The sequence below is a fragment of the Leopardus geoffroyi genome, chromosome A3 (genome assembly GCF_018350155.1).
Source record: "Leopardus geoffroyi isolate Oge1 chromosome A3, O.geoffroyi_Oge1_pat1.0, whole genome shotgun sequence".
Classification (NCBI taxonomy): Eukaryota; Metazoa; Chordata; class Mammalia; order Carnivora; family Felidae; genus Leopardus; species Leopardus geoffroyi.
Window position 1 is genome coordinate 29,890,954 of NC_059336.1, and position 138,216 is coordinate 30,029,169.

The 138,216-nt window shown below is 49.3% G+C and overlaps 7 protein-coding genes and 1 long non-coding RNA gene across 46 annotated transcripts in view; 2 read left to right on the forward strand and 6 right to left on the reverse strand.

Moving 5' to 3' along the window:
* Positions 1 to 3,302: 3,302 nt before the first annotated feature.
* UBOX5 (U-box domain containing 5) lies at positions 3,303 to 41,069 on the reverse strand. 5 transcript variants are annotated; one of them, XM_045445159.1, is made up of 6 exons: positions 40,963 to 41,054; positions 38,775 to 38,882; positions 11,563 to 11,657; positions 8,716 to 9,916; positions 6,445 to 6,606; positions 3,303 to 4,050 (listed from the first exon to the last, which is right to left on the reverse strand). In XM_045445159.1, exons 3-6 carry the CDS (start codon positions 11,614 to 11,616, stop codon positions 3,842 to 3,844), a joined length of 1,626 nt encoding a protein of 541 aa, XP_045301115.1. In that variant the 5' UTR covers positions 11,617 to 11,657; positions 38,775 to 38,882; positions 40,963 to 41,054; the 3' UTR covers positions 3,303 to 3,841. The 5 variants fall into 5 exon arrangements, with proteins under 5 accessions (XP_045301115.1, XP_045301118.1, XP_045301114.1 ...); XM_045445162.1 differs by lacking the exon at positions 38,775 to 38,882 and having other exon boundaries at positions 3,303 to 4,045; positions 40,963 to 41,069; XM_045445158.1 differs by lacking the exon at positions 38,775 to 38,882 and having other exon boundaries at positions 40,963 to 41,069.
* On the reverse strand, positions 30,772 to 41,075 carry FASTKD5 (FAST kinase domains 5). 3 transcript variants are annotated; one of them, XM_045445143.1, is made up of 2 exons: positions 40,963 to 41,075; positions 30,772 to 33,500 (listed from the first exon to the last, which is right to left on the reverse strand). In XM_045445143.1, the coding sequence occupies exon 2, from the start codon at positions 33,458 to 33,460 to the stop codon at positions 31,016 to 31,018; it is 2,445 nt and encodes an 814-aa protein (XP_045301099.1). In that variant the 5' UTR covers positions 33,461 to 33,500; positions 40,963 to 41,075; the 3' UTR covers positions 30,772 to 31,015. The 3 variants fall into 3 exon arrangements, with proteins under 3 accessions (XP_045301099.1, XP_045301101.1, XP_045301100.1); XM_045445145.1 differs by lacking the exon at positions 40,963 to 41,075 and adding an exon at positions 40,108 to 40,210; XM_045445144.1 differs by lacking the exon at positions 40,963 to 41,075 and adding an exon at positions 38,775 to 38,881.
* Positions 41,076 to 43,049: 1,974 nt separating this feature from the next.
* On the reverse strand, positions 43,050 to 52,889 carry LZTS3 (leucine zipper tumor suppressor family member 3). Of its 11 annotated transcripts, XM_045445149.1 has the most exons (7): positions 52,759 to 52,879; positions 51,941 to 52,009; positions 48,995 to 49,076; positions 48,207 to 48,369; positions 47,153 to 47,629; positions 45,971 to 46,834; positions 43,050 to 45,630 (listed from the first exon to the last, which is right to left on the reverse strand). In XM_045445149.1, the coding sequence occupies exons 4-7, from the start codon at positions 48,276 to 48,278 to the stop codon at positions 44,932 to 44,934; spliced, it is 2,112 nt and encodes a 703-aa protein (XP_045301105.1). In that variant the 5' UTR covers positions 48,279 to 48,369; positions 48,995 to 49,076; positions 51,941 to 52,009; positions 52,759 to 52,879; the 3' UTR covers positions 43,050 to 44,931. The 11 variants fall into 11 exon arrangements, with proteins under 11 accessions (XP_045301105.1, XP_045301107.1, XP_045301106.1 ...); XM_045445151.1 differs by lacking the exon at positions 48,995 to 49,076 and having other exon boundaries at positions 51,954 to 52,009; XM_045445150.1 differs by lacking the exon at positions 48,995 to 49,076.
* A 71-nt stretch (positions 52,890 to 52,960) lies between these two features.
* LOC123580440 lies at positions 52,961 to 55,977 on the forward strand. Of its 2 annotated transcripts, none has more exons than XR_006703299.1 (3): positions 52,961 to 53,059; positions 54,349 to 54,399; positions 55,640 to 55,977. It is a non-coding gene; the product is annotated as an uncharacterized LOC123580440 (long non-coding RNA). The 2 variants fall into 2 exon arrangements; XR_006703300.1 differs by having other exon boundaries at positions 52,984 to 53,817.
* Positions 55,978 to 62,994: 7,017 nt separating this feature from the next.
* DDRGK1 (DDRGK domain containing 1) lies at positions 62,995 to 75,447 on the reverse strand. The gene is made up of 9 exons (XM_045445163.1): positions 75,278 to 75,447; positions 73,909 to 74,115; positions 72,559 to 72,671; positions 72,227 to 72,328; positions 68,962 to 69,084; positions 68,640 to 68,678; positions 66,020 to 66,076; positions 65,457 to 65,505; positions 62,995 to 65,079 (listed from the first exon to the last, which is right to left on the reverse strand). The coding sequence occupies exons 1-9, from the start codon at positions 75,366 to 75,368 to the stop codon at positions 64,913 to 64,915; spliced, it is 948 nt and encodes a 315-aa protein (XP_045301119.1). The 5' UTR covers positions 75,369 to 75,447; the 3' UTR covers positions 62,995 to 64,912.
* A 5,121-nt stretch (positions 75,448 to 80,568) lies between these two features.
* On the forward strand, positions 80,569 to 91,122 carry ITPA (inosine triphosphatase). Of its 3 annotated transcripts, XM_045445164.1 has the most exons (8): positions 80,569 to 80,952; positions 83,610 to 83,667; positions 83,760 to 83,824; positions 84,426 to 84,499; positions 85,312 to 85,343; positions 85,989 to 86,104; positions 89,420 to 89,496; positions 90,636 to 91,122. In XM_045445164.1, the coding sequence occupies exons 1-8, from the start codon at positions 80,875 to 80,877 to the stop codon at positions 90,775 to 90,777; spliced, it is 642 nt and encodes a 213-aa protein (XP_045301120.1). In that variant the 5' UTR covers positions 80,569 to 80,874; the 3' UTR covers positions 90,778 to 91,122. The 3 variants fall into 3 exon arrangements, with proteins under 3 accessions (XP_045301120.1, XP_045301121.1, XP_045301122.1); XM_045445165.1 differs by lacking the exon at positions 83,610 to 83,667 and having other exon boundaries at positions 80,582 to 80,952; XM_045445166.1 differs by lacking the exons at positions 80,569 to 80,952; positions 83,760 to 83,824 and adding an exon at positions 82,853 to 83,494.
* A 2,206-nt stretch (positions 91,123 to 93,328) lies between these two features.
* Positions 93,329 to 105,867, reverse strand: SLC4A11 (solute carrier family 4 member 11). 17 transcript variants are annotated; one of them, XM_045445128.1, is made up of 20 exons: positions 105,580 to 105,867; positions 103,219 to 103,266; positions 100,806 to 100,958; positions 100,628 to 100,677; positions 100,110 to 100,341; positions 99,945 to 100,026; positions 99,613 to 99,736; positions 97,181 to 97,393; positions 97,001 to 97,094; positions 96,763 to 96,888; positions 96,565 to 96,678; positions 96,342 to 96,474; positions 95,998 to 96,071; positions 95,319 to 95,580; positions 95,136 to 95,242; positions 94,880 to 95,048; positions 94,615 to 94,788; positions 94,195 to 94,390; positions 93,940 to 94,109; positions 93,329 to 93,764 (listed from the first exon to the last, which is right to left on the reverse strand). In XM_045445128.1, the coding sequence occupies exons 2-20, from the start codon at positions 103,250 to 103,252 to the stop codon at positions 93,701 to 93,703; spliced, it is 2,571 nt and encodes an 856-aa protein (XP_045301084.1). In that variant the 5' UTR covers positions 103,253 to 103,266; positions 105,580 to 105,867; the 3' UTR covers positions 93,329 to 93,700. The 17 variants fall into 17 exon arrangements, with proteins under 17 accessions (XP_045301084.1, XP_045301085.1, XP_045301082.1 ...); XM_045445129.1 differs by lacking the exon at positions 105,580 to 105,867 and adding an exon at positions 105,127 to 105,309; XM_045445126.1 differs by lacking the exon at positions 105,580 to 105,867 and adding an exon at positions 104,870 to 105,052.
* A 6,077-nt stretch (positions 105,868 to 111,944) lies between these two features.
* DNAAF9 (dynein axonemal assembly factor 9) overlaps positions 111,945 to 138,216 on the reverse strand; it is a 134,402-nt gene continuing 108,130 nt past the window's right edge. For 3 of the 4 annotated variants that reach the window (XM_045445169.1, XM_045445167.1, XM_045445170.1), the window contains 9 exons: positions 136,893 to 136,930; positions 127,594 to 127,729; positions 124,970 to 125,056; positions 120,864 to 120,970; positions 120,462 to 120,536; positions 118,531 to 118,736; positions 117,353 to 117,418; positions 115,944 to 116,037; positions 111,945 to 115,391 (listed from right to left, as the gene is read on the reverse strand). In XM_045445169.1, the coding sequence (XP_045301125.1) occupies positions 115,279 to 115,391; positions 115,944 to 116,037; positions 117,353 to 117,418; positions 118,531 to 118,736; positions 120,462 to 120,536; positions 120,864 to 120,970; positions 124,970 to 125,056; positions 127,594 to 127,729; positions 136,893 to 136,930 (922 nt within the window). In that variant the 3' untranslated portion in view covers positions 111,945 to 115,278. The remainder of the gene's footprint in view (positions 115,392 to 115,943; positions 116,038 to 117,352; positions 117,419 to 118,530; positions 118,737 to 120,461; positions 120,537 to 120,863; positions 120,971 to 124,969; positions 125,057 to 127,593; positions 127,730 to 136,892; positions 136,931 to 138,216) is intronic. The other variant, XM_045445168.1, reaches the window with a different exon arrangement.

The window sequence follows — 138,216 nt, forward strand, 5'->3', positions numbered from 1 at the left end:
CTCATTTTCCATTTTCTTCTAGTTCTTGGATGGTTTCCTTCTTCCAGGAGCTCCAGCTCCACTTGGTGAAGGTCCATTTTTCCCTGTTGGTTGGTGATGCCCCCATTATGGTGCCCCGAGTTTCCACAGGCATTTGGACCTGCTTCTGGATTTTCAGTTCTGTTTCGTTGGTCTATGTATACAAGGGTCAGCTCTCCCCACCGAACCCAAACCATTCTTCATTTTCAGCATTTTCCTGTTTTTCCCCCCTCTCTGGCTTGTTTTTCCAAATGATTTTGGTAATAAGAACAGTGTCTAATGACAAAGGCAAATGTCCAGGAAAGAATGTTAAGGGAAACCGCAGTCAACAGAACCACACAGCATATATACATACTTTCTTCCTCCCCTGTAAGATATTGTAAGAGAAAAAAAAAAAAAACCCAAAGTGTTTGTGTGGTCACATGGTGATAACATGCAGCATCGCCTCACTGCCGGCACAAACCTTTGGTGGAGGGAAGGGTGCCTCTTGTCCCTTCTTCCTCACTTCCTCCCGTGCCACTCTGGAGATCGTGTCACCCCTCTGGGCCATGGCACTTCTTTATAAGAGAGGGAGTGCATCACTGCGGGGTGGAGCCTGGGGTATGGCCTCTGCCACCTATGGCTGGACAGAGCATCTTTGGCTGATCCCCAGCCCAGCCAGTCCCTTCCAGCCTAGATCTGGAAGGAAAGACCCTGCCAGAGCAGGCTGCAAAGGGACTTGAGGGGACTGGAAGAGGGCGGAGGGGCCACCTCCGAGGGAGGGGACAGCCCTGAGGCGCCCCGCCCCGCCCACAGCCCTCACAATGGCAGCTGGCCCAGTATTACAAGCCCGCCGGCAGGAGGCTAGCAACGGCCTGGAAGCCGGGCGGGCGGCGGCTTCCTCCAGGGACAGGTCGCTTTGTCTGCAGACCTACTTACAGCAACCCCCGTGGCAGAGGACTGGTTTCCTGGGGGATGGAAAAGCTCCACGCGGCCGGGCGGTCTCGAGCTGGAGACGCGCGGGGAGCAGCAGCGCGGCTGGGGGCTAGGGCAGCCTGCTCCGCCCGGGCGCCCAGGTGCTGCAGGGTCCTGCGGCCAGGCTTCCAGGAGATGGAATACTCTGTGAGCACCGAGCAGCTGCTCCTCTTCTTCCTGGCTATCTGGTTCTTCTACTTCTTCTAAGTGGCCCTCCCTCCCGTTGCCCCTGGGGCTGGCGGGCCACAGCAGGAGCGAGCTGGCCCAGTCCCTGTTCAAGGGCGCACAGTGGCCAAGGGCTGGGGCCTCAGCCCCACAGGGAGGACAGCCAGGACGCAAGGCCGCACTGCCCCTTGGAGATGAATATTTGGGGCCCAGGGGCCCAGGGCTGCGCACCACAAACGGGCTTGGGGTCGAGTAAATGATACAGGAAAGGGGAAGACGGGCGCCCCACAAAACCTGCGGTCTGCGAGGGGGGCAGCGGGCCTCATCAAGGCTTTGCGGTCCTGCGTCTACTAGAGTCGGAGTCAACTCTGTGTTTACTGGTTAGCTGCTTTGTGCCTGGCCCCTGGCTCTGCTGAGAAATAAACTGCCCTCTGAGCCTGGTTGGCGGCAGGTGAGATGTTATTCCCGTTTTCTAGGGGCAAGGAACTGCCCAGCTGGCCGTGCCTAGTGCCGTTTCTGGCAAGGCTGGTGAAAGACAAATGTCCTTTTGGAGGGCACTTTAGAATAAGATAAAGGGGCACCTGGCTGGTTCAGCCGATAGAGCATGTGACTCTGGATCGTGGGGTCGTGACTTCAAGCTCCGTGTTGGGTGTAGAGCTTAAAAAAACAAGTAAGATAGGGGCGCCTGGGTGGCGCAGTCGGTTAAGCGTCCGACTTCAGCCAGGTCACGATCTCGCGGTCCGTGAGTTCGAGCCCCGCGTCAGGCTCTGGGCTGATGGCTCAGAGCCTGGAGCCTGTTTCCGATCTGTGTCTCCCTCTCTCTCTGCCCCTCCCCCGTTCGTGCTCTGTCTCTCTCTGTCCCAAAAAAAGTGAATAAACGTTGAAAAAAAATTAAAAAAAAAGAAAAAAAAAAAAAAAAAAAGAAAAAAAAAAACAAGTAAGATAAAAATGAATGCATCTCCAAGGATGTGGGTGTGGCTCCACCTGGTCACAGGACAGGAACTGTCCACCCCAGCAGCTCCCATGCCTGGTTTCCTACCAGAGCCTCCTGCGGCGCAGAAGCTCTTTTCAAATGCAGATCACCAGGCCCCTCCGCTAGAGGGAGAAAACTCTGCCCCCATCTGGATGTGCCTTATGTAGACCCCACACAGAAGGGGCTTCCTCTGGCTCCCTGGGGTGGGGCTCACAGGACGCCCCCCAGAGACAAGGGCTCCTGAGTAGTGAACCTGCTTCAGGTTGGCTGCTCCCCTGAGGCCACCACAGGCTGAGGGCAGCCATCCCCCCACCCCCAGCAGTGCTTTTGCTCCGAATGCTGGGGCTTTTCTTAGAACACAAGCAAGGAGGGTAAGGCCAGGCCATTTGAAGCCAAAGAGCAGCTCACAGGAAAGGCCAGCAGTGCAGACTCTGAAGTCTCAGGTGAGGCTGTGTCAAGGGAAGGAATTTCCTTTGAGGAGCACAAATACCCCTGGAATCTCTAACCCCACCCCCAGATCTCTAAATTCCCGGGACTCAAGAATCTGAGTTTTTAATCAGCTCCCTCCTTCCCGGGGTCACTCCCTGGGGTCCCCGTGGAGCATGAGCTGCAGGCCTGTGGGAGGGGAGGGGAGCAGGCGGCTGGGATTTCTGGGCAGCTTATGGCCCTGAGGACTCAAGGTGAACTCCCTCCTGACATCCTCCAGGGCACGGGGAACAGCCTGGTGCATTTTCTCACTGCCGTCCTTCCAGGGAGTAGAACCTCTTCCACACAGTAAACAGTTGTAGGAATACATACGTTCCCTCTGGGACGCCACAGAACTGAATTTTGAATGAAAACAATGCAGCCTATAAACAAGCACTTTTCCCATAATGGGCCCGTGCAGAAAAGCTCTGTTCTCAGAGGGCAGTGCACAGGCTCCGCCAAGATGAGGGAAGCCTGTGCCACACTGGCCCAAGGGAGGGTGCCCAACCCACGCTGCGTGCACACCCACGTGCAAACCCTCACACATGCCAAGCATCGAAAATGTGACTTCTCGTCCCTTCAGGCCATTGACCTGAATTGCAGCCAGACAGGGTTGCACTGACTGCTTGAGGCTGCCCTATGATGGTCCCACTTTGTGTGGGTGCCGGTGGGGACAGGAGTATGACGACACTGACAGGCACTCTGTCAGGAGGAAGTCCACAGAGGACAGACGTCAACCATCGCTTTATTAAGGCTCAGAGTCGTCTGCCAGTCGGGGGCTGAGTCACTCACCGCAGACTCCAGCCACGGAACACTCTAGGTGACCCCACGGGCGGAGGCTGTCCTTGAGCTCTCAAGCCATGGTCTCTCATGCTCCACTCGGGTCCATCCTGCAGGGCTGGGGTGTGTGTGCAGACAACTCAGGGGGCCCTTGGCAGGGTGGGGCTGGCTCTAACAGGCCCTGGGCTCTGGCAGAGGGGGTGGCAGGGAGGCACAGGAGGGCAGGGATACATCCCCTATCCCTCCCAGCCCAAACTATGGCTTTGTTACCCTATTGCCACTTGAGCAGGAGTGGAGCACCCCTCCCCTGTGTTCTGGCCCGGGTGCTACACTCTGGAAGGAGGCAAAGGGAAAGCCCCTGGGGAGGAAAGGGCCCCTCTGTGCTTGGGATTTGGCCTGACTTCAGGGGATTGTGCCCCCCAACCCCACACACACACTCCCTCAGCTCCTCCCATCGACAGGTCTTCTCAGGTTGGAGCTGGTCACTCAGAAGTGGACACGCAGCACGTCCTGGCTGGCAAATGGCCTCTGGCAGGCTGTGCACGTCATGGGCAGGGAGCGCTGCTTCTCACCCAGGCAGGGCCGGCATAGGAGGTGGCCACAGGGGAGCTGGTACACAGGCTCCTTTTTGAAGTAGGGAGAAAACGCTCTTTTGCAGGAGGCACACTCGGGCCCCGGGATGCTCCCAGGCTGCTCTGGTAAATCAGGGAGGAAAATAGGCCAAGGTGAAGCGAAAGCTGTCCCCTGGTCCAGGCTCCGTCCTGATGGCAGGGCATGAGCCTGAAGTGGGACAAGAAGCTTCCCCACCCTCCACCCCTTCAGCAGCATGGCTTTATCCCTCCTGGGGCCACTTCTGGTTGCTCTGGGAGGAGAGGGTGTTGGGGAGCCAGGACACCTGGGAGACCTCCCCTCAATCATCAAATCTTGGTGCTCCAGTGAGTGCCCAAGAAAAGCTGGCTTCTGAAGGCAAGCGGACCGTACTGAGCCCTCCCTCCCAGTCTCTGAGCAGGATTTGCTTCCCCCTGGAACAGGCTGCTACGGTCAGAGTGAGGCACAAGCTCATCCTGATAACATAAACTACAAGAAAGGCGAGACGACACAAGAAAGGAGACAGCAGACAGTGAGCAGGTGTAGCAGGGCTGGGCAGGTCCAAGGAGGAGGGAGGGCACCACGTGGGCAGGCCTGAGGTCTGAGTTACCCACTGAGCCTGGCACCTGCTTCTTCTCTTCAGCCTGGCAGCCCCTCCTGACCTGTCAATCCCCTTCCTGTGCTGCAGGCTCCCTCTTTCCCTGCTTCCCGCAGGGCCTCCCTGAATGAGGGCTGCAGTGGCCATGTCCAGCCACTGTCTCCCCAAGCTGCACCTGCTGCGCTTCCTTCTCTTGTGGCCCTAGCCTAAGGAGGCTGCTTTGTCCCCACTCCACACCCCTCTGGAGAGGGCAAGGGTGGTCTCTTAGGGGAAAAAAAGAGGCCGACCACGCAGAAAGAGAGGGACAGCAAGTACAAAGAATGGTTGGTCCAGAACCAAACCAAAGCAAAAAAAAAAAAAAAAAGGAATGGCTGGTCCATTAAAGAAAGACAGGACGTAGAGCTGTGATGGCGGAGACTGGCTTCAGGTGAGGCTACAAAGGGGGCAGGCTGGGGTGCGCAGGACTTCACCAGCGGCAGGGGCTTAGACTTTGTTCCAGGATCAGTGGGATGCCCTGGGAGGAGTCTAAGAAGTGAAGTGCCATGCGCTGGTGGACATTACAGGTGAGAGTGGCTGTGTGGGAGCAGCAGGGCTGCTGAAAGAGACGGGGAGGGGCTGGGGAGGGGACGGCACAGGGGACAGGGTGGCAGCAGAGTGCTCGGAGATCCACTTTGGAGGAGTACGTACAGGACTTGAGGATGAATGGATGTCAGGAAGGCTGAAGGACACCAAGGACAATCTCCACGTTACAGGCCTGACCCAAGAGAAGATGCTGCTCTTTACTAGCAATGGGGTGATGGGGCGTGTCTGCGTTCTGAGTTAGAACTTCACTCAACATCTATCCAGGGGTTTCCCACATGGAGGTGCCAGGCAGCTGTCAGGGAGGCCAGGGTCTGAGTTCCAAGGAGAGGAAGGAGCCACAGGGGGGAGCATGGGCAGTCACTGGCCAGTGGGTTCTCTCTGGGATGGCAGGGCAGAGAAGAGTTTGCAGGACCAGAGTCTGGAAGAGGAGTCCGAAGTGGAAATTGCAAAGGGACAGTGAAAAGAGGGAGAAAAAGAGCGCAGGATCCGAAAGGCCAAGAGAGAAGGGGTTTCAGGAAGGAGGGGCTGGCAAGCCGCATCAGACACTGCTGGGAGGGGAAGGGAGAGCAACCACTGCGTCTGGAGCCGTGGAAACCACTGGCCACCTGGACGAGAAGGTTCTTGGTGATGGTCAGGATGGAAATAAGAGAGACAGGGAGGTGTGGATGAGAAGAAGAAGAGGTAAGAATGGCCTGGCTCTGGATGGGCAACAAGAATCGAGCATACACCTTATCACGGGCTCCTTCAGGCTTCATCTTGTAAAAATTGCCTAGCATTCCGGCATGTTCTCTCACCTTGTATCCTAACTGATTCTATCATCTAATGTGGTCCCAGGTTCACTGTGGGCAAAAACTGCCTCAGTCAAAAGCTGCTACAGCTCTATTCTAAACACCAGTGAAACTGTTAACAGGAAGGGACAAAGGAGACAACCTCCAAGCTTCTCTCCACACTTCCTTAAAATAAACTGCCCAGCTGTCAGATGGGAGACAGACTGGATCTGAAAACTAACCAAAGGAGGGGAAACAAAAGTCCAGGACAGAACAATTAATATTAGATCTTATCAAAAACACTGCAGAGTTGCCAAGCCCTAAGTCCACAGAATTACCAAGAGTTAACTAGAGAAAGCTCTCCTTGTGAAGAGTTAAACTTCACAGGAGCCCCTCAGCTCCCCCTGGAAAAGGAAAGAGACAAAGTTCTCCCTGAGGCCCGGGTGCTGGCTGCTGGCGCTAAGGAGGTTGGGCATGGCAGTCCCAGGAGCCCCAGAGGCAGGGCCCAGGCTTCTGCTCCCAGGCTCTGGCGAGACGGATGGGGCCCCAGTTACCCGAGGCGGCGCCTGGCCTCCAGGAGGCGCTGCTCTCTCTTGTGCCGAGCTGTTGGAGCTGTCCCCGGGTCAGCCGAGCCGTGAAGGAGGGCATGGAGCCAAGAGTCGATGTCAAGGCAACTTCCAAGCTCTGTGACAGCTTCTGCTCGTGGGACACGGGACCTGACAAGAGATGCACAGACCACGATATCCAGAGAGAGGTTCAGCAAAAAAGACCAAGCAATAAGTCCTTGGAGGACCACAAGAACGGTACTTCTAACTTCAAATGGACGCAGATGTAAAGAAACTCCTCCCTGACGTCTGCTAGTGGATTGTGATGATGGAGTACCAGCAGTCAAAGCCTTGGGGACGTTCCTACCCATCCCACACCACTTTCAGGGTTTCTGGGCCAGCTCTAGCTTTCCTCCTCCTGGAAAGATTTCTGGGCAGGCCTGGGCCACCTTGTGGCTCATTTGCAGAACTGCACCCTACTTTCAGAAGGTCTCCTTGCAGGCCAAGGAGGTGCCCACCATTGTGCCCCTGCTCCCTGTCCATTCCCTCGCCAGCAGCTTTTCCTCATCTCCTCCCTTCTGGGGCCCCCACCCTCCCCGCTCTGCGGGTTTGCTGGCCTGCACTCTCTGGGCATTTGTGTCCTCTCTCTCCTGCTGAGTAAAGCAAAGTGGTCATTACCAAGTTGAATGACAAAGACCTCACTCTGCCCACTCCACTATCTAAGGGACCTTCTCTGTGTGGTTCACAGAAAGCCAAGCAGTAGGCTGAGGGTGAAGGCAATGGGAGAGTGAGACAGCTGTCCACGAAAGAACCCAGAGACCTGCCTGGTATCAGGGTTCACAAAACTGCCCCAAAGTAGGGAGTAGAACATTTTGTCCACAGTGTGCAGGACTTGCTTGGGGCCTTGAAGCACAGGTCAGCATGGTCCTATATCACCAACAAACCTGACCTTACAGACATCAGGGTCTAAGGACCTTTCTTTGTCTCACCCCACTGCACCTCAGATGCTTCCAGGAGTTTCCAGGGATCATGTTGACTAAAATCTATACTCAAAACCAGAGAAGACACAGATGTAACCTTTAAGTGCACTATTTGCATAGGGCTTTTACAGTAAGAGAGGATATTACAAGAATGATAAAATCTAAACAGATTTATTTTCATAAGGAAAAAGAAAGTGTCAAAGAGTTATCTCCAAAAGCACCAGGCACTAACAATCATGGGCAAATTCTACCAAATATGGAAAGAGGAAATTATTCTAATACTCTTACATTGTTCTAAAGTTGAGTACAGGAAAATGTCTTAATTCTTCTTATGGAGCACACAAATCTTTGGTAACAAAACATGACCAGAGATGGTATGTGTACATGACAGTTCAAATTATTTATCCAAAATAAAACGCTAGCAAACAGAACCAAGCAGAACATTAAAAGAAGCATGACCAAATGAAGTTTATTCCAGGAATGTAATAACGGTTGAATATTAAGAAGCCTATTAATGTATTTTTTCACACTAAAAGAACTAAGGATGAAAAATCATAGTACCATCTCCACTGATATTGCAAAGACATTAGACAAAATTCAACCACCAATCTTAGATAAAAACACTGAATTAAAAACATTTAAAAACATGACTGAATAAAATAGGAATCAAAGGTGTGGGAGAGTGTCTGAAATGGCTCCCAATGAGACCCACCTCCAGAGACTCATGCCCTAGGGTACCCCCTTCCCCTTGAGTGTGGGCCAGACTTAGTGACTTGCTTCTAACAGAATAAAGCAAAAATGAAGGGATGCCACTTCCACAATTAGGTAACATAAGACTATGACTTCCATCTTGTGCTTACACAGCTACCATGTTATGTGCTGCCCTTGAGAGGCCCATGTGGCAAGGAACTGAGGACAGACTGAGTCTGCTGGCCACCAGCCAAGACCAGCCAACAGGGAAGAGAGGCCCTCGGAACAATAGTTCAGCCAGGAACCAAATCCTGCAACAATCACAGGAATGAGCTTACAAGTGAATCCTTCCCCAGTCAAGCCATGAAGTGGCTGCAGCCCCAGCCAACACTTCGACAGCAGCTGGAGAAGACCCCGCAGCAGGTGACCCAGCCAAACTATCCTGGCTTCCTGACCAGAGAAGCTATGAGATAATGAATGTGTGGTGCTTTAAGCCAGTAAGTTTTGGGATAACTTAAGACAGCAAAACATAAAGCACAGGGCAATAGTGCCACGTGTCACCTGGGAAGCACAGGGAGGGCAGCGGACATGGAAGCAGAGCGTGGATTACCTGTTGAGCAGTCCATATGTGTCAGCCCAAGTTCACTGGCAGCTTTCATTTTCTTAGCGGTGTGCTCTGAGGTAGTGGGTGAGACCAGAAGGCTTGTGGTAGAAAAACAGGAAGCGTTTACCCCAAGGCTACTGTCCGGGGCATGTTCAGTCTGCTCCATCTTCCTTTTCCGAGAGGGCAGAGCAATGGAAGAAGGTGTCACTGCCAATGCAGTCTGTGCTCTCCCAAGCAGATGGCAGCCCGGAATGGAGTGCTGGAGCAGGAAATGGTCGATCCGGGCCTTCAGGGAGGGGTGAGGCAGGGGCTGGGAGTGTGGAGTAAAGGCTACCCCCGTGAAAGGGTCACTGGGCACTCGGCCCCAGGCGGCTTCGCTGCGGTTACACTTTTCCAGCGTGCTCTGGTCGATGACCTTGCCTGAAGGCAGCAGCATGGGGCAAGGCATGATCTCCAGGGTGATGGGATCCAGGAACTCCTCAGGCACATCCTGAATCACCTCGGCTAGCTCCTGCAGGCTGGAGGGGGCCTGCTGGCCCTCAGACAGGCTTCCGGGATCACAGTCACTCTCCATGGGCAAGGCTGGGGCCTGCAGAGTCAAGTCCTGAGGGAGGCTCTCTGAGGCAACCAGCAGGACACTGTCTATCACCTCCTGAGAGCAGGTTTTAGCTGGCTGACCCCACACTTCCAATCGTTTGATGCAAGGGATACCGCTGCCTGCCACATGGGTGATACAGATCTTGAGATGGACCACGTGGCTAAGGGAAAGAGCCCCTTTATTCCAGAGCTCCTGTGCCACAACAGCAGGAGAGGGGAGTGTGGCGTCCATTGGGCCAAAAGGTGGCCTGGCCTTGAAGCCCCTGTGACTAAACACCACTTGGCTCTGGTTTTTCAATAAGACTTTGCCTACTAAGGTGAACGCCTCCTTGTCTGGGATGGACGGCTCGGCGGGGCCCGGGGTCCGACACTCGGGGGCATTCCAAGATGCTCTGCTGGATAAGGCAGATGTGTACATTTCCAGGCCGGTGACATTCTGGCCTCCCCCAGCTGTGAGGTCTATGTTAATCCTACAGATTTCCACACTGAAGGGAAAGGAAACTATCACGTAGACTGGTGGCTTAATGAAATACTCTGTCCTAAAACCATGACTTCTCTTTGTCAGGTCTTCAGAGATGAGATTTTCTACTTCATAACCATCAGCTGATATCTAGAGTTAATGACAAATAAGACACACATTCACTTGATGAGATCCAAATGAAGACAACTAGATTTCAAGAATTTGCTACTTTTTAGAAAATTATTTAAAGAAAGTCTTAAGTTCCTCATTTAAACTTTCCTCTATTATACTGAATTCACCAGGGCTTTTTTGCGGGGAGGCACTCAAGGTTATCAGGTCAAGGGCTGAGGGCAACCGTGTCCCCAAGTACTGCCCATCCTTGAAAAATAGAAGCAACAAAAGTCTGCTCAATCCAAACAAAAATCCCTTCAAAATAATGTCTGTGAGAAAAAAGGACAGCTATGCTAGTGTTTTTTTATTGTAGAGGATGAAACCACAGAGATTTAGGGGAAAACAAAGATGTTCGTTACAGTTCTTAATTTTGTATTTGGACTCTATCAATTATTAAATTTCCATAGCAATCTTCTTGTGGACAATCTTCTTGTGAATCTATGACTGGGGGAACTTGGTCAAAAACAAAAGTGTGGGGGCACCTGGGTGGTTCAGTCAGTTAAGCATCTGACTCTTGATATCAGTTCAAGTCATGATCTCATTGTCATGAGATCGAGCCCCACATCAGGCTCTACACCGAGCATGGAGCCTGCTTGGGATTCTCTCTCTTCTCTCTCTGCCCGTCCCCTGCTCATGCTTTCTCTCTTTCTCAAAATAAATAAACATTAAAAAAAAAAAAAAGTGTGTTCACCAACAAGGACCACAAAAGACTATACGAAATCTAGAGCAGTGAATATGCTAGGGGGTGGGATTGTGAGTAACTTCTCCCCCTCTTAATATTCCTAATATTTGTTATAACCAGTGGAAATTTTAAGATAGAGGTATGCCTCCCTCTTTCTGAAAGTTCCTATCACACCACTTTGCTTTTACATAAGACCTATATTAGCACCTGTATTTGCTAACCAAAAGAAATCCAAAGAGAATTTTTACTTTTACGAAAAAAAGTTTTGGTATCACACTAATGTAGATCTCTTGTAAATGAACTTCCGGAAGGCAGTGGGTATTCATTTTACGCCATTTCAGCCTGCGAAAGGTTTCATGAGAATGTTCTTTTCAGATGGCGGAGGAAGCCTGTGTCTCTGTTCAAAGACATCAGGCTAGCAGTCTGGGAACCTGAAACAGCATGCTGTGTGCAGAAGCTCAAAATTAAAGGACGGCTCAATTCTCTTTTTGCAGTTTCCTTACTCCTTGCTCCGGGCTGTGGAAAGATAACCTCCTTTGCACAAAAGGCAAAGCAACTTAGTTCAAATAAAGAAGAAGGAATCCAAATAACAAGTACAAGTCATTATTTCTAGCATGAGAAGTAAGCGAGAGGAATACTGGGGGAGACAGTATTTCTACCTTCGCTGTGACTTTGAGTAGAATTAAATTTTATCATCAGAGGGAGGAGCACAATGAACACGACCCTCGAGAAAATGAGACACAGCTCCTCTTGTAACAGTGCTGCATGATTCTAGGGGTACATCCTGGCCAATGCTTACCTAAATATCACCTGGTGGGATTTAAAACAGTGAAGGTGAAAGCACATTACACCTAAATTAAGTCCACATACACAAGGCAAGACATGGGGAAAAGCATGAAAAATAGCCATTGCATATTTATGTGCATATACTTGTTTTGTTTACCTTGTTGCAGTAAATTCTTGGTCTGAACTGTGGGAGGCAAAGATTTATGACCATCTTTGTGGCTGAAAGGGTAGCTTCCAAGCATCAGAAATAGCCTTGAATAAAAAATAAAGCTTGATATTAGACATGTCAAAGTTCAATTCTAAACTTTTAGGAGTTGATTCCTACGGGAAGAGAATCAAACAGGGTAACAAAGACTCTCACGCACACGGCCATGGTCTATATAGTCTCACTGTATCATACCTGTGATGCTGGGGAAAAGGAGTCACCAAAAAATTGCACAGGAGCTTCTTTTTTTTTTCCTTATGTATTTAAGTAATCTGTACACCCACTGTGGGGCTCAAATTCACCACCTCGAGACAAGAGATGCACACTCTTCCAACTGACACAGCCGGGTGCCCCCACAGAGGAGCCTTCTCCTGCAGCCTGAGCAGGTTGGCCAAGACTGCGGGTCCTCTGGCTGACAGCTGGACCCAGTGGAGGCAACAGCTCTGCAAGGCACTCCCCACAGGAAAAGGAGGGTCAGAAGTGGCAGAGCTCAGAGAAAGAACAGAACTACTCAGCCAGAGGGTTTAGAACGGAAAAGGTTGCAGAAATCATAGTAGTACTAGGCATCTTTGTCATTTAACACCTGTCAATTTTTTTTCTTTTAAAGTTTATTTATTTATTTATTCATTTATTTATTTATTTATGAGAGAGAGAGAGAGAGAGAGAGAGAGAGAGAGAGAGCATGAGCACACATGTGAGCAGGGGAGGGGCAGGGAGAGGTAGAGAGAACCCCAAGCAGGCTCCGCACTGCTAGTGCAGACCCTGACACGGGGCTCAAACCCACAAACCATGAGATCATGACCTGAGCTGAAACCGAGAGTTGGACGCTTAACTGACTGAGCCACCCAGGCGCCCTGTGATTGCATTTTCTTATTAACATGAAAACAATTGGAAGAGTCCAAAACATCATCATTGAGAAACAGAAATCCCAGACTTGGAAAGCATCTTAAAAGGACATCTAATCCAAACAACATTTTAACGACCAACGTCCAGGCTGGGGGGAAATGGGTGAAGGTGGTCAAAACGTACCAACATGTAGTTATAGAAGTTCTTTAAAAAAAAATTTTTTTAGGGGTGCCTGGGTGGCTCAGTCAGTTAAGCATCCGACTTCGTCCGGTCATGATCTCATAGTCTGTGAGTTCGAGCCCCGCATCAGGCTCTGTGCTGACAGCTTGGAGTCTGGGGCCTGCTTCGGATTCTGTGTCTCCCTCTCTCTCTGACCCTCCCCCATTCATGCTCTGTTTCTCTCTGTCTCAAAAATAAATAAACATTAAAAAAAAAACTTAAAAGCAAATTTTTTTAATGTTTATTTTTAAGAGAGACAGAGAGCGTGAGCGTGAGAGGGGCAGAGAGAGAGGGAGACACAGAATCCAAAGGAGGCCCCAGGCCCCGAGCTGTCAGAGCCCGATGCGGGGTTTGAACCGACAAACCATGATATCATGACCCAAGCCGAAGTCGGACGCTTAACCAACTGAGCCACCCAGGTGCCCCTGTAGTTGTAAGTTCTGAGGAGGTGATGTACAGCATGGTGACTACAGTTAACAATACTGCAGTTATATTTGAGAGCTGCTGAGAGTAGACCTTAAAAGTTCTCATCACAAGAAAATAAGCTGTAACTACGTGAGGTGATAGATGTTAACTTACTACAGTAAGCATTATGTAATATATACAAATACTGAATCATTATGTGGTACATCTTAAACTTATTCAATGTGATATGTCAATTAATAGCTCAATAAAACCAGAAGAAAAGCAAAGATCAATGTCCAACAGCCTTTGGTAGTCTTTGTAGAGAAGCAGGGAAGCCACCAGAAATATCTCTCCTGCCAGCAGGCCTTGCCAATGGCTCTGAACCTCTTGGGTGAGGCCAGCCAGCCAGTCTATGCTTTTCCATCTGGCAGAGAAGGCCATGAAAAACTCTTTTGTTAGCCCAACAGGGAAAGGGTCACCCTCTGGGGTCTGTGTTATCATGATTAATAGGTGCCACATGGAGGCCAGGCACAGTTGGCATCGTGCAACATTTTAGCAGGCTGTTTCTGCACAGTGAAGGTCTGCCATGGGACCTTTAAATGTTTATTACGTCAGCCTCGCCCCAACTCAGAGTTTTACATATAGACACAAAATATTTTTTTAACATGGTTTTAATACATGCTAATCTCCTAAAAAGGGAACTTCTATGCAGATCACAGAAAGATTATACTTTGTTTTGTTCAGATCAGATTTTTACAAAGAGATATTGACCGTTTGTGACAACCGCATCACCAAGAGTGATGCCAATACATCTGACAGTCTACACTTGTAGCAGTCCGCATTCTAGGTGATTTTACATATTAGTAATAGCTTCTGATAACTTCATTATGCCTTCCAATATGGTCATAACCAGATATTTACACATGAGAACAAATTTTATTATCACACTTAAAAACCTCCTTTATATCACAGTTATAGCATTTGTATGTATATGAATGTGTACATACCTGTACACACATACCTGCACACACACATGTTGTTTTTTAAAAAGTAATGCATATGTTTATATATATTTTTTTAACTTTTTTTTAATGTTTATTTTGAGAGACAGACAGACAGACAGACAAGCGGGAAGGGACAGAGAGAGAGGGAGACACAGAATCTGAAGCTGAGCGGTCAGCACAGAGCCTGATGCAGGGCTCGAACTCAAGAGCTGAGAGATCATGACCTGAGCTGAAGTCGGATGCTTAACCGAGGGAACCATCCAGATGCCCCTGTATTATTTTTGACTGTAAGTTCAGGACAATGGAAAGAACATTACAAGATAATTATAAAACTGGAAGAAAAACAAAGATCAATGAACCTGATGAGATGAGATGAACCTGATGCAGTGGAGACCCTTGGCCTAAAGTCTCCTGTTCTTTGTGAATCTGTGTTGAAATTCTTAGTACTTCTCACTGTTTGAGGTATATATGCCATCCCTCTGTCAGAATATTCTAGAATCTGGCCTGGAATCAACATGGACTAGTTTACAGAATTCTCTTTTTTTCCCCCAGGGAAAATGTCTCCAGCTTCTGATATTTTTCTTGTTCTCCACAATAACTCAAAAATGAATGTATGAGGAATTGCATCTGCAAATATTCTCAGGGCCCTTGTATGTACCTCTTCTTGGCCAGGAAACCAGAGCAATTCAGAGAAGCAATGCCCTCAATTCTCCTGTCCAACTAGGGAAGTGGCTTCTTATTAAGTTTTTGTTTTGTTTTAAATGCACAATTAAGCCATTAACTGAATATGGAAGTAGTAACATGAATATAAAGCTCGGACCTAGGAAACAAAATATTTCTCCTGGAAAAGCAAGCCTATGATGCCAAAGGAAAACAGAGGATAGTGACACAGATGGTGACACAACAGAGGTGTGTAAGTGCAGAACTGGGCTGGCCCTGAGCAAAGGGCGAACTCAGCCACTCAGGTCCGGGTTCGAGAAGCTTTGCTTGCACTGCTGCAGGCAGCCCTCTCCTCCCAACTTTGTCCTGATGGGTCGGACAGGGCTTTGGTAAGAACAAGCAAAGACGGGCGCCTGGGTGGCTCAGTCGGTTGGGTGTCCGACTTTGGCTCAGGTCATGATTTCATGGTTCATGGGTTCATGCCCCACGTCAGGCTCTGCGCGCTGACAGCTCAGAGCCTGCAGCCTGCTTCGGATTCTGTCTTCGGCTCTCTCTGCCCCTCCCCTGCTTGTGCCCTGTCTCTAAAATAAATAAATATTTTAAAAATTAAAAAAAAAAAAAAAGCAAAGAGACAGAAATTGTGTTATACTGTGTTATAACATGAGCATACTGAGAGGTGGTTGACAGTGAGATAAAGGGCCCCTAGAGTGCCATCACCTCCACTCCACTGTCAACTCCTTAGGCCTTTTCTCCCTCCAACTTTCAGGGACAAAAACAAACTGGCAGAGTAATAATGTCAGCTCCTGGAAGTGTTGATTTCCCAGTGGGAGGCACTGATTTCACTAACATTTACCTTCCTATTTCCTTGTTATCTTCTTGGACATTTCACACTGCAGTCTTATAACTTTGATTTATTCTACATATCATGAAATTAATCTGAGAACTTAAATGCCGGAACCAGAACAAGTTGGGTAGGGGTCCTCCTCAAGCCATGATGAAGGGCTCACCTGTGAGTATGAAGCCAAATAGAAAAGTTTTCAAAATTATCTGAGGACCCAACTCAATTGTAAATGGCAGTGTGAAATGAAATTGACCAGAAGTGACCACCCTCAGGACCAGCCTGCACTTTGCCTTTAACCCCGGCTCAGCTCTCACCAGATGCCTGCTCCTGTGGAGGGACTGGAGATGAGAGGACGAGTCCAGGATGAGAGGACGAGTCCAAGGGCTTTCAAACTCCAGTCATCTCATAAGTTTAAAAATCCCACCTCTGACCCCTGAAAGGGGAAGAACTGGACTGTCCCTCCAATCAATATGATAATTTACAAGGTTTTATCTGCACTCTCAGCCAACACAAATGATTCCCAGTGAGTTAAGACACAAGGACCCTCTAGCAGCAAAACAACTCCAGCTAGAAAGGCACATACATAAAATGGCCACCAGAAATTTCATTCCACTTTAACCTTACCCACTGGTTAGCCCTCAAGTGGTTACTAATATCTTTCTTTTGCAGATGAAGAAACTGTGGCTTAAAGAGAGGTTAAGCTGGGACTGAGATGCCAAACTTTCCAAACAAACTCTGGTTACTATCTATTTGGACACCATTTACCTTGAAGGACTTATCAGGAACTTACATGGACACCTTACAACTTTTTCCCCCCCTCTTACTTAAGTTAGGCTTTGGTATCATTCATTTTTTTTTTTTTTTTAATTAATTCTCCCAAACTTAACGTGGCTATGCTCTAAATGTAGAAATTTGGAAACCTTGACTGTCCCTTCCAACATGTATTGGATCAAGCTTTAAATTGTTTTGTGAGGAAAATCTAGATAAACTAGCCCTCTATTCGAGCATATTACCTCATGAGGCTTTTCAACCTTTACAAGAGGTTGTTAATTCCATTAGCCAACCATTAAAGCATCTGACCAGACACAGCCTGTTTGTTCGACGCAGCAGCACTTACCAGAATCTAATCTGAGAGAATATTTATGGAGACTGTTCAGTCCATCCACATTAAATTCCTTGTCATGCCAGCTTAAGTGGCACCTCTTGCTTCCTGCCTGGCACCCCTGGTGGCTGCTGCATTCATGTCCCACATCACCATCTGACAGACTGCTTAGGAGTGTGGACCCTCAGCCGTAGCAAAGATAAATGTAACACACTGATGAAAATGTAGTGGCCTATCTGCCAAAATTCACAGGATACCAGGGTGGCAATGACACATCAGCGGGGAACCATAATTTACTGTCTATACTGTACTTCCCCATTGAGCTCCCCTCAAGGGCAGTGTACTGGGTCATCCTCATGTTCAAATCCCAGACACAAATCCCACACTCCTCACCCCACCACAACGAGCTTTACCAACTACTTCCATGTGGCCCACCAGCAGGGAAGGGAACACCTCTAGGGGCACCTGGGAGGCTCTGTCATCGGTTAAGCCTCGGACTTCGGCTCAGGTCATGATCTCACAGTTCGTGAGTTCAAGCCCCACACTGGGCTCTCTGCTGTCAGTGTGGAGCCTGCTTGGGATCCTTGTCTCCTTCTCTCTGCTCCTACCCCACCCCCAAAATAAATAAACATTAATAATTTTTAAAAATGAAATACCTCTATGGCTGCCGTTTTATTAGGTTGTTAAGATGATCACTCTTTACTCTGCATAGTAACCTCTCTTTAAGACCCATGAGAAAATTCTCTTTTTGGTTTCAGTACTAGGAACAGTTGTTGGTTTTTTTTTCAACTCAATATTATATGGTATGAATATGAATCATATAATTGATTATGATGTTTCCTTTATTTTGGCCACTAGAAATCTCAGAATAAACCTGTGGCCCGTCCCTCCAGATTTCTCTTTGCCTGAATTCTTCACTTATTTTTATGTCATAGTGTAAATATATTGTGAAAGCTACCTTAAAATCATTATGGAACAAGAGAGAGTAAAATTACCAACAAACCATTCTCCTTTTGGTGGACATTTAGGTTGCTGGCAAGTTTTTACTATTAGAATATTAAGATAAAAATCTTAAGTCGATTTTTTGTCTTAGTACAACTTTGACTTTTTTTTTCTATGTTTCTTTTTGAGAGAGAAAGGGAGACACAGAATCTGAAGGAGGCTCCAGGCTCTGAGCCATCAGCACAGAGCCCAACGTGGGGCTCGAACCCATGAACAGTGAGATCAGACCTGAGTCGAAGTCAGATACTCAACCAACTGAGCCACCAAGGCACCCCTGACTTTTTTCTTAAGAGGTCGTGCATGTTTCTTGTGAAGGTGGCTATTTATTAACAGGATCCTTTTATCCCATAAGTTTTCATAACCAGTTTTGCTATATATAGGAAACTTTTTCATTTGGGTATCCATTATGTGTTCAGTTGGCTTATTAAACCAATTGATTTTAACAGATTTTCAGTCGGGGTTTTTTTGCAGGGAGGGTCTACAGTCTCAATAATGAGAGCCTCCTTCTCAAAATGGTAACTCTTACTTGTCTCTCATCTTACGACATTAGCTAGAACTTCCAGAATTATATGAAATAATAAGAGTTGCCATGCTTGTTTTTGTTCCCATTAGAAAATGCTTCCAGTGTATCATCTTTGAAATAATGCTGATTGAAATATTCTTTTTATGCTAATAAAGCATGCTAATTTTCAGAGTTTTTTGAAAATCAGGGATAGGCTTTGAATTCTGAATTTCTCTATATATTGAGTTTTATTATTTTTGTTATCTGACAGACTAATGAGAGATGGCACATTTTTCTAATTTTAAACCATCTTTTTATTCCTAGGATAGGCTCTATGTGGTTGTGGCAGATTGTTCTTTAAATGTTTTTCAAATTCTACTGAATTTGATTGCTCATATTTAATTTTAGACAAGATATTACTGCCCATTTATATACACTTATAAGCCCGGTACTAGGCACTGGAGTATGAGATAACAATTAAATAGTCAGGGGATGCGTGGGTGGCTCAGCCGGTTAAGTGTCTGGGCTCAGGGCATGATCCCACAGTTCGTGAGATGAAGCCTGAGTCAAGCTCTGTGCTGGCAGCACGGAGCCTGCTTGGGATTCTCTCTCTCCCTCTCTTTCTGCCCCCTCCCCTGCTCCCGAGCATGCTCACGCTCTCTCTCTCTCTGAACACTTAAAGAAAAACTTAGACAATGAAATGGTCAAGTGGGGAGACTATTCTGTATGATATTCTGTATGGTAGATATGTGACATTACACATCTGTCAAAAATCCACATAACCATACAACTGAATGACCCTTAATGTAAATTATGAACTTCAGTTAATAATAATGTATCAATATAGGCTCACCAATTGTAACAAAAGTGCCATGCTAATGCAAGATGTTACTAACAGTAGAAACTGGGTGCAAGGTAGAGGAAGTATATGAGAACTCTCTGTATTATATGCTTGATTTTTCTGTACACCTAAAACCACTCTAAAAAAATAAAGCCTGTTAATAAGAAGAATGGGGGGAAATGTGACTGAAACAAATGAAGAATGGAGATCAAACTGAAACAAGGTACTGTGCCATGTAAGAAGAGTGGCAGACCCTTTTTAAAACATCTTACAAATGATAGTATGTTTCTTTGGGAAATAGTGATGTCCAAATACTGTAGGATTCTATAAGGCTCTGGCTTCCATAAAGGTCTTGTGTGATCTTAGCACCTCTCTGGTTCCCACACTCCTGATCTTTTAAGGTCAAGTGCCTCCAGCCTTAATGCTTACTCTGGAAAAAAAGAATGGCTCAACATACTGGAAATGCAGACAGCCTCACCCAGGAAGGCTCTCCACAGCCCTGCCTGGGAAATGACAGGTTACATGATGAACTCTCACAAATACTTATTTACTTACAAATTTACTCCAGTAAATACTTAAAAATAAGAGCCTCCTTTTCCAAATTTGGCATCTCAGTACAAGAGAGACTGGGTCTGAGTATAACCTAGGGGCCATGCATTATGGCTAAACTGCCCTGCTGTTCAGAGAAGTAGCCTGGAGCCAGACAAGAGAGGTATTTATAAGACAGCAAGATAATACAGGTTTATAAGCAGATAATATACATGTAAATTCTATGGCTGGCTCAGTCAGTAGAGCATGTGATTCCTAACCTCAGGATCGTGAGTTCGAGCCCCATGTTGGGTGTAGAGCTCACATACATACATACATACATACATACATACATACATACATCTATCTATCTTTTAAAATGGGATGCCTGGCTGGCTTAGTCAGTAAAGAATGTGACCCTTGATCTTGGGGTTATGAGTTTGAGTCCCATGTTGGGTATAAATATCACTTAAAAATAAAATCTTACGGGGTGCCTGGGTGGCTCAGTTGGTTAAGCATCCGACCTTTGATTTCAGCTCAGGTCCTGATCTGGTGGCTCATGAGTTCAAGACCCACATGGGGCTGTGCATTGACAGTGCGGAGCTGGCTTGGGATTTTCTCTCCTCTCCTCTCTCTGCCCCTACCCTGCTTGTGCTCTCTCAAAATAAATAAATAAACTTTAAAAATTAAAAAATAAAATAAAATGTGTAAAAAAAAAAACCCACACAAGTCAATTTTCATTACAGTGATTTTTTTTCTTTTTTTAAACAAAATATTTCAGATTAAAAAGGTAAAGAATATAGTAAACACTCTTATACCCACCACCTAGATTTAGTAAATGTAAACATTTTGCCACATTTGCTTCTCATTTCAGTGTTAAGAACAAAATTGAAAAGATACAGAGGTGCCTGGGTGGCTCAGTTGGTTGAGCGTCCAACTCTTTTTTTTTTAATTTTTTAAAATGTTTGTTTATTTTTGAGAGAGAGAGAGAGACAGAGTGCGAGCTGGGGAGGGGCAGAGAGAGGGAGACACAGAATCCGAAGCAGGCTCCAGGCTCTGAGCTGTCAGCACAGAGCCCAACGTGGGGCTCAAACCCACAAACTGTGAGATCATGACCTGAGCTGAAGTTGGACGCTCAACCGACTGAGCCACCCAGACACCCCTATTGAGCATCCAACTCTTGATTTAGGCTCAGGTCATGGTCTCATGGCCAAGTCTGCATCAGGCTCTGCACTGATCATGGAACCTGCTTAAAGATTCTTTCTCTCCCTCTGCCCCTACCCCACTGGAGGGAGCTTGCACTCATCACAGCTCTCTCTTAAAAAGAAAAAAAAAAAAAAAAAAAAGATACAAACAAAAGCCACCACTAATCCTATTTCCTCTTCTTTTTTTTTTTTTTTTTTTACCAAGAGATAAGCTCTATCTGAAGTTCGGTGTCTCTCATTCAAATCAGCATTGGTATGCAGTAGTCTTGTATATTTTTACAGTACCTTAAGGGTATTATAACAGGCACACCTTGTCACGACTGGCTTTCCATTCAGCATGATTCATCCAAGGTTTTCCATGCTCAAATGTGGATTTCTAGTTTACTCACAGCATTCAACTGCACGACTAAAACAGCTTGCTTCTCCATTGCTCTATTACCTATGTTGTTTGTAATTTTTCACTATGAAAAAATACTGCAATAAATATTCTCTACAAGTCTTGTGAAAGGAAATGAAAGAAGAGAAGGAAAAGAAAAAATAAACAAAATGGTCCTGTCCTCAAGTCTTGAGGCACGATGGACCTCCTTCCAACAGTGATTATGGAACGTAAGAGTCTATTAACAGAGGCTCTCTGCAAATGACATTCAGAGTAGGAAGGATGGTCTAAGTGAATGTTTTTCAGTTTGTGGTTTTGAAATCAAGTTATGGGTTGAAGGAAAGAAATATTAACTGAAAGAGAATATAAAATATCAAAGTGCACATAATAGGGAAATTATTCCATGAAACTTTTTTTTAAATGTTTATTTCTGAGAGAGAGAGAGAGAGAGAGAGAGAGAGAGAGAGAGAGAGGTAGCAGCAGAGGGGGAAGAAGGGGAGACAGAGAGAGAGAGTGAGAGAAAATGAATCCCAAGCAGAGCAGATCCCAACTCAGGGCTCAAACCCACAAACCACAGGATCATGACCTAAGCCACCCAGGTGCCCCTCATGAAACTTTAAGATTTTTAACTAATCTCTATACCCAAAGTAGGGCTTGAACTCACAACCCCAAGATCAAGAGTTGCACGCTCCACCAACTGGGCCAGCCTGGCACCCCTACCTTCGTGAAACTTTGCTTCAGTTTTATACAAATACATATAACAAATTATATACTAGATCCAATATAAAATTTCTTATTGTGGCTTTTGATGAAAAAAAAAAGTAAGAATACTGGCCAAAAGTATACCCAGAATTCAGGGAAGAATTCACAGAAGTAATGTCTGAATTGGAGACAGCTAAGACACATGCCTGACCTCATGACAACTCTGAGATGGGACAGATGCTACATACTAATCGTACATTGGACAACATGTGCTGGACTATGGGAGCCAGGAGGTAAGAACTGGAACAACAGGGGAAGGGCACGAGGGAGAGGGACCTGTAGCAGCAAAGGCATAGAGATGGGACTGTGAGACTGGTTTAGAAAATGTGGAATATGCCGCTCAGCTAGAAGGGGAAGAGGAGGCAGGGCTGGAGAGGCAGGTGCACTGAGATGGGCAGGGCTTTGAATGTGACGCTAACGGGCTTTAGACTACTTTACTTGGTGGTCTGAGGCAGTGTTTTTTCCCCCAAATTGCAGATGAAGAATCAAGAACTCACATTACTGAGACACAGCCAGAATTTTTAAAAATTCAGTAGAATAGAGTCAGAGTGTATCATACATGAAGGCGGGCAGTGTTTTATGAAACTTGTTTCAGATATATAATTGAAACTGTATTTCTATCAATCTGGGTTTCTTCCTTAAGTAATCTCTGTACACCACGTGGAGTCTGAGCTCACGACCCCAAAATCAAGAGTCACATGCTCTACTGACTGAGCCAGCCAGTCACCCCTATTAGTCTGGGTTTTGATGTAAAAGGCATTTCTTACTAAGTTCTGCAGTAAAAAAAAAAAAAAAGTTTGAAAGCTACCGGCCAGAGGGAAGTCATAGAAGGTTTACAACCTGGGAAAGAACTGACACTAATGAAAAGCCTGCCATTAACCTCCTAGATGACAAAGCAATTCCGAAGCACTTAGAGGCAATTCACCCTTCAAGGGGTTCCAGCTCCCTCTAGGTACTACCTCAGGGGCTATCTTTGCAAATGGCTTCCTGAAGGCATCAAAGATGAGTATCAAAGTACAAACTACTTAGAAATAAACTAGGAATCTTAGTTTCTCCCTCCCTGGGCATTTTCTTCCTTTATTGTTACCATTTTTTTTTTTTTTTTTTTTTTTTTGAGGGAGGGGTATTCTTAAAGAGGAGGAAGGAGTAAACTGAACTATGTATAACATATTACAATCTTACAAGGATTTCAAAGCTACCCTCCAAAGAAGTCTTTTTTTTTTTCTTTAAGTAAACTACTCCCAAACATGGGGCTCAAACTCATGACCCTGAGATTAAGAGTTGCATTCTCCACCCACTGAGCCAGTCAGGCACCCCAAAGAAATCTTTTCTTTTCAGAGATTTTAATTAAACTTTTTATTTTAAGATCATTGCAGATTCAAGTGCAGTTGTAAGAAACAATACGGAGATTCCATGTACCCTTTAACCAGTTTTCCCTAATGGTAACATCTTGCATAGCTACAGCACAGCATCCCAACCAGGAAGCTGGCAATGATACAATCTGTGATCTTATTCAATTTCCCCAGTTTACATGCACTCATGCATGTTTGCCTGTGTATTCAGTTCTATGCAATATTATCGCATGTATGGATTTGTGTAATCACAAATTACACAAATTTGTGATTTGTCAAGACAAAGGTTCCATCACAAGAATCCCTGGTACACTCCTCTAAGAAGCCTTTTATCTTACAGATTTTGTTTTCTTCTTATTATTATTTTAGAGAGAACACAAGCTGGGGAGAGGGAGAGAGGAGGAAAGAGAGAGAATCTTAAGCAGGCTCCACACTCAGAGCAGAATCCGGCACAGGGCTCGATCCCACAACCTGGGATCATGACCTGAGCTGAAATCAAAGTCAGGCTTGCAACCGACTGAGCCACCCAGGCGTCCCTGAAAATTTTACTTTCAAGTAATCTCTACACCCAATGTGGGGCTCGAATTTACAATCCCAAGATCAAGAGTTGCATGCTCTACCTACTGAGCCAGCCAGGATTTAGGTGCCCCTAAATCCAAATCTCTGTTACCATGGAAGTCTTAAAATTCTTTACCCGGATCTAAGACCAAAAATGGGTTTCTAGGGTCAAGTGAAAAGTCCAGTGAATCCCACTACCCACACCGCAAGACATATTTGAGTGACACGTTTATTCTTGGTGTACCTGCCACTAAAATGATAAATACTGTATGAAGAAAAATTACAAAACTATATATAAAATTTTAGAGACACAAAACAGAAGTATTATGATCACACATTTGTTAAAAATCTGTATTTAGGAATATGTACACACGAATAATTTGGGAGGTAATGGTGGCCATGCAGAAATTTAAAATATGCAACAGATTAGAGTGGTGGGCTACTCTATTTTCCCTTTGGTGTGTTTAAAGTACATGTAAGTAGTTAAACAATTGCACTGGGTTCCTGGGGTACAGGAAGATATCCGAGAGGACCGGGGCTCTAGATGCAATGTTCAGGGTATTTCTTGCAGCTTAGAGTCCCTATAGAACTGGATGACCAGGTGGAGACAGACCTTTCTCCTCTGCTTCCCAGGATGCAGGCTGAATAAGAGAAAGGGAAAGGGAAGGGCTGGGAAGGGACCCAAAGGTAGGGTGATCAACCATGCAGTCTATCTTGGACTAAGGGCTTTTCCAATGCAGAACTTTCTGTGCTAACACCAGAAAAGTCCCAGGTCCCAAAGTGGAACCAGTTGGTCATCCTATCTGGAAGGTTTCAATCTGTGCTTCCGTGGAGCTTGAAGCAGCTAAGTAAACCTTTTTGTGGTTGAGGACTCAGAACAGGGGGGTAGGCAAGTGTGGAGGCATGATTCAGAAGAGAATAAGGTGACCATGACACTTTCTGAACATCTTAGCATCCATCTTCCTTTGGCCTAAAAAGTGCCATAGCTGAGTTATACAACCGGATTTTTGAGTCTCACAAAAACGTAATGGAAAGTAATTCTGGCAGATAGACATATTTTAAAGACTAGGCTCAAACAGGTTACAGAGGGAAAAAAAGAAGAAAAGATTACCTGTCAAATAAGAGAAAAGCATTTAACCTCATAGAGTGGGTGGAATACCAATGCACTGAGCAATTTTACAAATTGGGCACTTCAGCTTTTACAGAAGTACAATACTTCTTATAATTTCTAAATTGAGTTACTTGTCCATCCATGAAAAAAAATGTGACTTGTGTGCATTTTTCTTAGAGCTGGTTATAATGAAAGACAGCTGTCCCCGCACATCCCACACAGTCATCCACCAATGAGAGGTGCACAGAAGACCAACCAGAACACAGGTGTGCACCCAGAAGTTTGCAGCTTGCAATCTTAGGTGTTTGGAGCCCATTCGCCCTTCAAGTGTGTGCAAGGCATACTGCTAGGCACAGGTAGATACAACTTTTACTCTTAAGAAACGCACAGGCTCAAAACAAGGCACAGATGGGTCTCTTAATTTTAAGAGACCCACAGTCTCAAAACAAGGGCATGAACCAAAGATTCTAATACCACTTACTCATCACCTTAATAGCAGTGTCAGCAAAATTCTATGGAAACCCAGCTGAAGCAGCTATGCTCTTCATTTACAAACCTGACCCTTGAACCTTATTCCATCTGTTCTTGCCTCTCTCCTGAATCCTCAGCTTATCTCTGACTACTGGACCTTTCCTCAACAAGTAAGCAACATTCAAGTTTCTTCTGCCCTCAACAGTCCCCTCAAAAAACCTTGCCGAGGCTCAGCAGGTTGAGCGTTCAACTTCAGCTCAAGTCATGATCTCATGTTTGGTGAGTTCGAGTCCCACATTGGGCTCACTGCTCTCAGTGCAAAGCCCACTTTGGATCTTCTGCCCCTCCTTGGCTCACACTCTCTCAAAAATAAATAAACATTAAAACAAAACAAAACAAACCTTGCCTTGGTGCTGTATTTTTCTCAGTGTTGCAATTTAGCAAATAAAGATAAAAAGTATCCACTTAAATCTGAACACAGATAAACAATGGATTATTTTCTTTTAGTATAAGAATGTCCTATGTATTATTTTGACCTCCGCTAAAAAATTCTTTATTGCACATTCAGCAAACTCAGAAAGGAACTTCCTTAACATAATAAAGGGCATTCATGAAAAACTCACAGCTGATATACTCCACGGTGAAAGACTTAAAGAATTCCCCATAAGCTCAGAAACAATTCTATTCAATTTCATACAAGAAGCTCTCACTAGTAGGCAAGAAAAAGAAAAAGGTGGAAAGTAGAAAGAAAAAAGCAAAACTCTCTCTATCCAAAGATTATATGATCCTGTATGTAGAAAATCCTAAAGAATCAACACACACACAAAAACTCTTATAGCTAATAAAATAATTAGGCAAAAATGCAGGATAAATCATCCATATTTCTAAACACCAGCAATGAGTAATTCATAAAGATATACAAAAATTCCATTTACAATAGCACTAAAAAGAATAAAATGCTTAGGAATAAATGTAACTAAGGAGGTACAAGACTTCTACACTGAAAACTGTAAAATGTTACTGAAAGAAATTAAAGAATACCTAAATAAATAGAAAGCCATCTCTGTTCATGGACTAGAGACTCGGTATTGGTAAGATTGAAAGATGCTAGGGGCATCTGGCTGGCTCAGACAGTAGAGTGTGTGACTCTTGACCACAAGGTCGTGAATTCAAGCCCCACACTGGGCATGGAGAAAGGAAGGAAGGAAGGAAGGAAGGAAGGAAGGAAGGAAGGAAGGAAGGAAGGAAGGGGGGGAGGGAGGGAAAGATGATAAGCACCATTAGTCACTAGGGAAATACAAGTCAAAGCCACAATGACATACCACTCCACACTCACTAGGATGGCTATTAAAAAATAAAACACATGCGTGCATGGATAGCTCAGTCAGTTGGGCCTCTGATTTCAGCTCAGGTGGGTTTGCAGCTCGTGGGTTTGAGCCCGCGTCAGGCTCTGTGCGGACAGCTCAGAGCCTAGAGCCTGCTTCTGATTGTGTCTCCCTTTCTCTCTGCCCCTCCCCACTCATACTCGGTCTCTCAAAAATAAAAGAAAAAAGAAAAAAAGAAAGAAAACACAGAAAATAACAAGTGTTAGCAAAGATGTGGAGAAAGTGGAACCCTAATACCTTGCTGCTAAAAATGTAAAATGGTATAGCCACTGTGGAAAAGTCTGGTAGTTCCTCAATAAGTTAAATATAGAACTAACATATAACTCAGCAATTTCACTCCTAGGTATATACCCAAAGTACTGAAAACAGGTGTTCAAGTAAAACATGCACATAAATGTTTACAGCGGCACTATTCACAATAGCCAAAAAGTAGAAAAACCCAGTGTCAATCAACTGATAAATGGATTAAGACAGGGTATGCCCACACAACGCACTGTTATTCAGCTGTAAGTAATGAAGTACTGGTACATACCATAACATGGATAAATCTTGGTAATATTAACACTAAGTAAAGGAAGTCACACACAAGAGATTACATATTATATAATTCCACTTTTTGGAAATATCCAAAATAGGCATATCCACAGAGACAGAAAGCAGACTAGTATTTGACAGGGTCTGGGGTGGGGGCTGGGGGTGCGGTGGGTGTGGGGGGGGGGCGTATGTGGAATCACTGCTTAATGGGTAAGGAGTTTTCTTTTGGGGTGAAAAAATGTTCTTGAACTAGATAGTGGTGATTGGTTGCACAACACCATCAATGCACTGTCACTGAATGATGCACTTTTCTACAAAATGGCCAATTTTATCTGTATTTTACCACAAAACATTATCCGTTACTTATCTGAAATTCAAACTTAACTAGGCATTCTGTGTTTCATCTGGCGATCCTAGTCTCACTCTGCATCCTGCTCAAGGTTCCCCTTCTCTTCAAAAGTTCTCAAGGAATTGTGTCCGCATTTGCAACCCATTCCTTAACTCTCATTATTCTACAGGAGTGTCTGGCTTTTGCCCTAACAATCCAACTCAAACTGCTATTGTTAATGCCATCGGTGATGTCCAAGTTGCCAAATTTACTGGAGATTTCTGGTTCTTGCCTTAACTGCTCTCTCCCCAGCAACTGACATGGTGCAAATCGTCTCCTTTTTGCAATATTCTCCTTTCCCATTGGCTTCTGTGCAGCAAAAGTTTAACTCAGCAGGTTTGGTCTGTTCAAATCCTGCACATTCCAAAAAAACTGGCCCTTCACCAGCTCCTTAGGGATAATCTCTAAACTCTTTGAACATCCTTCATGTTAAGACTGTCTGCATACACCTGAGACCTTGGGCCACACCAGACAGTTTATACCAATAGTGGGGGCCTTGGGCCATGCTTTATCAGTTGGCCCTCTGAGAGGGATGGGGACCAAATGAGGTCAGACACGTGGGTAGCCAGTGCAATTGTTTAACTACTTACACGTACTTTAACTTGCAGCAGACCCCCCTCAATAAAAACCCTGCGCAGGCTCAGGTGAGCTTCCCTGGCCGGCAGTATTGGTAGATGTTGGCATCATTGCTGGGATGAAATTAAGAGCTGTCCACATGACTCCACCGGAAGTGGACAACCAGAAGCTTGTGCCTGGTCTCTCCCAGACTCCACACTATGTGCCTTTTTCCTTTGCTGATTTCAATCTGTAGCCTTTCATTGTAATTAAACTGTAACTGTAAATGTAACAGCTTTCCTGAGTTCCGTGAATCCTTCTAGTGAGGGTGGTTTGGGGACCCTTGACAAACTTCTATGCTACCATTTTTCCTGAAGTCTAATTATATCTTCTTTTGTTGTCTTTACCACTGGGTCCCCTTTACTGGCCCTCCCTACCAGAATACCAGAATGCTGGTATTCTATTCTTGGTTATCTTCTCTCCCCTGCTCCCCAACCCACAATAACCTCCCTCCCGCCTGTCCCAGGCAACTTCACTCACTTGTGGTTCTGACAGCCACCTGTCCTCATCCCCATTTGAGACCCCAGCCTGGAGATTTCTGCCTGGAGGCTCATCTTAGCATGACCGGCACAGATTAACCCTCTAACCAAACACCTTTCCTGCTTTGGTTCCAATTTTAGTTGAGGACTCCGTATCAATGTAGGCACCAAAATCATCATCCCCTAATCCACCCAATTAGCAAGTCTTGCCTTTTTCCCCTTCCAAACATCTCTGAAACTCAGACTTGCCATTCCATAGTTCTGGCCCTCATTATCTCTCACCTGAGCTGTTGCACACATTTGTGAAATATTCTGATGTATCTCATGTACCCCCACCCCCAATCTAGTTCTATTATTTTAACCTAACCGTTCTACAACATGAATCTGCCCAATTATGCGGACTTAAAACTCCTTTAAAAAAAATCCAGTCCCTACAGACTTAGGCTCTTTAGCAATGCCGTTAGTTGTGACCCAGATCTGCTCTACCTCTCCAGCCTCACCCTCTGCCTTCTTTCCACCCCAACTCTCCAGCAAAGCCCAGCCACTCTAAATTCCCACGCCATACTCACTAAACATTATCATCTCTGTGCCAGGACCCATTCAAGGCACCGGAGACAAATTAACTAGTTAACTAGACAAAGTTAACTCAAAGGGCCACCTTCCAACAGGGAAAGTAATAAGTAAACAGATAAAGAATAGTTTCTGATGCTGAGTGCGGTGAGGAAAACGAAAACTGAAGATGACAGAGCACAAACACAAGCCACTGGGAGTACTGTTTTAGCACAGGCAGGGAAGCGGGCTTTGAGAGGAGGCCTAAATAATGGGGGCAGGGATCCTTTTTAAAATTCTCACAGATCCCAAATGTTTACAAAGGTTACTTGTATTAAGTTGCATACAAATATATAGAGTCTATGTATACAATCTCTTTATGCTTGCAACTCTAATGCAACCAAACCTGAAGCCCACCTCATGGGAGGCAATGCATTTCCTTCTTGTCTGAGTTACTTGTCATGAACAACATTCTACCAGGTCATCAGATTTGGGAATCAATGGCCCAACAGGCAGTCATTTAATTCTACTCTTCTAAGTCCAATTTTAGAGAGACAATATCCCAGAGGAAGGGTGGGGAGAGCTACTTATTCAAGAGAAGTAGAAATGCAGAAGAAGGGGGGCTAAGAGAATGACATTAATTAAGCTAAGATAATGACATTAATTCTTGCTGTTTAAAACAGGAAGAACCAGCAACTAAGGACAACCAACCAAATCTAAAGGAGAATGAGACTTTAATTTTAAAGGATGTGAAGAGAACATGGCTGGTTGGGGGGGGGGGGGGGGGGGGCGGATCTTGAAATGTAAATTAAGCTGTAAAAGATCCTTATTTTTTTAAATGTTTACTTATTTAAATTTTTTTTTTCAACGTTTATTTATTTTTGGGACAGAGAGAGACAGAGCATGAACGGGGGAGGGGCAGAGAGAGAGGGAGACACAGAATCGGAAACAGGATCCAGGCTCTGAGCCATCAGCCCAGAGCCCGACGCGGGGCTCGAACTCACGGACCGCGAGATCGTGACCTGGCTGAAGTCGGACGCTTAACCGACTGCGCCACCCAGGAGCCTCTAAATGTTTATTTATTTATTTTACTTTTGAGAGAGAACACAAGCAGGGGAGGGGCAGAGAGAGGAGACACAGAATCTGAAACAGGCTCCAGGCTCTGAGCTGTCAGCGCAGAGCCCGACATGGAGCTTTAAACTCATGAACTGTGAGATCATGACCTGAGTCGAAGTCGAATGCTTAACCGACTGAGCTACCCAGGCACCCCAAAAGATTCTTATTTTAAAATAAAGTATATGAAAACCATTTTTTAAAAATTAGCTTTGACAATGTCTGACTACCCTTTTATCTTACAAATTCAAAATAATCATGAGATAAGGCCAGTAAACAGAGGAAGAAAAATAAGACAGGACTTACTTGAAAATAGGGAATTTACGATGTTTATTAGTTACCTGCACGAATTAGCAACAACTTGTACAATGGGGCCAGGTTACAATTAATTCATGTAACACACAAACTTCACTCTGCCATTGACAAGAGCACAACTAAGTCTCTTCAACAGATGATTTTATTACCAAACCTACATGCTGGCTTTTGTAACTGTTTCCCAACACCTTGTATAGTATACCTCGATAGCCTTTATGAGTAACAATGTCCCTGAAAGCCCTTCAGAGAGCAGAGGTGAACACTTTCTCATGGAGGAACATCAGCTTTTCTAAGCGAGTTCGTTTCAATAGTGGGAGCCATTCCCAGTGGGATATCTCTACTACACGGTACCCAAGCCGATTCAGCTGCCGCCTCTTCATATTGTGCAGTCCAAGCAGATCCCTGGAACCATAGCAGTATTGGTTTTTATTTGTCAACTGAATAGCCAGCTTCACTTGTGGGGCCTGCGTGCAAGCTGGGGGACAAGGGCCAGCCATCTCCATAGCCCCCAATCTGTCTGCCACATTGCAAAGGGAGGTCCCCAAAGGTATAGGTGCGTTCTCTAATTCCCTTTCCCGCTGTTCAGTCTCTGATGCAATCTCTCCCTGGAAACATTCTCTTGATTTCCCTTTTAGTAGCTGATTCATCAAATCATCTGTAATGCTGACTCCCACATGCTTAAGCCTTAATTTGGCTTCATCCTTAATTGGTATGGCTTCTTTGTTAAAGGGTAATGGCTTCATGTTAACATCAAGCTGGACCTCTAAGTCAGAAGATCGGGTATGAGGCAAAATCATATGGTGTTTGATGTACTGGGGCCCACCCAACATGTTCTCTAGTAAAAAGAGAGCTTCCAGGAATTCAGGCTTTGAGCACATATCCTTCCTTGCTAAATTCCACAGCATTTCCGACCCCTCTTGCTGAAGGTGAGCACTAAGACGATTGCCTCTGTAATCTAGACACTCGATGCCAACGGTACCATCAAGAGTATATAGCTCCTTAGTGAGTTCAAACTTACTTCTCTTCTGAGCTAACTTGACGAACCCTGGACTCAAAGCAAAATTGATGAGCTCTAATGGAAAGTACTCAGAGAATGCCAGGCCCAGCAGGCAGGTGAGCAGGTGTTCTGGATATCGACTGAACTCAGGCATCTTTCTGTGAATCTCATTTATCAGGCTAGAATAAAACTCTTCTGTATTGGGTGGCTTATAATTCAGAGTTCCAAAAGACCACAGAATCTTGGCAACATCTTTACTTCGGCAATATGCCACCCTTGGAGGCAAAGAAGCAGCCACAGCATTCATTATCCCTTCATCCAAGATGCGTAAGGCTGAGCAAGCAAGAGTCAGGTGCATGACACCTTGAACTCCTAGAAAAGGAATTCGCTGAGGAGCAATCTGGCCAAATTGCTTCATGAAATTTCCATGATCCACGTGAGTGAAACGGAACATCTTAAGAATATTCACTAAGGCATAACTGCTCAGATGCTGCATGTCAGCACAAGCCAAGTCTCCAATTCTCCGCATGACGTATTCAGAGAGATTACTACTTGATTTAAAGAACCCCAAACAGACTGTACCAACCTCCTCTAAGTTGATCAAATCTATGTACTTGAGAATCAATGATTCCAGTTTTTGCATTAGGTCTTGGGGTGCCTGACGACTTTCACCTATAATATAAATTAAGTGAATCAGCTGGGACAAGGATAGGTCTTTCCAGTGCAGATTAAGATAACTAAAAAAGATTTTTAAAAACCGAGGTACTCTGCGACCCAAGTTTCGCCAGAGATCAGCCACCAAGAGAAGTTGATCCAGACTCATCTCCCACACCTTACTGCAAAATCTGATTTCATACACACCTAGCACTGAATGGGAGTGAGGGATTCCCAAACTGACAAAGGCCTTCAAAATACTGATCAACTCCGGGACATCAAAGAACTGTATGTTTTTCACACTCAGCTGGCAGAGCAAAGCAAAGCTGGTGCTGGACAGCAAAGCAGGATGCTGCTCTGCAGGCAAAGAGCTCAGCTTACAGAAATAATCAGCAATGACTTGAGGCTGGAGATTATCTTGATGAACTGTGACTTTGTGCAAAATTAATTCACCTTCCGAAACAGACAGGGACTGGCAAGTCTCAGATCTGTTATAGCTGTGAAGCTGGTACTCTGGTCTTAGCTGTAGGAAACCTCGGGGGTCTTCAAAGGAATCAAAAATTTCTATATCCTCTTCAACTCCCGCAGGCCTGTGTGAGCCCGGCTTCAACGTGCTGGCCTTAGAGGCAGAAGTCCTGCTGAATTCCAAACCTGGGAAGGCACTGCTGATCGTCAGGATCCTCTGAGAGGAGGAAATGCTATGAATGTTCTCAACTTTTTTGGCAGGATGGCAGAAGCCGCTGTGTTCTGGAGGCTCCTGTCCCCTCGGCTGTGTGTAGCTTCCCACATTCCAATATGTCACACTTTGGGCTGTGCTGTAGGCAAAAGGACTGCAAAACGCTCGATATCCTAAAGGTTTTAACAACTTGAGAGTGGCTGTTGTTCTGGTGTCAGTACTGATCGTTTTGGCAGTCAGAACACAGTCCTTACAGGTTTGTCCAGGCAATTTCTTGTTTACATGGTGCTTGATTAGAGCTGGACAGGGAGGCGTTCCACAGAAACTACCTGGAAATCTTCGGCATATCGCAAGAGCCATGGGTCACAAATGACTGGGCCAGAATTGGTGGTGCCAGATACTGAAAAAAGGGTAGATGAAGAATAAGTGGCTTCCACCTATCACAATACCAAAATTTACACATTATAAGAAATGGATTAAACTACTTGCTGTCCACTCAAGTAAGTTCAATGCTAGTGAATGCCCAAATGACAAGACAGCATACATCAAGGCTACAAACTGCTTCTCCTTGATATCAATGCATAAAGGGCCCACTTGGGAGAATAAGAAAGTTGGTTAAAGCTGCTGCGCTAACACCAAAAGTAAAAAGCGGGACCTGATGTAAAGTTTAACTCATTATACCCACAATAACCCTCCTTGTTCCTAAGCATGAAACTTTTGACTACAGAATTGTTTTCTAATGCTCATTTCCCACAACTTACTCAACTGTTTTCTAATGCTGCTCCTGCACCTGCCAGAAGATGCCTATTCTCCTGTCCAGGCGACTTATCACAGACTTTGAACCACTATCGCAGAGAGGCACACATTTAGGACATATACTCAAAAACTCATTTTGGTGGCAGAAGGCAGCAGCCTGAAGCTCTGCTGTCAATTCATGGGTGGGAAGCAAAAAGCATCTCAAAGCTGGGCTCACGGTTCAGGAAACACCAACTCACACGCCTGCCCCGCTGACGTGGAAGGGGAGCAGCACAGCTTTCCTCTGGAGGCAGCTGATTAGCAATGCTGCCAGGGAGTCAGGTGCTGAAATCTTGCCTCTAGCAGTGCAGGTCCCACTTTCCCCCATGATAGAAACCAGGAGAGCCTACGAAACAGACTCTGCTATACTCTTGCTTTCTCTAAAGGCTTTTAGCTTTCCTCCTACTTGATAAATGCCAACGCCTGACAAGCAAAACCCAGTGAGCCCTGAGCTGCCAAGATGTGGACTTGACAGGGTTGTTGCTGCACAGAATCCCCTGCGGGTTCTGAGGGCGCAAGGGTGACTTTCTTAAATACCTGCCCAACTCCCCTGTCAACCTCTTCTTCCTTCCAGAGCCCATAGCATGAGAACCAGGTGACCACAGGGCAGGCCAGTGACTTTGTGAGCTACACAGGCTTCTCTGGATGGTAGGAATGTATGCTCTACTTTCTTTGTGAACCAGAGGAGAATTCTTTTACATGAAATCTTTATACGCTTACATCTTTACTATGACCTTGTGGACCATTCCGTCTACCAAGTTTCAATCTATGGGTCCAGATGTTACAGACCAGGTGTCAGCAAACTATGGCCCAGGAGCCCAAATCTACCCCTCTGTTTTTTGTTTTTTGTTTTTTTTAAGAGAGGGAGAGGGGGAGAGGGAGAGAGAGAGACAGAGAATTTCAAGGAGGTGCTATGCTCCGAGCAGAGCCTGATACAGGGCTCAATACCACAACCCTGGGATCATGACCTGAGCCAAAATCAAGAGTCGGATGCTCAACCAACTGTTCAAATCTGTAGACCTTCATCACACCTTGGGAACTAGTTTGGAAGAAATAACTGGGGGGGGGGGGGATGGAACAAATTTTTTTTTTTTTTTTTCAACAAAATAACTGTGCTACTCTAAAGCAAAAAATCGGGGTGCCTGGCTGGCTGAGTCGGCAGAGTGTGCAATTTGAATCTTGGGGTTGTAAGTTCAAGCCCCACATTACATGTAGATTACTTAAAAATAAAATGTTTAAGAAAAAAAAAGCAAAAAACTGAAAACAATATAAGTGTCCATCCAGAAGGAGGGGGCTGGCTTACAGGATAAGTGTGGGGCAAGCATCAACACAAGAAAATACACATACAAATATTCAGTGGAACAAACAGAACACAAATGAGTGCCATCACCTAAAATACACTTATATGAAAGGAAAGGAACTATATAACTTCTTTGTGGGGAGACTTTCCATTATATCTTTGATAAATTAACTTTTCCTTCTTTATTGGTATTGAAACTGCTAATACAGAAGAGTATATGAATTTAACAAATACCTTTATAAATAATATAATTTTTTTTATTTCATTTTTATTTGACAGAGTGAGTGCGCACACGCCCTAGAAGGGGGAGAGGGGGGAGGTGCAGAGGGAGAGAGAGAATTCCAAGCAGAATTCCAAATTCAGCACAGAGCCTGTTACGGGGCTCCATCCCACAATGGATCATGGGATCATGACCTGAGCTGAAATCAAGAGTCAACCGACTGAGCCTCCCAGGCAACCGGATAAATAATATAATATTATTTTTTATTAAAAAAAAAAAGTTTTTTTAATGTTTATTTTTGAGAGAGAGAGAGAGAGAGAGCGAGGGAGGGAGGGAGGGAGGGACAGGGAGACAGAGCATGAGCAGGGGAGGGACAGACAGAGGGGGAGACACAGAATCCAAAGCAGGCTCTAGGCTTCGAGCTGTCAGCACAGAGCCCGATATGGGGTTTGAACCCACAAACTGTGAGATCATGACCTGAGCTGAAGTCGGATGCTTCCCCGACTGAGTGACCCAGGCATCCCAAACAATATAATTTTAAAACACATTAGCGACACCTTGGTAGTTCAGTAGGGTAAGCATCTGACTCTCGATTTTGTTTGTTTGTTTTTAATTTTTTTTTGTTTATTCTTGAGACAGAGTGAACAGGGGAGGGGCAGAGAGAGAGGGACACACAGAACCTGAAACAGACTCCAGGCTCTGAGCTGTCAGCACAGAGCCCGACGCGGGGCTCAAACCCACGAACTGTGAGATCATGACCTAAGCCGAAGTCGGACGCTTAACCGACTGAGCCACCCAGGCACCCCTTGACTCTCGATTTTGGCTCAGGTCATGATGTCATGGTTCATGAGTTCAAGCCCCACATGCGGCTCTGCATTGAGAGCATGGAGCCTGCTTGGGATTCTCTGTCTCCCTGTCTCTCTGCCTCCCCCTGCAAACACGCACTCTCTCTCAAAAATAAATAAATGGTTTTATTTTTATTTATTTTTTTACATTTATTTATTTTTGAAAAACAGAGTGAGACAAAGCGTGAGTGGGGGAGGGGCAGAGAAAGAAGGAGACACAGAATCCGAAGCAGTCCAGGCTATCAGCACAGAGCCTGATGCGGGGCTCAAACCCACGAACTGTGAGATCATGACCTGAGCCAAAGTCGGACGCCCAACCGACTGAGCCACCCAGGCGCCCCTAAATAAACTTTTAAAAATAAATAAATAAATAAATAAAAGTACATTAAATAATTTAAATTACTTCAACTAATACTACCTAAGCGTATTTAATGAATAAAATTACTGTGCATGCTCCTCAAATGAAAAAAGAACCATTTCCTTGAACATTAATATTTCTGTTTCGGTGATAGAGAGTCTGCATTTTGAATTAATGTGGTTCTTTTTGAAATGCTAAAATACAGGTTAAGTCCCAAGATGGAAAAAACAACAGCCACAATTATCTTAGGGCCTCCTCCGTGCGGGGCCTACTATGAGGTTTTTTACCTGCATATAGTTCCAATCCTTACAACCTCTCTGTAACGTAGGTTTTATGGTCTCCATGTTGTAGATGAGGAAAAGGAGACTTCACAAGGTTAAGGAACCTGCTGACGGTTACACAGCTAAGGGATGGAGTGGGGTTTGACATCAAAGATTGTCTGATTCCAAACCCACGTTGCTGGTGTACTCTAGCCAAGAAGAGTCAAATTCCAGACAAAGAAGTGGGGAGGACCCTGACCAATCTACAGGGTTTCCAGATGCCAGGGAGCTGGTGGGTTTGAACTGGGTGAACTCAAAAGCCCCTCTCACCTCTAATACAGGCGTTACCTTGGGATAGTGCTATTCAGTTCCAGACTACTGAAATAAAGTGAGTGTCACAATAAAGTGAGTCAAAGGAATTTTCTGGTCTTCCAGTGCACAGAAAAGTTATGTTTACACCATACTGCAGTCTGTCAAGTGTGCAATAGCATTATATCTAAAAAACACACCTATCTTAATTATAAAATACTTTATTGCTAAAAATTGCCAAGCATCATCTGAGCTTTCAGCAAGACATAATCACTGATCACAGATCACCATAAAAAAAAATGGAGAAAGGGAATATTTAGTGTTATAAGTCCATCAAACTATGTGACTGTGTAAATCATATACAACTTTGACAAAAATTAAATCTGCAAAATGCATGTACTAACAGGAAATTAAGGTATTCTTCAAGAAGACAATCAGTATTCAGGGGCGCCTGGGTGGCGCAGTCGGTTAAGCGTCCGACTTCAGCCAGGTCACGATCTCGCGGTCCATGAGTTCGAGCCCCGCGTCAGGCTCTGGGCTGATGGCTCAGAGCCTGGAGCCTGTTTCCGATTCTGTGTCTCCCTCTCTCTCTGCCCCTCCCCCGTTCATGTTCTGTCTCTCTCTGTCCCAAAAATAAATAAACGTTGAAAAAAAAAAAAATTAAAAAAAAAAAAAAAAAAAGAAGACAATCAGTATTCAAAGAAAGTAACGTTAAGTTTCAAGGAAAACGTTGAAAAGTTTTTCTAGCCCAAGTAATTCCTACTGTCTATAGAACTACTGTTTTCTTTTTAAGCGTTTGTTTATTTTTGAGAGACAGCAAGCGAGCGGGGAGGGTCAGAAAGAGAGAGAATTCCAAGTAGGCTCCATACGGTCAGCGCACAACCTGATGCAGGGCTCGAACCCACGAACCGTGAGATCATGACCTGAGCTGAAATCAAGAGTCCAAAGCTTAACTGACTGAGCCACCCAGGCGCCCCTCGAATTTCTTTCTGAATGCCCAGTAACAGAAATGATGACAAAATAAAGGATCGTAGAGGCACGAAGAGCCAACTGCAAATGGCAAACAGTAGCTACTTACTTTTTCACCTTGCAAGTTTTAGTGTAACTGTATAGACACCATATCTACAAATATATGCCTGAAATATAATCACTTTGGAAGTCTGGTCTTGAGTGCTGTGGGGAAGAAAGGGAAAGAAACACACGGAAGATACAGAACCAATAAAGCAAAACAGTGAGGAGAAAAGGCACTGCGAAGGAGAGGCTGTCTGGATGTGTTGCCTACATAGAGAAAGCACAGCCGAGAGAGTTAGCTCCTCCTTACTTAAGGACTCCCAGAGAATCCCGAAAAAAGCTGGAAAGGGAATGGTATGAGACAGATGCCCAATCAATAATGCCTGACACGTTCTCTAGAGGTTCAAAGACATGTGACATCAGCACAAAGCTGCTTTCCTAGTTTAAGTGCCACATGCACATCCTCTTCCCCATCTCTCTTTAGGGCTCCTAACAAACCAGAATGGAGCCTCAGAGACCCCTGGCACTGTCCAACCACCCTAAATGATGTAATTTCACAGGAGTGAGGAATCTTACCTTTCCACCTTCCAGGTACAGGTCTGAGCAAGGCCGAATAGCTTCATTTTAAACTACAGTCCAGAAGTTAGAGGAAGGGAGCCAGACGGTGGAAGACAGCCATGCTAACTGTAGATTAAGTATATAACACTCTCAGCATATTTAATTCACCAGTTACTAGATCTCCTCTCTGAATTCTGATTTCCATCCTTTTGCTAGAAAGGTTTAACCCTCCTATGTCCTGGTAAAACTGCCACAAATAAATGAATACTTCAAACTCTAATCTTGTCTTAGCAAATAATTTGTTGAGCAACCCTGAGAATTAAAAAAAAAAAACAGGAAACTAACTTCCTCTAGGTGTTAAGAGTCTACCAAGTTTAATGCTCCTGGTGAGGGCTTAGTGACTGACCTAAGGATCCTTAGCTGTTAATGCAAATGCTAACGGGGCTAGACTCTTCTGTGCTTCAGTTTCCACACTGGAGCAGAGCCTACAAGACAGGGATCTACTACTACTGCCACGACAAAGGTCAAACACCAGTGTTAAGGTGTTTAGGTCAACGTAAGTATCACCCAGAGTTAAGCCAAACCAAAATCAATTGTAACAGCCCATCCCCTTTCACTTCATTCTAGTTTCCACTCTTATCAGAGAAAACAGCACACCACAATTATCTGTGAAACTTTTTTTTTTTAGTTTATATAGCCCTTCCTCCCCTTCTAAGACTCTGCTATTCCTCTAACAGAATGGCAAGAAGGGCCTGAGTAGATACAGTCTGACAAGGCCCCACAGATGACTGTTAGAGCCGCTGCTCTTAAAGGATTCCACACATTCTGTCTTTAGAAAATCTCTGGGTATGTGGGGCACCTGGGTGGTAGTTCAGTTGGTAAAATGTTTGACTCTGGTGTCAGCTCAGGTCATGACCTCACAGTGGTGAGATCGAGCCCCATGTGTTGGACTCTGCATTGGGCATGGAGCCTGCTTGAGATTCTCTCTCTCTCCCTCAGCGAAAAGAAAAGAAGAGAAAAGAAAAGAAAAGAAAAGAAAGAAGAAAAGAAAAGAAAATCTCTGGGTATAGCAACAGAGAACAGACACTCAGGTCCTCTCAGCCCATGTGAATGGAACTTCTAAAGGATTGCTAAAGCAATAGATGGGGAAGAAAACCATACCGTCAAATAAACTAGACCTGCACAACTCCCAAAGGCCTCACCTTCTCTGTTGCATTATGCAACACTGAGTCTCCATATTTCATTTTGATCTCCCAGGCAGTAGTGAAATCAAGCCAGAGCTTGCCTGAGGCCATTCAGAGCAGTGAGTTGTACAATCTAGTTCTGGAAAAGCGGCTTTCTTACTACTCACCAAGTGTGAGCCAAGTGCGGAAAATAGGAATTCACATTCCAGCTGCAACAAATGACTAGAGCACAGAACACCAGACACGTTGGTGCTAAAGCACTTGGCTGCCAGCTCCATAGGAAGAAGCACTCACTGTCCAAGGGTTTACAGTGAGTAGGCAATGAAGCATGACCTGAAGAAGTGGAAGGGTTTAACTGGTTTAAAGAGGGCCCAAAGATCCCTGAGTCAGGACAGAAGAGCTGTGTCATGATTTGTACGGAAAGAAAAAGGGCAATTATTTTTCTTACCTCTGGAGAGAAAAGGGAGGAAGACATCAATAACGACCTTAGGTATGTGCAACTAGAAACCGTCTGTTAAAAACGGGGACAGGATATACACTGTATTGATATTTACTGAAGGCTCAAGTTGACCCGGGTACTAAGCAAAATACCGTAGGGGCCTGCGGACCAGCGGCATCAGCCTCACCTGGAAGCTGGTCAGGAATGCGTCATCTCGAACCTTACCCCAGACCTACAGACCCCATCTCCAGATCCCTGAGTGGGTCGCGTGCACGTGTTAAGTGTGGTAACGAAGTGCCGCAAAACACCTCACTGGATTCCCACAACAGCCCTGTGAGGCAGGCAGTGATCATCTCCGTCTCACAGAGGAAAAGTCAAGATTCAGACGAACCGATTGTCCAAGGTCACAGAACTCTGGGGTGGCGGGGTCGCCGACATTCTGCCTAAACGGGCCTGCGAGAGGAGTCCGCAGCCCGGGCCCGGAAGCGCCCGGCCCTGCGCCGCCCAGGACGGGAGAGGCGGCCAAGGCCCAGGTGGACAGGGAGCGGCCGCCGAGTCCTCATCCGCGGCCGCCGCCACTCACCTGAGCCTGGTGAACACGGGCGCCGCAACACCAGACCCTGGATCCCACGAGCTTCCGTGCCACCGCCACTCCACCAGCAACACCCGGACCTCACAGCTCCACTTCCGGCCAACTGCCCGCTACTTCCGCCTGCTGCGCCGGTGACGGGTGCGGCCGAGGCTCAAAAGGCTCTGTCAGCGTTTTCCAAGGACGTTTTCCATTGTAGGACGTTGCCGAGAGGCCGGGGGAGTCTAGGACCCCCGGAGGCGAAACAGCGCCGTGGATGGACCTCTCTGGAAGTCGCTAAATAGCGTAGATACAGGTTCGAATCCCAGACCGCCACTCAGGGTTAAAAAAAAAATTTTTTTTCTTAACATTTATTTATTATTGAGAGACAGAGAAAGACAGAGCATGAGTAGGGGAGGGGCTGAGAGACGGGGAGACACAGAATCCGAAGCAGGCTCCAGGCTCTGAGCTGTCAGCACAGAGCACAAATAGAGAGGTCATGACCTGAGCCGAAGTGGGATGCTTAACTATCGGAGCTACCCGGGCGCCCCGCCACCCAGGGTTTTATAGCCTTAGAGAAATCACATTAACTGACTAAGCCTAGTTTCTCATCTGTATGGTGAGGGTAATCATCAATAATAGAGGCATCTGTGAAGTGCTCTCAGGAGAAGAGTTAGTGATGAAGAGCCGAGCCTGTTAGGAGAAATGGATATGAGGAGCCAGAGCTGGAGGAGGCCAGTGCTATATAGTAGATGAAGCCAGGGTCATCCTTCACCTCCCTAAGTAGAGGGGTTCACACCTGAGCTGCTATCAGCACCTAAGCAAGGAAGAGACCCTCCAAGAGGGCCTGACCCAACACTGCCGTTCTGGGGAAAACTTGAGCGCTGCTGGTTGGGTTTGTCATACCTTGTCAGTGCCCTGGTTGCTGGTCCACCTATCCTAAGTGCTGTGAAGGAGACTTGAGAACTGACTTTCCCTCCAAGGTACCATCTTGTCCGGGAGACAAAAACCAATGCAGCGAGGACACTTCACTGCAAGGAGGGGCAAGCCTGGCAACCCGACTCTGGAGCTCTGCGGAGGGCACCGTTTGCCTGGTTTTCTCACTAGGGCCAGACCAGAGCAAATATTCCTTCCTGTTGATTAGGACTCTCTTTGCCAGAAGAACCCAGAGAGAGCAGAGGGCCCATCCCCAGGGGATGAACCAGATCGCTCCAATGCAGCCATGACGGTCCTGTTCTTCTTTGCCAAATACTCAGTTTCCCAGCCTTCCTTGAAGTGAGAAGAGGATGCCGCTCAGTTCTGCCCATCAACATTTAAAGGGAAATTTACCGGCAGGATTCTGGAAAACTTTTATCTTCATGATAAAGTAGTACTGCCTCAATCCCTTCGTGGAGCTGTGGCAGCCACTTTGTGGCATGGAGAGAACTACATACTATGAATGGGAGAGTAGGAACATTAAGTCTTATGTCCTTGAAACAATACTTATGACAGGATGCTTGTGACCAGAATTGTCAGGTAAGGAAAAATAAACCAGCCTTCAAATTCTTGTAAATCAAGTTGTTACTTGCAGCAGGATGCATTCTTGACTGGGGGGGGCTCTGTAAAGATGACAGAAGCAATTATAAAGGACAGCACTTACCCGCAAAGGACAGCTCCATGCTCGCAGCACTCTTGGGTCCATTCTGTCTTTGGGGCCTCACCACTAATTACAAGTCTGTTCTCAGCCTTCGTGTTTTTGTATTCTGCCCTCAAACTTTGGCCAGTTGCTGTAACATGGCTCAGGATGCTACATCTAGCTGTCCTGCATCACCTACCTTCCAAGCAGCAGCCTGGTGTCCAGATGCTGAGTTGGACCCACCTAGAAACCCTTCAGGGTGACAATCCTAGCCGAAGAGAAAGCCACGGGCAGAAACTTGGAACCACGACTCCTCCTGGGCAACATGGAGGAGCTTGGGCTTTGGGCCAACCTTCTGGCATGGCCCAGTGAGCACCTCCGGACTTATGCCTCCTCTGGGAAATCCGTTTACTCCAGCTTTGCCCTCCACACCCCCCTAACCCAGCTTCACCTCCCAAACCTGCAAAGACACAAGCAGGCCAAAGAATGCCACTCAAGAGGCTTTCTCCATTTTATTTCTTTGGGAAAAGAAAACGAAGTCTTTCCATCACATATGGTAGAGATATATATTTATATATATTTATATATAATTTCTTTTGTGGTTGGAAGTCCCAAAGCTGAGTCTGTTCATTTTTTTTTTTTTTTTTTTCTATTTTTTTCCTACTAATGCCTTCTCTTCCCCCTGCCCCTCTGGCCTAGGCCCAGGTTCTGGGGCAGGTGCAGTGAGGGGTGAGTGGAATGGGCAGTGATTACCAGGATGGCTCCCCAAACCAGTTCAGAGATCTGGTGAGGGTCACCGGGAAGGGGCTGTGCAGAGGGACAGAGGCCACACAGAGGGGCACTCTTGTTTTTGTGGGGGACGCACAGCTCATTAAACAGTCACCAGTCATGGGAGGAGGCTGGTCAGGGGTTGGGGAACTTGCTCACAGTAGTTGCCAGCTCTCTCCACCCTGCCCTCCAAACCCAGTCTTGGGGGTGGGAGGAAGAGAGTGAAAAGAGAGAAATACAAGGGTTGAGGGCCAAGCCTCCTCTAATTTTTATTGCTGGTGAATTAGAAATTTGCCTTTCCCTTCCTGTCTTACGGAGATAGACTCTGAGAAGATACCGAGAGGGAAGTGACATTGCTGTCCCAGCCCCCACTGATGGCCATGCAGGCCTACCCTGGGCAAACCCAGGGTCCTGGGAACTCAGGGGTCAGTATTCCTCTCAGGTCAGCTTTGTCCTTCAAGGGCAATCACAACCATCCCCCTCGCCCCCCAAAACAAAGGCCTCTGGCTCAGGCTTGGGCCCATTGGAGCTTGGAAGTGGACAGTGCACCAAAGATCAAGCAGAATTTTCTACTGGAAGAAGAGGTGAGGTTTGGGGGAAGAGGCGGCCTAGGACAATGATGTTCTGAGCGTGAAAGCAGAGGGAGGCTGGGGCAATCGAGTGGGAGAAGACACAGGAAGACATCACAGACACTCATATGACCTCAGAAACTGGGTGAGGGGAGTGCCTGAGAGGCAGGTAGCACTTACTAGCTGTAGTTAGAGCCGGACAGTGGCCCTGGGTGTGGGGTGAGCCAAGCAGATGGGGCTATCACCCTGTGGGATCCTGGCCAGAAGGGTGGGGTAGAGCTAAAAAGCCTCCAGGTGAACCTTCCCAAGTACAGGAGGGCAGATCTTCCCCGGGCACTGAACCTCCACCCCAGCCTCCCCTCCGGCCTGATACGCACATACGGACATACACTCAGGACCAGGCCAGGCTCTGAGGCCTAAGCCCAAGAGACCTTGGCGGGGGAGGGGCTGGGCAAGTAGCCCTCTCAACCACAGACAGGCCATCTGCTCCCACTTGTCCTGCCAATCTGCCCAGGGAGGGGTAATAGAGCAGGAAGGAGAGAGGCCAGGAGCCCAAGGTCTGTCAGCTTCAGCAGATCCCATGCAGGCCCTCTTAGGCTACATGGCCTAGGAGGTGACCACAGAGAGCATCACTGGACACTGGGGTGGCCAACAGTAGGAGCCCAGACCTACCAAGGGGCTGGGGCACCTCATGGCACTTCAGGCCTGCTATCTCCATCTCTAACAAAGCAGCACTAATAAGGGGAGCATGGGCTCCCCTGCTGCCTGGGCCCCTCAACCCCCACTCATTCTGCCTCCCTCTATCCCCTCCTTGGGAGGAGGGTCCGAGTGGGTTGCCCAGCCATAGGGCCCAGAGGGCCCCCAGTGGAGGGAAGGGAGGGGTCTGGTCACAGCTGCTTTGAGAACCTCTTTGGTCTGGGGACATGGGGGACATGGGGAAGAGAGAAGGTGGGGAAGAGACACTGTGGACTCTGGCCTTTGACAGGGCGTTTGTCAAAAGGCCACATGCCCATGTTGGTGGGGGGGGAGGGGTCAGATTTCTGTGGACTCAATGCGCTCGAGGCGGGAGGGCGTCCAGGCTTTCTTCTCCTCGCCGTGTTGCGGGGTGGGCGTGCTGGCACCCCCCGCAGCCCCGCGCTCCCGCAGCCGCCGCTCCAGCTGCTGGTTGCGCTGGTACATCTCCACGTAACTCAGCTGCAGCTGCTTCTGGTACTCGATGACCTTCTCCTTCTCCTCCAGCCACACGCGGCGCTCCTCCGCGAAGCTGGCTCCCTGGCGCTCCCGGGCTCGCCGCTCGGCCGCCAGCTCGGCCTGCAGCCTCCCCACCTCCCGCCGCAGGGCCCGCGTCCCGCTCTCCCCGCCAGCATCCGCCTCCCCGTCCAAGGAAACCAACGAGGCGGCGGCGGCCACCCCGGCCTGCCGGCGCATCTTGGCCTCGTCGCTCTCGCACGTGGCCAGGGCATCCTGGGGCTCCGCCGGGTCCACGGGGGTCAGCGCAGGTTTGAGGCAGGCCGCGGGCAGCTCGGCCTCACCCAGCTCCAGGCTGGCCTGTTTGCTGCCGAAGGAGTCCCTCAGGCTGAGCAGCTGCTCCTCCTTCTCCCGCAGCGAGGCCCGGCCCTCCCGCAGCTGCGAGCGCAGCCCCACGATCTCGCTCAGCTTCTGGGACACGTCGGCCTGCGAGTCCTTCAGCTGCTGCTTCAGGAGGGAGATCTCCCCTGCCTTCTGGCACACCTGCACAGGGGCAGAGGCGAGGAGGGCCAGGGTCAAGGCAGAGCCCTGTTGGCTGGCACCACAGCCACCACATCCAGCCCCAGAGGCACACAGCATGCCCAGACACAGCGTCAGCTCATGGGACATTCAGGAAGGACACACCGGGCCCTCCTCGGACTCAGGACACACCTGGCTCAGCTCACACAGCCCTGGGCCCGCTCTGGTGCCCACAGACATTCCTAATCGTTTTTGTCTCCCTCCCCTTCACTCCCCTGTGACAGTGGGCCACAGCTCTGGGTTTCTCTGGAGGGACAGAAGGAAGGAGACTCAGAGGGGGAAAGCCCAAGCCCCCTGCCCGCACCTCCCACTTAGTTTCCTCCATCCGGGGCAGGAAGTCAGCCTGCTCCTTCTGGCAGGCGGCCACCTTGTCCTCAAGCTCTTCCCGCTGCCGCATCAGTCGGGCTGCCTCCTCCTGCAGCTGCTTCTTGTCCTGCTGCAGTCGCAGCACCTGCAACTGTAGGCCCTGCTGGGCGCGCTGGGCGCGGCGGGCCACCTGCTGCAGCTTCCCACTGCAGCCCTGCCGCAGCTCAGCCAGCTCGCGCTCCCACGCCTTCTGCCGCTCCTCCAGCACCTGGGCCACCGCGGCCTCGCTCTGTTCCAGGCTCCGCCGCAGGGCTGCCACCTCCTGCTCCTTCTCCCACAGCCGCTCCTCTAGCTCCTGGATCAGAGCACTGGGCGAGGGTGGTGAGCAGGCCGCGAAGGGCAGGGCTCCACCTCCGCCCTCCCCAGACCCCAGGTGGCCTGGCCGACCCATGGAGGAGGACGACCCACTCTTGCTGGAGGCCCGCCCACTGTCGGAGGTTCCCAGGTCCTGGTAGCCCGAGCCACCACCGCTGCTGCCGCCGCTGCCACCACCGTAGCTGGCAGTGCCGATGCGGTTGATGTGGCTGGTGGAGGCACTGAGGGGCGCCAGGTGCTGGCTATAGCTGGAGCTGTAGGTGGGCAGGCTTGTGAGTGAGTTCCGGCCGGAGTCTGAGAGGCCGCCCCCACCCCCGCCCGCTGGGGTCATGGTCCGAGACTTGTCTAGTCCGCCCTTGAGACCACCAGGACCCTGTCGCCCCTCAGGAGTACCATTGGTTTGCGGGGGGCACAAGTTCTGCATGGAGTGGAAGTTCTTGGGTACAACGGGCTTGAAGGCTGAAGGCCGAACTAGCGGCTCTGAGCACTGAGTAAAAGCAAGCAAGGGGGAGTGGGCATCAGAATGGGGCCTTAGCCCTGGCTCCAGCCTCTTCCCTCTGAGACACATTCAGCCCCGCCCCCAATTAATCTCCATCCTCAGGGTCCCTTGAAGCTGGGTCTCCACCTCACGCTACCTGAAAACCAAGTCTCTGCCCTGGGACCACCAGCTAGACTTGGCCCTCAAGACCCCTCCCCATGGCTTCTTAGCCCAACCTCTGGCCCCCACAACCCCACCTCCAGGGCCCACTTGATCCTCCTCTCTGGACAGCCTCCCATCTCCCAGAAAAGGGCCCTGGGGACTGACCTGGTCTAGCTTGCCAGAGGTGGCCAGGAGCTTAGGCGGATGGCTGGGCTCACGATACTGTGGTGGGGCCTTGTCACTGCCACCGCTGCTGCTACTGCCACCACTGCTGCCCACCACATTGCCGCAGACATCAGTGTGGTCACTGCCCCGCAGCTCGCCGTTGAGGTAGAGGGAGTTGGCGAGAGCCTTGTCTTCTGAGGGGTAGCGGCCTGGCCTCTCCCTGCTCGCCCCACCACCACTGCTGCGGGGGCCAGGGAAACTGCCCTGGCTGCCCCCACCCCCTGTGCGGGTGCCCACACTCTTCATGGCGAACTCCTGGGCATGGGCCACCCCACTGCCCACACTGCCCATGGCCAGGCGAGGGTCTGGGGGTCCGAGCTCAGAGGGCCGAGGGGCAAAGGCCAGGAGAGGATCCCGCCCTGGGTCAGCACGCACAGGCAGTGTCTCCAGCTTCGCCATGACTAAGCCAAGGGGGCACTGTGGGCACAGGTGGGAAGGCAAAGATAGGTCAGTCCCACCCCCACTCCCACCACCCCAGCCAAGTCAGCCCCAGCACCACCTGCACCCCACCCTCTGGTGTCCCCTTCCCTCTAATGGGCACAAGGGTTCCCAGACACCCAGGGTGAAGGAGTGGGGCCGGGGTAAGAGGACAGCTTGGTAACGGGGTGCCTGTTGCCCACCTGATGAAGCCCAGGCCTCAGGGCACCATGCACATACCCTCCCAGCTTTGCATTCCACTCCTCAGCTCCTTCCTCAACCCCACCTCCCCCATGAGCCCTAGTTCTTCACTGCAGCCCTCAGAATTTAGGTGTTCTTGACCTTGGGTCTGGGCACCTATGACCCAACCGCATGGGCTGGGGATAGGAGGCTGGAAGGGGACAATAATACCCGAATTCAACAGGGATCCTCAGAAATTAAGAGAGGGAGAGAACCCACCCCTATCCAAATATTGTGTGTGTGGGTAGGGGGAGGTCCTTCCCGGGCCCCTAACCTAGGGTGTTGCAGTCAAGGGAAGAAGTGGAGGCTCACTACCAGCGCAGGCTCCTCTCCTTGCCTTTCCAAGGGGGTGGGGGGCCGACGGGTCCTCAAGCCTGGGACCCTCCGAGGCCCGGTCTGCAGGGGCCATGTGCCTCACTCTCGCAGTCGGGGCTCGGCCCGAACCAGCTGTGCGACTTTGGACAGGCCGACTGAGCCATCCCGGACTGCAGTTTTCTCCTCTGCGAAATGGGAGGAATGAAGGACCTACCTCGTGGAGCTGCCGCGTGTCAGGCGCCCCGAGGCGGCGGGCGCTGGAGAGGACCGAGGTCTCGGTGCGGGAAGGCGGGAGCTGCAGCTGCCGCGCGCCCGTGGGTCGCCTGTGGGCGCCACCTCAGGCACGCCCCACCCCCCGCAGACGGCCGGGGACCGCGGCAGTCGCGCTTGGCGAAGGGATCTTCCCGAGGTCTCCCCAACTCGGCCGCACGAGGGGCCCCTTTGCCACGGTCAGTACCTCTGCAGAAGCCCGGGCGCTGGCTGAGGCCGGGGCAGAGGACGAGGTGCAGCCAGCTGCGGGCGCGGGCCTTGCCTCCCTCCCGGCCAGCGTTTACCACAGGTGGGCGGGGCGAGGGGCGGGGCTTCTGCACCCAGCGGCGCCCGCAGGGGATTCCGCGCGGCCGATTCCCCACTAAGAATTCACTGCCACCGGGAAGACTTCCTGGATTACTGCCTCCCCCCGTTCTCTATGGACCCTGAACCGCGAAGTTCTCTGAGCCCTTCCGTGAGCGTGCGCCCCCCCCCTCCCCTAAGGCCAGCCCACAAGAGCAGGGGGTGCAGCGCAAGCAGGGCGACAGGGCCTCGGGTTACCTGTGCTCTGGGAGGCCCCGCTTCCTGGTTCTTTTGTCTCAAATCCACACCTGGAAACACCTGCCCCAGAGATCCGCATAATCTAGCGAGGCAAAGGCACCAGGCAGTGCCAGCCGTGGATGTAGACCCTCAAATACGTTTGTCAGAGGTGGCAGGGGCACCCTTCAGGCTTTTACCCTCTACTCCCATGAGAAACCAGGCAAGGAGCCCTCCTTCTCTACGAAGATGAAGGGGTCCAGGTGGCACCTCAGTGCCCCTCAGACTGTCTTCTTCCCAGATGCCTATTCTCATGCCGTGGCCTTGCTATTAGGCCCCAGACCAGGGGATCCTGACAAAAATCTTGCCCTTCAGGAGTCTTTTGGCTACCACACCTGGAATTACAGCTTTAAGTGGTTGGGAAGTTCACCACCAAGCCAGTCCCCACTGCCTTTGTAAAATTCCATTCTCTCAGCATCTGCCCCCCAGGGGTGGAGAAGAGTACTGTACCACCTCCCTCCCTAGAGCCAGTCTGTCCCCACATGCAGGGCTGAGACTAGGGTGAGGCCAGGGATGCACCTAGTGAGTATTTTAAGTGCAGTATCAGTAAATGCAGGACCCTGAGAGTGAGTGCCTTCTTACCTCTCATGTCTGACTCTAGTTCCTGCACTGCCCCCAATCCCCACATACTCCAGCCCAGCTACCCTTCAACTCAAAAATCCCCCTCCCACCCTAAGCATGACCCCCTTCTCAGCATCCTTGGGTCCAGTGTAGGGAGCAGCTGGGGACTAGAAGGATGAAGACTGAGTAGCCTGAAGCCTGAAACCAGTGGGAAGGCCTGGGGAGGGTTAGGAGGAAGAAAAGGCAAAACTTCATAGAGATGGGGTTCAATGGTGGGGGCAAGGGAGGAATCTCAGCTGGGGCATCAGGGTGGGTGTGACACCCTTAACAAAACAGAGGGAGACTGTTTGGGGAAACAGGTACTTTGGGAAGGACCAGAGAAAGATCTCTCTCACCTACTGGATGGAAGGAGAGACTGGGGTGGTCAGCATTCAAGGGTGGTGTGGGTGGAGCCCAGCATCGAGCTAGGGAGGGCAGAGCCCTGGAAGTCTGGGAGGCAGTGTGGACTCAAGACGGAGGCCAGAAGAAGGCAGGCCCTGCAAACCAAGCTGGGGGGCTTCGAGAATGTGGGAGCAGCTCCCAGTAGTAAAAAGAGGCCAGGTAAAATTGGGATTGGGAGGTGTATCCTATATTTGGCAGGTGGAAACCTCACTGGTGTCTATGAGAGAATGGCTTCAGAAAAGTGGTGAATAGCAAAGCCAGACTAGAGGAGTAGACGGATCTGGAGGGAAAGACGGGAGAGTTCTCTGCTAAAAGAGAAGGTCAGAGAAGACAGTAGTTTAAGGTGGTTTGGGATCCAAAGGCTCTTTTTTAATTTTAAATTAAGCATGGTAGAAACCTGAGTATGTTGATATGGTGAAGGAAGGTGCCAATAGCAAGATTAGAGATCTAGGCAAGGGGGCTACACCAGATGCCTGGATGTGGGCAGGCGCAAACTTCAGAAGGGATCACATTGATCATGACAGTGACAGAGGATAATGTTTGCGAAGGTGCTTTATGAGCTATAGGTGCATTACAAACATGCAGTACTACATTCTCTGAGATTCAGGGAAGAAGAACCTACCATAGGTTGGGGCTGATTGTATGCCACTCTGCCCCACTATTTCCCTGGAATGTGTGTGGTCTCCAGACAAGCTCAATGCCCAGAGACCTAGTTGGAAATGAGGTGTTCCCAGGACTGTCTCCTGGGACCATTCTCCCACCTGGGGAATCTTTGATTGTCAACTCACAGCAGCTCTCCCTGGGGCCTCGTTCCCCAAAGAGGGAATTGCCATTTCTCACCTGTCATGATCAACCTCATGCAAATGTTCCCTGCCCCTTGCCTCTCCCAAGTTTGGGCTGCTGCAGCTTCTTTTCTCAAAACCCCAGCAGGGAGCTGGCAGGACAAAGAGGGGCATATGTTTCCCTGACAGGCAGAAACTGAGCCCAGAGGAAGGGTTTGAGCTTCGTGTATGGGTCCGGGTCCTGAACTGGCCCAGGTAGCTGAGTGTGGTCTGCATAGGCAGCCTCATGGCATCAGCTCGAGCACCTGAGATGACAGGTTGCCCAATTCTGCCTCTCTGTACCATCAACCTTCAGTGCCTGGGGCATTATGCACAGTATTGATGGTCGCAAAGGGGCCAAATGAACTATATCTGGGGTTTGCATGGGCAGGTCCCTCCAACCCCATGACCACTCAACCCCTCCCTACCTATGTCCTTCCTAAAGCTAAGAACACTCCACCCTTCTCTTGTGGTCTCAGAGGCTCCTATACCAACCCATTTACCCCCTAAAGCTTTCAGTAGCCCCTCTTGCCAGCACCCTTGCTGGGGGCTCCTCACTGGCCTTTTCCCCCTGCACTCCCTCCTACACACAGCTGCCAGAGGACTCTTTCTAAAGGGCAAAACTGATCTTGTCCCCGCTCTGCCTAAATTCTTCCAAGAGCAGCACCAAGAACAGTCGAAGGAGTTCTGGAGGCATCAGCTCAAGTGTAAATCCCAGCTGAACTGATTAGGGATGAACGCATGCAGGTTATTTCACCTCGGGTTTTCACACCTACCTTACAGGAATCTTAAGAAGTAAATGTATTATGGGTAAAAGGCCTGGCATTTCTCTCAGTCCCCGGAACCAGAGCAGAGCTTGCGGCAGGGCCTCCAAGGCATCTCCTACTGCCCATCCTATTCCCCCTAACCTGAGCCTCTCTCCACTCCACACAAAATCTCTTCCCAGATCTCTATGCCCACCCTGCATCCTTCAAGGACCAATCCAAATGCTGCCTCCCAGGACAGCATCCCTGATCATCCCAGGGGAGCAGGGGCCTTGGGGCACTTGGCTCAGGCTACTCCAGGGAGATTTCACTCTGAGGCTTACCCCCGGGACTGGCCTGTAGGTGCCCTGGGGCACAGATGGCAGAGTCTTGGGGGTCTCCGGGCCCTGACCCTGAGGAGATGCAGAGAGAGTGCATGTTGGAATGCATGTTATGAGCAATGCAGAGAGGCAATGAATCCGAACAGAAAAATCAGGAAGGGCTTCCGGGAAGAAGGACTGAGGGAGAAAGGGGATTAGGGGCACTGTAAGGGTTTTGGGGTGCAGAGGTCTTCAGAACTTCTTTGGGATGTGTGAGGAGAGACCCACCTTCCCTTGGCACAAACGGGGGAAGGGAACCATCTCCTAGATCCTGGCTCTGGTGAAGCTGGTGTTTAAGGACTGAGGGGGCTGACAGCGCCCCCCCCACCCCAGCACACACACGCGCGCACACACGAGCTTCCGCGCAGGGAAGTGGGGGTGTTCGCCATTCACCAGCAGACCACGGCCCGCAGCGCCAGCTCGGAGACCCCGGCCACAGGCTGTCCCGAAGAGGTGCCTTAGGGTCTCTGTGGTGCAGGAAATCCCTCTCGCACCTCCCCTTGCTCCCTACCAGCGCGTGTGGCCCCGGGGGGCGGGGCGCAGAGGGAAGAGGTGACATAATCCGGGCCGCACCCCCTCCGGCCGCCACCTCCCCCCAGGCCTGGTGAAGCATCCATGACATCATCGGCCTTATCTCCACTCCCCTCCCCCGCCCTGGGACCCCAGCGGCGGGACGCGCCCCCTCCCCAGCTCCGGGTCCGGCCGGATGAGCATCTAGGTGCAGCGGGCACGGCGATAGGTCGGAGCCGGGAGGGGTGCCGGGGTGGGCTGGCCTCACTTACTCGCTGCCTCGGGGTCCAGCGCGGGGTCCTCGGCGCGGGCACCACCGGCCCGGCTCGCTGGCGCAGCCCGAAGCCCGCCCGGCGGGGCGCGCGGCGCGGGCCCGGCTCCGCTCCGCGCCCCTCCCGCTCCCCGCCCGGGCCCCGCCCACCCGCGGCTGCGGCAAACGCGGGCCCGCCCTCCGGCCACGCCCCCCGGGGCCGCCAATCCCCAGGCTGGGGCGGGGCGCAATGCCTTAACCCCTTTGTAGCTGCGTCCAGGTTCGCGCTTGGGACCCCTCTATCTCGCCTTCTCCAAGGCTGCGTAAGTCGGTCCCAAGCCCCTCTGCTGGTCTCCTGCCACCCCCCAAACCCCTTGGGCTCGGCCCCCAGGCTCTGATCTGTAACAAATGCGGTGGGACCGCGCCCTCCACCACATCTTTGGCGACTGGGAGGAGACCCTCGGGTTTGGGGAAGGGGTCCCAGATGCCGACCCCAGCCCCATTCCTCTCCCACTCCTGCTCTTCCGGACGCGGCCTCCCAGCGGAGGGCTTGAGACTGCAAGTCTGCAAGGTGGGGGCAGGGCGAGTTGTCCCAGGTGGATCCGACGGCGCTGAGGGTATATCCAAGCGGCCCGCAGGCTGGCGTGTGGGAGGCCTCGAGGGGCAGCGACTACGTCCGGCGGCAAACGGAGCCCGTTTGAAACTTGCTGTTCGCAGAGGCGCACTGCCCGCGGGGGGGCGGGGGGTGGGGGGAAAGGAGGGCGACGAGGAAAAAGATCTACATTACAATCGTGCAGGGTGCGAGTGCTTTCTCACTCGGTGTCCTGCACTGGGCACGAGGTCCGGCCCGACCCCTACGCCGCATTAGGGGGTGAGAGGGAGTGAGGTCAGGACTTCGTCCCTCACTCGAAGTATCAGCTTCGCACGCGCGTGCTGCGTTCTGCGCCGGGATTTGGCCCTGGAGGACTGCCGGGAGGAAGCCGGCTTGTACTGGAGGTCTTAGCCTCGAATACTGCGAATATGGTGGGGAAGCAAGCCAGGCCTAGGGTTCAGCATTAGTAAAAGCCTGGAGCTACAAAGGGTCTGTCCTAAAAACTGCAGCGCCTCCAGTCTAGTTGAATGTAACCCATTATATCTTTGCTGTTAGAGCTGATTAGTCATTAGACATCCTGTTTTATAGTATATATTACTTGCTATTTCTTGTTTTCTGTATTTTTCCATATTTGCTTTTATCTTCTATAGTGTTCTGCAAGATAGAAATTCTGTTTTAAAGTCTCCTAGTGGTTGCCTTTGAGTTCATCAAGTAAAAATACAGTTTTTATTTCACAAATATTAAAATCAATGACAAATCATTCATTTTTATATTCCTCTTTACGTAATGAAAAATTTAATGTGCCTTTCCATCTCTAGGCCTCTTGCCCTCACGCCTACTTATATCTGTCCATTTAATCCAGGATGATAGACCCAGTCTTTTTTTTTTTTTTTCAAGCCACAAAATCCTCTTGGAAAAGAGGCTTTTGCCAACTCTTTGTTTAATTGCTATCAATGTCCTGCCAGTTTTTTATGCTCTAATTTTTCTATTTCTCATTCAGACTCATCTCTCATTTTACAGGTGATTTCAGGGAGGACCACTGAATGTTTTTTTCCTAAGCCTTTGCCCTAGGTGAGAATGCCTTTCTACTTACTGTCTTCACACACTAATGTAATGTTGTGGCTTGTTTATGGAATTCTTGAGTCTCAAACTGTACCCCTCAAGGCTCTCTTGTCCTTATCCCATTGTCTTTGGGTCTCAAGATGGTAGCAAGTACACCTGAAACTAATATAATGTTAATATGTCAATTATATATCCTCCCCGCCCCCCCCCCCCCGAAAAAAAAAAAAAAAAAAGGAAAGCTGGTCTGATGTGTGTTAGGTGAGCAATTTGCCTGGTGCTTGTTGGGATTTTCTTCATCCTTAAAAGTCAAATATTTTGCAAGTATAAGTATTAATTTTCCAGAAAAGAAGTGGTCTTTTCAGCTTAGAAAGGCTTTCTTCTAATGTTCCTGTCCATTTCTTGAACAGGGTTGCTTTGGGGTTTTTTCTTCTCCCCTAAAATTATCACATTGGATCACCACTGTCAATGAAATCTTTGTCCTTTTTCTCTGCGTCCTGGGAGAGTATCTCATGTTTCCTCCACATCACAGATTTAATTTTCTTGAGAGTCAAGGTCAAAGAAAACTCTTTTTCTCCAGTAAGATATTTAATTCTGCTTGTTTTATCTTGCTTTGATTTTAGCCAGTCCACCCTACCTGTGTCTTGATCTCAGCCTTAATCTCTTTTTAGTTTCTGTTCCAAATCATAGAGAATGTACTTTTGCATTTTAAGAAGAACAACAGGAAAACAAGGGAATACCATAGCTGACTCTGCTGTAATGCATATGAAAACCTTGATAAAGTGGACCATTTTCTGAGAAATAAAATTACAAAAATAAGAAAGATGTTGAAAACATTATCTAAGAAACATGTCCAAAAAAGGCTCTGGGCTCAGGTGGTTAAATGGAAGAATTCTCTCAAACTTTCAGCAAATAGATAGTCCTTACCCAGTAAATCTGCATTACACTCCAGAAAAGTTAGAAAGCAATTTCATTTTATGAAAGCTACAATTATCCTTAATTCCTAATATAGCATAAAAAGGAAAACTGCAAACCAATCAATACTTATCAATTCATGGGGAAAAAATTCTTAACTACAACTCAAGGAAATACAATTAAATATTCTTGTATAGGATATTGATCCATGTTTGTTAAATGGGAAAACAATCATCATATATGCCAAAAAGTCATTCAAAAATTGGTACCCAAAAAGAACCCTCATAATTAACCAGGAAGAGTTGAAACTAAGATTCAATATTTTGTGCTTCAACAGGTGGTAAAATCAGGAGTGCCTCAAATGGCCTAAGTGAACATTGCCCTCACCAAACAAGCCTCCTTATCAAATCGACCAGGTGCAATCTTGACTTATCTCTGAGTAGCAGGCTTCAGTTCTCTGTCAGCCTGTGGAATCATTCAAACAAGCCAATCACGTTCCCTGCAGGAATGATGGGCTCACCTCACCCTCTTGTTGCTACAAAGCCTGTCCTGCCCAGCTTCTGGTTGTACACTGTATTTCTGAGTGCGACACCTGGATGGTCCTGTGTGACCTGTGGTGTCCTCCTTCGCTGAGCTGTAAGGATATAGGTGCCCAATAAACTGCTGTCAATCTCCCCTGTCCAGTGTCAGGTACTGTGTTTGACCATCCCCATAACCCAAGGGTGGGAACCCCTCCCTCACCAGTGGGACAAAGCGAAGGCGGTTAAAACAAGAGTGTATTATCTCAATAAAGATGGGGAAAAAAAAATATGTATGTATCAGACTGACAAAAATTAAAAATTGATGATATCCCATGTTGGTGTGGCTGTAGGAAACAGGAACTCATGATGTTTTGGGGAGTATAAATTGGTACAACCTTTTGGGAGGACAATTGGGTAATCTATAAAAATGTGAAATATATAGATCCTTGGACCTAGTAATTCCATTCTGGAAAGAAATGCCATCACAAGTAATGTTGAAAGGTGGTCACTGATGCACTGACTGCAATAGAAAAAATAAATTTAAACCTAAATACATCAATCTATTAATAGAAGATTGAGTACATGAATCAGAGTGCATCCAGTGCAATGGGTGTCTATGTATGGACATAGAAAGATGACTACATTAAGTGAAAATGGGGCAGAATCTTACGTATGTGTATTCTGATTCTTGTATTATTCTAGTAAGAATATATATGTACATGCACAGAAAAGTAAAAAAAAAAAAAATGCACATCAAACTATTAACAGTGGCTACTTTGAGATGGTGGGATTGCAGGGAGAAGGGCAGAGAGACGATTCCAGGCACTTCTGTAATGTTTGAATTTTTTGAAAAACAACAAGCATGTATTACTTTTGTAAAAAAAATATTTTAAAAAATAATGCAGTTTGCTTGGAAGAATAAACAGGTGAATAAGCTCTGAAAATGTAGCAACAACAGGCTATTAATATACTAAATATTTGCTCAAAAACCCCTACCCCCATGGGATTTTGCATTTGAAGAGGGAGGAGACAATAAGTAAAATATACAGTGGGTTAGAAAGTGGCAAATACTAAGGAGAAGTTGAGATTGCTGGGGAATCCCAATTCTAAATAGGGTAGAAGGCCTCCCTCAGGAAGTGACAAGTTAAAGATTTGGAGGTAGGGGAGCAAGCCAAGCATAAATCTAGAGATTTCCAGGATGCGATCATTTTATCTACAATAAACTGAGCTCTTTTTCAGTATTTGTGTTTTTATGCACCAACTAAAGCTTCCAAAAAGAAAAAGCTACTTAACATGATTTTAATTATGGTTTTAGGAAGATCAGTAACTACAAAAGGAATTAAACATTGTTCAAGATTTACCCTTTTAAATGGCACTAGCCTTAGACTGTTTTCAGCTGAGTTCTACCCAATCTATTAAGAGATCATTCTAAATCCTAGGAAAAGATGAAAAGCTCCCTAATTCATCTTATAAAGGTAGAATAATCTTAATGCCAAAATCTGACAAACAACATAAAAGAAGAAAATTGTGATTGATTAATCATCTGTCTTCCCCACTAACTTTTAGCATGTTAGGATACTTTTTTTTTTTGTTTTTTGACAGGATACTTTAAAAAAATTCCATATCCCTATCTTAATACTCTGGTAAGGAGAATTAATGGACCCCCGAAGATATCCAAGTCCTAATCCCCTGAATCTGTAAACATGTCAGGTTACATGGCCAAGGAGAATTAAGGTTGTAGATAGAATTAAGGTTTCTAATCAGCTAACCTTAAAATAGGGAGATTAGGAGTGCACGGCTGGCTCAGTTGGTAGAGCATGTGACTCTTGATCTCGGGGTTGTGAGTTCGAGCCCCATGTGAGTGTTGCGATTACTCAAAAATCTTTATAAAATAAGGAGATTATCCTGGATTATCCAGGTGGGCCCAGTGTAATCATAAGGATCCTTAAAAGTGGATGAGGAAGGCAGAAGTAGGGGCGGGGGGCATATGACTGTGGAAAAAGGCTAGAGATGCAACATAGCTGGCTTTACAGACGGAGGAAAAGGACCACAGCCAAGGAGAAGACAGAATAGAGCCTCCAGAAAGAAACAACTCTAGGTTGATGTCAGCCCAGTAAGACCCATGTTGAACTTCTACAGAACTAAAGGATAGTAAGTGTGTGTTGTTTTATGTCACTAAATGTGTGGATATTACAGCAGTACTAGAAAATGAGTGCAAGCACATAAGAGATACTTAACATTCATTTGTTGAATGGTGAATGAAACTGCAAAAACCCTGGGTCTACAGATAAATGGATAAAAGAGAAATAGATCATTCACAGAATACAAATGGCCAACAAGCAATTGAAAACATCTGCAGCCCTGCTGATACTGAAGAGATGCAAATAAAAACCTACCAATTAATAGACTGTTGTGACCCTTTGGGGTCCTACCCACCAAGTTATCCAGAAGGGGACTTGGGGCTTCTTAGGGGTGACTGGGCAGTGACCTCCAAATGCCGAACTGGGGGGCAGACAAAGCACTTAAATCCATGTTTAAGTTTGGATGTTGGCACTAAAGTTTTTCACAGCTATTGCTTGCTTTATAAGGAAATAAAAACCTCTGGAATTGGGCCAAAAATTCCTGAGAATGACTAGTAAAGGTCTTGGGGGTTATCCAGACCAATATAAAACTAACTGAAATGTTTATGATCCAAATATGCTGGGGTCTTTAACATGTGGTTTTATAAGCTGATGTTTACACACACACACACACACACACACACACACACACACACACACACACACACTGGACCCTTGAAAAATAAAAGTTAAAGGGAAAAATATTAAAAACTTATTACACCGTTAAAACCACTATTCTTTACTCATTGCCCATTTTTCCCAATAGAAGATGGTTTTCCCTTTTATGTTCACAAGGGTCCCTGACATTTTTCTTTTGTTTTTACATAATTGATACTTTGTTTATATAGTACTAACAAAGAGACTTACCTGTATCTAAACAGTGTAAACCTCATTGCAAGATATTTAGAAACAAAGCATAAACCAATATAAGCCACTGCCCCCACCACCCACCATTGTGAGTTTTATGAATTCACATCTATTTGTGAAGAATGTTGTTCTTCTTAAAGCCCCAAGCAGAATAATAATGATTAATGCATCATGGAATTATAATTATATCCAAAACTTTAATCAATTTTATGGAAACATGCAGACTCCAAAAATGTTACCAGATAGAATTTTTGTAAAAGCTGGGGTCCATGTGTCTGGCAGAAAGCCTTCTTTGTAAACTTTTTACATTTGCAGATATGGTTGCAGACTAGATGAGATGGCTAGGTAAAATTTATACTACCTGTCTTTGGGGCCCAAACTTACCATGTGTTCTTCCCTTACCATTTGTCAACTTTTCCTCTCTTGAGTTACTACAATCCAGCAGGGACAGTAGCTGAGACGTGGAAAAATGAATTTCCCAGCAATGATGGATTATATGTTCAATAATTTCTCATATATTCATATTTGTTATTATTGTCTATTTTGATATGAGGCAATATGCACAAACTAAAAAAAAAAAAAAAATACATAAAGACAACTGCCAGAGTAGACATCAAGCATGTATCCACCCAACTGCATTGTTCTGTAAACTGTAGGGTTTAGCTCAACAACAAAATGGCATGAAGTCCTCATTGATGAGAAATAGTTAAAGGAAAATAAAGTAACAGAAGTATTAAATCTCAGTTACTCAGTTACAATACAGTTGGAGCATTACTAGTTTTAGTTTTTGCATTATTATGATGATGATGATGGATGTGTTTTTGTACAAGTTAGAAACAGAAGTCAAGAAAGTTAAGTTAAAATGACTACAACCAGCCAATAAATCTAGCATGCTATGTGCAAAAGATTATATTTAAACAAAGTTAATGTTACAGTATTGGTATTTAATAGGTTCTCATAACATTCTCTTACACATTTTTGCTGTAATGCGTAACAAAATAATGTAGTATATAATAAGCCAAAAATTATGCATGGTGTCAGGATAAACCAAGTAAAACTATTTTTCAATGTCACTACTGTAGTCTAAATTGCTTTTGGTACAACCCTGTGATTATCAAGTTATATATATTACACAACTCTTCACCCAGATATTGATCCTTTGCCCTGTCCTCAATGTAAAAGAAACAGGCTTCTTAGAACCCTATTTTTCAAATCAGTTAGTGGGTTAAGAAATCAATGGAGTCAGCATCAGCAGTGGTACAGAATAGAGAAGCAAGTATCAACATGCATCAACCACACTAAGCAAAGCACTGCTAGGACACCTTAGCTTCAGGTCTCTCTATCATGTGCATACGAACATGTACTTAATGAAAAATGGATTTCTTACTAAGAGATACTGTCAAATAAGTTTGAGAAACACAGCCTCAGTGGAATAGTCATCTCCAATCTTGGGCCTGGGACTTGGGACTGGAGATGTCTGGGGCAAGCACTTGTGAAGAGTGGAGTTGGTACAGGGAGGGGTTGATGGGAGTAACGATGATTTGTGGGATGAGATGACTGCAAAGAAGGGCTAAGAAATGAGTTACTCGGAGTGTCTGGGTGGCTCAATCAGTTAGGCATCCGACTTTGGCTCAGGTCATGATCTCATGGCTTGTGAGTTCGAGCCCTGCATCAGGTTCTGTGCTGACAGCTCATTACATTCCCACACCTGTCCTCCACTCAGCCCAGAAGGCCTTGCTTGTAAGCTACTGGTCCCTTTTGCATATCACAGGATTTGGCCATGCACCTGCTGGCTGGCTGACTGGCCTCCCTGGTGGATTAGCACCACTGCCCCATCCACTTGTGGATGGGGCCAGGTTTTGCTCAATGCAGTTCCCTGGGGTGCTTAGCATCTCGCCTCATACTCGGTAGGCTCTCCATAGTTTATTAGTTTTGTTTTTTGACACACACTTTGAATGTGTTAAGTAAGTTTTGTGTTACAGAGATCCAACATGCATCCTGCACTGACTGGTGCCACTGTGTAGCCTAGAGCCAATTGCCAGGTTGATGGAGGGACTAGTGGCAGCCTCACAGGGTCCAGCTTTTTTAGCCCCTTTTCTGAAGCTTATCTTGAGCCAAGGATCATGAAGCCATCTAGGGCTCATTGTGTTATTTTTAAAAATATTTTACTTTTAGTGGCACCTGGGTGGCTCAGTTGGTTCAACTTTGGCTCAGGTCATGATTTCATGATTTTTCAGGGGTTCGTGAGTTCGAGTCCCACCCACATCGAGCTCTGTGCTGTCAGTGCGTAGCCTACTTTAGATCATCTGTCCCCCTCTCTGCCCCACACCAGCTCGCACTCTCTCTCTCTCAAAAATAAACATTTATTGGGGTGCCTGGGTGGCTCAGTCGGTTAAACGGCCGACTTAGGCTCAGGTCATGATCTCGCGGTCCCTGAGTTCGAGCCCCGCGTCGGGCTGTGTGCTGACAGCTCAGAGCCTGGAGCCTGTTTCAGATTCTGTGTCTCCCTCTCTCTGACCTTCCCCTGTTCATGCTCTGTCTCCGTCTCAAAAATAAATAAACATTAAAAAAAAATTAAAAAAAATAAAATAAACATTTATTTAAGAAATAATTATTTTTGGGGCGCCTGGGTGGCGCAGTCGGTTAAGCGTCCGACTTCAGCCAGGTCACGATCTCGCGGTCCGTGAGTTCGAGCCCCGCATCAGGCTCTGGGCTGATGGCTCAGAGCCTGGAGCCTGTTTCCGATTCTGTGTCTCCCTCTCTCTCTGCCCCTCCCCCGTTCATGTTCTGTCTCTCTCTGTCCCCAAAATAAATAAACGTTGAAAAAAAAATTAAAAAAAAAAAAGAAAGAATTATTTTTACACCCTTCAAATTATCTTCTCCACAAGAAGGAATGAAAAAAAAAGACCACCCATTTTGTAGAAGGTAGATGTGTTGGCAACAAGGAAGACAAGATCAACAGGCTTATTAGAAGGATGAACTAAGGGATCTACCACAGTTATTTCTGTAATCTGGTCAGTTAATAAACAACTACTTTCAGGGACACCTGGGTGGCTCAGTCAGTTAAGCATCCAACCCGATTTTGGTTCAAGTCATGATCTCACAGTTCCTGAGTTTGAGCACACATTGGGCTCTGTGCTTACAATGCAGAGACCACTTGGGATTCTCTTTCCCTCTCTCTCTGGCCTTCCCCCACTCACATGCCTGTGTGTGCTCTCTCAAAAATAAATACACTAAAAATAAATAAATAAGTAAATGACTTCTTTCAAATTGAAAAAACTTACTTTTAAGTAATCTCTACACCCATTGTGGGACTTGAATTTACAATCCTGAGATCAAGACTGGCATGCTCCACCCACTGAGCCAGCCAGGTGCCCCTTGTTTAATTTTAAGCTTTTTTTTTTTTTTTTTTTTACGAGAAACTTTCAATATAAAAATAGGAGTATAACCTACATGTACCCATTACCCAGTTTTTACAATTTTTCAACTTATGGCCAATCTTTTAACCATTTTTGAAAAGACAAGTTGTATTATACGGCTCTCCCACTACAGCCTTGTCAATAATAGGCCTTGGGGTGCCTGGCTGGCTCCGTTGGTTGGGTGTCCAACTTCAGCTCCGGTCATGATCTCACAGTTTGTGGGCTCAAGCTCCATGTTGGGCTGTGTGCTGACAGCTTCGGATTCTGTGTCTCCCTCTCTCTCTGCCCTTCCCCCACTCACAGTCTCTGTCTCTCTCAAATAAATAAGCATTAAAAAAAAATAACAGGCCTTGAAGGTCCATTAAAAAGAGAAGTTGTGATAGAACAAAACTGAACTGGACTCTACTGGGAGCAAGTGGCATCAAAACAGGCCTGTCGAACTGGGCTATAAAGATAAGGCACCCAGAACAAGCATAATGAGCGTTTTGTAAATTGGGAACTCCAAAATCAGAATTTACCTGATGAGCTGGAGCCAACAGTCAAGTGTTTCTGATGTGGAGGGGGGACCTAATGATGAAAAAGGGGCCACACAACTAAAGGACTCGGGGTCACAGTGAAGTCCTGGGTCCCTGCTTCTAAATCACCATCCTTCATATATATGCATCCTCAGCCATCCGAGATAATCATGCTGGGGCTCCAGGAGAAGTGAAAACTACCCTCATGAAGCAAAAGAAATAAAAAGCAGAGCTAGTGAATAAGCAAATGTAAATCATGATATTGAAATGTTTATAATCAGTTTCAGTATCACACACGTAGACCAGTAATGTCATTGTTTTAACACCAGGTCTACTTTTTGAGATGTAAAAGCATTTAAAATAATTTCATGTATTAAATTTGGGGGATTTAAATGCTTAGAAGTATTTAAGGAATAATTGTTTAAATGCTTGAGAAATTACAAGTGGTTAAACCTGAAAGTCTTCATGTACTAATTGTGAAAGCGCTTTATACATATTTAGAAACATGTTAATCACTATTTCAAGAACTGCCCATTTGATAAATTTATTAGATTAGTAGGTTGATCACTAAATAATGCACACAGAGTCACAGGTTTTTTTCCTCCACACTAAGTGGGACATAAAGGGTTTTCGAAAGCTTCCAGGATGTGAGAAAGGGAATTTCCTTTTCCTCACTCTTGGCCTGTGGACTGTGTCCTGAGGGTGGAATGCAGGTGCTAAGACTCCTAGTCATCCTGCCACCTGGATGGCAGTGGCTAAGGACAAGTGAGGGAAAGGACGGAAGAGACCTTGCTCTGTAAGAAGCCCTTTCTGGTGGGGTCTTATTCTGATTCCCCTAGTCCAGAATGCAATCTGGCATGAGACTGTTCACAACTCCCCCAGGTGCTTCCAATGGGCAACCAGGGCCCAGAACCATCCATCACTCAGACTGTTGCCCCCTTTTCCCTTTGCAATTTTATGTTTTGTTCTGACACTAATGGTACCTATATCTGTTCCTTCTCTCTCCTACTGGATTACGGGCTCCCAGGCAGTGCTCGTGGCCCTTCCTAGCTCCAGGCGACTCCCAAGTGCCTGCTGCTGACGGAAGCAGCAGAGTCAGACCTCACTTGGAATTTAGGTACTATAGTTAATGCTTATGGCACCAAATGAGTCAAAATCATCCTTGACGACACTCAGGAAGGCTCCACCCTAAAGCCTAATGTCCTGTCTCCCCATAATCATCCACACGGTTTCCTTCAGGGTGAGAACAGAAAGCTGCCTCCTCTACCAGGCACGAGAGGAAGTAGGTGGTTTATGTTTAGGGGCAATGTTGCATAAAAAATACACCTTTAAATACATGCCTCACCCTCAGCACAGCAGGATGCACACGCCATGAACAGCCTACAGGAACTAGAGTGACTGACCCTACAGGAGACACACATCTCCCATCTCACACCCACTCCTGAGCATATGGTCCTTACATCCACCGGTGGGTGGAATCGCCCACACCATTTAAACTTTGTTGAGGATGCAGAGCTAAATTCATGCGATGGACTGTAGGAAGCACATCTCTCCACTGTACAATTCCTTCCAGCTCAAGTAGGTTCCCCGCTTCCTTCCACCTGCCCAGCCTCTCTCCCTCCCTGACTGCCCTTCCCTCCCTCTTAAAGGCCGATGTCCCTTAGGATTCTATCCTTGGCACTTCACTCTTCTCCTTAAGGGCTCTCAGTACTCTGTAGGGCTCCTGAATCCATCCATGTAAGCAACAGTGAGACCTCCCTCCCCAGTTAGGGGAGATGTGGCCGTAAGGTTGCTCACTTTTGCTCTGGGAAGGTTGCTCTGAGGCAGGGAGAGAAAGAACTCATCTTTGTAGGGTACAAAGGAACACAGGAAATGCTCAATATTCTTTTTAAATGAATGAATGCATAAGAATGGGACTTTCACCACAGGACTCCTCCCACCCCCACCCACCCTGGATATAATTTGAGGACTAGGCTGCACTTGCTCATCTGGGATCTCAGGCCAGGCCTTCTATCATACCAAGCCACACCAAGCTCAGCAGTGCTCACAGGTCTTTAATCTATAACTGCCTGGCCACATTCCACCTCTCCCCCAGGATGGTGGGGAGGGACCAAGATGTATGGCCAGGTAGGCTGTATCAGCTCCCAGTCCAAAAGGGAAGGGCTAGGTCAAGCTGGGGCCTGGACAGGGGGCTCCTGGCCCCAGGCGATGAGGGAGTTGCTGGCCTGCGCAAGTTCGGTGATGGACACCCGGCCCCGCTGTCGGATGAAGTTAGCCACAGCAGTCAGTTCCTCGGGGGTTATGTAGATGAACTTGCCCCTGTCGTCAATCACACCTGTGGAGACAGGAGGGTTGTAGGGCTGAGCCCAGCCCTCTAAGCCCCCTCCCCACCACTGCATAAGAATGCCCACCCAGCCACCCCTTTCTGGCTCAGAGCCCTCCAGGCTTGCCTGCCTGCCTGGCCTCCCCTGGCTGCATCCAATGGTAGCTAGGTGAGTCAAATCAGGCTGTCCCTGTCACCCTGAGCCACTCCCAGGCCTAGGCATATCCCTCTGCTATGCACCCTTCCTGCATGTACACCACTTCCCTATCCAGGGCTGGGAGTGGGGAGTCATCTGGCCTCTGGAACAAGTCCCTGCCAGGCCCCCTGTGGCTAGACACCCACCCCCCTCCCAGGCCAGGGTCTATGGCGAATGATTCTCATCCCCTCACCTGTCAGAGCCCCCTCAGCCAGCAGGTCTTGGATGCGGTTTATGGTGTCCTACGAGAAAAACAAGTCTCAGAGCAGAGACGGGCACTGCCATCCCCAGAAGACAGTCACAATCGCCCTCCGACCACAGCCGACTCTCCTCCCCTCCTTCTCATGGCCACCCCCCACGTGACTCTGTGCTTCTCCTTTGGAGGGGCCTAGGGGAGACAGGACTCTGGTCTTGGGGCCCTGTAAGACCCATGAGAGAGGCTCACTTCAAGGCAGGAGAGGAGAGGTGGGGATGTTTGGCCATGAAGGCTGGCATAGCCTGTTTGCAAGACAGTTATCAAGGTAACTGGGTTTGGGCTGCCTCAGTTACAGGGGCTGCTGGAGTGATGGGTTTTGGGCTTTTTTCTTTTTCCTTCATCGAGTATAAATACAGGATTCCTGGGGTGCCAAAGATTCCTACAGTCTACTCTTGCTTGGGGACATCGACACCCCATCTTTCAGGCGGGCCCCCTCTGACAGCCATATGGGCCCCGTGGCCACATTCCACATATCAGGCCACCCACCTTCAAGGGCTTACCTGAGTCCGCAGGCCCACCTGGGAAGCCAGGTCTTCCAAGAGCACAACCTTGGACTGCTGCAAAGAGGGGAGAGGAGAGAGAGGGGGACCTTGGGCAAAGCCGCTCGGCATAGAAGCCCTCTGAGGTTGGCATGCCCACCTGCTCTGCTCTGGTGGCTGGCTAAGCAGGCTACATACTCCCATGGGACAGCCTTGTTTCCCTCACACACTACTCACACGCTCTCCCAGTTGCCTGTACACAGGCACACACGCACTCATAAATTCTCTTGTGGCCCTGCTTGCAGGGAGGGATCTGCCCAAAACACCACCTGCCCCATGAGCCACCTCCTGGCCTGGGGACTACCCTGGGACAGACACACATGAAGAGCTGAGTGCCGCTGCTACCTTCTCCTCTGCATCTGGCCATATCATTTCAACGTCATGTACAGGCCAAAAAGGGAAGCACCACAGAGATGAAGCCAGGGGCTGACAATTGCCAGAAGCTGACTAAAAAACTCACTAGGACCTGTGTATGCTGAACACAAGGCCAAGGAGCTGAGGTATATGTATGTGGGAAGGAGGGTGCAGTGCAAAAGACACATCCCCTGCCTGAGCTCAAGGCTGGCCGAGTAGACAGGTGAAAGCAGATGAGAAGCCCGGATGAGCCAGGGTCTTGGCAGAAGCAGTATAGCTCGGCTTGTCTCACCTTTGTTCACTGCCCCTGGCCTAGAGATCCCTGCGACCATGACATGCCACACTTTTCACCATCCCCTTCACACTGCTGAGGCACTGTGCTCACCCTTAAAATAACTATGGCTAAATTTGCTCAGTGCTTTCCATGCCTACCATGCTGTGTGTGCTTCCCTCTCACCCTCAGTAGAAAGTTTAGTTCCCGGGGCGGGGGGCAGGGGGAGGGGGGAGTGGAGGTGCTGCCGAGGCTCTACCTCTGGGTCCTACACATGCATCTGCCCCTGCCTCCCCTCCAGACAGCATAGCATGTGACTCGAGAGAAGGCCGTCTTTTGCGTTTCCAGGAATCTTCCATAGCGAATCAGCTGGAGAAGGAGTGACACGGTGACACCTCCTCAGCTGCAGATGGCATGTGACTGTTCAAAATGCCAAACTGAACGTTCAGGCGGGGAGGCAAGTGAGCGGCAGCTGGGCCAGGGGGTGGCGAGCACAAAGTGACCTGGCCAGCTGACCTCTACCTACAAAGCAGGGAGCAGGCACGGGGTTCTCAGTGACAGCTCAGAGTGCGAACATGGAGTCACCCCAGGTGTCTCTTAAGACCCGGCCCGAGGGGCTGCTGGGGTCAAAAGTATGTTTAGAAAAACAAACCAACCCACTCAGCCCTGGTCAGGAAAGAGAGGGGACTGACAACCTGGAGGAGCCTGGAGGAAGGCAGGTGGGCTGTATTCCAGAAGTCCTCCTCCCTGCCGACAACAGCGCTGGGAGGATCAACTGGCACAGGCCGGAAAGACCTCCAGGGTCCAGAGGAGTCTGGAGAACCCCCAGAAAATGGCCTCTGCAGACAGCCTCTGCAAGCAAGCGCTGCAACTGCCGCAGGGGGGGCGGGCCCTTACTCAGGTCTCTGCAGAGGAGAGGGGGAGCTAACGCTAGCGATCAAAGCTTTCCTGAAGGAGACTCAAGACCATGTTGCTGTCCGCTGGGTAGGTAGGGACGGCAGGTTCCAAACAGCAGCAGGAAAGTGTGAGAGAGGTCTTGCTGGCCCTCGAAGGTGCCAGCGTGGAGAACCGGCAGAGAATGGGCTGCATCAGAGGGGAACGGCGCTCTCTTCCTCCCAGTAACACCCGGCCCCCAAGCTGTGCGCACGGTTCCTCGCCGCTGGGAGGAGTCTGAACCCTGTTCCCTTTGGAAGAGGTGGGGGGGGAGGATTATGCAAGGCCTGGCTCCTTGGCACCCCCTAGTAGCACCCCCACTGCCGCCCCCACTCCCTCTGTACCCCTTCCCTCAGCCGCCTCTGCACCTGTGAGCTGCACTTGAAAACCTCTCCCCTTGTCGCATCCTTCGTGGGAGAGAAGTTGCTTAGCAGCAAAGCAGAGCAGGACGTGCTTATGCAACCTGGAGCAGTACCCGGTGCGGCTACAGACAGAGTGGGGCACACGTGCCGCCCCGCCCTCGATTCCAAAGGAAACATCATCCTGTTTCCCTGAAGACCCAAGTTGCCGGTCAGGAACACATGGCAAGAGATACTTGTTTCAACTCAGTGGAGGCTCAGTGTGACAGAACTGACAGAAAACACATGTGAAGAAACCTGAAAACACAGTGACTCACTGAGCGTGGGGTCTGAGGAGCAGGGAGACTGTCAAACCCTGACTGTAAGGAAGTGATTGAAGGCTCAGGCCTCCCACACAGACCGGGTCCCTCTCCACTGTCAGAGGAGAGCAAGGTCTGCCAGGAGCGGGCAGCTCAGACTCTCCGGTCCCCCACCCATGCCTGCACAAGCTTGAATAAGCTGCCCGTACCCTGGCTCCAGTCTGCTCCCTCCAGGCCGAGAGAGCACACGTGACACACACACACACACACACACACACACACACACACACACACACAGACTCACACGTGACACACACGCGTGAGGCAGGAGGCAGACATCCAGGCTCTGTCCGGTGGCTTCTTACCTTTATGTAGTTGATGAACTCTGTCAGGAAGCTGTGGGACTAGAGGGGCAGAGAAATCAGGGTGAATGTCCCCCCTGCAGGGGCCACAGGGGTCTACACCTACCCACCAGCCTGTGTGGGCAGAGCCTCCCAGAGCGAGGGGTGGGAGGCACCACCTCTCCTGAGGACGAGGCCTCTGGCTGCTAGAGGCTGCTCAGCTTGATGCCCACCCACTTCTCACTGCCTGACAAGGGCGGCAGGCGAGGAGCAATGGGGCATCTGAGATGGGGTGGTGGGCTTGGTGGGCATGGGGAAGGGCTTCCCAGGGGCAGTGTGGACCCACCTGTTCCTCAGTCATGGTCTCACCCACACCTTCCTCCTCCACCACGAAGGCCTCCTTCAGTTTCAGGTACTCCTCATGTTCCCGCTGGGCCTGCTCCTCCCGAGCCTTCCTCTCTTCCTCCTCCTGTGGACAACAGTCAGGTACTGTGGGGCAGATGCCCACCCCATCCCTATTCTGGGCTCTGCTGCCCCCACAGCGCACCAGGGCACACAGTCCAGCCCTCTCTCAGTTCCTTCAAGACTCTGCTCTCTCAACCTCAAGCTGAGCTGCAGGCAGAGGCCCCTCTTCTCACCAGTTTCATTACCTCCCAGACACATGCCCCCTCTCCTTGAAAATCCTTCCGTGACCCCACCCCACAGTACCTTGCAATCACCCCTCCTCCTTCTCTTCCTGTCATGTCTGAACTTTGTGGACAAACACCCAGGCTCCATTTCCTCATCACCCTTTCACCCCTCCTGCCTACTCCAGTCTGACTTCTCCACCAAAACAAGTGCTACAGTCCCACCCCTGCCCTCCATCCCACCAAATCCAAGGGACAACCATCAGCCTCACAGCCTCTTAGTGGTGCCGGGAGAGCTGACCATTTCCTCTTCCCTTGCTTGGCTTGCAGACCCCACCCTCTCCAGGACTTCCTCCTGCTCCTTGGGCCATTCTCCCCACCTCCTCCTTGCTCAGCCCTGTCTCCCCCCCCCTCCCCCCCTCCCCCCCCGCGCCACAACTTCCTCGGGTCACCTTGCCATGCCCACAGCATCAACAACCATCTCCTCGCCAGTGACTGCCACAGTTGTACCCCTGCCCAGATCTTTCCTCCCACGTGACACATCCACTGGGCCATCTCACAGGCACTTCAAATTGCTTATGTCCCAGAAAGACCCTGTGATCTACTCCCCACACGTCCGGTCCTCCTCCTGGGTCCCTGGCTCAGTGAGTCACACAGCCATCTGGCCACCTGGTCAGAAATAAAGTCCTATCTACCACTTCTGCCTTCAACTTCCGGAAAACTTCTCAGTCCATCCGTGTTGCTCAATCACCACCACCACCTAGTGCCATAGCCTCCCCCCCAAGTCATCCTATTTTCCACAGCTCTCAAAAAGATCTTTTTAAAACACATAGCTAAAGCTGGGGCAAAGAACATATAAAATGAACCTGGTGCATCTTGTGGTGCCAGAAAGAAAGTACTCAGGAAACCAAACAATGAAGTTACGTCAAAGGTACATGAGAGCCAATTGCGAGAGCTCCCAATGGTCTATATAATAAGATAAGTAAGACAATATTGGACTCTAACACAACATACAAAATAAATATCCTCTAGTCTGTGTAGATATAAACAAACAATTATATAAATAAAAAAGAAAAAGTATAGCTCTGGAACAAAAAAATTCCCAATACTTTGTGTAGATACTCTCCTCTGAAAGAGGTGGAGAATAACTCTACCCACCCCTTAAGTGTGGGCTGTGCACAGTGACTTGTTTCCAAAGAAGTACAGCAAGGAAGGAGTTAACATTCCAGTGCAGAAATCTGGCAAATACAACCTGAGCCAAGCAATCAAGGTTAACATCAGTAAAGACAAGTTGACAACATGTATCTTTGATACAATGAGAACGGCACTTCACCTGTGACCTTCCTCCCAGAAATCCATAAGCCCAGTCCAATTATGAGAAAAAAACCCATCAGTTGAACGCAAACTGAGAAATGTTCTATAATACTTGCCTGATATTCCTCAAAACTATCAACGTCATCAAAAGCAAGGAAAACCTGAGAAAATGTCACAACCCAGAGAAGCCTAAGGAGACATGGTAACTAAATGTAATGTGGTATCCTGGATGCAACCCTGGAAAAGGAAAAGGAAAAGGAAAAGGAAAAGGAAACGGAAAAGGAAAAGGAAACGGAAACTGGAGGAAAATTAATGAAATCTGAATAATGTATGGGGTTTAGTTAAAACAACATATACTGGGGCGCCTGGGTGGCTCAGTTGGTTAAGCATCCAACTTTGGCTCAGGTCATGATCTCACGGTTCATGAGTCCAAGTCCCAAATCAAGCTCTCTGCTGTCAGCGCAGAGCCCACTTCGGATCTTCTGTTCCCCTCTTTCTTTGCCTCTCCCCCACTCGCATGCGCTCTCTTGCTCTCTCTCAAAAATAAACATCAACAAACAATGTGTCAGTACTGACTGTGAGAAATATACCACCTTAAGATAAGATGCTAATAACGGGAAACTAGGTGCAGGAAAGGAGAATCCTTTCCTAAAGGTCATTTAGGGTCCATTACACAATATCAATACTCAAAAAGGTAAAAAAAACCCTTTCCACTAATGCCTCCTCTCTGCCATGGTCTGGCCCATCTGCTATGGCACCCACAGCCAGGCTTTCTGCCATCCAGGGTCCCTGGACAATAGGACCAGTCAGAGGCCAAGGGCCAGCTTCCCCCAGCTGGGAAGCCCTAGCTCTCACTCTATATACACACCACAGCTTTGTGATGTTCCTTTTCTCAAGCACTCGTTCTCAGAAAGGGAGCCACTGGCAAACAAATGCTCATTAACCACCTTTACTGCAGAGGCCCCCATTCTCTGGGCATCTATCTTCTCCATGGCAGGCCCTAAACAGGACCTGGATCAGGCAGGATCCACCAACTCTTACAATGACCTCTAACAATTTCAAGGCCCTTAGGGTCCAGACCCCACCCCCCCTCTGACCCCTCTCCTTCTTGCTTACCTTGTTCCAGCCACTCTAGCCATCTCAATTTTCTTTAAATGCTCACTTTCCTTTAAATGGTATGCTCAATAAGCCAAATGAACAAAAATCCCCATCTCAGGGGCACCTGGGTGGCTCAGTCAGTTGAGTGTCCAACTTCGGTTCAGGTCATGATCTCGCTGTCTGTGAGTTCGAGCCCCGCATTGGGCTCTGTGCTGACAGCTCAGAGCCTGGAGCCTGTTTCAGATTCTGTGTCTCCCGTGCTCGCTTCGGCAGCACATATACTAAGATTCTGTGTCTCCCTCTCTCTCTTCCCCTCCCCCACCCATGCTCTGTCTCTCTCTCTGTCAAAAATAAATAAACATTAAAAAAAAAAAAAAAAATCCCCATCTCAGGCTCTGCTTTTCAGCAGCAGCTTTATATAGGTTGTGTTTAGAGTCCAGGGCCAAATAAACCAGGGCCTGCTCCTGAACCCAGTCCATGGCTCATCTTCTAGGTTAGGTGTGGGGAGATGCACAGGAAGCAAGGCTGCCTGGTCAGGGCTCAGAAGTTGGGGGGAGGGGGGGTCTGCCTCACCTTTTGTTCCTCCTCCAGGCGAAGGCGCTCCTCCTCTTTCTTCCATTCTGCCTCACGCTGGGACTCAAGGCGTTTCCGCTCCTCACGTTCAGCCTCCTCTGCCTGGAGAGAGGCCTTTGTAGGGGGCATATTCCCACTCCCAACTAGAGTTTGCCCACCTCACAAACAGGCCAGGGAAGGTAATGACTGGGCCGGACCATAGACCCAAGCTGCAGGAGACAGAGCCAGGCAAGCAGCGTGCAAAGAGCCCAAGGTAAGGTTCTGACATGGGGGACAAGAAAGGCAGGGCCCTTTCCCATTTCCCAGAGCTGCACCCCATCCCTCCTGCTTGCCTCACGCTGGGCTTTTCGCGCCTGTTTCTCCTCTAACTTCCGTAGTTTCTTGGCTCCAATTTTCCCTGACAGGTGACTTTCCACTGGCTTCTCGATACCTTCTTCCTCTTGGGCTGAGAACAGTCAAAGAAAGACATTTCAGCTCCTGGAGAGGACCAATGAGGATGAGTCCATCCTACTCCTTGTTCCTCTCCACATTGTCAGGGGAGGGGGGATGGGAACCCCTTCCTCCCACCTGTAAATGTCACTAGCCCAGTTCTGCCCTCCAAAGACATCTGTCGTGAACATAGAAATTCACACTCTGAGTGCGTGTATGCCAGAAAGTGTGTGTAGAGTGTGTGTTGAGGATAGCAGATAAGGTGGGGTAAGGGTGAGAGAATGATGGGGCAAAGGAACAGATGATAACTTTTGATGCTGCATAGCTACAAAAAGGGAGGCGTTGGGTTCCAATATCTGAGTGTCTGAAAATCCCAGTCAGGCATATCTGGGCTTGCAGAGTTCTCTGGTTTGTTTCTGAGCCAAACCTCCAGGGAAGGATGGCCCCATGGGGAAATGTATCCCCACCTCATATCTGAAATTGTCCTCACTGTGGTCAGGAACGGCTGAGGGTTCTGGGCTCAACGCCTGGCCAAAAAAGATAGCTCCAACCCCAAGACTACCTAAAGTTAAGACCAGCTAAAGGTTAGCTGTTGATGCCGGGGCAGCAGGAACGTCTGATCCCAAGTTTGAGACAAGGGGGATGGTACCACAGAGTGACTCTTTTTTGAGTCAAAAGGGGCTAATTCCCAGAAGTACAAGGGCAAAAGCCCCAAATGCCTCTTCCTCAGGCTCACACCAGATTTCAGCACTGGAGAAGAGATATTTTTTCCCACAATCCCAGGGGCTCTGTTGGTCTCCCAGGGATAAGGACGCTTCTGTCAACAAATTTCTCCAACCTCAAACACAGGTGATCTCACTTCAGGAACTACAGAAGCTCTTGGCTAGGCACTCTGGCCCTAGAGTGAGGCTCTCAGAAAATGAGTGTGCCGAAACTACTAAGGTGCTGGGATATGAGAAGTAGACTAAGGAACTTTCTGGGTCAATCTGAAGATCTCTGCCCTCTTGCTTAGACACTGAAAACCAAGATAAAGGAAGAGGGGGCTGGCCTAATAGAATAGGGGTCAGGGTCCAGAACTGCTGGTTTCTGGGACCAAAGGATGGGTCTCAAGTATTCCCTACTCCAACTTTATCTTGTGGCTCCCAGACATATCTCCTATACTCTAGCTTCACACTCCACTCTTCCATCCAGCTTTGGAGGTCCCCTTATGCCCTTAAACAGCCCCTTTCCCCTCCAGGCTGGGCCCCTCTCACCTGGGATGATGGCCTCCTCCTCATTCTCATCCACCTCTGCCCAGGCAATACGCTGAGCTCGACGCTGGGCCTGCAGGCGGCTGCCCAGGTCCCTCCGGCGCCGGGGCCTGCCCCCTGCTCTCTGCTCCTCAGGGTCCAGGGGCTGAGGCTGGGCCACTGAGCCTGCTACTACAGGCTGCTCCTCATTGTGCAACGACTCCTGGCCAGCTGTAGGGAAGAGAGGAACCACAACACTGTCTAGCAACCCAATCCACCTGAAAGCAGGGGAGAACCCCGGATGTCTCACCCTCCACTTAACGTTCTCCAGGCTCCTGCTGCCCAAAGCACAAAGCCCCAATTTTCTCAGATATTAAGGCCTTTATAACCCAGACCCACACCTTGGTCCTATGCAGCAAGATCATCCGTTCCCTCTTGCCTTTGTCAATACCTTTCCATCCAGTCTGTCAGGATACTGCCACCCTGCAAGACAGAGATGAAGCCCTACCTCCTCCAGGAAGCTCACCCTGACCTCTCCAGACTTCATGTGAATTCCCACTGCAGGACTGCATTTATTGCTTGCCTCAACACCACCTGCCATAGTTTTATAAGGCATGCTAACCAGGAGCACACCTGCTCCCGGGGGCTGTGTGTTTCCTTCCAGGAAGACTTCTTGGCTATCTGCTTTACCTCAGCTTTCTCTCTCCTGCCCTTGGAGCATGTAGGTGCTCTGAAGTAACTCGTGGGCCCAGGGAGGGGAAGAGACTATATATACACAATCCACATAACGACAGGAAATGGGAAATGACAAGAGGAAGAGAATGATAGGAGTATCTGAACTGTACCCTGGCAGATGACATGGCCTCATGGTCGGGGTACAGAACAGGGAAGGTGCTCTCTTTGAAGGGGAAGGACAGAGGCTCAGGTAGTTACAGCTCGTAGGTAAGCACAAAACACTCAAGTGCCCCCTTCTTGGCATCCACTCTGGAGCCGGCCTGGGTGGGACGGGAAACCCCGGCAGCCTCTCCGTTGGGTGCCCCAATGAGGGAAGGGAGTGTGTCCGCCAGGGCCTGGCCCCTCTGGGTCTGGAGTGTCGGAAGGCGAGGAGAGGAATTGAGAGAAGCTGTCTCTGAGGCTAGGAGAGAGGTGTAGAGCGCTGCCATCCACTCGGCGAGTAGGATTAGAGCACTACGTCTCCGCCCGCTCCCCGACGCGCAGGAATGCGCATGCGTGCAGCTGGCCTGAAGCGCGACGAGCGCCAGCCGGCGCGGAGCAACTCTTCGGTCCAGGCAAACAAGGCCAGCGCATGCGCAGAAGCCGCGGTGCGATGGCCTACAAAGGCTCAGGCCAGAGAACGCGTCCCCACCGGTCCTGGAGCGAAGGTATCTCTTACCTGCTGTTGCCCGGCCCCTGCTGCGAGTCAGGAAAAAGATAAGGCCGACAAGCAGAGCCGCTGCCACCAAGTACACCACGGGGCCCACCATGACGAAAGCTTTCAGGCGGAACAAGCTCGTCCACCTTGAGGCCGGATCTCCCGGGCCCCGCCCAACGTCCACATGGCCCCTCCTATCCCCCCTAGACCCCGCCCACCACCCGGTTCTCCGCCCAGGCCGCACACTTCGTATGGAGGCCTCATTATTTTACCCTATGGAATTTGGGAAGCATAAAAATACCCATTCCTTCAGGTGGAAATTATTGCAAACGGTTTTGTGCAGTGCGACATTTATATATGTTTTAAAAGCACTGAGCAATACCACACAGTGTTTATGAAAACATACATACGTGGAAAAAGTACAGTAAGATGCTTAGCAATGATATACACCAACTTCAGGATAGAGGTTACCTTTGAGGGAAAGCCATGGATCGGATTAAGGGCAGAGATTTGCCTATTATCTGTGACATAAAATTTCATTAAAAGGGGAGAGGGGAGGAGCAGAGACTAAATCTCCTATTTAGGGATACATTTTGGTACCCAGACCTGCAGTTTTATACCTATTTTAACATTAGCTTTATTATTTTAAATTAGCTTTATTAGACTAAAATGAAAATTAGTGACCCAGTTTTCCATAGCGAGCACTCAAAATTTAAATACCCAGAAGAGATTTAAATTTCCATTTAATTCTTAAGAATTATTTAAAGGGCTGCCTGGGTGGTTCAGTTGGTTGAGCACCTGACTCTTGATTTTGGCTCAGATCGTGCATGATCCCAGGGTTGTGGGATCAGGCCCCTTGTTGGGGTCTGCGCTGAGAGTGAAGCCTGTTTAAAATTCTCTCTCTCCCTCTGTCCCTCTCCCCTGCTTGTGCTCTCTCCCTCCCTCTCTAAAATAAAATTAAAAATTAAAAAAAAAGACTTACTTAAAAACTAGGAAAAAATTATACTTCAATAAAGTTGTTTGGCAAAAAAAACGGGGGACAGGATGTGAACTCAAGAATTTTTTTTAATGTTTATTTATTTATTTTGGGAGAGCGTGCAAGAGCGGGCAAAGGGGCAGAGAGAGGAGAGAGAGAATACCAAGCTGACAGTGCAGAGCCCCACATGGGGCTTGATCCCACAAACTGTGAAGTCATGTCCTGACCCAAAACCAAGAGTCAGATGTTTAACCAATTGAGCCAACCAGGCACTCTTCAAGATTTTTTAACAAGCAAATAGCAACTGCTGGGAATTTGCTGTAACAGTAATATGAAGTTTTTGTGTGTGTAATAACACAAAGATCAAAGGACCAATGGTATGAAGTGTAAGATTTGAAAAAAGATGGCACCATGTTAAAATTTTAACATCTGTTAAGTTGGAATATTGGGAACTTCAGCATCTATTTTATTATTTTCTGTAACTTTGGAAATTTCATAATTCACATTTTTAAATTTTAAGCAAGCAAACGGGCCAGGATAGGTGAAATAAAAATTAGCAAATGTTTAAAATTGTTAAAGTTGGGTAATGGGGCTTTTTTTCCATATTTTGCTAAGTTTGACATTTTTGCATAAGTTGAAATTTCCCATAAAAAAAGTTTTATTGAAAATTAAAAATTATGGCAGTGCCTGGATGGCTCAGTTGGCTGAACACCCAACTCTTGAGTTCAGCTCAGGTCTTGATCCCAGGGTCCGTGGAATGGAGCCCCACTTCAGGCTCCACACCAAGCAGGAAGCCTGCTTGAGATTCCTTCTGTCTCCCTTTGCCCCTCTCCTCCTTGCTCACTTGCTCTCTCAAAAACAAAAACTAACAACAACAACAAAACACTAAAAAATACACAGGGCATGTAGCTAGCTCAATTGATCTCAGGGTCATGGGTTTGAGCCCCACATCGGATGTAGAGATTAATAAAATACATAAACTTCCTCTAAAACCTAAAAATTAAAACTTCATACATTTTTGGGTGTAATTTGCACATGCATAGAAAGTTTCTGGAAGGGCAAAGCAACAGTCAATAGAGAGAACTCTTCCTCACTGCCTCAAACAGATATAATTTTTACAGCTTTCATTTAGTTCTCAGGTTCTCAGAATCCTGGAGCCCAAGCATGTCATTAAGATTTGTGGAGGGGGTGGAAGACAGCAGGGAGAAAGGGGAGACAGCTGCTGCCACCGGGGTCTAGGTATGAACAAAATAGGGCTGGGTTCATGACAGTAGCAGTGGGGGAAGAGAGGAGGGGAATGACTGAAGAACTATTTCAGAGGTAGAATTGACAGGACCTCATGAGCTCCTTTGAGAGCAAGAATCATCCTTCCTTGCTTAATGGGATTTCCCTCACAACGGAAGGGTGTGTGATTCCAAAGAGATTTCCCGTTATATTCCTTACTAAATTTTAGGAGGTAAAAATTCACATAGTTGAACTCAAGCATAGTTCGTTTAATGAACTACTGCAATCCCCTTTCGCTCTCTTCTAACTATGAACTTGACTGTCTCTTTATACCTTCGCTTATCAGTTAAATCAGTACATTTCTTTTTCGTTTTGTTGTTGATTAGGAGGATCTCTGTCATTGCAACCAAGAGTCCTGACTAGATTACATATACACAAACTTTTGCATGAATTACAGGTATTCATGTATCTCCTCTCTCCCCACAAGCTCTTATACTCCTAGGCCTTCAGCTTTAGAGTGAGGTGTAGCTAAAGCGAATACCCACTCACAATATTCCCTGCTTAATAACCCTTTATGGGCTCCAACGGTTTGCTGGGTGACTGTCCACACCTCTCCAACCTCAGTGATGATTGCCCTAGCACCCAGTGCTCCCAAGGTCCTTCCACTGACCATATTGCATGGTATTTGTTTGTGTGGTACAGGGACACACGCCCCAGACGAAGAGCTTCTTTGCCTGAGGCTGTAGCTGAAGCTTTCCACAACCAGGAACTCAGCTTTGCTCCCTGGGGAGAGCTCCCCTGGGGATTCCCGATGACGTCATGAAGAAGGAAGACAGATGACACAAAGGAAGGGCCACTCACTCCCTGAATCTAACCCACTATGTTCAGACGAACTCCAAGGACCCTCGTACATTGCCTCATCAAATTGCCTAAACAGGAAACTTCAGACCCCCATCCCCCCCACCACCACAGGGCACAGTAATGCCTTTTGGCCTCTGCAACATTCCTGCTATGGTAACGTCATTGAGCAAAGGTTTTTAGAGAACATGGGAATTTTTCGATATTCCCTGACAAATTTGAGGGTCTAAAAAAAAAAAGGGGGGGGGGATTATCAGAGGACAAGAACATTAAGCAAAATAACTCATCCAGGCACTGACAGACCTCTGACTTCTGATGCTCTGTCAGGAGTTTCCTCACCAGTAAAGAACCACCCTGAATCTGCCCTTGCTGAGTCCCTGGAGGAAGGAGACAGGTGATGTGTTCACTGGGGATGTCAGCAGTGGGCCAAGGCCTCTGGTACAGGTGGGTCTGCTGGGGGCACTCCCTACTCTTTGTACTGTCAGGGAAAAAGAACTTCCTCTGTCCTACAGTCCTCCTAGAAGGATTTAGAATCAAACTGACATGAGAGATTAAGAGGAGAAAACCACATTAAAAAATTTTTTTTAGTGTTTTTCAGAGATAAAGAGAGACAGAGACAGAGCGTGAACAGAGGAGGAGCAGACAGACAGGGAGACACAGAATCAGAAGCAGGCTCCAAGCACAGAGCCTGATGCGGGGCTTAAACTCACAAACCGCAAGATTGTGACCTGGGACGAAGTCGGACGTTCAACTGGCAGAGCCACCCAGGTGCCCTGAGAAAAATCACATTTAAAAGGCATGTGTACAGGGAATCCACATAGACAAGACATTCCAAGACAATGAAATTGCTGCCTCCAATAAGACAAAGGGGCAATGTGAGGCTCACTAGGAGGAGAAGGGGTAGGGGACTGAGGATACAAAGGGAAGAAAACTCATTAGCAAGGTGAAAAGAGATATTTGGAAAAAACAAGGTTGCTCTATTATGCAGATAAATTCCTTCATAAAGGGAGGGGGTCTCTGTTAATTAATACTTCTCTTCCTGTTGCAGGCTCTCCTTTCCAATGTAAATTTAGGCGGGGGGGGGGGGGGGCGGGGCGGGGAGATAGCGTTTCCTGCATCGATTGCGTTTTCATTACTTTTAACTCGGAATAATCTTTGTGCCACAGTGGCACATTTTGGGGCATCTCATCCTGTACCCCTTCACTGTTTTCGGGATGCAAAGAACTGGCTGAGGCAGTGGGCATGGAGAAGGCATGATGGATCTGAGAGGCTGTAGGGATGAGGGAATGAGGGAGTCAAAACACGGAGGTCTCAAGCCTGGGAGACAGGTGAAAAGACCAGGTTTGTTTTAGGCTATGCCAAATTTAAATTCAAAGGCAAGTAGCGGGATCTAAAAAAATGAAAACAGGGGCGCCTGGGTGGCTCAGTCATTTGACCCTCAGCTTCAGCTCAGGTCATGATCTCAGGGTAAGTTCAAGCCCCACATCCGACTTGCTGCTGTCAGTGCAAAGCCCACTTGGGATCCTCCGTCTCCCTCTCTTTCTCTGCCCTTCCCCCGCTGACGCTCTCTCAAAAATAAATATTTAAAACAAACAAACAAACAAACTCATAGTTAACGAGAACAGACTGGTAGTTGGGTGACTGGAGAATGGGTGAAGGGGGTTGACAGGTACAAACTTCCAGTTGTAAAATAAATAATCCTGGAGATGTACAGCATGGTAGCACGTTGACTACGTCCTGCATATTTTAAAGTTAGAGTCAATCTAAAAAGTTCCCATCACAGGAAAAAATACATAAGGTGATCGATGTTAACCAGACTTACGGAGGTGAACGCTTCTAAATGTATACAAAGATCAAGCCATTAGTTGTACACCTGAAACTGATACAGTATTATTTGTTAATTATATCTTAATTTAAAACAAGTTTTGTTTTTGTTTTTAACCCACGGTCAGACTTGACGGGAAAGGAAAGACGGGAGTGGGGCTGAAGATGAGGTCAGGATAAAGACCCAGGTTTGCAGCCCTTGCCCAGAAGGAAACAGCTCTCAGAGGCAGATTTGGAGGCGCCCGCGGAGAACGCGAACCGCCCAGAGCATAAGACTGCAGCTCATTACCGTGAAGGTTCTTAGCCTCCCTCGGTGCCCCCTTCCCAGAGTGGGGAGAAAGCAGGGTAGGGGGCGGTGGTTGCAATGGTCTCTCCTGGTCCTCGAAAAGAGCGCCCCTTGGCGGGAGGGCCTGGTCTCGACCGCCAGTCTCTGGAAGACCTCGCAATTCCGGCGCAGACGGGCCGCGCCATTTTCCCCCCTTCTAGCGCCCGGCGCCCCAGGCTGCTCAACCAGATAAGAGGCGCTCTGCTCCCGGAATCTGAGCAAGGAAGCCGGGCCCCCAGCGCGGACTTCTCGCCCCAAAGGCAGCTAGGCTGCCGCTCACAGAGGACGCGCTTCCCGGGAGCTTAAAGCTGCCTTGTCCGGGACACTAAGCCGGAAGCCGTGCCGCCCGCTTCCGCGCGCCAGCCGGAAGTGCCTGCCACTCGAGGCAAAGGGGCTTCCTGTGGGTCATGCATGCGGTTCGGCATGGCGGCCCCCTTAGCCGGGAAGAAGATCGTGTTTGTCACGGGGAACGCCAAGAAGCTGGAGGAGGTGCCGGGAGGGCGCGGGAGGCCGACCAGTAGGCGGCTGGGGGGTAGCGTGTGGCAGGGCCCGCTGAGGATAGGGCGGAGAGAAGCGGTCTCCAGGTGGAGGGGGCACGGAGAGGCGGACCCGGGCGTGTGGAACGGGCTGGGCCTCGTGGAGTGAAACAGCCTTGTGTGCGGAGTGGGGCGGCCGGTGGTTGGCCTTGATAGAATGAAGGCGTTGACACATCCGGGCTTGTGAGCTCGGGGTTGCGGGAGCCAAAGGAGTGCCGGGTCCATAGTACCTGCCCTCCCAGGGGTCACCTATTAAGCTAGACCCCAAACCGTGCCTCTTGACACCCCTCTGGAGCTGATCCAGGCCCCCCTGCGGACCCAGGAGTGCCAGACAACGCGTGGGGCAGGCATCCAAATTGAGCCGTCCACGCCCCACCACGGTTCAGAAATGTGGTCCTCAGCCTCTCCAAGCCTGTTTCCTTCTCTGTGAAATGGGGATGATTTGAGAGGTCTGTTTCACAAACCAGTTGGGTGGAGGAGTGAGAGAGGCAATGGATCCAGAGTTCCTGCCTCTGGGAATTTGTGGCTAGCTGTGAGGATTCTGCGGGTGGACGGATAGCCTTTGGCAGCAAGTAATAGGGACACCAGAAGTTTATATAAACCACCAGGTGACTTTTCCTAGTAATACAATGTTACAATGTGATGTCTCACAAGACTTGAGCCTCTCAAGGGCCTAGCTAGTCCTTGTAATTCTCTCTGGATGCTCATCCCTTTCCTGCTGGTGTTTTTCTGCTTCCTTCCCTCCTGCTGGAGGGGGCAGTGAGGCTTCTGCCATACATTAGCCCTGATTAGCTTTGCTTTGGTCAAGGGTTTGCCCCTGCTCAGTCAGCCATGGCCAAGGAGGTGAGTCATGGTGCAAAATCGGTGACATCCGCTAGATATGTCTGAGGCAGACGAGTGGGATGCAGTCATTAGGGGCCCCTTCATTTGTCTGCGGTATAGAGAATGATAGCACTTCTGTACCAGTACAAGGTGTCCTACTCAGGAGCCAGAGCCCTGTGCTAACGAAAAGTTTGGGATCTTGAGGCCAGACCAGTCAAACAGACAAGTAGTGACACGCTGAACAGAGCACCATCACAAAGGAAATTCTGTTGAACAGTTCTCAAAATACAAATATTTGTAGGGGCGCCTGGGTGGCGCAGTTGGTTAAGTGTCTAACTTTTGAGCTTGGCTCAGGTCATGATCTCACAGTTGGTGAGTTCGAACCCTGCATCAGGCTGTGTGCTGATGGCATGGAACCTGCTTGGGATTCTGTCTCTCCCTCTCTCTGCCGCTCCCCAGCTTGTGTGCTCTCTCTCTCAAAATAAATAAATAAACTTAAAAAAAAAAAAAGGAAGGAAAGTTCAAAATATAAATGTTTGTGATCTAGTTAACATATACTTTATTTATTTTTTTTTTTTTTAATTTTTTTTTTTTCAACGTTTATTTATTTTTGGGACAGAGAGAGACAGAGCATGAACGGGGGAGGGGCAGAGAGAGAGGGAGACACAGAATCGGAAACAGGCTCCAGGCTCTGAGCCATCAGCCCAGAGCCCGACGCGGGGCTCGAACTCACGGACCGCGAGATCGTGACCTGGCTGAAGTCGGACGCTTAACCGACTGCGCCACCCAGGCGCCCCCATATACTTTATTAACGCATTAAAGGATTCAATCTAGCAGTGTGTAGTTAACCATACTTTTATTCATTTATTATTTTTTAATGTTTATTTATTTTTGAGATAGAGAGTGACAGAGCACGAACGGGGTGGTGGGGGGGTAGAGAGAAGGAGACGCAGAATCCAAAGCAGGCTCCAGGCTCTGAGCTGTCAGCACAGAGCCCAACTCGGGGCTCAAACTCACTTAATCGTGAGATCATGACCTGCACTAAAGTTGGAGGCTTAACCGATCGAGCCACCCAGGCACCCCTGTTACCATAATTTTAAAAGAGTATTGTAAATATTGTGAGATTCTGCTATAGCTATAATGGAATATGACAACATGTGTGATTTTATTTTTTATTTTTAGAGAGAGTGAGCAGAAGAGAGGGCAGAGGGAGAGAATCCTAAGCAGGCTTCGCACTTACTATGGAGCCTGATGCAGGGCTCAATCCCACAACCCTGGGATCATGACCTGAGCTGAAACGGATGCTCAACCCCACATGTGTGATTTTAATAGATTTAAAGGTCACAGGAACTGCTGATGCTGCTTTGGTTTTCTATATTCACAATTGGAAAAGATGCTAAATTTCAGCTAGGGAGTAGTGAAAATAAAAAGGTATTTTTTCCCATTCAGGTTTACAGGCTTCTTGAATTCTGGGTAACCCCTGATCGAGAACTGGAATAGGAGGCTAGGTAGAGTTGCAGGGAGCGGGAAGAAGGGGAGAGGGTATTCCGGGTAGCTGGTTAACATGAACAGAGAGACCTGAAGTAGGAGGGGTAGGAGGCTGAGCAGATGGGGAAGCTGACCTGCTGGAGTGGGGCCCTGAAGTCTGGAGTGAGGCTCATGGGCCTAATTTGGTAAGCCTGAGGGGACTGGCCCGAGAATTACCTGAAGAGAAAAGTGGACGACAGCTTGTGTCGTATGGGGAAATTGTTAACAAATGGTGATAAATGTTCTTTCATTTTGGAACAGGTCATTCAGATTCTGGGAGATAAGTTTCCGTGCACTTTGGTGGCACAGAAAATTGACCGTATGTCTCTGTTTTGTTTTATTTTTGAAAACTCGTTCCATTTCTCTGTCTCCCTGTGACCTGACTCTCTGTGTGTCTGTTTCTCCAATAAGTGCCAGAGTACCAGGGAGAGCCTGATGAGATTTCCATACAGAAGTGTCAGGAGGCAGCTCGCCAGGTGCTTGTTCCTCGCGTGTCCCTTACTTGTTCCTCTTGTCCTGGGGGCTCCTGGGGGCTGTGCCTGCTGGGCTCAGGCAGAGAATAATAGGGTGGGCACAGTTGGTCAAAACTTCAAGGACCTGCCCAGGCCAGCTAGAGTGGGGCCAATTAATGTTTCTTTCTTCTCAACATTGACTGCATAGTATCTCCCAGACCACCACACACACACACACACACACACACACACCTGTCTGATTTTCAGATACATACATTCCAGTCCCTACATTGTCCCCACACACATCTATCTACCGCTGCGCTCACACATCTCTGTGGAATTGAGAAAGAGCACTTTATGAAGAGCCTGAGTGTGAATCTCAGCTTTCAGCTCTCCTGTTGCTGTGCCTGGAATAAGCTTTACAACCTGCCAAGTTTTTGGTGTTCCTATCTCTAAAGTGAAGATAAGAGATTACCCAAGGGCTGTTTCCTGTAGCTGTTTCCTGCTGCTATAGATCACAACTAGCTGTGTGTCCGGCCCCAGCCAGGGTGGCCTAGGAATTCAGGCTAGGGACAGGGCCTACTCTTGGTCACAGGTCTCAGGGCTCCATTTCCATGTGCTGCAGGTGCAGGGGCCCGTACTGGTGGAGGACACCTGTCTGTGCTTCAACGCCCTTGGGGGCCTCCCTGGCCCCTACATGTGAGTGCTCCCCTTGCAGGCGCCTGGCCACAAAACCACCTGAACTTTGAAATGATTGGTTACCTAATACTGTGGGTCATTCACTGTCTTGGTGTCAGCACCAATATTTCACATTGTCCCAAGAAGGGATTAGGGATGGGGGAGAGGCATGCCTTTCTTTCTTTTGTAAAGTGTGAGAATGTGATTGTGTAAGTGGAGATGGGCAAGAGGAACCCACCCGCTGGAGAGGTACATTCGTGGCAGATCAATTTCAGGAAAAAGGAAATAAGGAAGTTGAGATCTGAAAATGGATTTCCTTAAAACTATCCAGTGCCCTGGACACCCTCAGATGGTCCTTGTGTATCTCTAGGATACAAATACCCCGATTTGAATACCCTTGGCCGGGGTTGGAGGACATACGCACAGAAGTGCTTTTGCTGGGTTTTGGATATGTATATGTTGAGCTTTTGGATCGCCAGTATGTCTGCCAGGGCAGCTGCACCTTACGTATATTGCACCATACCCTCACCAGCGCTTATTAGGGCTTCAGTGTTTTGCGGTGTGGGGGATGTGAAGTGTTAACCACATTTGGTTTTAGTTTGCATTTTTCTAATTACCAGTGAGGTTCAGGTCTTCATAGGTTTATTGATCTGTGCATTGCCTGTATGCCTCCATCCTTTTTCCTATCACTCCTCTTCATTTTGAATTACGGCATTTTCTGTCCTGTCATATGGCCGTCCCAGGGCTCTACTCCCTGGGGAGTGCAGCCCAGAGAAGATGGTAGGAAGCTCCAGCTGCTCCTGTTGTCTGATTCACCTTCGTTTCTCTTGCAGAAAGTGGTTTCTGGAGAAGTTAAAGCCTGAAGGTATTAATCTCCTTTATTATCTCTTCTTTTATCTCTTGGGAATTGAGAATCTGGAGGTGGTCCAGTGGAGGAATCCCGACTAGTAATCAGGAATCTCAGGTTCTAGCCCCCACCATGGAGCCTGTGTTCATCTGTTTCACTATCTATAAGGAGCAGCTGCCACTCTCCCTACACACACCCAGTTCCAGGGAGCTCTGAGAAGATGGGAGTGGGAGTGGGGGTGCTGTGAGTTTTGGAGACAAAGGCGCTGCAGTTTATTCTGGCTGAGAGGGCTGGCCCTATTGACTGCTGGCCTGTCCTTGCCTTAGCGAGGGCCTGGGCTGGGGGCTGGGGGACTGGCCGCCCCTTGCATACCCTGTCACGTTGTGGGCCAAAATGTCCCTTCCTTAGGTGCTTTAAAAACACTTTATATTATGGAGCATTTCAAACATATACAGTAGTAGAATAGAATAATGAGCTCCATGTGCCCGTCACCCAATTTCCAGGGTTATAAGCACGGAACCTATCTGACGACATGTATAAGCTCCCCAAATTTGGTGGCTCCCCCATCCAGGGACTCAGGGATGGGGAGTAAGGCTGGGAGCTGAGCTGCACAGCCATCACTGTATCCCCCCCGCCCCCCCCCCCCCCCCCCCCCCCCCACAGGTCTCCACCAGCTCCTGGCTGGGTTTGAGGACAAGTCAGCCTATGCGCTCTGCACGTTTGCACTCAGCACTGGGGACCCCAGCGAGCCAGTGCGCCTGTTCAGGGGCCGGACCTCGGTGCGTATGAATAATAGTTCCCCCATGTGCCGCCAGAGGGTGCTGTGGCTTGAGCCGATGGCCCAGGGTCTAATGCAGGAGGGTGGTGGGAAGGGCCCTCCTGGCCAGTTAGTTCCCAGAGCTTTGCCCAGGCATGCCCCTGGGCATGACAACCAGAAGTGCTGTCAATCCCCAAATCTATTTGACCTCTGAGGCTGTTGTTTCTGGGATACACACAGTGGCTCATGACTGTTGAGGCCTGGTATACCTAGAGCTCTGCACTGTGTGCCCTTCTAGGAAGCAGATCTGGAACTGAAGGTGACAACTCCCAGAGCTACATGGACAACCCCAGTTGCTTCCAGCTCAAGTCTTTTTATCCAACTGCTGAGGCTATAGCTTCCCTTGAGCATCTCACAGCCTTTCCAACTTTTCATGTTCCTGTGCAATCTTCTTCCCCTAGCTCGTTCCTTCCTTGGCTGCCCTTGAACACACCCATGCCTGCCTAGCACACCCTTGGGTTCAGAAACACACCCCTGTGCTTCTCACAGGGTCCAGACCACCTTCTGGGCTGGTCTGCTCCCCCGACAGTGCGGCTGTTCCATCCTTGTGTCGGGAGGATGCATTCTGGCACATCACTCCTCTGCCAGTCCCTTCTCATGATAAGATCCAGAGTCTCCTGTGGCCTGCAGAGCCATACCCCAGAGGCTCCTCTGGGGGTTGCCCACAGACATCTCATCATGCCCTGCTGGTTACATTTTTTTTTTTTTTTTTTTTTTTTTAATTTTAGAGAGTGTGTGTGCAGGGGAGAAGGGGCAGAGGGAGAGAGAGAATGTGTGCCCTGTTGTACAACAGATCTCTAGAACTTTTTCATCCTGCAAAATTGAAACTAAAACTCCCCCTTTCCCCTCCCCACTAAACCCTGGCAACTGGTATTCCACTTTTGTTTCTAAGAGTTTGGCAACTTCAGGCCCCTCCTATAAGTGGAATCCTACGTACAGTATTTGTCTTTTTTGTGGCTGGCTTATTTCTTAGTATAATGTCCGTCATGGATCATTTGTGTTGTAGCATGTGACAGAATTCCTCCTTTTTATTGAGGCTGAATAATATCCATTGTATGTATATTCACATTTGTTTTGTCCATTTATCCATCGATGGGCGTTTCAATTGCCTCCACATTTGGCTATTGTGAATAATGCTGCTGTGAACATGGGTGTGCAGATACCTCTTGAGATCTTGTGTTCAGTTCTTTTGGCTGAACAGAGCCAGGATTGCTGGATCATAATTGCTGGGAAAAATTAGTCGTAGTTGTCTGCTACTTTCACAGAAATGCTCTCTAGAAAATCAGAAGTATGAATGACTGCAGGCCCTGCTAATGGGGCTTGCTCCCTGGGGTCCCCGTTCCCTATTTCCTGTTGTCTCCGCACCTCTGGCTGCTTCACGCACTTTGTTGCTGGCCAGCCTCTGCTTTTGCTGAGGTGGCTTTGTTTCTTCTGGTTTTGTTCTCACTCGAGCTTTCTAAACCCAGTCACGTTGTCTTTTCTGCAACGCCCGTGCCAAGCCCTTCCCCATCGGGTCCTGACACCGGCTGTGTCTACCACCTGGAGTGTTCTTGCCCAGCACTGTATGTGGCTAAAGTATCTCCTCATGGAGTTCCTCATCTAGGTTACTCCATGCTGTTGTTCTTGAGCCCAGCTTCCTGTCTGTTCCCTCAAAGGCACTTTGCATTTGGTAATCGTTAATCTGTTGACTGGTGGAAAGCCTGTTTTGCGTAATAGACCCATTCTATGAGGGTAAGGCTGGGCCTGCTATTACCCAAGTGCTGAGAACACTACCTGCCCCACCATTCGTGGTGTGGGTGACGTTCAGAGTGGTCAGCTGTGGGCCTCGGTCACACAGCTCCCCACTAGCAGTAGCAGAATTTGCCTTTTGTCTGAACAGTTTGGCAGTTATGGCTACTGGCTCATCCTCATCCTCTACCGCTTCCCTTGTATTTATTTTTTTTTAAGTTTATTTACTTTGAGAGAGAGAGGGAAAGACCAAGAGAGCAAGTAGAGGAGGAGGAGAGGGAGAGGGAGAGGGAGGATCTGAAGCTGTAAGCACAGAGCCTTACGCAAGGCTCAAACTCCTGAACTGTGAAATCACAACTCCAGCAGAAACCTAGATGAATGCTTCACTGACTGAGCCACGCAGGCACCCCTTCCCTTGTATTTTTAAGATTATTATTATTGTTATTATTTTTAAGTTTTTAAATTTATTTTGAGAGAGTCAGAGCACGAGCAGGGAAGGGGCAGAAAGAGAGGGAGAGAATCTCCAACAGGCTTCACGCTTTCAGTGTAGAGCCCAGTGCGGGGCTCGAGCTCATAAACCGTGAGATTGTGATCTGAGCCGAAATCGAGAATCTGAAATCAAGAGCTTAACTGACTGAGCCACCCAGGAGCCCCTTATTATTTTTTAACTTTTATGGCAACACGACAGCTCATGATGCTGAGTTAAATTGTTCTTTGTTAACATTATTCTGTTGGAATTTGCCTATTACAGCCAGTATTTACTGAACTCATTTGTGTATTGGACACTGTGCTAAGTGATTTCTGTTTCTTCATTTAATTATTAGGGCCTCCTTTGTATTTTGAGAAATGCAGCAATTTATTTCACTTAGCATAATAAAAATGAGCGCCTGGGTGGCTCAGTTGGTCAAGCATCCAATTCCTGGTTTCACTCAGGTCATGATTTCACTATTGTGAGATTGAGCCCCACGTCAAGGGACAGTGCAGAGCCTGCTTGGGATTCTCTGTCTCCCCCTCTCTACCTCTCCCCTGCTCGTGCTCTCTCTCTATCACTAAAAATAAAACATTTGTTTAAAAAAATTGAGTAGCAGGCAGAGGGCTTCTTTGCATAGTTTGGCACCTTATAACTTCTATTAAGAGAAAATGTTTTCTGTCAGTTTTTTCCAAGTTGACTTTCTTCTTTATTGAGGTCACAGTTTGTGAAAGCTAGGGAGGGCAGGTGACCCCAGGGGTATCAGTGTATCTGTGGGCTCAAGTTTGTCATTCTTCCATGTGTCTGTGTGTGTGTGTGTGTGTGTGTGTGTGTGAGAGAGAGAGAGAGAGAGAGCGAGAGCGAGAGCGAGAGAGAGAGAGAGAGAGAGAAGGGAGAGCTGCCCCACTGCATATTATTTGTGTATTCAGCAAACATTTGCAGGTACCACGGACCCCTTGAAACCATATCTTTTGAGTAAATGGGGCTTAACCAAACTGAACTCACACTGGCTACTACCCTTCTCCTAGTGCATCTCCTCTATGGCCAGTGACATACCTGTCCCTCCCTTTCGTCTGGCAGGGCCGGATTGTGGTGCCCCGAGGCTGCCGGGACTTCGGCTGGGATCCTTGTTTTCAGCCTGATGGATACGAGCAGACGTAAGGAGCTCCATTTTCTCCCAGGGATGTGGGGTCAGGATAGCCACAGTCTGGGTTGGGTCAGCGCCCCGCCTCAGTGCAGGCACGCAGGCACGGGCGGAGCCAGGCCACGGGCTGCCGTTCCAGCTGAAGGCAGCTCCGCTGGGGTGGACTCAAGGAATCCGAGTGGGCCAGTCTCCAGCGTAGGGGCAGCCGGGCGGAGCTGGGAGTCCTGGGCGCCCAGGCTCCAGCTCGCCATGGAGCAGCTGCAGGACTGCGGCGCTTTCCCCTTTCCGCCCTGACAGTTCTGTGGGATGATTCGGCTTCCCCATCTGGTTTGGAAAAGCGTTAATATTTATAGCCTCTGGTGGGCACCGCATGAAACCCCCACGGTGCCAAGCGTTCTCAGTGTGTCACGGGAACCCACCCCCTTTATTTACACTGGACATGTTGGCCATTATTGGAATCAAGTGTTCCAGGCTAGAGGGGCCCTTAGGGAGTGTGGCCTGGGGCCTCACAATAGCCAGACAGGGCTGAGGACAACATGAAGCCCCACCGTCCAAGAACGCAAGGGACAGAAATGCTCTATGTCCGCTCTGTTCAATCCAACATGTGGTTAGGGTGACTGAGGTACTGAAATTATTTTTATTCCATTGTGGTAGATTTCAATTCAAATGGCTGCTTGTGGCTAGTGGCCACAGAGCGGACAGCACGGCTCTAAAGTACCCAAGTGGGGTGTGGGATTCTCACCTCACTAGAGTCCTGATGTGGAGGAGTGGCCACTGGCCGGCTGTCCCGTGCCACCCCCGCAGTACATGAGAGGAGACTGTCATATTTGCTCTGTCAGGCCCCACTGCTTCCTGTCAACAGATGACAAAGCTGATCAAATATGCAGCTTATCCCCCAGTCCCTGGCTTCCCTTAATGACTTTTGGACAGTAGAGCAAATCTAACATCTTTCCGCACTCATTAATATGGGTTTCCAGCTACAGGGGAATTTAAAAATCTCTCCAGTTTTTTAAAAAATTAACCCTGGCTGTCAGGAGCTGGTGGCCCCGCCACCCTTTCCTGGTGACTCCTTGAGCTTGGGGCTCCGGGACCCGTGAAGGATGCACACCCCCTGAATCCGGGCTCCTCTGAACTGCTGCTGTTGCCCCTTAGGTACGCAGAGATGCCCAAAGCTGAGAAGAACACCATCTCCCATCGCTTCCGGGCCCTGCTTGAGCTGCAGAAATACTTTGGCAGCCTGAGTCCTCCGGTAGCCGGTGACAGTCGCCCTGGCGGGGGATCTGGGGAAAGCTAGCCCGAACCTCCCCCATCAGGCACCCCTCCAAGTACTTCCTTCAGGGTTCCCACTTGCTAGGGGCGTTGAGACCACCTCACCAGCCCTGCTTGGAGGAGCAGCTGGCTCTGCTTGGAGAAACTTTGGGCAGGGACACCATTTTCTTGCCCTCGGGGATTCAGTGGTCCCTCCTGCAGCCCCTGGCTTAGGATCCTAAAAGGACCTTGGATGTTATCCTGGCCACATCAGGATGGAGGTTTCGGGAAGAACCACACAAATAGCCCTAGATGTGTAAAAAATGCAACAAGTAAGAGTACTGGAAGACACTTGTCTCCAAAATAAACGATACGTCCATTTTGAAACCTGCCCTGGGCAGTTGTCTGTCTCCCGAGTCCCTTTTGGCAGGAGCAGGAAACCTCTCAGGTTGGGGGTGATGGTGGGACAAGGGCGGCAGCTGAGGGTGCTGGAGTAGTGCATCTTTCCTTTCGTTCTTGACGTCTCTGATCACAAGCTGATCTTTTCTTGGCCAGATCCACACCGCCCACCCACCCATTGTGGGATGCCACCACCCAGCTGGCCTTCATGGTGTTTGCTGGGTTGGGGACAGGCAATGCAGAATGTTGAGTGCTGTTGCAGTATTTCACTATGGCATTAGAGCAGCCAAAGTGTTGGTTTATGATTATAATGCCAAGTTCATTTGTATGGCAGGGGAACAGGGTGGAATCTTGACCCCAGTGGGATGACATGACATGGTTCAGCCTGGGGCCTCCAAGCTTTTCGGGAAGCTTGTCTCAGCTGCCCCAGGTCCTCGCTGTGACCCAGTGAAGCCATTTTCTGGACGGGACTTTAAGGGGCCTGGGGTGGCTCCCTTTCCTTCCCTGCAGGTTTCTCTGATAAGGAGGAGGTGCCCACCCTGAGGATATTCAGAAAAGCCTGTTGTGTGCAATGGGGGAGGGGAGAACATAATGCTGGGAGTCCCTCCCGGGCTTATTTCTGTGCTCACAGGCAGCTCTGGAGAATGTCACTTCCAGTCACTGTTCCTCAGTCCTGGCAGCATGGCCCAGGGCCTGAGTTTAACTGTTGTTTCCTCCCTGAAACTGCATCATTGTGTGTGGGTGAGGACAGAACAGCATTCCTTTGCTCCCCACTTGCCTGTGAGGCTCAGCTGGCTTATCTCCCCAGGAAGTGCCAGGGCCAGACCCAGCCTTCTCTAGTTGTCTCCTTGGTAGTGAGTGACGTCTGACTGGGCTCAGGCATGGGGTACTGGGGACCTGTCTGCTCCTGGCCTGGTGATTCTGGATAAGGCCCTACCTGCAGGGGACACCTAGGCCCCTGGGGAGGGGGCCCCAAAGGATCATGAGCCACATGGATGGAGTGGGGACCTGGGGCTTAGGGCAGGGCAGCCAACTCTTAAAGTGATGTCCTGGGTCCACAGGACACCATCCCCCTTTGTTAACCTTGAGCTACCCATCCCCGCACACAGCGCCGTGAGTGTTCGGACCCACGCCACCTGCCCAGGAGCAGTCGCGCAGTTGGAAGACGGGTCTTGATTGTGCCCGGTCCCCATTCCTCCAGTCAGCGAGCCAGGGGATACACCTCTCCCGCTCTGCCATCCATCCAGCCAGGGCAGGGTCATTGTTGCCAGTTACAAGTGGAAGATACCATCTCACCGTCGGGTTGCATTTCTCAGGTACCCAAGGGCATTCTCGCCGCCTGTTACCGTTTGGATGCCCCCCACCACAGGTTTTCCTCTTTTCTATTGGGGGTTGGGAGTCATGGTCTTTTTTTGTTGGTTTGCAGAAATTCTTAGCATATCTAGTTATTAGAGGTAGCAGATGTCTCCCTTGGTCTGTGGTGTATTTGTCAAGCCAAAGTCCTGTAAGGTGTGTGATGGGGTCCGTGAGCCAGGTGCTCTACCACTGCCGGTGCCCCCGATATGGCCAGAGTCTCAGATCTGTATTCCCTGCTCCCGCCACGGACTCTGGCCAACCACCAAATGACCAAACCAGAAACACGGCACCTTCTCCCCTCCGGCAAACCAATCCCTGCATCCTGCCATTTGGATTCTTCCCACTTCAGTTCATCCCCACTCTCAGGGCCCTGGTGCAAAGTGCAGCCCCTGCCCCCCCCCCCATACCCCTACCCCCCAACGTATAAAATCTGTACCCACTCAGCAGAGGGGACACGTTGCAACTGCAGCTCTGACCTACGTGCGCCTGTTTTTCAATCTGTTGGGCTGCTCTGCAGCTGCCTCTGGGAACCCAGGCTCATGGCCATCAGCCCTGCTCTCTCCACCAGCCATGGCCCTTCACTGGCCCCGAGGGCCCTCCTCAGGGCCCTCGCACAGGCTGTTCCCAGAATACTTCCCCTGCAGTTTCCTGGCAACACAGCAGCACCAAGGCCTGGATCTTTCCGCATTTCCCTGTTGGACCAGCATCCACTGTGCGGGGTCGGAGGGGACAGTCCACAGACGGCGCTCCACAAACACCGGTCCTTTTCATTCCACCTTCCCTTCACGTTCTTTTATTCTCAGGTGGCCTTCTGAGGCCAGGGCAGGGTGGGACAACAGAGATGGAAGCGTAGAAACGGGAGCTTTATTCTCTAATGTGCACACAGCAAATTCCTTATACAATCAAGGAAATGGTTTCTCTTTCAGACATCTGACTCTTTTATCAAAAGAAAATCCGGCTTTAGTTCCACTCTGGGCAGAAGTTGTCCTGAGCAGTGTTACTGACCCAAGCGAAAGGCTAATGGGGACAGGGATGGGCACACGCCACGGAACCCCCCCCAACCTTGATGCCCAGATGTCCTAGGCCTGTTGGGACAGCTGGGAGGGAGTGCAGCACACAGGAACACCCCAAAAGACACCCGTACCTCTCCCCACATGGCTACAGTCAGCCTGGGAAGAGCCAAAGGGACAGGTGAATGGGACACGGCCAGGGCCTCAGTGTTCAGCATCCATGACGTCCAGGTACTTGGCTTCAATGATTCGGGGCAGCAGGTTGTAGCTGCGGGGACAACGAACAGACCGCAAGATGAGCACTGGGTCAGAGAGGAGAAGGCGGAGGCTACTCCCCGCAACCCCCCACGGGGCCAGGCTGGGCCCCTGTGGCCCACCGCCCACCCTAACCCATTGTCTCCCACCCAGTGGGGTCTCTGCTGCCTCTGCCCGCCGTCCCGTACCGGATGGGGATCATGACGATCATGATGAGGGGGAAGATCATCTTCATGTAGGGCAGGTTGCTCATGCCAAAGGCACAGAGCAGCAGCAGCTGCATGACCTGCAGGCCTGTGAAGTAGTGGATCTTCCGCTGGGGCACCCTCCGGATGTAGTGGGTGGGCGGGTACGAGGTCTGCGGGGCGGCAGGGGCCAGGTGTGGGCAGGTCTGGAACTGGACCTCCCTCCCCCACCCCTCATTCTCCAGGCCGGACACTCACCTGGTCCTTGAGCAGCAGGGCCACGCGCTCAAAGAGCTGGTTGCCGTCAATGGAGGTGAGCGCGATGTAGAGGAAGAGGCTGTAGAGCACCGGCTTGGGGATCCACTGCAGGGGGAAGGGCAGCAGCAGGAGGGAGAAGCCCACCAGGATGCTGGCACCCAGCGTAGTCAGCCGTGTCTCCTTCACATTCACGATCCTGTGCGGTCCCAGAGCGCCAGATCACCTCCGGCCCTGGTGTGCGGGGCATGCCGCCCCCCCACCCCCGCCTCAGGTCACACGTGGGGCCCTGGGCCCTTTCACTTCTGGGGCCCTAGTCTCCTGAGCCGTATCCCTTCCTAGGTCACAGGTGGCCCAGGGTTACCCCCACCTCAGGGTCCACATGACTTGCCTCCGGCCTCCAGGGACCACTCTCACACTCACGTCTCGTAAATGTGCCCGTTCTCCACACGCTCCTCCACCATGGCCAATGCCCGCACGTGCAGTGGGGAGTGGGGGTAGGCGGCATGGATCCAGGGCAGCCCAAACAGAGACAGCCCACTGTTGATGATGGCGATGAGCAGGAGGTCCCAGTGGTAGGCGGTGCCCTTCACCAGCCTGCAGCGGACAGGGGCACGTGTGGCGGGACACCCGTGGCCCCTCGGAGGGCCGGGCACGCACTCGCCCCTCCCCACCCAGCCCCGCAAACCTGTTCTCTGGGGCATTAGCCAAGGCAGCCACCAGGTTCTGCTCAATGAAGAAGAGCAAGGAGAGCAGGAAGCCCAGGCCCATGGCACTGGTGACGGCGCCCAGGGACAGGGAGTGCATCTCGGCTACCTCAAACAGGCTCTTGCTGGGGTTGTAGCGGAACTGGCTCACTGCAGCAGGGTACAGGCTCCTGCTCAAGCCTGCAGCCCCGAGGAGCAAGCCCACCCCACCGCGGCCCCTGCCTGAGCCCAACTCACTTTTAATTTCCCGGAAGCCGTAGGAGCAGATGAGGGAGAAGGTGAGCACCGAGATGGGCAAGGCACAGTCTGACAGGATCTCCCTCATGTAGGGGTGCAGGTAGGGGCTGGGGACGCAGGTGGGTGTATGAGCGCGGCCTGGGGGCCGGTGCCTCCTTCCCCTCACCCCGAGGCCCCCCTCACCTCTTCTTGAACTGGTAGAGGGTGTAGCTCAGCCACAGCGTGCCCAGCATGATCAGGAGGCTCAGTACAGCAGTCTCCCGGCCCGGGTGCTCAGTACCAGGGCCGCTTACGGAGGTCAACTCCAGGGGGCTCGCCAGGAGGCTGGTGTTGAGGGCGGTGTGGAGGCTGGTGTTGAGGCTGGTGCCGAGGCCCAGCAGGCTCACCATAGAAGTGTTGTCTTCATGGTGGTTCCCAAAGTTGTCATAGTAGTACTTCTGGAAGACTATACAGGCCAGCAGGCCTCAGCCATCGGGGCTCTGGGAGACTGAGGCCCAGCTTCCTCCTGGATGTGGGGCGGAGGGGGCCCTGAGGGGAGAAAAGGCTTCTGGGGGCAGGGGGGAAGGGAGGGGGCTGCCTTTCTCTGTCAGCCAGGACCCCCTTGACCTGCCTGTCCACCCCCCACCCCCATCTCTGACAGTGGCTCACACATGGCCCAGCGCCTCTGATCCTGCCTGAGGCAGCCCGGTCACCCTCCATTACATGGGGCTGCTGCTCTCTGCTAGTCACAGGTCTCCAGAGCACCCTGGACTGTGGCAGTAGCCTCAGCTTGCAGGCTGCTTGGCTGCCCTGGTCACAGCCCACAGTTCCCCTACTCAACTGAGCTCCCCCTGCAGCAGGTAGCCACCAGCTAGACACTCACTTTTAACCATGCCCTTGACAGCATCCAGCATGAACGTGATGGAAATGAACAGGGCAATGATCTCTTCTGTTGACCTGCCAGGGCGTGATAATGCCTCAGCGAATGGGGGTGAGTTGTCAGGGGGCCACAGGGTAGGCTTCCCTGAGCCTCTGCACAGCCCCCCATCCTCCTGCCATGGAGACCAGGGTCGCATGCTTCTCTCCTGGGGCAGTGATATGGTGGGGGCACCCCATCCACTGCAGAGCTACAGGACCTCAGAGGCCAGCATGGAGGCTGACCAAGCTCCCCGGCCTTGGTCGCCCTCCTGCTTGAGGGTCCCAGCAGCTCGGGGAAGGCTCTGTCACCTCTTGAAGAGACTCATGAGCAGGCTGAGGTTGAAGAGGGAATAAAGCGCGAGAAAGAAACTGTTCCACAGGCCCGTCCACGCGTAGAAGGTGTTGAAGTCCAGATCGTAGTCGTCACAGATGCCAGAAATTACTGCAGGCAGCAGGGCAGGGGTGGGAGGTCAGGGCCAGGCTGGGGCCAGGGACCGTGGGAACCACCTTCCCACCGGAAGGGCCACTGCACCTTGGATGTAGAGGGCCAGGGGCGCAGTGGTCAGCAGTACCACCAGCGGCTGCCCAGAGAAGAGTGCGTACAAGAGGCCTCCAATGCTCTGCCCTGCTATGGTTTTCTGCACATCTGAGAAGTGGGGGAAGGGGAGGTCAGGCAGGTGCCGCAGTGCTTGGCCCCCCGCCACACCCTCACCGGCCTCCAGCCCCTCACCAATGGCCCCGTTCGTGTTCTCATCGTTGAGGGACCCAAAAGCGATGGTAGGCAGGAGGCAGGCAAAGTAGAGGAACAGGGTGGTGGTGATGTATTTGCCCACAGCCTTATTTTTGCCGATAATGCCTGGGAATGGGACAGGACAGAAAGTGTGTTGGGGGATGCAAGACAGGCACATGTGTCGTCCTGGGACCTAAGCCGTAGGCTGAGCTCTCGGGGGGACGACAGGGCCACCTACCGTCAGTGAAGTCCAGTGGGTACACAGGGAATCTGCGGGCAATGTCCTCCCGGATGCCCTTCCCCATAGGGAGAAAGTCCTTGTGCTTCGGGGGCTGGGCAAGAGGACAGATGTCCGTCAGCCCTGAGGCCCATGGCCCATGCCACAGGCCACTCGCCCACGCCCTCCTCTCCCCTGTACCTGTGGGGATTTGTGTATGCTGATGGAGTTCATGTAACCCTTTGTCCCGATGGATGAACGCTGCCTCTCCATGGTGAGCAGCTGTCTCTGATGCACCAGAGCCTCCTTGAATTCTTCCTCCGTGCGGGTGTTCAGGAGCTTCTGGCGGAAGGTGATGTCCAAGAACATGGTGGCGAATGTGCGCCCCACCTCAGCTGCAGTCTTGGTGCTTTTCTGGGGGCAGAGGACAGGAGAATCACATCTGCAGCTCGAGAGTGGGGGGCACCCTGCCCTGCCCATCACTGACAGCCCGAAGCATGTGGCAAGTGCCCCCCACTGTGAGCTGGCAGCAAGTTTTGTCCCCCAAAGGTCAAGTGTTAGTGGACTCGACCATGATTCCCACCAGGTCAGCAGATCACTAGAACCACAGGCAGTCTCAGAACTTCCTTAAAAAACTCATGAGTGGGGCGCATGGGCAGCTCGGTCGGTTAAGCGTCCGACTTCGGCTCAGGTCATGATCTCACGGTTTGTGAGTTCGAGCCCCACGTCGGTTTCTGTGCTGACAGCTCAGAGCCTGGAGCCTGCTTCGGATTCTGTGTCTCCCTCTCACTCTCTACCTCTCCCCCGCTCATGCTCTGTCTCTCTCTCTCCTTCAAAAATAAATAAAAACATTAAAAAAAAAAACAACTCATGAGTTATGGGGCGCCTGGGCGGCTCGGTCGGTTAAGCGTCCGACTTTGGCTAAGGGCATGATTTCACGGCTTGTGAGTTCGAGCCCCGCGTCGGGCTCTGTGCTGACAGCTCAGAGCCTGGAGCCTGCTTCGGACTCTGTGTCTCCCTCTCTCTCTCTACCTCTCCCCTGCTCATGCTCTGTCTCTCAAAAATAAATAAACATTAAAAAAATTAAAAACAAAAACCTCATGAGTTCTTATAAACTGAGGTAGTGGTATTGTCCCAAGGAACACAAATCTGTATAATCATGGATGATGAAATCACAGCGATGGAGAAGAACATTCACCCAGCTCCGTTTCACTAGTGGTATTTGTACAGTCTGCAGGTATCTATGTACGTACGTATGTATGTAGGTTCGATGCCCAGCGCAGAGCCCAATGTGTGGCTTGAACTCCCAACCTTGAGATTGACACCTGAGCTGACATCAAGAGTTGGACACTTAACCAACTGAGCCACCCAGGTGCCTCTGGTTTATTTGATTTTCAGAGGGGCTCCAGGCCTGTCAAGCCTTCCCCTTTCCTGACTAAACTCAACTTTGTCCATGAACTTAGGGTCCAGCCTCTACCATGGCAACCTGTCCCCTGAGAGCAGTATCTGCCCCTTCAGGCTGCCCCAAAGCAGTAGTCCCAGGGCCGACCAGCCCACACTCTGCTCCCGTTAGCTTTAGAACAGTCTCGTTCTCCCGGGGAGGAGCCAGGCGTCGGGCTGGTTGGCCTGTCACGAGGCACCAGTCTAGCCGCTCAGCCCTGGGGATACTGTCTCTTCCACTGCTCTGGCCACCTGGCCAGCTGTTGCCCTCTCTGACCCATGAGATGCCTACTTCCCTAAATTCTCTTTCCCTCTCACCAGCAGAGTAGCATTCGGGGAGGCTCACAGCACGTCTGTGAAATTGCTGGGGGGCACCCGCTTTCCCTACAGAAAGCCTACGGAGGAGGGCCATGCCAAACTTGAGTCTGTAATAGAGGCAAGGGCAGAATCATCAAGAAGCTAGACGAAGTTGAAGCATGAAGGCCCTTCTCAGTCCTGGGCAGCAGCCTTAGCCGTTTTCTATTTATGATTTTGAAATCTTTTTCCTTGAGGGACTCCTGGGTGGCTCAGTTAAGCGTCTGACTCTTGATTTCGGCTCAGGTCATGATGTTGAGATTACTGAAATCGAGCCCCACGTTGGGCTCCATGCCGACAGTGTGGAGCCTACTTGGGATTCTCTCTCTCTTCACCCCTCCCCTGTGCACGCTCGCTCGCTGTCTCTCAAAATAAATAAATAAACATTAAAAAATCATTTTCCTTGAAAAAAGACTCCTCGAACTATATCAGCCTCAGCTCCCACAAAAGCAAGGTGCCCCTGACCAGGGGGGTGTATAGCCCAGGCAGAAGCAGGGATCCTTGGCCAGCAAATCACAAAAGCGACCAACTGAAAGGACTGGGGTGGGGGGAGGCCAACGACAAGCTCCCGTATTTGAGGGATACGCATTTTAACAAGTATCTCTTTTCAGTCAAGAAGGAAATACAACTTCCCGGGCAACGTCTGGGGGAAATTAGGGCTTGACGAGGACCCAGCAAGGACGCTTCAGAGAAACTCAGTAGGGCGGATGTGACGGACAGTGTGAGCATGAGCCCCGGACTGTGGGGTTCTCCGGCACATGGAAGAGACGCCTCCAAGAAGAGGGCCAGGTAACCTGGAGCCTTCCTTCCCAGGAGCCACCGCGAGACCCCCTACTCACCATCTTGGGCGGGGCCAGCACCAGGATGACGAATCGCACCTCACACGAGTTCTCCCCCCAGTTCTGTGGGCGAACCAGCCGGCTGATGCACACGTGCCGCTTCTGCAGGGCCTTGGAGGTACAGCTGCCGGGGTGGGGAGGGCACGCAGCACACAGTTGGTTGTCACCTTGGGAGCCGGGCTCCTGGAACCCCTAACTCTGACCCCCCCAGTGACCTCTCTTAGGGAGAGAAAGAGACCAAACGGGACAGAGTGCCCACACCCTCTGCCCTCAGACCCGGGGGGGTCAGGCTGAGCCGCGGGGAGGCCCGCTGTGGTGTCCTGGCAACTCACATGATGCAGATCCAGGACTGCTGGTATTGCACCCCTGTGGCCGTGGCAGTGACCCCTTGGATGGTGTCTGACAGCAGGTGGGCTGAGGCCGGAGTGAAAGGGGTAAGAGGGTCTGCCAGCCCGCCTCCCTGACCGCCCCTGCCCAGTCGGGCAGCTGGGCCTCACCTTTACCCTCCATGGGAGCCCCGGCATCCGTGAAGAGCATGGCCATGAACAGGCGCAAATTGCAGTCGGGCTCGGTGTTGTGGGGGTCGTGGGCTAAGCGGGACAGCATGGCCCGCAGCACATCATCCAGCGAGGTAGCCGTCTCGTTCAGGATGATGCTGGCCCGTGCCAGGAAGCCGTCGAGGTCCCGGTGTGCACGTACCTCTTCCTCAAAGTTCTTTAACTTCAGGTACTGTGGGGACCCCCACGCACAGAACCACGGAGGCCCGTGAGTGCGATCCGCCGTCGCCCCCTGGGCCCTCTCCTCTGTGCTGGTCCCCTGGCTGCCCCTGCCCACCAAGACCAATACCCCTTCCAAGAGGGACAGCCCGGCACGGCGGGCCCCCGCAGCCAGGCCGAGGGCCGGTGTGAGACCCCTGTTGAGTGTGACGGGGAGCAGCCACCTCCCCCCACCCCACCCCCCCTTTGATCAGTGGCCCAGGACCAAGTGTCCCCTGTCCTGCAGACGGGCCACTCACCTTGCGGGAGGTGTGTAGGAGCCCGCAGCCGCCCGGCGACTCACTCTCGGCTAGAGGAAAGCGGGAGGGCTCAGGGGGCCGCCCCGCTTCCTCGGGACTCTTGGCGGAGCGCGGCCGTGTCTGCCCGGTCCCCGGTGCCCTGCCCTCCCCCAGCCTGGCCCTGCTACGACCCCCATACCAGCCTGGGCGGGCTGCACCTCCAGGTTGACGTTGACAAAAAAACGGATGCTCTCGCCAGACACAATGGAGGAGGTGACCGTGTCGAAGGCCTCATCCCCCAGGTTCTCCTCACGGGTTTCCGAGGCATCGTCCATGTCACACTTGAGGTAGCCTAGAGGCCCAACCACCACCGAGAGAGACCCCCCCCAGAGAGGACCCGGCAGTCAGTGCTACACACGCCAGAGGGAGGGGGCCCCTAGGCTGTCCCACTTGGTGGGACACGAGGAGCAGGGGCCCCTAGGCTGTCCCACTTGGTGCACTCTCCGTGAACGCTGAGGGAGGCCTCCTGTAGGCCCAGGAGGCAGACTATCTAGTCCCCGCCCAGCCCCAATCAAAGTATGGCAGCCAGCTGGCGGCCCGACCCAACTGCTTTCTCCAACATTCTTCAGCTGCGGGGAACCAGGGCCCTGCACTGCTCTGACCCACGTGCATCCTTCAGCTAGAGAAAAGTATGGTCATTTCGCAAGCTCTGGGCCAGGCACCTGGTGCAACGATGCAGGCAAGACTGGCCCCTGCCCTCCCAGAACCCCCAGATTACAGGACCTAGACCTGTCTGGCTCTCTAGGGGGGACCCAAGGGAAGCCGGAACTGCTGCGGCAGCCAGCCCCCTCCCCACCTTACTGGCACAGGGTTTTAGGGCGCTTCTTTCGGGGAGGGCATGTGGGTCGAAGCATCAAGGCTGAGAGACCCGGTCCAGACACCAGACAAGGTCCAGGAAGCAGGGGAGCCAGAGATACAGTCAGGGACTGACAGAGAAGGGGACCCCCCCCAGGAGAGACCCAATGGAGGGCAACAGGGGTGTCGTGGCACCTTGGGACTCCCAGTGCAGAGCCTGGTCTTAGTGCCTACAACTGCTCACAGCCCACACCCGCTTCCTGGTGACACGCGAGTGTTCCACTCTTGCTCCTCAAGACCTCTGGGATGACAGTTGGGGCCAGCTCTGCTACCCCTGCCCTGACCCCTGGTCCCTCAGGCCCGGTCCTACCCCCCACTTCTGATCTCACTCCTGAGGCCAGTTGGACAACGCCCCAGGCATGCCGGCGCCTGTCCTAAGAGCAGAGGGCTCCCCTCCCCAGAGGGCCTTCTTCAAGGCTCAGAGGAAGCCTCCTCTTTTGGCAAGTCCTCCTAGGTCCCTGCCGGCACCCCTTCCTGACTGCCCTGTTCCCCTGTGGTTCACCACGTGCGAGTGCTCCAGAAAAGGGGCTCTTGTAGCCCAGACCCCACCAATGCCTGACAAACACCTGTGCTGGGACGGGGAAGGGTCAGCAGCACGCCTACACCTGCCAGGCAGTGACTCACCCTGACTCACTTCCACTCTAGCCCATCGGTTTCCTCTGCACATCCCAGGCCCCGTTCCCCCCAGTGTCCTGTGCTCAGCCTGGGCCCTTTTGGGCAGGAGGTGCTAGGCCTTCCCTAGGAGGGCCCCCTAGCTCTAGGTCTACACTGTACTCAGAGCCCAGAGTCAAAAATTGTCCTTCCCTCCTTTGTTATGGAGTTCACGTCCATGAAAAACTCCTTCCTCCCCAGTCCCGGGCCTGTTTTGCTTAGACTACCCGGCTCCCCAGCCCCAACCTGCCCTAATCTCCCTTCTGTCACCCCCATCAGCACCCATTATTTCTGGCCACTGCATCATCATGCTGTCCCCTTCTCCCCTACTCTGGGTTCTACCTAGGACCTGCCCAGCTGATACTACCCAGTCCCTGAGACACTCCTAGGAGGCCATGTCCCCACCTATAAGCTGAGCCACACACCTAACCTGCCTACCAACAGCCTGGCACATGCAATCACCATGCCCTGGGGACCCTGGGTACCTGGGTATCATCACTCCACCCTATCCAAGCACTGTCCCACTGAACAACCCTCTGATGGCCAGGCCAGCCCCCCAGGTCTGGGCACAGGAGAGCCCAGAGACGTGGAGAGCGGGAGAGCTGGTCTGAAGGAAGCAGCAAAGCTGAAGCCCAGAAAGGTTAGGTTACATTTCGTTAGAGGGACAATGGCAGCCCTTGCCTCACAGAACTGGGCGGGGACTGAGGGATGTGGGCAGATACAACATGGCCTAACCAGAGCATTCCAACAGGGAACCAAGGGCGCTCATCTACATAGCCCAAGAGGGGGAACCGCCTGCCTTCCCAGATCCACGAGACCACCAGAGAGCCCTGTCAGTGTCCGAGGCAGTGTTAGCTGCCCCCTCCACCTTACCACGATCTCCCGGAGGAGAGGATCTAAAAGCATCCAGCACCAACAGAGGGCCACAGATGGGTGATCAATGCCATGGGTGCCCCAGTGGAGGAACTAGGTCTCTTGTGACTTTTGACCAAGGAGCTCTCTTAGACCCCCCCCCCCCCCACACACACACACACAGATGTACTCACCTACTACATCCTCAACGAATCCATTCTGGGACATTTCGGAAGAGGACTCTGCAAAGGAAACCCAAGAATTGTTACCAGCTACACGAACGAGCCCTGGACAGTGTCCCGTGTCCAACTGCTCCCCTCCCCACACCAACTCTGCTGACTCCTTACCCCTTCCCAGGTACCCAACCCAAGCCAACCTGGGGACAAAAAGTGTAGGGGGTAGTAGTAGGTAGGAGCCCCTTAAGAGGAAGCCAAGCCTGTTATTCTTCAGCCAATCTGCTAGGGTCTGCCCAGGTGGGAAAGGGGAAATGTTCTCAGCATGTTTCCTCTAGGAGTTTAACAGTACCCTCGCAGGATTCACTGCTTTTGCTACTCAGCACAGGCCGCCGGGACTGTTGGGAGGGGGCCCGTCCCTCCACCCTCCTTGTAGTAGCCGGCCTCCCTGGCCTCCCGCTTGCGCTGTTTCGCAGCCAAGCCCAGCACCTGGGCGGGGGCCTTCCTGGCGGCACATCGCGGCGCCTCCTACTCTTTCTTCGCACCCAGGGGCCATCAACACCCATCACACGTGCAGTCGCCCCCAACCGCACACGCCTGGGGTCACCGGGGGGCGACATGGCAACGGCCTCCTCCCCTGTGCCCCCCACGTCCCGGCCCTCCTGGGAGGCGGAGCCGTTGGTCCTCCAAGGAGAAGGCGCGGGGCGGGGGGTTGCGCGGGGGAAGGGGGCTCTGCGCGCGCTCACTGCACAGGGCCCCGGATGGTCCCGGCTGTTTGTGCCGCTCTGTGCGAGGAAGGAAGCGACAGGAGGGGCCGCGTGCATGAGAGGAAAGCGCTTCCAGACTCGGAGACCCTGGGGGCCGGGGGGGGGGGGGTGGGGGCGGGCAGGATGCGGACGGCCGCGCGGGACGGGAGCCGGGTCTGCATCCAGAAGGGAGGGGCTGGGGCAGTAAAGCTAGCATCCGAGGCCGCAGGGATGGCCAGAGGACGAGGGTGACGAGGGTTTGGAAGGGTGGGGGTGGTGCACACCTTACTCCCATACCGGGAGCCCCAAGTGCAGGTAAATAGTCCTACAAGCCCCAGGCTGGCCCTCAGGTATCAGAGCCGCGACGTAAAGAGTGCTGTGGTCTCACAGGGGACAGTCGGAGGCCCCCGGATCCCCCAGAATGGGCAGGCTTCTCCGCAGCGCCGGGGGCGAGAAGGTGTCCCTGGCAGAACGTAACCAGAGGTGGCAGCGTGCCCGCTGGGAAGAGGCCCGCGCTCGGGGTGCTAGGGACTCCACAGTTCCGTCCCAACCGCTTCCACGCCCCCACCCCTCCACTGGTTCAAAGACTAAGAATTTCAAGCCTGCAATAGAGCATTAAATCAAGCGCGCAGTGTCCACGAGGCCCCCTGGGCCTCCCTCCACCACCCGCGTAATCCCCCGGGCTCGGGCTCGGGCTCCCACTCCCCCTCGGGCCGAACTCACACCTGACCCCCCAGGGCTGGGAAGCCTCCACGACCCCCTCGCCCACCGTGGCCCGGGGTCTGTGCAAGCCGGCGGCATCCGCGTTCTCCCCGGTGCTCCGACGGCTCCGCGTCCCTTCCTAGCAGCCCTTCGCGGCGGAGACCGAACGGCCCTCCCGCCGCGCCCCTGCCGCGCCCGCCGGCTCCGCCGGCTCAGGCACCCACCGCATGGCTGGAGATGGAACAGGCGCCGGGTGGCCGCGGCCATGGCCCGGCGGTAGGCCGCCGGACGGCTGCACACACGCGCGCACGCCCGGACTCCTCACCCGGGATCTCCGGGACCCCGAATTTGGCATTTCGGGCGGGCCAGCGGCGGGAGCTGGCGACACACCCCCGCGCCGCGTCTGGGTCCTAATGCCGCTCCACGCCCCGCCCTGGTGCCGCCCTGGGCGGGGTCCCGTCCGCCCGCTCCGCGCCCTCACCCGCGCTCCTGCCAGTCCCCAGCAGGCTGTTCCCGGGAGCCCGGGGCAACTCAGCCAGAACGTGTAGATCGGGCTTCCTCGAGCCCGCGTGCCCTCCCAGGCGTTGCCGGATTAGGAGCTGGGCGGGGCTGGGAAGTTTCTGGGAAGAAGCTCGACGGGCCCAGGGACCCAAGGTGTTGTGCCTCTGTGGCGGGTCGTGGGAGGGCTTCTCCACAGTCGGCTTTATGCACGCTGCCGGCCCCCGCCCCACCCTCGGCAGGGGGCCTCGTCGGGGCCCAGCCCGCCAGCTGCCCCGCCCCCTCCATTCATCCCGGTCGCTCGAGCGATAAACCCTCCTTCTCCTCCTCCAGGAAGCGCACCCTGACTAACTAGAAGGGCGGGCGCGCGTTCCCTGGGCTACGCCCTAGTCCGCAAGGGCCAGCGGCGCTCCCGGTTCGGCGGCGTCGGATTTACTTTCTGCGCGCCTCGCGGTTCCTCTTCTGGCCTCGTTGCATCCCCAGCGGTCTCTTGGGTCAAGGTCTTGACTCGTGGCTTCTATTCTTCCATTACTCGAGGTGGCCCTGCCGTCCGGTTTTCCTTCCCGAACAGGAGGGAGCCCGACCTGGGGACGTACATCCGCCAGCGCCTGGTCTTCTGAGAGTCGAGTGTGTGTGAGTGTGTGTGTGTGCGCGCGCGAGCGCGTGTGTTTGTGTAGGGAGGCGGTGTTGCGCGCGGGCAGGCCCGCGTGCGCTGCCACAGGTTAGGCAAATCCAGCCCATACGATGAATCCCTGGCTTGATCCTCGGTGGCTTCTCAGCAAACGATTCTGCAGCCTTTGCGCCCCACTTTGACTCAGGAACTCTCCCCACCACAGTGTTTACCCCATCTCTTCACACTGCGGCTGCCAACCCGAGGACTAGCAGCGACGCCCCCCCCCCCCCCCGCCCCAACCCCCGCCCAGCCTCCTGCTGGAAATGAGTCCTCAGCCACGGTCCCCCAGGCATGGAAGAGAGGGGGCCGGGCAAGCAGAGTGTGAGCCCACCTCTGCGGAGGGGTTGCTCTGAAGCCCCCAAGGGCTCCTGGTGCCTTGGGGGAGCCCATGTCACAGACCGGGTAAGCCGGGCGGCCGGTTTCCCCTCCCAACAAGACAGTGTGCATTGGGAGGGAAGCCATGGGGGCATTCCTCTGCACATGAATGGCCCCGGAGTCGGGAGGGCTCTGAGCACCCTGCTCCTTACTACCAGAGGAGACGCGGAAATCTACCAGACTCAGGACTGGCTGGGGGCTGGCTGCATGTTTTCTGTGGGGCTGAGCAGGGCCTGGGAGGATAGACACAGGGTATTCCTGGGGAACCCCTGCACTCCACCCATGGGATCTTCTTTAGCTAGACCCTCAGCCTATTTTACCGACTTCCAGAGTCCTACAGGTGGAGAATGGAGGTTGAGGAGGAGCTGAAGGACAGATAGGCTGACTGCCCAGAGATTAAGGCTGGATGGGGTGGGTGGGTGCCAGGGTTGGACCCCTGAAAAGCCACCCATTTTGGCCCCTGTCTGGGAATGCTTAGGCTTCTGCATCTGTCTCCCTGTGTCAGCAACAGGTCCCAAACACCCAGACCTTCCAACCCACCTTCCAGGAAGCCACCCTGGATTGGAGGGGCAACCTCCTCCTGGATCTGGGACCTCACCACTTGGCTCACTGATGAAGCAGGAGCCCACAGCCAAGGCCTCCCTCAGGGGTGGATGGACCTGACTCTCAGAGAAACTGCCACTGAGCCCTTCCCTGCTTCCTGCCCTCTGCCCCTGCAGGTTCTGTTCCTCTGATTGCCCTGGAGAGAGGCCCCAGACCCCCCCAGAGCCCCCCCCATACCCCAGCATGAGAAGCTGTTTACTTTAACCCTCCCCCCCATCACCTGCCCTCTGTGCATCAGAGGCTGAGGGCAAACACAGGTGCCGCAGGTCTCCCAGCCTGTGCCCCGTCGGGTCCTTAACACAGGCAGGCAGCTAGGGATCCAAACATGGGCATACACATTTCCTCTGATTCTCTCCCTTGGGGTCTCAGACTTTACTGGGCTGTGGATGTGAACACTGGGTTCTACAAGGCACTTAATGGCTTTCCAAAGGCTTTCAACTCCATTTCCCCCATAAGCCTATAAGGCCTTAAGATTTTAGAATCTGGAGAAGTAACTCTATAGTATCTCATTTAAAAACACAAAATAGGGGTGCCTGTTTGTCTCAGTCGGTGGAGCACGCAACTCTTGATCTTGAGGTTTTGAGTTTGAGTCCTAAGTTGGGTGGACAGATTACTTAAACATAAAATCTTTAAAAAATAAAAACACAAAATAAAAACAAAGCCACTCCCTTGAACTTCCTCCTCCAGGTACCATCCAATCTCCAGAGGGATCTCTGCTGCTCTGTCTCCACACCCTCTCCCTACTTCTCTTCAACCCCGTGATATGTCTGTCTTTTGTCCTCACCCCTGCACTCAAACCTCCTCAGCTCCCCTGCCTGTCCCCCGCCCCCAGCAGTGCCCAGCATCATCCATCCCTCCTTTTTCCTCCTCCTCCTCCTCCTCTGACCCAGTTCTCAGCGTGGGCCTGCCTGGATCTTTGGATCTCTCCCTGGGGCTCTCTACCAGCCACAGATTTCATGACTCCTGTCATTGTGTTCCTGACTTCAACAGGTCACAACTTACCTACCCCTTCCCCCCAACCTGGATGGCTGATAGGCAATTCTGAGGAAATCCAGGCTAAACGGAACTTCCAAGTCCACCATCCACCTGGCTGCTCTGGACCTGGGAGTCGCCCCAGTGCATCCACACCCAATCCATGCGCAAATTTTGTTGGGTTTACCTCCAGCCTGGTCCATCCTCTAGCCTTCTGACTTGCCCCCACCCCCATCCATTCTCCACCAACAGTGGCTTCTCGTGGTTTTTCGAAAAACAAACGAATAAATACGGTAATCTCCTGCTGTGGCCTAGGGAGGTAGGGGTGTGGGGTAGAGGGTGCTATACAACCTGGCCCCTATTCCCCACCTCATCCTGTGCCTCCTGCTCCCGGGGGAGTGCTGCTCCAGCCACAGTGGCTGCCAGCTGTTCCTCCAATACCAGCCTCCACCCGAGGCCCTGATAGTCTGGGTGCCAGGAAGGTGTGTCTGCTGCCTTGAACTGCTCATTCCATCCTTCAGCTCTCAGGGCGCCCTTCCCTGCTCACACGGCCTCTAGCAGTTCCCGTCTTTTCCTCACAGACCCCCATGCCCCCTAACTGCAGCATGGCCTTAGCTCCCTAAGAGCAAGTCTGTGTGTCCTTCACCAGCACAGCACCCAGTGTAGTAGGGTTCAATAAAGCTGACATGACTGATGTCTCCACATATAGTTTCCAGAGGCTTACGAGCCAGGGAAGCCCTCCGTCCTCCACTCCCACTCTGGTTTTCCAGCTGCACCTAATGGGGACCCAGCCGGATACCCCTGATTTCCCCAGACTCCCTTCCTCTCGCCCCAAACTCCTCAGTCGGCACCGAGTCCTTTAATTTCAGCTTCTGGTCTGCCCTGTCCCATCCCTCTGCCTTCCCCTTCCTTGGACTCCTGGCAAGTGTGGCTTCACACACCTTGCAGTTGTCAGGCTTCCCTCGAGACACCTGGGGTTTTACAAGCCTTTTGGGGCTCCTGCTGCTTTGACCAGCCTTCCCAGCCCCTCACAGCCCTTCTCTGGTTACAGCTGTACAGTCCCTCATGGTCCTGGGAGGGGAGATGCTGTTCCCACATTATCCCTCTGGTGATGCTGGTGGCCTGGGGGAGGGAACATGGCCTCCACTGACCCTCCTCTCCTGGGGCACGTGTCCAAGCCCCACAGGTGGGTGTGAGGAAGAGCTTTTGGTGCCCAACGAACACAGCATTGAGCCCTCTCCCAGTTCTATTTATCCGTGCTGAAAGATCTAGGCTCCTCTGAGGGGAGGCAGGAGGGCAAGAAGCCCTGTGGAGGGCCAACAATGACCTGCTCCCCTTAGGGGAACATTTCTTTGTGCCCTCCTCCCCTCCCGTCAACTCACAGTCAGAATCTAGAGATTGAAATGGAGTTTTTTTTAGCTAGAAAATTCCATGAAGGTTTGGTTATCAAATCATCTTTCCTCTTCCTGTTGTCCTTATTTTGCTATTATTTGTACATTCATCCAGGCATGAAACTTCTGAGTAAATATGTAAAGTTTCTTAAAAATCTGAAGCCCATGTGAGGAAAAAAAATTAAACTTCTTCAAGGGTATGGTAAAAGCAGGAGTAATTGTAGGATAAAATGGATACTCACATTTGATTAGCATTTAAAAAAAACAGATTCATAGTCATTTATTAGTGTGACATAAAATTTATTGACACTGATTTTTTTCTTTCTTTTTTTTTTTTAACCAAAGCCTGGAAAGAGCAGGAATAATTTGTGGATGAATTTATTTTTCTCCAAATTTTTGGATAATGAAACAACAAAGTTTTTGGAATTGTTTCACATTAGGTTTTTTTCCACTTTGGTTTTTTTCCACTTCTACCTGGAGGTCACCCCTTTGCTCTTGTCTAAATAGTCATTTTGCCTTGTCAATTATTCCTTCAAAATCATTCTCCAGTTAGTCCTCTTCTCATCTCCAGCAATATGGAGCAGCTGTCCACCCCTACACTACAGTCTACACCATCTCTCTTATTTAGGGGGGAAAAAAGATTCTCAAAACAGGCTCCCACAGAATACTGGTGTCCCTGAGTCCCAGAATACCGGCGCGCTGAGGCACTAGAGAGCCAAAAAATGGTGGCCTTTTCTCTCAGTCTGCAGGGCAAAATGGTCCTACTGCATAGGATGTTTTCAATTAAAAACATGGTTTTCCCTTGGTTAAAAGTCACTATCTCCACAACAGAACAACTTTGTGCTTGCTATCTCTTGTAACAGAAAAGATTATCATAAAGCAAAATTTAAAAAATCAAATATATATCTGATTTTAACAGAAAAGCTCAGAAACGGCCTAGACCATGGTGGTCTAAGGGAGCAGGCCCTATTCTGGGGGACCGAGATCCCCAGTGGGTCTGATATGGGGGGCCTTTGGAAGTGCGCAGTGACCCTTGGCCAAGCCGGTCAGAATATTCCTGATCGTTGTGACTGGTTCAGAGATGGGAATGTGACCCCAGACTTTGGTGCTGCTTCTGGAGGAGGCTGGGTCTTCCCTTTGGGGTCCTGGGGCTGCTGGTGGCATAAAGGACGCTTACCACCCGGGGAGAGGAAGGCCACCAATTGCGGAGAGAGGGCTCTGATGACATCTGAGTGCCTAGGTCCAACTTGAAGCTGGTACCACCCTAGACTCTTCTTACAGCAACCAAGCCATTCCCTTTCCATCACGGGCTACAAGCGGGGCATATAGTCAGGTTTCCCTGGGGCATCACTTTCCTAGATTGTATGATAGAAATGAATACCTGGTTATTTCTCTGTGCTTCTGAGAGAGCTCTGTGCAGCAGCCCTATCTGAAACCCTCTACTCCAAGTCCCTTTCCCACCTATGGGCCAGAATTCTCTAATTCTGAGGCTTCTGCTCTGTCAAGCCTGCTCTCAGCTTTTGGTAGACCGACTGCCCTACTGTGCACTCCAGGTGGGGACAGGCCCCCTTCCTGGCCCTAGGTTTCCTGGCCTCTAAGACCTTCTGGCTCTCAAAGATCATCCCACCCAGAAGCCCTTTGATATATCCTGTCTCCCCCATCTCCCTGACAACTGTGGAGGGTAATCTCCAAATCCTGATGGTTTCCTGGGAATTGAAAGCACAGGAGCTCCGTCACGTGGCCCTGCAGGAGGGGGTGGCATGAGACTCTGGGGGGAGGGGTTGTGAGGAAGGTGGTACTGCTGCCCCCTCATCCCCAATTCTTTGGGCCCCTCACATGCACTTTTGCTTTGGTTTGTACCTAATTGAGCACACAGGACCTCCAAACCCAAGACCATCTTCCCCACCATCTGAGGGAGGCTGCCTCCTCCCCCTTGGGTCAGCTCTCCATCTTCCCAGCAGAGCACTTCCCTTGTCCGGAGGCTCCTTCCTTGAGAAGGGGACAGAAGGCAGGGTCTCCATGGAAGCATGGCACCTCAGCAACGACCTCCTGCCCTGAAATGACAGCAGCCCTACGCCAGCCAGGCCCGCCCCCAGCCCAAAACCCTGCCACACGTGGAAAGGGGCACTGGTGACTGTTCCACCAGAGATGTGAGCCTTTGGGTGGCTTCTCCCTTGGAGCGTGCAGCTCCCAGGCCTGCTCTGTGGGGCAGTGCCGGAGAGGCATCTCGGATGGACTGGGAGCCAGGGCACAGGCTCTGCTCCTTGGGCGTCTCTCGGTGGTTCCCATTTGTAAAGTAGGACCGAGGGCCACTCATGGAGTTTTGGTCATGGTTAGATGGCCAACAAGCTTTGTAAAGCACCCAGGCTGAGGCGGGGTGTAGGGTCGCGAACCCACACCCGAGCCCCGCCATCCGGGACGAGTGAGAGGTTACTGGTGGATGTGGCTTCTCCTGGGCCACATGAGGGTGAGGGTGGGGACAGGATGGCTTTTCTCTGGGGTCCTGGGGAACCCCTGTGCCCACAACTGGCTTCCTCGAGCCTCTCTCTGGGTCCTGGGAGTCCTGAGAGTGCCCATCCCCACGCAGGGTGGTATCCTCATGAACCTTACTCTCTGTGGGCCCTCTGGGATCTGGGGATGGGAGTGTGCACCCCAAGGGCTCCTCCCCAGCTGCCCCCACAAAGCACTTCCCCAAGAGGCCCCAAGAGAATCCCCCGCCTTGTCCCAGGGGCCAGGCCTTCTCAACCTTGGGGCTGAGGCCACAGTGACAACCAACTGCGCCAGGTCTTGCTTGTTCAGTGAGTTTATTGGTCCTTAGCATGACGTCTCAGTTACCAAGGTAAATTCACATACACGACTGCAGGTAAAAACATGTAAAATAATATAAAAATAAATTGAAGGCTACTTTTATATATTTACTGAATTAAGTAGTGTAATAAATACTATAAGCAAAAAGCTTCAATCACACAATTCAGTTTCACTGAAGTTACAGTAGTGTCTGTAAATATGAGTTTTAAAATTTAAGTTACAAATATTAAAGCACTGGAAAACTAGTATAAAAGTGAATTTTGGCACGTAAGTGAGCTCTTCTGTCATTAGTATTCGACAACCTGGGACAATGAGGAAGCCTTTTCTCACCTACTTTTTGAGGTACAACTATCCAACGAGGCCAGCAACACGCTGGAATACTTAATAGTTTACAATCTTTGAGTTAACTTTTCCCTTTTGAGAAGCCCAAAGAGCAACCCAGAGCTTATTACTGTGCAAAAATTCTCCAAAATCCTAATAGAATTTAGGAGGGAACTTTTTCTTGTGACCTGCGGGGCCACGTGTCTTGGCCTCAGGTCAGAGAGCCCCCAGGGCTCGGACAGGGCCACCTGGACTCCTTGCCAGCAGCCCCTTCCTAGGGTGATCCCTTTTCTCCAATTTCTGCCTCCTTCCAATCAAAAAAAGGAAAAATCCCACATCAAAACGTAAAATAACCTATAACTTCAGCGACTTCAACATTATCACACTCACTCTGGGTGGTATAAAACTGAAGCTGCTAATAGGAAAGTTGGCAAAAAGCATGTAAGCCCCTGGAGGACTTCTGCCTGCCCCTAAGAAACCTACTACTTCTGATGTCCCCGCTGGGTTCCTGGCATCCACTCCTGAGGCCAAAATCTACAACACAGTGTCATGGCCCTTCCTCTGGAGAAAGCCTAAGACCCTGTCCCTCTGCCTGGAGCAATCAAGTGGATATTCAACTTCACAGTCAGAACCCAGAGTCGCCTGGCAGGTTCCAGAAGGGGCAGTGTGGGGGAGGAGGCATCCCCCCTGCCTCAGTCCTCGAAGAGCTCACACAGCTAGTGTGCCTCTTTGCCAGGGCACAGCGAGTGTGCCGCAAGGAATGCCCTTTCGCCAGTGTGCCCCTTCACACCCCCTAGCAGGCTGAGGAGTGTCAACAGAGGCCTCAGCCAGTTCTGCCTTTTTGGCTTTGGAACTTCTTAACGTTTTGACTTTTTTCAATCACAGTTTCATATTCAAGTTGAGGTAATCACAGTTTTCCCTCTAACAGCAGAGGGATTGGGACAGTGGGGCGAGTTGGTGAGAGAGCATTTCTGTGGACAATGGTCAGAAACCAAGACCACCACGTAGTACTACAGCCCCACGCAGTGGGAAGACCCGCTTTTATGGGCGGGCTCCGAGCCCTCTTTAAAAACTCTTTTGTGCAGCAGCCAGGAAATGGCTCGAGCTCCTCAATCTAGAGCTTTCATTTATAAATTCACAGCAACCCACCTGGAGTAAATGGCCTATGGTTCCCCCACCCCACCCACCCACCCCACCTCTCCCTTTTCTAAGGCTGCTCAAGTTTGAGTTTTTAAAAAGAGCTCGGTAGAGCTAAAAGAAGCTACAGTAACTCATTGCTTATTTCATCAATTGCACTTAAGATCTATGTTATTGATTCTGAAGCAGAGGCAGGTCCATTGTGGACCCCAGCCTCTGGCCAACCAGAAGTGAGGTGCTCCCTGACTTGGGCTCCACATCTGGGCCCTTGTCACCACCAGCTTTGGGAGCTGGGACTGGAGCACACAGGCCTTTTCAGAAGGCTTTCTTCATGCAAGAGTTCTTATTCAGTGGTATTTGGAGTTTTGTTCATTTGGCTTCAGATTATTTTTTTTCTAATACAAGTACATTTTACTGACAAGCCCTTAACACTTGCTTTGCTACTTGCATGGAAGCCTCTGAGTGATCAGGCACACAGACCACATGTGCTCCATCCTTTCTCTGTCTCTCCTCTGGGCCAGGGGCCTTTATCAAAAACCCCTATACATTACTGGAAACTTTGCTGGTTTCGTCTATGTGCTTCTTCCTAAGGCATGCAAAAAAAAAAAAAAAAATGTGAAATTCAGAAAGCATTTACAATCTAGGCAGCTGAGGCGCTGAAGTCCTAAAAGACATCACCCAAACATCAGTGCCTGTGACCGCCCCCCTCCCACATACTAATTCTGGAAGTTAGGCATGGGATGCATTTGTAATACCCCTCTGCTTTGTGGTCCAGCTGAAAACAAAGCCACCGGAAGAAATTCTAAGTTGGATATTGGAACTCTTTGAAACTCCTGGTCCTCAGGAACCAAGCAAGTCCAGGGCCAGCAACAATGCTTGGGGACATAAGTTTCCTGAAGTTTGTGGCTGAAAACCAGGCCTTCCCTGGCATGGCCGAGGAGAGGGCTAGGTCTGGAGAGTGAGCCCCCTTCGGGGATGCCCCATAAATGATCATAGCTCTGGGGCTAAGACAAAGCAGTTGCATGCAGGATGCTCTCCTCAAAAGTGAGGCAAAGCATCAGCAGGGAGGCTGAAGCAGCAGGTTTGCTCTTGCCCCCGAATGAGGCCAAGTAGAGGGAGACCACGAGGGGAGCTGAGCACCGACCTCCAGGGAAACTGCTTGCGAATTCAAAAGCCACATGCTTCTGGAAAGCAACATGCCTTTCCCCTCAGTTTAGTCTGTAAGGGACATCCCCTTATCTTAGAACAGACTGTTGATCTCAGCCCAAGCTGCTGGCTCAGTGGGCTGAGCTTGAGCAGAGCTTGGGCTGCTCCCCCCAGGACTGGGCCCAGGGCCAACAGGGCCAGCTCCTTCAATGCAAGTGGCCTAAACAGAAAGGCAGGCACTCCACTGGGGACAGGCTCTCCTGGGGCAGTGTGTGAGGCCTGTGGTGGCTTGGCCCCCAGGCATGGCCATAGTTTGGGCAGCCAGGGTTCCTTCTGCATCCCAACAGCTCCTTTGTGTAACCCAAATGCTTCTCCCCACTGTCACAGTGTCTCAGCAGCCCATAGGAGATACTGTTACCAAAGACCCAGAGGTTTTGCACTGCCAGCCCCACACACAGGGCAGGGCAGTCCCTATCGGCTCTTGCTCCACGAGTACCCCCCTCCCCCCCATTAGTGGTGCAGGTGATGCTCTTCAGCGCTGTATAGAGAATAAAGACAACATGCACTCAAGCCAGCACACAAAGGCCAAGGAGAACAAAGACAGCCCCTTTAGGGAGGGGCCTCTGGGAGAGCTGAGGTTAAGTAACCCCATTTCTAAACATCCACCTCCAGGGTGGACGTTCTGCAGGATGCACGGCACAGCCTTCCCCTAGGGCCTCTGCTCAAAGAGGTCGTGATACTCCTGCTGCTCCAGCTCCCGGTTATACTTCTCGATTTCCCGGTTGGCTTCTTCCACGTAGTCATTCATGAACTGGTCCATGACTGGCATTTCATTAAGGAAGAGAGCCCTGATACTGGAGGATAAGGGAGCCTGTCCCAGCTCAGAGGGATCTGTGGGCAGGTGAGGTGGGGGACACTGACGTAATGAGCGTCCAGCTCACACAAAGGGTACGTGACTCTTTTATATTGGCAGCACCACAGCTACAGAGAAGGGACTGGGGTTGGCACAGTCCTAGAGCTGAGCCCTTCAGCTTTCATGAGGACTCCTGTCTGCCTTCTCACAGATTAACTACTGTAATCACGTCTAGTCTCCAACTTGTAACTTAGGACCCCTGATGACCACAGAAGTCAGGATGTCACCACAGTTACATTTAAACTACAACCCACAGTTGCATCAGCAATCACTGAATGAAGGAGAAATTAATTTTAATGATGTTAAAAGGCCACAATGAAAAGTCTGCCTCTGTGGCTTGCTGTGTGTTCCCAGAACCCAGCTTGCTCTAGGGGCTTGGCTGTGTTGGCTCTAACACACACCCTCTTTACAATCAGGCTTTCACATGCCCCCAAAGTTACTGCCCCTGATTCTCAGGATACGTGGGTGAAAATCAGTCTTGTCACCAAAGAAGTTGACAAACTGAGTGCCATTGTAAAAGTAGCCTGCAGGCAGGGGGTCCAGGTGGCGTTTCACCTGTAGGAAACAAGAGTCCTGTTAAAATTATTTGACCACTTTGTATCATTTCTTATTCATTAGAAACAAATAAACATGCCTATTTCCCCAGCAAGAGAGCCTACTCTGCCCCACGGAAGGCTAGACATGTCAGGGAATTAACACTTCCCCTCAGCAGTCCTCAAATAGTGACTGATGAAGGTTCCCCAGCTCTCAAGGAGGAACTCTAGGAGCCCCTCATGGGATTAAACTCCATTTGTCCTCAGTGGCACTGGTTTGATAATACAGTCTTTTTAGCTGTTTCCCCCCCCCCCCTTTTTTTTTTAAGTTTTATTTACTTATTTTGAGAGAGAATGTGAGTAGGGGATGGGCAGAGAGAAAATCCCAAGCAGGCCCCAGATGGTCAGTGTGGATGGACCTGATGCAGGGCTCGAACTCACGAACCATGAGCTCATGACCTGAGCCGAAACCAAGAGTCAGATGCTTAACCAACTAAGCCACCCAGGCACCCCTAGCTGTCTCCCCTTCTTTCTCCCCCTTACTTTCCTACTGCTAGTGACTCCTAAGAAGCACTTCCAGAATAAGCTACCTGCACTCAAATCCATGTTCAAGGTCTGCTTCTGGGGGAACAAATACTATAAGGACTGCCTTCTGGGTGTCTTCTTCAGAAGCACCCAGGGTTGCCAAGAACAGGGGCTGGAAATGAACGGGCCTCTTCAAGTCCAAAGCAAGGGCTCCTGAGGTCCCAGATTCTCTCCCACCCACTCATTACAGGGAACAGCGACACAGCCTGTTATGGGGCCTGGATTCTGTGTCCCTTTTAGCCTTTGTCCCCAAGCCCCTCCTCAGTGGAGGTGGGAACTGGGGCACAGGCTGGGGGTCAGCTTACAGGTTGGGGGGTTCATCAAAGAGCCTCTCGTGCTGGTCCCAGGATTCCGCCATCTGCCTATCAGTAGCTTCTGGATCTAGACAGTTTTTTCTGGGCCCTTGTTATTTTAACTGTGGTTTATCTAGCATGGAGGGATGGGAGGAGAAAAGGACTTCTGTGGCCGATTCAACAGTGTGACAAAACAGGGCTCCCTGTCATCCCTTCCTCCTACAGGCACTGCTTCTCAATCTCATGCCCAGGTCACATCAGAGGTCACCTGGTACCCTCTTCCTCTTTCAGGCTACAAGGCTGGATGGGCTGAGGTTTCTCTGTGCCCAGCTTCCCTCTGTGGTCTGAGAGAAGCACAACATCCAGCATGCCCTACAAATAGGCTCCTCACTCAGGGAGTCCGAAAGGATGGAGCTGTGCCAGCCCAGAAGGATACCCTTGGGCTCTTAGGGGACTCACATGGATGTTCCTGATCTCCTGCTGGGTCAGCATCCCCCTGGTCTTCAGGGCTTTCCTCTGAGGCTTCTGTGCAGAGATGAAGGAAGGAAGGGAGGGGTCAGGTCTCCAAAGAGCTGATAGAGTACATGGCGGGTGAGGGCTCTGGGAGCTAGTTACGGGACTAAGATCCCAGCAGCAGGGAAAGCACAAGCACGGTCATGGCCTGGACACGATATCCTGCCTGTGTGCTCAAGGAGACCACCCTCCCAACATAGAACCCTGTATGCCAGGGGAAGCAAGCAGCAGAGGAAACACCGGTGCTTTTTGCAAATAGGCACGTTCCTGTCTGTGCAGATCCTCAACTCTAAGCCCAACCAGTGACATATATGCAGACAAAGGGACAACATGAAGTCCCCTAGTCAAGCACCAGTTTATATGAGAAAGACACAGCCCACAGGCAGCCATTCTTCAGTATAAAAGACAGGTTCCAACTAAGCATCTGCAAAGGAGCCAGAACCCAGCCAACTCTATTTCCAGGGTTCTAACTCAGGCTAAAACCCTGAGGCTGTGCTAAGAGGCCTAGTACCCAAAGCTTGCATCATATTAGAGGATTTTAACTGGGTTTCATCTGGGTTTTATTTTTCTTTGCAGTACTGGGCTAAAGATGCTTGTGTGCCTCTACAGGCAAGCGTCCTCTTCCCTTGCACCTGTTTCCAGGGCCCTGGGCTCACTGCTATCAGTGCTTGAAGTCTTGGTTTGCAAATAGCTATAAGCATATCTTTGTCGTTTCTCTTTTCTAGAGAGAGAACCAAATTTAAAAGGATTCTGGGCTTAGAACACAGGACAGCCCTTGAATTAGGTTCAGCTAAGAAAAGACATTTTGAGTTTGCGTTTAGACTGCCAGGCTGATCCAGGATCCACATGGAATGGCCAGGTTTCACCCAGGACCTAGTTAAGCCACCTAACAACTGCGGTTTGCCTTGGCAGTAGAATTAGAAATGGCTGTAAGACCACGTCTGCCTTGAGGCTGCCCTGGGTGGCTTCCTCCCAATCACAAAGCATCCCTGAAAGTGCTGGCTGAGCCTGTGAAGGGCGGACCGGGAGGGAGGTCATGAAGGGGCTTCTACCCCACAGCCAGGAGCAGCTCCGAGGTGTGCTGCTCACATCTGTGCCCGGTGTGCCTGGGCTTTGGAAACCACCTGCTTAGCTGACTGCCGCAGCCAGTCCTTGATGCTTTCTTCCTTCAGGGAGCAGCCAATGAACACGAGGTAGCTCTCCTGCTGCCCGTTGCTGTCCTGAGGTGTGCTTCGGGAATCGGGTGGTGGCGAGGGTCCTTCTAAAACTGGGACGATGCTCAAGGAATTGGCCAGAGTGTTGTGGCAGACCTCCATGGTCCTCTCAGAGTCTGCAGGGAGAACACACGTAGGCCCTGAGCCCCAAAAAGATAAAGCTACACTAAGATTGTAACATGCAGATGGTTGGGGACAGATTCCTGTGACACGCAGGAGGGAGAACTGATTGGTGGCAAGCTAGAAAGCATGAAATGAGAGAGGGAGGAGCAATGTCAGTTTCTGGCTTGGCTGATTTGGTAATCAGGTAGAAACCACTAACCCAGAAAGGGAATACAAGAGGGCCCTTTTGGGCTCAGCAGGGCCCTGAGAAGCCAAGGGAAGAGGGTGTGTCAACCAACACACAAGTGCGGCAGAAAGGTCACATGATAGGAACAGGAAAGATTGGGTTTACAGACCAAGAAGCTGGGGGCTAGTAGTGGTGACCCAAGAAAATGGCAAGGTCCCCCTAAAAAGCAGGATGAAAAAAGGGATCCAGAACACAGAGAGGTTAACCTTGAATAACAAAAAAGTCAAGAGAAGGTCTAAATAAAGAAGAAAACAAGGTGAGAGGAAAGGTGGAGGCATTATGACCTCTGAAGCAGGTCTGTTGGAGCCTGAGGAAAGTGGGCTTGAGTAAGGGGCCAAAGTTTCAGATTCAATAACATAAATTAGGCCAAAAGTATGGGTTCACAACCTTGAGAGATTCTTTTATATAGGTGATGTCATCTAATTCTCCCATCCAAACCCAGATGGTCCCATGCTTACAACTCTCAGTGGCTCCTTACGGCAGACACTGATTGTTGCCTGTCCAGCCTCCCCCTTTCGCCAATACCAATTCCCCATGGGTGATGGGTCCTGGAAGGCACAGCAACTCAATCCTGGCCAATGAGAGGAGAAGTCTGCTGAGGAACTGGCAGGAGATGCCTCAGTAGAAGCTGTGTGTATTGATAAAGCCACCCACAGGAAGAGCCTCTCTTATCACCTGGATGTTGTGTCTGGGTGTGACACCTAGACCTGCAACAACGAGGGGTGGGGACCTGACACACTAAGACTGGAAGGACCCACGTTACCTGTGTCCTCCGTGGCCTTGCTATGCTGCTTGACCTCTCGACTTCTCATTATGTAGCTAACACCTGCTAGTTGAGTTGGTGTTTGCTGTTGTGACAGCTACAAACACCCTAACAGACAGTCCCACTAGGTCCCTGCCACAGTGAACCTTTTTTGGTTCCTGAAATGTGCCTTTTTTGCTTGGTTCCAAAGCACATGCTATGCCTTTTCCCTGGAATATTCTCCCCTTTCTCAATGTTGAGTTGACTAACTAACCACCTCCAGCCAGGATGGACAGACTTCAGGTCATCAGGGCTCCAGAGGTCTATGGCTGATAAACAGAACTAGTGGACAGAAGGGAGAAGGAAGGCTAAAGGCTTGAAGACTTTGGCAGAAACGGATGTGGAGCTGGAGAGCTTGGCACTGGGGCAACTCCTGGTGACAGGTCTAGGAGACCACGGATGGCTTGAAAGGGGTGTGTGAGTCTCTGGAACAAGGAAGTCAAAGAGCTGTGAGGAGAGGCTCTGGGCAGGACATCTGGGGGAAGAGAGAACACATCTTCCACTGTGGAGCAGCACCTGCAGCAAGGTGGGGGAACTAGAAGAGCTACTGGTGTCAGGCCCACATGGGAGGGTTTTCCAGAGTCTGAGAGGCATCTGTGCTCTGCAGAGCATCAGTAGAAACTATGAACCCACATCACGAGATGTAAGCATTCCATAGGGCAGGACTCCCAAATCCAACTCCCCAGTTACCTGAAAACTTCACTTTGCCCAGGATGTGGTAGATGTTTCCAGAGAAGGGACTTGGCTTGATGGAAGACTGAATTGCTGGTGGAAGAAGAGGACAGGGCTGTCACACACCCTGGGGCAGAGGCCAAGTTCAGGGCACACAGCTGGGAGAGAGTTAGGGTCTGGGAAGGATCCCCACTTGAGGGACCAGGGCTCATAAGTCCTCCCTCCACCACACCCTCCCCAGTGGCTCTTCCCACTCTTACCAGGGTGGGGGTACTCCTGGGTCCTCAAATCCCTCTGTTTTCAGACCCCAATAGTGAGGAGACATGACAACACACATAATACTAAAATGGTGCCAGGAAGCAGGGACAACTCTGGGTATTCTTTTATAAGGGTCTGGGACATGTCCTAACCAAGGCTTACCTTTACACTTGGCCACAAAACGAGTCTTCTCCAAAGGACGACCAAACCATACGCAGATCTGAACCATTAGTGGAAAGACTGATCCAGCATCAAATTTACCTTCATACCTTAAAAGGTTTAAAAAACTGTAAGTACGAGTAATTGGGGCTTTGAGTGTTATTATATGCTACTCTGGGATGAACTACTTTGAGTTCCTTCTTACTTATGTGCCATTTTATGTATAAAACACTTGTTTTAAATATGTGTATGTCTTTTTCATCTTGAGATTGGGAAGCATGTTGCCCCATTAGAGCAGGGAGGTCTCACCTCTGCAGACAAGCAGTTCCCTGAAGCCCAAGACCCCATCTACCTTTGAAGCCTACCAGTATGCCACCTGAGATTGGGGGTCCTCCCTGACACTCCTGGAGCTCTTCCTCAGGGCCTTAACTGTACCCCACCCTTGTTGAGGGCAGTTTAACAGACTGTACATTTGGATGTGTATACTCCCCAGAAGGAACTAAAGGGCTGGGGCATCTCTGCTCTATTTTCTCAGTTTTGAATTCAGCAGACATAATGCCAACCACAAACTCATTAAAAACATGCCATATTCAAGCATGCCTGGCTGACTCAGTCAGTGGAGCATGCGACTCTTGATCTCAGGGTTGTGAGTTCAAGCCCCACACTGGGTGTAGAGACTGCTTAAAAATTGAAAAAAACCTTAAAAAAAACAAACAAACAAAAAAACTAAAAGAACATGCCACATTCAGAGCACTTAAAAAGTTTAAGTTTTTGTTATGGAAAATTTAAAACACATGCAAAGACATTGCAATAACCCCCCATTACCCAGCTTCCAAAGTTATGGAATTGTCATTCCTTCTGCTGAAGGAATTCCTTGAGATGGATCCCCATGATGGAATCAATGCAGTAAAGGGTGTAACCATCTCCTGGGTTATAATTTATACCACTCCCAGTAGCACATGAGTGTTTCAGTTTCACAGGGCCCCCAGCAATGATTCTTACAGATATTTTTGGTTAAATGTAATAGATGTCAATCAAAACAACAGTGAGGCATCATTTTACATTTCTGAATATTACTAAAACGGAATTCTGTTACCACGGCTGCCACTTATACTTGCTCTAAAGTGAACTGTCCACATCTACATGGACTAGGTTACTTTTCAGTATCAAAATAAACTTCTCAGATATTATATTAACTCTTTGCCACATATGATGCAAACATCTTCTTCCAATCTATTATATTTTATTAGTTTCCTTTGCTCTAAAATAGCACTACAGGGGCACCTGGGTGGCTCAGTCGGTTAAGCATCCGACTTTGCCTCAGGTCATGATCTCATGGTTCATGAGTTTGAGCCCCGCACTGGGCTCTCTGCTGTCAGCTCAGAGCCCACTCTGGGTCCTCTGTCCACCCCCGCCTCTCTGCCCCTTCCCGACTCATGCTATCTCTCTCTCTCAAAAATAAACATTAAAATTTTTTTAAATAAAATAGCACTACAGGGTTGAATTTTATATCATATATATTGTTGAAAGTTATCTTACTCTTTGTGCTTTCTTTAAAGTAAGGCAGTGGCATAACATTTTTGTAATACTGACACATTCTTTTTGCCCTCTCCCCATCCAAACAAGTCATGGGAGACCATGGGCCTCTCTGGCTTCTTTATTCAGAGCCCGAATCCATAGTGAAATTGGGAGGGGCTAACGGAAGAGAACAGGTATCCTCCCAGACTAGAAATAAGCCTAGGAGAGATGTGGGCAGGGTCAATGAGCACAGAGAAGGTTGTGGTAGGGGATGTTGAGAATCTGTACAGCACAGAGCTGAGCATATCCTAGAGCTAAAGCCTAGTCCCTCTGAGGTGGTGACCCTGACCCAATGAGGAAGGGGGAAAATATACAGATGTGCAGGAGTCTGATGGCTGCCATCTTGTTAAAAGACTAAATTACCCGATTCCTAGGAAGGGACTCAGAAGGGGAAGGTGCTGAAGGGTGATTTCTGAGACCCCCTCCATCATTGATTCTCTACAAGGGCTGATCAAGGGAAGGCTTCAGGCTAAAGGTTCACAGAGAGACTTTTTTTTTTTTTTAACTCTTTAAATATGATTGTTTATTTTTGAGAGAGAGAGAGGCGTAGAGAGGGAGACACGGAATGAGAAGCAGGCTCCATGCTGTTAGCACAGAGCCCAATGTGGGGCTCAAACTCCCAAAGCATGAAATCATGACCTGAGCTGAAGTCGGATGCTTAACTGACTGAGCTACCCAGGCGCCCCCACAGAGCATTCTAATGAATCCTTTACACCTGGCTTTTTCCTGGATCACTGTCTGCAGGAAAGTCTGTACCTGGAGCTAGATTCATGTGAACAATTCCCAGAATGAGTCACCATGGATTAGAGAATGGGTGCTTCCCTAGGCACTAAGTGGAAAAAGCAGGAATTTCAGCACCAGGCCCAGAGGTGTGGCAGGAAAAGGGTCAGTAGCTGTAGTCACTGGAGAGGAGGGTTTCACCTCAGATGCTCAGATGCTCCATCTGTTTCTTTTTAGCTAGGATGGAATTGTCTTGTTCAGGCATAAGGAATGATCCACTTACCCACTGTTTAAGCAAGTATGTAGCTCAAATCAGAGATTCCTTCTAAGAATATGCCTAAAAGCCTTCAATTTCACACACTGGATTTTTTAAAGTTTATTTATTTTGAGAGAGAGAGAGAGAGAGAGAAAGGGAGAGAGAGGGAGAGGGAGAGCAAGAGCGAGAGCGTGCAAGCAGGGGAGGGGCAGAGAGAGAGGGAGAGAATCCCAAGCCGGCCCCCTGCTGGCTGCCAGCACAAGAGTCCAACACGGGGCTTGAACCCACGAACTGAGATAATGATTTGAGCAGAAACCAAGGGTCAGATCCTCAACTGACTGAGCCACCCAGGTGCTCCTGGACTTGTTGTTTTAACAGCACAGCACAATCATTTTTCTGCTGGTCTAAAAAGATACTGGTGACGCAAGGGGTGGTGTGGAGAATGCAGAGAGGTGTCTGGGGGAAGTGAGTAAGGATAACAAAGATAATCCAAATTAACACGAGAGAATACTTTTGGCCAAGCTTTAGTAACTGTCTTCCCCTGAACCATCACCAGGGCAGAACCCAGTTAACCGTTCTATACAGGGACAAGCACAGCATGATGGTTGCATGTACCGGCTCTGGAGCCGCACAACCTGGGTGTGAAAGCCACAGCCCTTTCGCTTACTGGCTGTATGAATGTGAACACACCTTTAACTCCTTGCTGCCTCACTTACCTTATCCTTAAAATGTGGAAAATAATACAGCCTACCTCACAGGCTTGGCTTGAGGATTCATGCGATAACAGGTAGAGCTCTTAGGGTAGCACTGTCCAACAGAACTTTCTGTGACGATGCAAATATTCTGGATCTGCACAGCCCAACATGGTAGCTGCTGGCCACAGGTAGCTACTGAGCACTTGAAATGTGGCTTGTATGACTGAGAGACTGAATTTTACATTTTATTTAATTTTTATTAATTTACATGTTACTAAATAGCCAAATGTGGCTGGTGGCTACTGTCCTGGAGAGCTTAGAACAATGTGTAGCACACAGTGAGTGCTCAAGTGATGTTGGCTCTAGTGTCACTACAGCGCCCTTGGCACTCTCTTTCCTTCTCCCCTCAGAGGAGAGGTTCATAGGCTGAGAGGCTGCCAAGAGAGAATAAACATCCCTTGGGCCACAACAGCAGGGAACCTACCTGTCAGGTGGGATCCCTTAGAGGACTGTATTCTTAGGAATGACTCTCTCGTGGTAAGGTTGTCACTCCTTGGTTCTGTGCCAGCCACCTCACCCTCACTAGAGGCTAGAGGAGACAAAGGACACCATGTGCTTGGTGCCCACAGAGCCACTCCCTAAGTCTCAACATCCAGCAAGGCCCCCAAGTCGGAGCCCAACATGTGTGGGGCACTGGGCTCCTGGCACGACCAGCAGCTGTTGGGACATGGCAGGCCATCCCAGCGGCCACTGTCACCCTGGCAGAACACTTGAAATTTCACTTTTTTTTTTTTTTTTTCTGTAAATATATCATTGTGTTTACAAAGAAACCTTAGCTACTTTTCAATGATGATACTTGCCAGCCGGGGTACATTAAATATCGAGATCGCAGCATCTGAGGACTTGAAAAACTATTTTCTGAGAGAATCAGCTCAATGTCTTCATTCCTTTGAAAACATACAGAAAAACCACGTTAATTAGGATGATCAATCTTAATCTGCCCATTTTGCTTCCTCCCCTTTGTCTCCACAGACACACAAGCACATATGCATACATTTATTTCTGTTACTTCACACCTAAGTCCTTCAGTATACCTCTCCCAAGAACAAGCACATTCTCTTTCAGAAGCACAACACTATTATCACATCCAAGGAATACAACACTGTGGACCAACAGTACTAGTATCACCTGCAAGCTCATGAGAAACAAAATCCCAGGTCCCACTCCAGACCCGCTGAATCAGAACTCTCATTTTAAGAAGATCCCTAAGAGATCTACATGCAGATTAAAGTTGGAGAAGTACTGATCTAATCCATTTTCAAATTTTCCCTTTTTTGCAGGAGAGGTCTGGGACCCGGGATCTACACCAATCAAAGATTGCTCACTGAATTTACAATCTTTATTTTCCTTTAATCTTGGGGCCCCTGGGTGGCTCAGTTGGTTAGGCGTCTGACTTCGTCTTGATCTCGCAGTCAGTGCGTTTGAGCGCCGCATCAGACTCTGTGCTGACAGCTCAGAGCCTGGAGCCTCCTTCAGATTCTGTGTCTCCCTCTCTCTCTGTCCCTCCCTGCTTGCACTCTCTCTCTCTCTCTCTCAAAAATAAACATTAAAAAAAATTCTATTTTCCTTTAATCTGGAATAAGTCTTCTAACTTTGCTGTTGTTGTTTCTCACGGAGTAGACATTTTTGAAGAGTACCTGCCGGCTGTCTTGTGTCCCACAATCTGGATTTACCTGGTTGTTTCCTTATGATTAGAATCCGTTAAATATTTTTGGTCATATTAATACCTAGGTGATGTTGTGTCCTTCCCAGAGCATCACATGAAGGAAGCATGTGATGTCAATCTGTGCAAATCATGGCCTTGCTAAGTTTAATCATTTAGTTAACGTCAGGTCTACTACATCTCTCACTGTGAAGGTACTTTCCCCTCACTGTAAGCAGTAAGTGGTCCATGGAGTGATACTTTGAGAACAGTTAATATCCTTTTCATCAACAATCTGTCACCCACCCGTTCTTAGTATTCAATGATGATTCTTGCCTAAATCAAGTGCTATAGTAACTGTTATAAAATGGTGACTTGCTAGTTCTAAAAATCCTTATTAGTGTTAAAGGAGATTTACTATCCTACCCCTCTCATTTTTTTAGTATCACCATGGACTCATTTTACTCCATGTGCTATACTCTGTTATTACATTTGTTTTCTCTTATGCTCCACTTGTCCCAGTGTGGCCAGTGAGAGCTTCTTGAGCTAGCTCCTGCATCCTTTTGGCACATCTCTACTAATCTCTGAGTGTCTCCTTGCTTTTTTTTTTTTTTTTTTTTTTAGCACAAAATGTACCAGGTTCACCTTGTACTTTCCCTGCCCTAGACCTATAATCAGCCAATTCTCTAAGGAGTGCTGATAACTTTAATTGGGAACTGGTATATGTAGAAACCAGGACCTAAAGGTAGGGGTATTTATTCTACTGTGGTATTAGTATTTCTGGTCCCTTTCAATGGGAAGAGCTAGAAAATATACATTTTTTAATTGAAATACTGAACTTATATTGACTCCATTCACAGGGTTTCTCTTCCCTTTTCCCACTTCATATTTATTATCTTCCTTATCTAACAAGTGATGTTTGAAATCAGGGTTCCAATGTTTATGTTTATTTAAAAATTTTTTAAAAATGTTTATTTATTTTGGAGAGAGACCGAGTGCGAGCAGGGGAAGGGCAGAGAGATAGGGAGACACAGAATCTGAAGCAGGCTCCAGGCTCTGAGATGTCAGCACAGAGCCTGATGTGGTGCTAGAACTCACAAACCGTGATATCATGACCTGAGCTGAAGTCGGGATGCTTAACTAGCTGAGTCACCCAGGCACCCCTCCAATGTTTATGTTTAAAAGTTATTTGAATTAATTGTTTTGTGTGTGGTCATTATTACTTTGATATACAAATGGATTCACTTTTTCATTTAGTTTTATCCCTCTTTGTCAATTTAATTTCTGAATATGTAAAATATTTACATTGCTCAAAGTCAAAATTATATAAAAAGTATGTACCTTTTAGTATATCTTTATTGAGCAAATAAATGTGCTTTATGACCAGATGTTTCCTCTTCACACACACACACACAGACACACACACAGAGTCATCAATTCTCTATTTTTAGTTTGTAATTTGGACCCAAGTCCATGAAGTAAAAAGCTCATTTCTCTATGTTCTCTAACCCATTTCTTTCACATCTTAATACAAGTAATATTGAGAGTCTTGACTTCATTCTTTAATGGATGAAAATGTGAATCCATCAAGACAAAATCTCTCAAAACGGTACAGGATACTGACACATGGGGTCGTCTTGCTGATTTTTGCACAACACCAAAAGCACTTCTATAAATGCCCAAGTCTTAGATACAGTACAAAGACCCTGTGGGCCATAGCCAGAGTGTGGTGTCTGAGAAAGTGGCTGCTCCTATAGGGTGAAGTGAACTTGGTAAGTTTACCTGGTGACAATCCCATTTTCTGCAAGAATGAAGGCTGCAGTAGGATTGGCAGCCCTGATGAGGGTCTGCAGCTGGACAAGGAGAGGGTGCCTCTGCTCCGTGGTGTGACTGGTGAATACCACATTACTCACCAGGCCTGGGGAATAAAGCCAAGAACGGTTCAGGCTTCAGAGTCCTTACTGGGGCTGAGGGCTCACACAAATGTGGGCCCTTGCTCCCTCCCTGATCATCCCTTCTAATAGGGGTCTTATGTAGATGCCCCTGACCCCCCAACACCTGTTCCCCTTTCTGTCATTGCCACTTCTTGCGGTGAATGGCCTCAACCCTGGAACTGCCTTACTTCTTAACCTTCTCTATTTTCTCAATTCTGCTTTCCAGCTGACACCTGGAGCTTCTTTATCGAAGGGCCCATTCCACATCCCTTTTATCCTTAACCTCTTCAGGAAACGGTGCCACACACCTTCACCACAGACATTTACCAAGCACTAACCATACATCAGGCACTAACCGTTAGATTCTCAAAGAGTGCCCAGCCAAGGAGTCACTTACATGCACCTAATTCCAAGATAAGTGCTAACACAGGCATTCACAGTCATACAATAAGAAGAGTGGCACATGTAATGAGGGATTGTGAAGTGGGTCACAATACCTCCCAAACTTCCATAAAAATACAGAAGGAAAATCTATGCTATAGAGAATCTGGAAATCAGGGAAGCTACCTTATCCCACCATACCAATGTAATTATAATACCTCTTCCATACTCATTCCTGTTTTGACATAGTTATGATCATAGCACACACACCATTTCTACTACAAGATCACTTGCATTTTTGTTATTCGACCATTTTCATTCACTTAATATTACTGTGAAAATTTCAAACGTATACACAAATTTTAATTTGAAATGTTTATTTATTTATTTTTGAGTGAGAGAGCACGCGTACAAGCAAGGGAGGGGCAGAGAGACAGAAAGAGACACAGAATCTGAAGCAGGCTCCAGGCTCTGAGCTGTTAGCACAGAGCCTGATGCGGGGCTAGAACCCACAAACCGTGAGATCATGACCTGAGCTGAAGTCGGGACGCTTAACCAACTGAGCCACCCAGGTGCCTCAACATATACAAAAATTTTAGAAGTAGTATAATGGGGGCACCTAGGTGGCTCAGTCAGTTAAGTATCTGACTCTTGGTTTAGGTTCAGGTCATACTCTCATGGTTTATGGGATTGAGCCCTGCTTCAGGCTCTGTGCTGACAGCGTGGAGCCTGTTTGGGATTCTCACTCTCTCTCTCTCTCTCTCTGCCCTTCCCCTATTCATGCTCTCTCTCAAGATAAATATTAAAATATAATAGTATAATAGTATAACGAACTCCCGTGTGCCCATCATCTGGCTTTAAGAATTAACAACATATGGGGCGCCTGGGTGGCTCGGTTGGTTAAATGTCCGACTCTTGGTGTTAGCTCAGGTCACTATCTCATGGTTCGTGGGATGGAGTGCCAGTTAGGGCTCCAAGCTGACAGCACAAAGCCTGCTTGGGATTCTTTCTCTCCATCTCTCTCTGCCCCCTCCCCTCTGGCCCGTGTGTTCCATCTCTCTCTCTCTCAAAATAAATAAGTAAACTTAAAAAAGAAAAAAGAATTAACAACACTTGGCTAATTCTTCCATACCATATGCCAGCCTTTTCCCCTTTCCCCCGGATGATTTTGAAGCCAATCTCAGACATCCTATTATTTTATCCAAAAATATTTTAGTATGTATATCTCCATAAGATGACCCTTTAAAAAGTTAAAAATTAACAACAAATTCTTCAATATAAAAAATAATATAGTCCATGTTCAAACTTCTCTGCCTCATGAATGTTTTCCTAGAGTTAATTTTTTTGAATCAGGAACCAAAGTCCACACACTATATTTCACAGATACATCTCCTAATTCTTTCAATCTGTAGTGTCTCCTTATTTCCATGTAATGTTGCTTAACATACTAGTAACTAGATCTCTTTTATAGATTCAATCTTTTTAAATATAAATTATTAAAAGAATTTCTTGTTCTTTTTCCAACTTAAGTTGAACGCTTAATTCATTATTTTAAAAAGTTATGTCTTGGGGCACCTGGGTGGCTTAGTTGGTTAAGTGTCTGATTTTTGATTTTGTCTCAGGTCTTAATTTCATGGTTCTTGAGATTGAGCCCCGAGTCAGGCTCTGTGTTGACAGTGTGCAGCCTGCTTGGGATTCTCTTTCCTTCTCTCTTTCTGCCCCTCCTATGCTCTGCTCTCTCTCTCTCCCTCAAAATAAATAAATAAACATTTAAAAAAGTTATTTCTTGTTTAGTAATGTCATAACCTAAGGGTACATGCTTTCTTTTGAATTATTTGGCATAGAAATACTCATAACAGGTTGTATAGATGGTATCCTTTATCATGAAAAACTGCCTTTGAAACTTTTCAGCTTTTTGGTTTGAATTTAACTTTGCTGTTAGTGTCACCTCTTTCCTTTTTGTCTATATTTGTCTGTTACGTTTTTTCCCATTCTTTTATCATCATCCTTATTTAGATTTGTATGCTTCTCTTGTATACAGCATCACAGAATTAGGTTTTGTTTTTTGGTTTAATCTGAGATACTTTTCCTTTTAATATGTGTTTATCCCATTTACATTTACTGACACTTTGGTTCTTTCACCTTGGTTATATTAGATCCGTTTAAAAGTCTTTTTTTTTTTTTTTTTAATCTTTAGCAGTATTATCTCTGCATTCCTTATTTTTTGTTTTCTTCTGATAAGTGGTGGGCTTATAGTCTGTTTTTAGTTCTTACAATGGCTATCCTTACAGCTTTAAAAATTTTTTTGAAGTTTATTTATTTGTTTTGAGAGCGATAGAAAGCAAGGGAGGGGCACATAGAGAGGGAGGGGAAGAGGGGGGGGGGAGAGAGAGAGAAAGAGAGTGAGAGTGAGAGAGAGAGAGAGAGAGAGAGAGAGAGAATATCCCAAGCAAGCTCCATGCTGTCAGCAAAGAGCCCGACTTGGGGCTTGAACTCATGAACCAGGAGATCATGACCTGAGCTGAAATCGAGAGTCAGACGCTTAACTGACTGAGACACTTTTTAATAGATCTAAATCACTGTTTCTTATAATGTCCCTTTTAGACAATGTCTACTGGCTTTTCTACGTGACTGATGTGGAAGCTGGTAAGTGTTCTTCCCATTTCCACCGTCACTTTCTGGTTGGTTATATTATTTAGTTTCTCCAGTGAATGTTCTTATATCTTTAAAACTATATACTAAGAATTTAACTCTTTATAACTTGATTTTACTGCTCTAAACTTTATTGATCTCCCACTTTGGAAGATACAGACAGAGTTATTTCCTGCTGCCTTGTAATTCTTTGTTAAATATAATTTCATTTTATAAGTCTTCAAGATTTTCAACATTTATATTCTACTTTTTTTTGAAAATTTTTAAGTTTATTTATTTTGAGAGACAGAGAGCAAGTGGGGGAGGGGCAGAGAGAGAGGGGGAGAGAGAGAGAATCCCAAGCAGGCTCTGCACTGTCAACGCAGAGCCCAATGCAGGGCTTGATCTCACAAACTGTGAGATCGTGACCTGATCTGAAACCAAGACTTGGACGCTTAACCAACTGAGCCATCCAGGCGCCCCTATATTCTGTTTTGTAATAGAATTTTCATGGGTATTATCATTAACTCCATATCTAAGGATCAATTCTCATCATCAATCTTGTTTTTTTTAAGTTTATTTATCTTATTTTGAGAGAAAGAGAGCACGAGCAGGGGAAGGGCAGAGAGAGAGAATCCCAAGCAGGCTCTGCACTGTCAGCACAGAGCCTGACATGGGGCTCGATCTCACAAACCGTGAGATCAGGAGCTGAGCTGAGATCAAGAGTCAGATGCCTAACCTTGAATGAGCCACCTAGGCACTCCGAGACTAGCTTTGATAAATGATTAGTTCATAAGCAATTACTTCTAAATTACAGAGACGTCAACTTTCCTATGTAACCTTGTAATTGTAGGATCCTGAATAATGAACACTCAGTATAGAGGACTATGTACTGATTTAGTTCAGCTGGGTGTTTAGTTCAAAAAAATTAGTTATATTTAGTTTCTGAGGGCAAAACTCAAACAAGGTAAAGAAGGGTTTACAGATAAAATAAATTCCCTTCCTCCCCAGCCACCTAGTTCTCTTCCCTGAAGGCAATCACCATTATCAGATTCTCAGCTCTTCTTCCAGGATGTGCTAAGTATGCACAAGTAAATGTGTGTATGCTTTTCTCCCCCCACAAACAGTGGCATGTTATACTGTTCTGCACCTTGTTTTTTTGTTTTTTAACCTTTTAATTTTGGTAAAGCTTACTTCTTCATTAAAATTTTCCCTAGTATCTTTACCATTTCAATCCTTCCCTCATTCCACTCTGCTCCTCCTCTTCTCTAAACTATAAAAGTTCCTTCCTATAAATAACACAGGTGGTGTTTAAAATACAAGACTCATATTCTTATTTATCTTCTTCATATATGTAAAAAGACAGCATGATGTAAAGATTCAAGCATGGGTTTTAGAGCCAGGCAGACCTTGAGTTTGAATGTAGGGTTCCACTAATTGCTAATGAGTGACATCAGGGGCAAACTCCTCTCTCTCTGAGCCAAATTTCCTCCTCTGTTAGATGGGAACAATAACACATACCTGCAGGTTATCAGTAAATAGTTTTCACAGGGCCTGCAGATAGAAAGAACTCATTAAATGCAACTTATGGCCACCACCACTACCACCATCCTCATTACCAGCGCAGCAACAGCTTAACATGGGACCTCTACGTGTACACTGAGGGGCTTGGACTAATCCATTTCTCAGACCAACAGGGGTGGCTGTGGCACGTGGGCCTCAGCCATAGCAACCAACAGGAAGGTAAATGAGTGGCCATCACTAGATCAAAGGCAACTTCCAGGATCCTTGGCCCTGCCTCTAGTCTGTGGCAGAAGTAAATTATACTTCCTTCCTCTCACTACTCATACTAATGAGAAAAGTGTTCCAAAATTGCTAAAGACTGAATCTAACCTCACAAATTGTCTGGATGCATTCCATTCATGACTAGGGAGCAGGGATTAGGAGCTTCATGCCAATGGTCACATGTTAACACGGGGAAAAGGGCACACATGAAGCACAAACGTTATGTATCATGCCCGGGACCACAGATGCCAGGACTTACAGCTGACCTGCCAAGCACAGAACCTTCTTCCTAAGTGCTTATGTATAGTTTAGGGATCTATCAGTTCCTTGATTCTAAGATACAGGTCCTACTCTTCTCATGTATCTGTTTAGTGCTCAGCTATGAAGTTGACCTTACGCCTCTGCACAGTGCTTGAGGGACCTCTAAGGATTCAAGGGTGATTTTCCTCAATGGCTTTCCTTAAAATCTAAGTGGTGAGGGCAGCTCTGCCTCCTCCTCTGGTCTCTTGGTGAAAGGCTTCCTGGTTCCCCAAATGTGGGCCATGCAGGCACCAGAATCCTCCTCTAGGCCTGGTGAGTGCCAAGTAGCTCCTGGATCCATCATCCACTCTCAATCCTGGCTACTGTTTGTCTAGTGCAGTCTACCACTTTCTTCATTAGGTCACTGCTTATTTTGTGCACTTCCAGGCTGTTTTTACTACAATTCATTTTAACTACTATCTTTCAAAAGAGTTATCTTTCAAAACCAGAAAATCTGATCTTATCACTTCCCTACTTAAAATATTTCAATGCATTCCAGGGACTGCAAACTTCTTGGCCTGCCTGACCTACCTGCCATGCTGTGCTTCCTCAGTGGCCTGGGTATGCTCTGGTCACCATCAGGCCTTTACTCTTATTGTTCCTTCTGCCTGGAACCATCTGTTCTTCCCTCTTTGTTGGCCCAACTCCTCTTTCAGGCTATAGACAATGTGAATAGCATCTCTTCCAGAAGGCTTCCCTAATCCCCAAGGACTGGGTTGGAGCAGGCGCCAGATACAGATTTGTTGAATAAATGAATGAATGAATCAAGTATAATAAAAGATACATGCAACCTGATCTCCAGGGCAGCTGCCTAAGCAGTTAGGTTGTGGGTACCCATGTGTCAGAGTTTTCCTCATTTATAAGTCTGAGCAAATCCCATTCATCAGACAACCATCTGAAAGCTTTCTAAGACTTACTGATCTATCTATCTATCTATCTATCTATCTATCTATCTATCTATGGTTTTGGTAGAAAATTCATAAAGTACAAAAGGGTACTCAAACCAAGCTTCTTCCTCCCTCCTCCTCTGGCACCCTGAGCCCAGAGGCTCATGGCATGCCAGGCCCAGAATGGGGCATAGTGGGGAAGCAAACTGGGTTCTAGAGGGCTCAGCACATTCCGGAGATGACAGACATGGGAGCTGGATCTTGCAAGAGGCTCATGAGATTTCCAGCAGAAGACAAGAATAGCTGTGGTGGATCTTGCAGGGAGGGGCCAGCAAAGGCTGAGTGAAGACCTATAAAGGCCCTAGATTCTGTTTGGTATCTTCTTGGGCAAAAGAAACTGGAGAGTTGGGACTAGTGTAAATGTGCCAACCCAAGTGGCATGTGCCAGGGTCACAAACATAGGCCGGGCCTGTTCAGAAAAAGGCCAGAAAAGACCTCTGACAGATACCTTGCCCAAAGTTCTGTCTGCCTCATGAGTGTCATGTAGATAAACCTTGTGGCGTTGGGATTTTAGGTCAGGAATTGGACACAGAAAAGGGGCTTTGCTTTATAGGGAAACAAGCAAAAGGATTATCCTCCGCATTCCTTAGGCCAGCTATGCAAACTACCACCTGCCAAGAGGAAATGCCATCTGTGAGGGCAGGTACAGCAGTTATCTGGAGCACAGGGTGAAGAGGCCACTGTGGGCGGTTTCATCTTGTTTGGGCCAGGAGCTTCCTTCTGTTCTGTATCAAGGAGTGGATACCCACATTTGGCCAAGGTATTACCAGTCTGGGCTGTGAGTGAGCGGGCAGCCTGATATGACCACTCCCCAGAATGGAGAAACCCCTCTGAGGTCTGACTGCACTGGTCTGAGCTAAAAGCTTCCAATGGCCCAGAAAAAAAGTTTACTTTTTTTATCTATCTGTAGATACTTCCAAAAGTGGTAGTAAAATGTCTTTGCTTTCTTTCAAATCAGCATTATAATGAATCTTGTTTGCTGTTTAAGCATTGAGATTATTTCCTAATTCTTGGATTTCTGTAACACCCATTATCTTGGGGCTGCAATATAGTCCTTTTCTTGTTGTAAAACAATCCTTTGTTGTAAAAGCAATCAAACAGGGAACCTGACTCATGCTCAGGAGCAAAGGGAGGCAATATGCTCCCTCAGGACATGAAGTGTTTGTCTACTGGTGGCAGATCCTACCGCCAAGCTAGCCACCAAATCTCTGAGGATAAAAGAAATACTTGCCTTTTATTTCCTCCCTCCCTGGACGGCCCATGCCCATGGTGAGCCAGGTCAGATCAGTTCATAGGGTCCCTTAGGCCCATATATAAGAGGAAGATAATTACTAAGACACTGTTACTCTACAAGCCCTTCCAAGTTTAGAAAAACAGCATATATGGCCTCAAGGTCATCTGCCCACATGTGGTCACATCCCTATCTTTACACATGCACAGAGCTTGACACAAGTTGCCTTTGGACTCTGAGTGAGGAAACATGTTAAAATGTGTCTACCAAGTGCCAGAGAGAATCCAGTCTGTCTCGGCCTAAAAGGACTTTCCTCCTACAATAGTGGCCCAGGTTCATGGACATTGAAGACACAGCTCCTCCCCAAGGCTCATCTGTGCTTTGTGTGCAAAAAAAGCAGAGGGGCACTGAGGGAGAAAGTACCAACGAGTCAAGGTGCATTAGGGTGGCAGTAATTGTGTGGTGGACAGGGGATAATGCTAGCCCACACCCTTGGCTTTGGCCATAAGTTACAAACATGTATCTGAGGACCAGACAGTGATCCTTGGTTATCTCCTGTATCTATGTTTTTGCCTATGCTTTCTATTCCCAGGACAGATACTGACAACCTTCCTGATCTTCCAACCTAGAAACTTAGAGGGGTTCATCCTAGATACTTCCTTCTCCAACTCATGCCCCATATCTAGTTTGCCACCAGATTCTACTGATCCAACCTCCATAAAATCTCTTTCATCTGTCTGGAGTGGATACTGTGGGAAGACCCAGCCACCTCTATTTCCCTCTGCTTCTGGGGTACAGTGCCTGGAAAGCAACAAGAGCCTCTAAAAGCTGGACTTGAGACGCCCTAGTGCAGCAGCCCAATACACACATCCTTCCCTCCAGTGACCTGGCTCCTGCCCTGCACTGCACCCAGCTCAGCTGTTTCCCAAGACAATAGCTCTGGTATGCTTGGTTGTCTCCGCTCCCTGTGGACTGGCAATGGGATCAGCAAGGCAAAACTGTGCTGGGGACACTGAGTTATTTCCTTCTATCTGATTTCTACTTGCTGGGCTGGCTCAGGAAGCTCAGACCCCAGGTCTTCTGACAACAATGAGCATTTTATCATCACTACAGGAAATTTAGAGTTTATTCTGGGTCTCCAGGCACCATAGTTAACATGACTAAAAAGTGCTGCTTCCAGGGTTGCCAAATGATAGGACACTGTGAAGTTGAGTGTAACCTACAGGATGGGTGGACTTTTCTAAATGTTATCAAGGAGGTGTGGAAAATTCCAGTGTATGCAGGAAGGGATTAAGGGAGAAGGTCCTACTGGACCATACTATATACTCATGGGACAGGAGAAGTGCATCAAGATCGTGTTGATCCAGAGGCTAGGAATACCTGATACCTTTTTAGTCCACTGATATTAGTTGGAAGGCCAGGGAAGGCTTAATAAGGGAGGTGCTCAAGGGAGGTGCTGTTATGGCAACTTATCATCTTAAGAGATAAACTTGGGAAGAAATATGCCTATCAAATATGATAAAAGAAAAAGATGTCAAAATTTCCCTGGACCAATTTTGTTTGTTTTAGACTTAAAATATTTATTTTGAGAAAGAGAGAGAGCGAGCAGGGAAGGGATGGAGAGAGAGAGAGAATCCCAACCAGCCTCCACACTGCCAGTGCAGAGCACTACGTGGGGCTCAAACCCATGAATCATGAGATCATGACCTGAGCCAAAACCAAGAGTCAGAGGTTTAACTGACAGAGCGACCCTGGTGCTCCTGTTCATTTTAGATTTTAGAATGGTAAGAAAGAGCATGAAGAGAGAAGTCTGTTGCATCTAAACATAATTTGAAAGGCATGCAAAAGCAAGAAGTAAAACATATTGCTTACCTTGTGAACACTGGTCAAGACATTTAGGAAAGAGAAATCTATGGAGAGGAAAAAAGAGAAATATTTAAAAACATTAATGTTAGGATTGTCACTGGTTATTTCCCACTAAACTGTGACTATCCAAGCTGACTTATTCAATAAGGCAAGTGGCAGGCAGTACTAAGTACCAAGAATAGCCATGGCTCTGCAAAAGGTTTTCACAGGAAAACCAAGGAACCCCACAGAAATAGCTCTTATGTGGCCAACTCTTGATGGAATGTTGAAGAGGGGATACTGTTGAAGAGGGGATATAGGGCCTGTTCTCTATAGACAATAGGAAACAGGGAAAGAAAGTTGAGGTTTGTTTTTTTTTTTTTTTCTTTCAAAGAGACACTGTCCTGATAGTGAAGGGAAATTTCATGGGAAAATGAGAATTACCTTCCCCTGTTTGGGTCTGCAGTACTAAAGCTGCCACACTTCCCTTCCTGTGCACGCTAGAATCCTGGTTCTCCTTTAACACTATTCTGAGCTCTAATGGTGAATGAATAGCAGGAAACTGACTGGATCACAGATGAAGCAGGTGAAGGTGACTGATTCAAAGTGTGAGCTTGTTAACTAAGAGAAAAACCCACTCTGTCAGTGCTTTAAAACTCCTAAAACATCACAGTACCCTTCTCAGGGAAGAGAGCTAACACTAGTGAGAATAGCTGCCTTTTATCAAAGTTCTTCTTCCTATGGCCTGGGTACCATGCAAGCAGTTCACATGTATGGTCTTGCTCTGTCCTCATGTCTACTCCATGCCTTGGGTACTCACAAGCTGAGAAGAGCAGGTGAGTTTGTAACAGCTGAACAGTCTAAAGCACTTTGCCCATGGCCTCAGACAAAGCTAGAAAGTGGGAGGGCTTATGCAGGGACCCAGGTCTGTTTAGCACCACAGAGCTCCCATGTTTTCTCTCCCACGCTTCTGAATTGTTGTTGGTCTAGGTGGCACGTGGTAATGATGTTCAAAACACCGGGGAGAATTTCTCTCCTGCAATCTCCTTAGTGGTGGCAAGTCTTCATCATTCTATTTGCTTTCTAAAAACACTATTTGGAACCAAATTTGGTGGGCAAGTGAGCTGGATGAATACCACTTTGGACTGTTGATGAGGTTCTCTTGCCTGACTCCCTCATGGTTTCTGAGGAATTCCAAGGAGGAACCCCTACGTGCTCTGGGCAAGATCAAGAGTCATGGAACAGGGAAGAGACATCCTTCCACACTGGAGTTTCCCCAAGAACAGAACTCACTGACTTCACTGCACTCAGTCTACTGAATGGCCTGACACAATAGCAAATACATTCTTAG

Excerpts from the sequence above, each read along its gene's own strand:
- UBOX5 (XM_045445158.1), bottom strand. The coding sequence starts at position 11,616 with ATGGTCATAAATCTTTGCCTCCCACAGTTCAGACCAAGAATTTACTGC. Across the intron at positions 6,607-8,715 it reads ACATATGGACTGCTCAACAG|GTCCCGTGTCCCACGAGCAG; the intron begins GTAATCCACGCT and ends ATCTCTTGTCAG. Across the intron at positions 4,051-6,444 it reads GAGGCCAGGCGCCGCCTCGG|AGCAGCCTGGGAGCATCCCG; the intron begins GTAACTGGGGCC and ends CTGATTTACCAG.
- FASTKD5 (XM_045445143.1), bottom strand. The coding sequence starts at position 33,460 with ATGGCTCTTGCGATATGCCGAAGATTTCCAGGTAGTTTCTGTGGAACG.
- LZTS3 (XM_045445146.1), bottom strand. The coding sequence starts at position 48,278 with ATGGCCCCTGCAGACCGGGCCTCGGAGGGTCCCAGGCTTGAGGACCCG. Across the intron at positions 47,630-48,206 it reads CCCCCCACCCCCTTGGAAAG|TGCCCCCTTGGCTTAGTCAT; the intron begins GCAAGGAGAGGA and ends CTGTGCCCACAG. Across the intron at positions 45,631-45,970 it reads TGGAGGAAACTAAGTGGGAG|GTGTGCCAGAAGGCAGGGGA; the intron begins GTGCGGGCAGGG and ends GCCCCTGTGCAG.
- DDRGK1 (XM_045445163.1), bottom strand. The coding sequence starts at position 75,368 with ATGGTGGGCCCCGTGGTGTACTTGGTGGCAGCGGCTCTGCTTGTCGGC. Across the intron at positions 68,679-68,961 it reads AGACCATGACTGAGGAACAG|TCCCACAGCTTCCTGACAGA; the intron begins GTGGGTCCACAC and ends CTGCCCCTCTAG. Across the intron at positions 66,077-68,639 it reads AGTTCATCAACTACATAAAG|CAGTCCAAGGTTGTGCTCTT; the intron begins GTAAGAAGCCAC and ends CCCTCTTTGCAG.
- ITPA (XM_045445164.1), top strand. The coding sequence starts at position 80,875 with ATGCGGTTCGGCATGGCGGCCCCCTTAGCCGGGAAGAAGATCGTGTTT. Across the intron at positions 80,953-83,609 it reads ACGCCAAGAAGCTGGAGGAG|GTCATTCAGATTCTGGGAGA; the intron begins GTGCCGGGAGGG and ends ATTTTGGAACAG. Across the intron at positions 86,105-89,419 it reads TGTTCAGGGGCCGGACCTCG|GGCCGGATTGTGGTGCCCCG; the intron begins GTGCGTATGAAT and ends TTCGTCTGGCAG.
- SLC4A11 (XM_045445124.1), bottom strand. The coding sequence starts at position 103,753 with ATGGCCCCTGGGTGCGAAGAAAGAGTAGGAGGCGCCGCGATGTGCCGC. Across the intron at positions 97,394-99,612 it reads TGCTGGCCCCGCCCAAGATG|AAAAGCACCAAGACTGCAGC; the intron begins GTGAGTAGGGGG and ends CTCTGCCCCCAG. Across the intron at positions 97,095-97,180 it reads GCATACACAAATCCCCACAG|CCCCCGAAGCACAAGGACTT; the intron begins GTACAGGGGAGA and ends CCTCTTGCCCAG.